General features: G+C 47.3%; 3 protein-coding genes across 16 annotated transcripts in view; all 3 read right to left on the reverse strand.

Moving 5' to 3' along the window:
• ssbp4 (single stranded DNA binding protein 4) overlaps positions 1-1,911 on the reverse strand; it is a 191,114-nt gene extending 189,203 nt beyond the window's left edge. For 8 of the 10 annotated variants that reach the window (XM_087975886.1, XM_087975885.1, XM_087975882.1 and 5 more), the window contains exons 1-3: positions 1,684-1,911; positions 1,067-1,139; positions 887-948 (exon numbers count right to left, since the gene is read on the reverse strand). In XM_087975886.1, the coding sequence (XP_087832012.1) occupies positions 887-948; positions 1,067-1,139; positions 1,684-1,739 (191 nt within the window). In that variant the 5' untranslated portion in view covers positions 1,740-1,911. The remainder of the gene's footprint in view (positions 1-886; positions 949-1,066; positions 1,140-1,683) is intronic. The other 2 variants (XM_087975887.1, XM_087975884.1) reach the window with 1 other exon arrangement.
• A 16,294-nt stretch (positions 1,912-18,205) lies between these two features.
• Positions 18,206-33,736, reverse strand: LOC122565496 (kelch-like ECH-associated protein 1A). 2 transcript variants are annotated; one of them, XM_087975894.1, is made up of 5 exons: positions 33,185-33,736; positions 30,808-31,490; positions 27,188-27,393; positions 25,498-25,674; positions 18,206-19,702 (listed from the first exon to the last, which is right to left on the reverse strand). In XM_087975894.1, the coding sequence occupies exons 1-5, from the start codon at positions 33,734-33,736 to the stop codon at positions 19,590-19,592; spliced, it is 1,731 nt and encodes a 576-aa protein (XP_087832020.1). In that variant the 3' UTR covers positions 18,206-19,589. The 2 variants fall into 2 exon arrangements, with proteins under 2 accessions (XP_087832020.1, XP_087832019.1); XM_087975893.1 differs by having other exon boundaries at positions 18,206-19,733.
• Positions 33,737-34,082: 346 nt separating this feature from the next.
• On the reverse strand, positions 34,083-96,462 carry tmem59l (transmembrane protein 59-like). 4 transcript variants are annotated; one of them, XM_087975899.1, is made up of 8 exons: positions 96,201-96,462; positions 90,336-90,441; positions 86,814-86,908; positions 84,324-84,470; positions 83,789-83,903; positions 80,852-80,969; positions 77,501-77,618; positions 34,083-34,328 (listed from the first exon to the last, which is right to left on the reverse strand). In XM_087975899.1, exons 1-8 carry the CDS (start codon positions 96,378-96,380, stop codon positions 34,092-34,094), a joined length of 1,116 nt encoding a protein of 371 aa, XP_087832025.1. In that variant the 5' UTR covers positions 96,381-96,462; the 3' UTR covers positions 34,083-34,091. The 4 variants fall into 4 exon arrangements, with proteins under 4 accessions (XP_087832025.1, XP_087832028.1, XP_087832027.1 ...); XM_087975902.1 differs by lacking the exon at positions 34,083-34,328 and adding an exon at positions 60,744-63,143; XM_087975901.1 differs by lacking the exon at positions 34,083-34,328 and adding an exon at positions 60,744-63,524.
• Between the last annotated feature and the right edge of the window lie 24,693 nt (positions 96,463-121,155).

A 121,155-nucleotide genomic window follows, 5' to 3' on the forward strand; every position in this document is an offset into this window, starting at 1 on the left:
TTCCATTTCAAAGGTGCAACAGAAGTAGATTTCAGAGTAGCATTTGAAACCCTGAGTACTGAAATGAGGCAGTGTTGAAGGCTATTCCAATTCTTCCCGCTCCACCTGCTCTCTCCCCACAGCTCTGCAAACCTCCTCTCCTTCAGATACTTTCCAACTTATCAACTCGAAATGAAAAATGCAGAAAATGGTGTAAGAGCTGGGACTGACCAGATAAATCTTACCTGCTTTGTCCCAAAGCTTCTCCACGTCTCTCCTGAAATCAATACCTCATACAGGGGGCAGTGACAGAGAACAGTCCCACCTCCCCCCGGTTAGTGAACACAAAACATGTTGCAAATCACAGCGGGTCAGGCAGCATCCATGGAGGGAGGGGAAGCTAACAGCTCTTAACACCATCAGGGCTGGTGATGGCTTGTGCCTTGGCAGGATGGTCAAGGGCTGAGAACAGCCTCATGACTAACGTTATTATCCACCTGACGGACAGCAGCTCATCCAGGGAATGGGGACAGGAACTCTGCTTCCATCCCAGTGCTGCCCAATCCTGGGGGTGGAGGCCCAGGAAGTCACTTACGTGCGTGTGTGGGTGAGGGGAGAATGGAAAAGCAAAACAGCTGAGGATGGAACCTGGAGACATTCTTGGGGAATCCTTAAAGCTGCAGACCACCCCCACTCCACATGGAAACCCTGCAGATCCCAGATGTAAAGAGGGCTCCATTAAAAAGGCCCAAGTAGCCCAGAGAGAGGGAGGGAGAGGGATTAAGAGGGGAACAGTCCCCTTTACCATCTGGAATGGCATTTCCTTTGTTCGAGGAGCTAGTCTCCTGGAAAACATCAAACACTTCAGACCGAAACTATGCAGACAATACAAAGAGACAGCCCCTACCACCACCAAGAGTGCAGGAAGCCGGGGGGTTCGCCCAGACTGATGTTTTTTTCCCAACGAATCTGAAAATCAGGAGAGGGAGAGGGATCAGGTTGGCGGAGGGAAAGGAGGTACAGACAAGCCAAACAAATGTCAACGTTTGGGAACTTCAAAAGCAAGAGAGAGAGGAGAAATTCTTACCTCAGACAAAAATGTCTGCGCGGATTTCTGAGCCCCCACATGCAGCAGGTATTCGTAAACATAGAGCGCTAGCCTGCAGAGATCACAGACAGAGACTGACTCAACACGGCCCAACACGCTCAAAGTTTCCCTCCTGCACAATTACACTTTTATTAATCTGACAATGATTGGTCCAGCTGTTGCAGCGAGGCCACAACACACACATGAAATATCTTGTACAGGAACAAAACATTGTCCGGAGCTCCTCTCCCCCTTTCCCAGGGACAGAAAACCGGGGACATTCTCACTAAATTCAATCGAAGGATTTTACTTATTCGTTGTTAAAATTTAAACTTGTAAAACTACAGGAAGGAAATCACTTTTTGAAAACACACCCTTTTGTCACTAAGTATTTTAATGTTATTTTGTTTTAAAAAAAAGAAAAAAATTAAGAAAACTTTACAGGAAAATCTCTCTGTCCGTTCCGTTAAAGCCTCTCACTGTCCCCAGCCCCGGGAGCAAATCCAGCGCCCGTTCCCGCACACTGGGGGCTTGGTCTGAATTCTTGCAAAAGCCAGAAATGTTCCTTATCCTTTCTCAGCGCCACCCCGTTGTCCTTCTGTCTCGCTGCCACTTACTTTTCCCTTGCCTGAGCGTCCGAGGGGATGGTACATCCTTTGCCCTTGTTGTACATAGCCGCTGTGTGCCTCCTCCAGCTGAAACACACACCTGTCAAAGGCAACAACCACTCGCCATCTCCATAGCTACATCTGAGCAAAGCTCCCAGACCATTGGGCACCAAGCAGCTACATTTACCGAGGGGGAACTTGAAACCGAACGAGCTCCACTGCCAGTATACCCCCAACCCCAGGCGTGTGTATATGGTGTTATTGTAGCTTTAATGGATTACAGGCTCCCTCTACCGGGAGAAACACACAGTGCTTTTGTTTTGAAAGCGAGCCCTGCATTTCGATAGCGCCTCAGTACGTCCCGTTCTTTCCACACTGGAACCAGGGACTGTCCTTCCAGAATAAAGGGGACCCACGTTGAAATCGGAGCTGGGAAAGAGTGTGCGTTGACATGGAATCAACACAAAAACGCATGAAGTTCTGAAGCCACCCAGCCCTCAGTATTCCGGCGTGGTTTCTTCACAAAGTGTCACACTGCCCTCGAAACGTTAGCTCTCTCTCTCTCTCCCTCTCGGCAGATGTTGTTAGACCTACTGAATTCCTCCAGCACGTTCTGTTTTTAATTCAGATTCCCAGCCTCCCCCGGATTTTGTTTTCATCTGAATGTCTGGGAGTCTCTCCCCGGGGAGGTTAGGTCACTGGGACTGTGTAAAACCGGAGTTTGAAATATCACCGATTGGGGGCGAGGGGGGTGGGGGGGGGGCAAAAAATAAGTTGAAGCCTGGAACAGGTCAGACGCGAACGTACCGAATGGCGGTGAAAGTGAGGACTGCAGATGCTGGAGATTAGAGTCGAACAGGAGAATTGATTCGGGACTCCTGTCTGAATCCTCGCTTTGTCCTGCTCCTCGGATGCTGCCTGACCGGCTGTGCTTTTCCAGCACCACACTCTCTACAGAATGGCGGGTCAGGCTCGATAGACCGAATGGCCTCCTCCAGTTCTTATTCCTGACTGTCACGTGTCCCATGATGTGGGGGAGCCGGTGTTGGACTGGGGTGGTCAAAGTCAGAGGTCACACAACACCAGGTTACAGACGAACAGGTTTAATTGAAATCCCAAGCTTTGGGGGCGCTGCTCCTTCATCAGGTGCAGTGAGAGGGAAGGGCACACAGACAGGAACCCACTCAAGCCGCCATCTAAATTCTGTGTCTGTGTGACCTTCCCTCTCACTGCACCTGACGAAGGGGTAGCGCCCCGAAAGCTTGGGATTTCAATTAAACCTGTTGGACTGTAACCAGGTGTCCAGTGACTTCTGACACATGTCCCACTGGGGTGTTGTTTGAAATGTAGCCATTCCTGTAGGAAACACAGCAGCGAGACTTTAGCATGGCGGCCCCACACGGCCAATACAATCAGTAATGTTCATCTGTTAGCTGCATAATGTCGATTCCAGAATAAGGGATGATCTCGGTATTAGGCAGAACTGTGAGACTTTTACATTAAAAAGTGGCAGTGGGACTATTCGTACCTGCCGGAGAGGGGTAACTATTCCCACATCCCGTGGTAAAGGCAACACTTTCTGACAGAGCAGAACATTTTCTGCACTCACATCTCTGCACTGGGAGGGTCAGCCTGGGTAATGCATCCGGAGTCCTGGTGTAAGATTTAAACACACAGTCTCCCAAAATGTCCCCCACTCACCCACAGCCCTCAGGTGGAGATACCCCCCATCCCCACCCATCGGAAAAGGATCATCTACCCGCGCGGCCCAGTTACAGGAAAGTGAGGGGGCTCTGAAATCTCAAACACCACATCCCCTTCCACCCCCACCCCCACCCCCAAACCCGTTGCCAGATCAGGAGACAGTTTAGACAAATGCGAGGTGCTGCATCTTGGAAAGGCAAAGCAGGGCAGGACTTAATGGTAAGGCCCTGGAAGTGTTGCTGAACAAAGAGACCTTGGACTGCAGGTTCATAGGATAGGATAGTGAGGAAGATGTTTCAGAGTATTGGTCAGAGTATTGGGTACGTGGTCGTATGGACTGTACAGGACATTGGTTAAGCCACTTTCAGAACTGACTCGGTCTTGGTCTCCCTGTTTTTGGAGAGATGCAGTGAGACTTACAGAGTCATAGAGTCATACAGCACGGAAACAGACCCCTCTCAGTCCAACCAAGAGTCCAGACCCTTAGACTCCAATCTTGACACTGATCTCCAGCATCTGCACTACCCACTCTGCCTTCAGTCCAACCAGTCAAAGTGAACATAATCCCAAAGTGAAGGAGCCACACCTGCCTGCTCCTGGGCCATGTCCTTCCAAAGATTCCCTATTCATGTACTTACTTGAATATCCGTAAATGTTGGAACTCGGCCCATATCCACCACTTCCTCCGGAAGTCCATTCCACTTTCAAACCACCCGTTGGAGGGTGTGAGCTATACGGAGAGGCTGAACAGGCCGGGGCTGTTTTCCTGGAGCATCGAAGGCTGAGGGATGACCTTATTAAGGTTTATAAATTCACGAGGGGCATGGATAGGATAAATAGACAAGGTCTTTTCTCAGGGGTGGGGGAATCCAGAACTAGACGACATAGGTTTGGGGTGAGAGGGACCCAAGGGGCAGCTTTTTCACACCGAGGATGGTGCTTGTATGGAATGAGCTGCCAGAGGAAGTAGTTGACAGGCAGGAGGCTGGAAGAACACAGCAAGCCAGGCAGCATCAGGAGGTGGAGAAGTCGACATTTCGGGTGTAACCCTTCCTCAGGACTGTCAACATCTCCACCTCCTGATGCTGCCTGCCTTGCTGTGTTCCTCCAGCCTCCTGCCTGTCCCCCCTGATGCTGCCCGGCTTGCTGTGTTCTCCCAGCCTTCTGCCTGTCCCCTCTGATGCTGCCTGGCTTGCTGTGTTCCTCCAGCCTCCTGCCTGTCCCTCCTGATGCTGCCTGGCTTGCTGTGTTCCTCCAGCCTCCTGCCTGTCCCTCCTGATGCTGCCTGCCTTGCTGTGTTCCTCCAGCCTCCTGCCTGTCCCCCCTGATGCTGCCTGGCTTGCTGTGTTCCATAGCCTCCTGCCTGTCCCCCCTGATGCTGCCTGGCTTGCTGTGTTCCCCCAGCCTCCTGCCTGTCCCTCCTGATGCTGCCTGCCTTGCTGTGTTCCCCCAGCCTCCTGCCTGTCCCTCCTGATGCTGCCTGCCTTGCTGTGTTCCCCCAGCCTCCTGCCTGTCCCTCCTGATGCTGCCTGCCTTGCTGTGTTCCTCCAGCCTCCTGCCTGTCCCTCCTGATGCTGCCTGCCTTGCTGTGTTCCTCCAGCCTCCTGCCTGTCCCCCCTGATGCTGCCTGGCTTGCTGTGTTCTCCCAGCCTCCTGCCTGTCCCTCCTGATGCTGCCTGCCTTGCTGTGTTCTTCCAGTCCCCTGCCTGTCCCCCCTGATGCTGCCTGGCTTGCTGTGTTCTCCCAGCCTCCTGCCTGTCCCCCCTGATGCTGCCTGGCTTGCTGTGTTCCTCCAGCCTCCTGCCTGTCCCTCCTGATGCTGCCTGGCTTGCTGTGTTCCTCAAGCCTCCTGCCTGTCCCCCCTGATGCTTCCTGGCTAGCTGTGTTCTCCCAGCCTTCTGCCTGTCCCTCCAGATGCTGCCTGGCTTGCTGTGTTCCTCCAGCCTCCTGCCTGTCCCTCCTGATGCTGCCTGGCTTGCTGTGTTCCTCCAGCCTCTTGCCTGTCCCCCCTGATGCTGCCCGGCTTGCTGTGTTCCCCCAGCCTCCTGCCTGTCCCTCCTGATGCTGCCTGCCTTGTTGTGTTCCCCCAGCCTCCTGCCTGTCCCTCCTGATGCTGCCTGCCTTGCTGTGTTCCCCCAGCCTCCTGCCTGTCCCTCCTGATGCTGCCTGCCTTGCTGTGTTCCTCCAGCCTCCTGCCTGTCCCCCCTAATGCTGCCTGGCTAGCTGTGTTCTCCCAGCCTCCTGCCTGTCCCTCCTGATGCTGCCTGGCTTGCTGTGTTCTCCCAGCCTTCTGCCTGTCCCTCCTGATGCTGCCTGGCTAGCTGTGTTCTCCCAGCTACTGCCTGTCCCACCTGATGCTGCCTGGCTAGCTGTGTTCTCCCAGCCTCCTGCCTGTCCCTCCTGATGCTGCCTGGCTTGCTGTGTTCTCCCAGACTCCTGCCTGTCCCTCCTGATGCTGCCTGGCTTGCTGTGTTACTCCAGCCTCCTGCCTGTCCCCCCTGATGCTGCCTGGCTTGCTGTGTTCCCCCAGCCCCCTGCCTGTCCTTCCTGATGCTGCCAGGCTTGCTGTGTTCTCCCAGCCCCCTGCCTGTCCCTCCTGATGCTGCCTGGCTTGCTGTGTTCTCCCAGCCCCCTGCCTGTCTCCCCTGATGCTGCCTGGCTTGCTGTGTTCCTCCAGCCTCCTGCCTGTCCCCCCCTGATGCTGCCTGGCTTGCTGTGTTCCCCCAGCCCCCTGCCTGTCCTTCCTGATGCTGCCAGGCTTGCTGTGTTCTCCCAGCCCCCTGCCTGTCCCTCCTGATGCTGCCTGGCTTGCTGTGTTCCCCCAGCCACCTGCCTGTCCCCCCTGATGCTGCCTGCCTTGCTGTGTTCCTCCAGCCTCCTGCCTGTCCCTCCTGATGCTGCCTGCCTTGCTGTGTTCCCCCAGCCCCCTGCCTGTCCCCCCTGATGCTGCCTGGCTTGCTGTGTTCCTCCAGCCTCCTGCCTGTCCCTCCTGATGCTGCCTGGCTTGCTGTGTTCTCCCAGCCCCCTGCCTGTCCCTCCTGATGCTGCCTGCCTTGCTGTGTTCTCCCAGCCTCCTGCCTGTCCCCCCTGATGCTGCCTGCCTTGCTGTGTTCCCCCAGCCTCCTGCCTGTCCCTCCTGATGCTGCCTGGCTTGCTGTGTTCTCCCAGCCCCCTGCCTGTCCCTCCTGATGCTGCCTGCCTTGCTGTGTTCCCCCAGCCTCCTGCCTGTCCCCCCTGATGCTGCCTGCCTTGCTGTGTTCCCCCAGCCTCCTGCCTGTCCCTCCTGATGCTGCCTGGCTTGCTGTGTTCTCCCAGCCCCCTGCCTGTCCCTCCTGATGCTGCCTGGCTTGCTGTGTTCTCCCAGCCCCCTGCCTGTCCCTCCTGATGCTGCCTGCCTTGCTGTGTTCTCCCAGCCCCCTGCCTGTCCCCCCTGATGCTGCCTGGCTTGCTGTGTTCTCCCAGCCTCCTGCCTGTCCCTCCTGATGCTGCCTGCCTTGCTGTGTTCCTCCAGCCTCCTGCCTGTCCCTCCTGATGCTGCCTGCCTTGCTGTGTTCCCCCAGCCTCCTGCCTGTTCCTCCTGATGCTGCCTGGCTTGCTGTGTTCCCCCAGCCTCCTGCCTGTCCCTCCTGATGCTGCCTGCCTTGCTGTGTTCCCCCAGCCTCCTGCCTGTCCCTCCTGATGCTGCCTGGCTTGCTGTGTTCTCCCAGCCCCCTGCCTGTCCCCCCTGATGCTGCCTGGCTTGCTGTGTTCTCCCAGCCTCCTGCCTGTCCCTCCTGATGCTGCCTGGCTTGCTGTGTTCTCCCAGCCTCCTGCCTGTCCCTCCTGATGCTGCCTGCCTTGCTGTGTTCCCCCAGCCTCCTGCCTGTCCCCCCTGATGCTGCCTGCCTTGCTGTGTTCTCCCAGCCTCCTGCCTGTCCCTCCTGATGCTGCCTGGCTTGCTGTGTTCTCCCAGCCTCCTGCCTGTCCCTCCTGATGCTGCCTGCCTTGCTGTGTTCCCCCAGCCTCCTGCCTGTCCCCCCAGATGCTGCCTGCCTTGCTGTGTTCTCCCAGCCTCCTGCCTGTCCCTCCTGATGCTGCCTGCCTTGCTGTGTTCCCCCAGCCTCCTGCCTGTCCCCCCTGATGCTGCCTGCCTTGCTGTGTTCTCCCAGCCTCCTGCCTGTCCCTCCTGATGCTGCCTGCCTTGCTGTGTTCCCCCAGCCTCCTGCCTGTCCCCCCTGATGCTGCCTGCCTTGCTGTGTTCTCCCAGCCTCCTGCCTGTCCCCCCTAATGCTGCCTGGCTAGCTGTGTTCTCCCAGCCTCCTGCCTGTCCCCCCCCCCACCCCCACCCCCCCCCACCCCCGATGCTGCCTGGCTTGCTGTGTTCCTCAAGCCTCCTGCCTGTCCCCCCTGATGCTTCCTGGCTAGCTGTGTTCTCCCAGCCTTCTGCCTGTCCCTCCTGATGCTGCCTGGCTTGCTGTGTTCCTCCAGCCTCCTGCCTGTTCCCCCTGATGCTGCCCGGCTTGCTGTGTTCCCCCAGCCTCCTGCCTGTCCCTCCTGATGCTGCCTGCCTTGTTGTGTTCCCCCAGCCTCCTGCCTGTCCATCCTGATGCTGCCTGCCTTGCTGTGTTCCCCCAGCCTCCTGCCTGTCCCTCCTGATGCTGCCTGCCTTGCTGTGTTCCTCCAGCCTCCTGCCTGTCCCCCCTAATGCTGCCTGGCTAGCTGTGTTCTCCCAGCCTCCTGCCTGTCCCTCCTGATGCTGCCTGGCTTGCTGTGTTCTCCCAGCCTTCTGCCTGTCCCTCCTGATGCTGCCTGGCTAGCTGTGTTCCTCCAGCCTACTGCCTGTCCCTCCTGATGCTGCCTGGCTAGCTGTGTTCTCCCAGCCTCCTGCCTGTCCCTCCTGATTCTGCCTGGCTTGCTGTGTTCTCCCAGCCTCCTGCCTGTCCCTCCTGATGCTGCCTGTCTTGCTGTGTTCCTCCAGCCTCCTGCCTGTCCCCCCTGATGCTGCCTGGCTTGCTGTGTTCCCCCAGCCCCCTGCCTGGCCTTCCTGATGCTGCCAGGCTTGCTGTGTTCTCCCAGCCCCCTGCCTGTCCCTTCTGATGCTGCCTGGCTTGCTGTGTTCTCCCTGCCCCCTGCCTGTCCCCCCTGATGCTGCCTGGCTTGCTGTGTTCCTCCAGCCTCCTGCCTGTCCCCCCTGATGCTGCCTGGCTTGCTGTGTTCCCCCAGCCCCCTGCCTGTCCTTCCTGATGCTGCCAGGCTTGCTGTGTTCTCCCAGCCCCCTGCCTGTCCCTCCTGATGCTGCCTGGCTTGCTGTGTTCCCCCAGCCACCTGCCTGTCCCCCCTGATGCTGCCTGCCTTGCTGTGTTCCTCCAGCCTCCTGCCTGTCCCTCCTGATGCTGCCTGCCTTGCTGTGTTCCCCCAGCCCCCTGCCTGTCCCCCCTGATGCTGCCTGGCTTGCTGTGTTCCTCCAGCCTCCTGCCTGTCCCTCCTGATGCTGCCTGGCTTGCTGTGTTCTCCCAGCACCCTGCCTGTCCCTCCTGATGCTGCCTGCCTTGCTGTGTTCCCCCAGCCTCCTGCCTGTCCCCCCTGATGCTGCCTGCCTTGCTGTGTTCCCCCAGCCTCCTGCCTGTCCCTCCTGATGCTGCCTGGCTTGCTGTGTTCTCCCAGCCCCCTGCCTGTCCCTCCTGATGCTGCCTGCCTTGCTGTGTTCCCCCAGCCTCCTGCCTGTCCCCCCTGATGCTGCCTGCCTTGCTGTGTTCCCCCAGCCTCCTGCCTGTCCCCCCTGATGCTGCCTGGCTTGCTGTGTTCTCCCAGCCCTCTGCCTGTCCCTCCTGATGCTGCCTGGCTTGCTGTGTTCTCCCAGCCCCCTGCCTGTCCCTCCTGATGCTGCCTGCCTTGCTGTGTTCCTCCAGCCTCCTGCCTGTCCCTCCTGATGCTGCCTGCCTTGCTGTGTTCCCCCAGCCTCCTGCCTGTCCCTCCTGATGCTGCCTGGCTTGCTGTGTTCCCCCAGCCTCCTGCCTGTCCCTCCTGATGCTGCCTGCCTTGCTGTGTTCCCCCAGCCTCCTGCCTGTCCCTCCTGATGCTGCCTGCCTTGCTGTGTTCCTCCAGCCTCCTGCCTGTCCCCCCTGATGCTGCCTGCCTTGCTGTGTTCCCCCAGCCTCCTGCCTGTCCCCCCTGATGCTGCCTGGCTTGCTGTGTTCTCCCAGCCCCCTGCCTGTCCCCCCTGATGCTGCCTGGCTTGCTGTGTTCTCCCAGCCTCCTGCCTGTCCCTCCTGATGCTGCCTGCCTTGCTGTGTTCTCCCAGCCCCCTGCCTGTCCCCCCTGATGCTGCCTGCCTTGCTGTGTTCTCCCAGCCCCCTGCCTGTCCCTCCTGATGCTGCCTGCCTTGCTGTGTTCTTCCAGTCCACTGCCTGTCCCTCCTGATGCTGCCTGCCTTGCTGTGTTCCTCCAGCCTCCTGCCTGTCCCTCCTGATGCTGCCTGGATAGCTGTGTTCTCCCAGCCTCCTGCCTGTCCCTCCTGATGCTGCCTCGCTTGCTGTGTTCTCCCAGCCTCCTGCCTGTCCCTCCTGATGCTGCCTGCCTTGCTGTGTTCCCCCAGCCTCCTGCCTGTCCCCCCTGATGCTGCCTGCCTTGCTGTGTTCTCCCAGCCCCCTGCCTGTCCCTCCTGATGCTGCCTGGCTTGCTGTGTTCTCCCAGCCCCCTGCCTGTCCCTCCTGATGCTGCCTGCCTTGCTGTGTTCTCCCAGCCTTCTGCCTGTCCCTCCTGATGCTGCCTGCCTTGCTGTGATCCCCCAGCCTCCTGCCTGTCCCCCCTGATGCTGCCTGCCTTGCTGTGTTCTCCCAGCCCCCTGCCTGTCCCCCCTGATGCTGCCTGCCTTGCTGTGTTCTCCCAGCCCCCTGCCTGTCCCTCCTGATGCTGCCTGCCTTGCTGTGTTCTCCCAGCCCCCTGCCTGTCCCTCCTGATGCTGCCTGGCTTGCTGTGTTCTCCCAGCCCCCTGCCTGTCCCTCCTGATGCTGCCTGCCTTGCTGTGTTCTCCCAGCCTCCTGCCTGTCCCTCCTGATGCTGCCTGCCTTGCTGTGTTCCCCCAGCCTCCTGCCTGTCCCCCCTGATGCTGCCTGCCTTGCTGTGTTCTCCCAGCCCCCTGCCTGTCCCTCCTGATGCTGCCTGCCTTGCTGTGTTCTCCCAGCCCCCTGCCTGTCCCCCCTGATGCTGCCTGCCTTGCTGTGTTCCCCCAGCCCCCTGCCTGTCCCTCCTGATGCTGCCTGCCTTGCTGTGTTCTCCCAGCCCCCTGCCTGTCCCTCCTGATGCTGCCTGCCTTGCTGTGTTCCCCCAGCCTCCTGCCTGTCCCCCCTGATGCTGCCTGCCTTGCTGTGTTCTCCCAGCCCCCTGCCTGTCCCTCCTGATGCTGCCTGCCTTGCTGTGTTCTCCCAGCCCCCTGCCTGTCCCTCCTGATGCTGCCTGCCTTGCTGTGTTCTCCCAGCCCCCTGCCTGTCCCTCCTGATGCTGCCTGCCTTGCTGTGTTCCCCCAGCCTCCTGCCTGTCCCCCCTGATGCTGCCTGCCTTGCTGTGTTCTCCCAGCCCCCTGCCTGTCCCTCCTGATGCTGCCTGCCTTGCTGTGTTCCCCCAGCCTCCTGCCTGTCCCCCCTGATGCTGCCTGCCTTGCTGTGTTCTCCCAGCCCCCTGCCTGTCCCTCCTGATGCTGCCTGGCTTGCTGTGTTCCTCCAGCTTCCTGCCTGTCCCTCCTGATGCTGCCTGGCTTGCTGTGTTCCTCCAGCCTCCTGCCTGTCCCCCCTGATGCTGCCTGCCTTGCTGTGTTCCTCCAGCTTCCTGCCTGTCTACTTTGAATTCCAGCATCTGCAGTTTTTTTCTCTCCAGAGGAAGTGGTGGAGGCTGGTACAATTACAACATTTCAAAGGTTTCTAGATGGGTATATGAATGGGAAGGGATGTGGGCCAAGTGCTGACAAATGAGACTAGATTAATTTAGGACATTTGGTCAGCATGGATGAGTTGGACCAAATGTTTCCGTGCTGTTCGGCTCTGTGCCTCGGACAATGGTTAGCAAACACAGGGGCTGGCGGCTGTGAGTAACTGCGGTTTGATTAGCACACAATTTCACATTTATTTAAAGTGAGAGAATATTAGTGTGGATTATTAAAGGATAAATATCGCCCAGCTTCTGCGTAGAGCCGCCTTCCTCCTTTGGAAAGTGACGGTAGGATTTGTCACATCTTTTTCAGAGGCAGATGAGCCTCGCCTCATTGTCGTCTGCTACAATAGCGTTTCCTTACAGCTGATACTTTGAGTCAGAAACTTAGACTGTGTTCTGACGAATGAGAGTGCGCACCACAGATAGAGAGAGATTTACTGCAAAGGTCAGAACTGATCAGAGGGCTTTCTTCACACTGTGATTAATGTGAGAGTCAGAGAGATCTGATGGTCCACCTCCACTGTTACCGCTCGGGGTCTGGGGGTGGGGGGAGGTGGTGTGGGGGTGCAAAACACTGAATCAAATGGGAATTGTTTGCAGAGGAAGACTCTGAAATAAGTAGAACAATGTACCCCAGGCCCACTCAGGTTAAATACACTACAGTATAGTGAGGCGAAAGCCAGGATCTGCAGTAATTCATCAGTGAGCCCCTGTAACATGATTGGCCAGGCTGCAGGGTGTGAGGGTGAGAGGGCAAACTCCGCACGAAGCCTTCCTGAGAAACCACCTGATGAAGGAGCGTCGCTCCGAAAGCTAGTGCTTCCAAATAAACCTGCTGGACTATAACCTGGTGTTGTGAGATACGGCCAGGTTAATGTCAGCGGAAATGACACGGCAATGGGAATAGAACATAGAACATAGAACATAGAAGAATACAGCGCAGTACAGGCCCTTGGGCCCTCGATGTTGCGCCGATCCAAGCCCACCTAAACTACACTAATCCACTATCCTCCATATACCTATCCAATGCCCTCTTAAATGCCCATAAAGAGGGAGAGTCCACCACTGTTACTGGCAGGGCATTCCATGAACTAACGACTCGCTGAGTGAAGAACCTACCCCTAACATCAGTCCTATATCTACCCCCCCTTAATTTAAAGCTATGCCCCCTTGTAATACCCGACTCAATACGCGGGAAAAGGTTCATACTGTCGACCCTATCTAACCCCCTAATCATCTTGTACACCTCAATCAAGTCACCCCTAAACCTTCTTTTCTCTAGTGAAAACAGCCCCAAGTGCCTCAGTCTTTCCTCATACGATTTTCCTTCCATACCAGGCAACATCCTGGTAAACCTCCTCTGCACCCGTTCCAATGCCTCCACATCCTTCCTATAGTATGGCGACCAAAACTGCACACAATATTCCAGATGCGGCCGTACCAGAGTCTTATACAACTGCATCATGACCTCAGGACTCCGGAACTCAATTCCTCTACCAATAAAAGCCAGTACGCCATATGCCTTCCTCACCGCACTATTTACCTGGGTGGCAACTTTCAGAGATCTGTGTACATGGACACCAAGATCCCTCTGCTCATCCACACTACCAAGTATCCGACCATTAGCCCAGTACCCCATCTTTTTGTTATTCTGGGAATGATGCCTCCCAGTGCCAAATAACCCAAAGGCACTATTAGAGGTGATGGTGGGACAGAGAGAGGAGCGATGGTGATGGGAGTGATGGTGAGAGAGGGGGGTAATGGTGATGGTGTGATAGTGAGAGGGGGTAATGGTGATGGTGTGATAGTGAGAGGGGGGTAATGGTAATGGGGTGATAGTGAGAGAGGGGGTAATGGTGATTGGAGTGATGGTGAGAGAGGGGGTAATGGTGATGGGGTGATAGTGAGAGGGGGTAATGGTAATGGGGTGATAGTGCGAGAGGGGGTAATGGTGATAGTGTGATAGTGAGAGAGGGGGTAATGGTGATGGGGTGATAGTGAGAGGGGGGTAATGGTAATGGGGTGATAGTGAGGGGGGGTAATGGTGATGGTGTGATAGTGAGAGAGGGCAGTAATGGTGATGGGGTGATAGTGAGAGGGGGGTAATGGTGATAGTGTGATAGTGAGAGGGGGGTAATGGTAATGGGGTGATAGTGAGAGAGGGGGGTAATGGTGATGGTGTGATAGTGAGAGAGAGAGGGTAATGGTGATGGGGTGATAGTGAGAGAGAGGGTAATGGTGATGGTGTGATAGTGAGAGGGGGGTAATAGTGATGGTGTGATAATGAGAGAGGGGGGTAAAGGTGATGGGGTGATAGTTAGAGAGGGTGTAATGGTGATGGTGTGATAGTGAGAGAGGGGGGTAATGGTGATGGGGTGATAGTGAGAGAGGGGGTAATGGTGATGGGGTAATGGTGATGGGAGTGATGGTGAGAGAGGGGGTAATGGTGATGGGGTGATAGTGAGAGAGGCAGTAATGGTGATAGTGTGATAATGAGAGAGGGGGTAATGGTGATGGGGTGATAGTGAGAGGGGGGTAATGGTAATGGGGTGATAGTGAGGGGGGGCTAATGGCGATGGTGTGATAGTGAGAGAGGGGAGTAATGGTGATGGGGTGATAGTGAGAGGGGGTAATGGTGATAGTGTGATAGTGAGAGGGGGGTAATGGTAATGGGGTGTGTGGTGTAAAATTCCAAGCAGTGGAATGTGGTGAAACGGTTAAAAATTATGTCCCAATACATGTGTGAATCTAACCGGAATGGAGGTGTTGCTTAGTCCCGTGTGAATCTTATTACACACCTCCCCGTGTGAATCTTCTTATCTGTATGTAACCAGAATGGAATGTGTTTTTTAGCCTTGCTCTGCTGTTCACATGAATGTTTATATCTGGAAAAGAGTATATCAGCTGGAAAAGTCTCCAGTTCGGTGAGTCTGCTCCGGGGTTACGTTTAACCGCCGAGCGTGGGTTGTTGGCAACCGCTCTACGAGAACTGACGGCTCCCAGTTCCGGTAACATGTAGAGTGAGTATAAGCCAGACCCGTTGGTTGTGGCGACGCTGCGGGGAATAAAATGCCCATATTCTAGCAGACTCGCCTCTTGGTCGTTTGTTCTGTGTCAGACTACTCTCCTACGAACCTGACCTTGAGAATTTTTTAAAACATTTGGCGTAGTCGGCAGGATCAATCGCAATTGAGGAGAGATTTTGATACAGAACAATGTTTTGGAAAAAGACTAAGAAACCAGAAGAATAAACTGTGGAGGTCCCGACCGTCCCGGGATGGCATGGATGTGGGCATGTACGTGGCAGTTTGTTTGAGAGAGGATCCCAGTCCTGCCGAAGAACCCCTTGCCTGGGGTACAGCGGAGGATGTGGGCATGTCCAAAAAGCTGAAGAATTGAATGGGATTGAACTGAACTGAACTGAGTGGAACTGAAGTGAATCAAATTGAACGGAACAAAATGGAACTGAGCTAAATTGAATTGAAATGGACGGAACTGAATTGAACACAATTGAATTGAACTGAACAGACCTGAACTGAGCTGAATTGAACTACACTGAATTGACTGAACTGAAATTAACTGAAACGAATTGAACTGAATTAAGCATAATGTAACACATGTATTGGGCCAAGCAGTGGAATGTGGTGTAAAATTCCAAGCAGTGGAATGTGGTGAAACGGTTAAAAATTATGTCCCAATACATGTGTGAATCTAACCGGAATGGAGGTGTTGCTTAGTCCCGTGTGAATCTTATTACACACCTCCCCGTGTGAATCTTCTTATCTGTATGTAACCAGAATGGAATGTGTTTTTTAGCCTTGCTCTGCTGTTCACATGAATGTTTATATCTGGAAAAGAGTATATCAGCTGGAAAAGTCTCCAGTTCGGTGAGTCTGCTCCGGGGTTACGTTTAACCGCCGAGCGTGGGTTGTTGGCAACCGCTCTACGAGAACTGACGGCTCCCAGTTCCGGTAACATGTAGAGTGAGTATAAGCCAGACCCGTTGGTTGTGGCGACGCTGCGGGGAATAAAATGCCCATATTCTAGCAGACTCGCCTCTTGGTCGTTTGTTCTGTGTCAGACTACTCTCCTACGAACCTGACCTTGAGAATTTTTTAAAACAGGTGATAGTGAGAGAGGGGGTAATGGTGATGGTGTGATAGTGAGAGAGAGGGTAATGGTGATGGGGTGATAGTGAGAGGGGGGTAATAGTGATGGTGTGATAATGAGAGAGGGGGGTAATGGTGATGGGGTGATAGTGAGAGAGGGAGTAATAGTGATGGGGTGATAGTGAGAGAGGGGGTAATGGTGATGGTGTGATAGTGAGAGAGGGAGTATTGGTGATGGGGTGATAGTGAGAGAGTGGAGTAATGGTAATGTGGTGATAGTGAGAGAGGGAGTAATAGTGATGGGGTGATAGTGAAAGAGGGAGTAATGGTGATGGGGTGATGGTGATGGGGTGATAGCGAGAGAGGGAGTAATGGTGATGGGGTGATGGTGAGAGAGGGAGTAATGGTGGTGGGGTGATAGTGAGAGTGGGGGCTAATGGTGATGGGGTGATAGTGAGAGTGGAGTTAATGGTGATGGGTGTGATAGTGGGAGAGGGGGGTAATGGTGATGAGGTGATAGTGAGAGAGGGAGTAATGGTGATGGGGTGATAGTGAGGGAGGTAATGGTGATGGGGTGATAGTGAGAGTGAAGGTAATGGTGATGGGGTGTTAGTGAGAGGGGGGTTATGGTGATGGGGTGATAGTGAGAGAGGGAGTAGTGGTGATGGGGTGATAGTGGGAGAGGGGGTAATGGTGATGGGGTGTTAGTGAGAGGGGGGTTATGGTGATGGGGTGATAGTGAGAGAGGGAGTAGTGGTGATGGGGTGATAGTGGGAGAGGGGGTAATGGTGATGGGGTGATAGTGAGGAAGGTAATGGTGATGGGGTGATAGTGGGAGAGGGGGTAAAGGTGATGGGGCAATGGTGATGGGGTGGGGTGAGGTTGGGCACCAGGTGACAGGATGAGTGTGAGACTGGGGGAGGTTGATGGGGCTGTTGTAGAGGGGATGGGTATGGGCTAACGGTGGTAGAAGTGAGGGTGATGGATGGATGATGGTGAGATAGGAAAGGCTAATTGGCTGGGTGTGAGTGTGAGGTTAGGGGTCAGGTGATGGGGTGAGGGTGAGAATGTTAGTTGGGGATTGGGGGTTACGGGGGTATTAGGGTTGAGGATGAGATGGCAGTGGGATGTGAGGGTGGTAGTGTCAGGGCTGATGGAGATGATCGCTGTGAGGACTGGGTTTAGTTTACAGGCAGGAATTGTGGATGACAGCACGTCCTGCCCTAATGAAATATTGTAAAGTCTAGGAGAAAACTCGGCGGCCTATTCCCACACAGCAAGATCCCACAAACAGAAATGTGATAAGTATCTGTTTGTAAACATGCAGGGTATTGACCCAAGATATTGCAGAGAATCCGCTCTGACCTCTTCAAAGTAGCGAAGCTGTAGTTTAATATTTCAGCCAAAAGCTCCCCTCAATCCCCGCTCCCAATCCGCACAAACTCTGCCCCCTCTCCCCTGCCCTCCTGATCTGGAAGCCTCACTGTCTGCATTCAGAGCTGACCACTGAGCCAGGCAGGTACTCACACTGAGAGCTTACTCTCTGCGGCTCTGGGTGGGAAATGCTCCGGGCTGAGGTGTATGTGAGCCGGACACAGGCTCCTCACACACTCCCCTCTCACTGCCCAACACCTCCCCTCACCTTTCACAGGGACGATTTTGGTGCATCCACATTAACTGTGAGCATCGCCCGTTAATGTTAGCGGGTGCACTCTGAGTGCCGCCTCCCCTCCCCTGCCCCTCCTCGGGGTCTGGCAGTGTCACCCCCCCCCCCCCCCCAAACCTCCTTCCCCCCCACCCCATGCTACCGTCCCACACCGGGGCAGAGTGAGAGAGGCCGGGACAGGTTACACCGCAGCCTTGTTGTTTTCTAATTTAAGGTGGTGATGGAAACCTCCCGGAATACTCCCCAGGAACATTTTCTGACATGGGTTTCCAGGGCGGGATGCTGCCGGAGCTTTTCCAGCAACTTCTATTTGTTTTTTTTAATTTCCAACATCCGCAAATCTTCGGTTTTCACTGAACAGGTGGGGAACCTGAAAGGGCCCCAGAACAGTGGGGAGGGGGGAATGCTGAAGTGGGGGTGGGGGAAGGTTAATGGAGAATAAAATAGCCGCAGTGTTTATGGGACAGTTAATCCAGAACTTTCAGGGACTGTGTGTTGCAGAACTTCAGTAATAACCCCTCCCCTGCCCCCCCCCCCCCCCCCCTTGTATCGAAGCTTCTCATTTTCAGGAAAGGATTTGAAAAGGTGAAGCATCACAGCAGTGTTTGGATCTGGCAGTGAGCAGGGGGGTCACTTTACAGAAGGTACGTGCAGCGAGGGAGCCGTGTCCTCACCCGGGCCTGGGGCTACTTTAACTGACCCTCACCTCAGGCAGCCAGAGCATGAACACTGTGTGGGGAGCCTTGAAACTGACCACCCTCACATTGCTCTTGCCAGGATCAGTCTCTTGGCAGTCTCCAGGCTCTCATTGTTAAAGTGGCAACGGGACCCAGTCACACTCGTTATCACACTGCTCTCAAACAGCTAACACATGCTACAGGGCATTGCTGTTTCCATACCCAGCCAGAAAACCCGTCTGCGTATGGCCCCAGATTTCTTTCTGTTTATTATCCACGAATTGATGTTCCTGCTTTTCAAGCGGTGTGCTTTCACTGGGATACGGCTCCCCTCTACCCCACTGGGGTACACACACTGACTCTCACTGAGGTACAAGGTCCCACACACACTCAGCTGGTCAGAGTTGGTGTGTGGAGCCTAAACTCTAGTCAGTGTCGGTGCCACAATAATCTTTTATAACTGCAAAATATCATGCTTATTTTTAAAATTTGGTTTATTTTCATATGTAAGAACTTTGAAAAATGATCATAATTTATATCTGTAACTATATACAATATCCACAGTAATTACACTCCCAGATTGTGAGTTACTCACACTCTGGTCAGGGGATGTTTGCTGACTCCCACCCTCACTGCATGCTCTGTCACCCCCCTCAAGACTCTTCATTGTATCTGCTTTCAGAAAACATAGACTATCTCATATTGTATAAATGCGAATATCAGGTAATGATCGGACTGAGTTCACCACACCGCCACCCACAGCTGAACAGCATTTCTTCTGAAGATCATATCTGAATAATTGCTGGGGCGTGGTTCCAGCATTCAGTCAGTGCCCGTGTGACGGTGAGGAACGAAAAGGCAAACACCCTGTTTAGTTATTTCTGCTTTTGGACTGACTGCATTTTTTAAGAGTCAAGATTAGAGTGGTGCTGGAAAAGCACAGCAGGTAGGCAGCATCCGAGGAGCAGGAAAATTGACTGAAGGGCTTTTGCCCGAAACGTCGATTTTCCTGCTCCTCGGATGCTGCCTGACCTGCTGTGCTTTTCCAGCACCACTCTAATCTTAACTCTGATCTCCAGCATCTGCAGTCCTCACTTTCGCCCAGTGCATTTTTTAAGAGCCATTTTTGTTGGCGTGGTTTGGAGAATGGCGCATGTCTGAGAGTGGGAGAGTGTGTGAGTGAGTGTAGGTGAGTGAGTGAGTGTAGGTGTGAGAGTTTGGGTGTATGTAGGTGTGTATATGTGAGTGCCCAAGAAAGAAAGTGTACATGTGTGTATGTACATGTGTGTAGTGAGAGTGCCTCTGAGAGTGTATGTACATGTGTCTGTGCATGAGTGTGTATGTGCAGTGGTGAGAGTTCCATGTGCTTTTGTTCCTCTTGTCCCACTCCTGACCCAGTCTATTAAGCCCCTGCCCCAACAGGAACAAGAATGTGAGATTCCAAAATGGCACATTTTTCAACAACCCCATTTTCCAATCCTGGACAGGAATCTGTTCAGTTCCTTTCTGAGAGTAAAGATGAATAAATCTACTGTTTCACACAGTGTCAATTGCAGCATTAAACTGGGAGTGTATCATTCAAAAGTGAGCCTTGGGTGAGGGACACATGCAATATTCCTGGCCCTCTGCATTGTAAATATCCCCATTGATCTTCACTTCATTATCTGTTCTCTACAGAAATTTCCAGTGCATTCTGTGCTGCAGCAACCAGCAAATGTAGTGTGTGGTGGTGAGTCTGAATTTGCCAATTCATTTTCCACGGGTGGAAGCAGTGGGGAGAGTGACAGTCTCCACCAATTCCTGCACCATCAGCTGTTTGGGAGTGCAATGGTCAGCTGTCTCCATCAACAGGGGTCAGGTTCCTTGGACATGGCTCCATATTAACTGCAACTCCCATACCACTGCGTTGAGTGAGCATGACAGTGACCTCTGTCCATTCATCTTTCTCCGGGTCATAGCACTCCACACTGTCGAGAAAACCGTTCTGATTAAAGCCTCCTACACAATTGAGGGAAGAAGAAATTATTTCAACTGGTAATGGTTAGAAGTTGACGCAAACCAAATGGCTTGTGAGGCAAGAAAACTAACTAACCTGGACCTGAGACATCTTACCACAGGAAAGAGAGCTCTTTGACTCATTGTGATTTTGCTTAAATAGTCCCAAACTAAATTTATTGCCACATAACCCTGTATTGATCCCATATAAATCTCACTGCTGTACTGTCTGCCCCAGCCCTGCATCAATTCCAAACTAATCCCACTGCTCCAATCCCTCCCTATATTCTTCTGCATCTTATTCTATCATGGTATCTACTTTAACCTCCCTGATGTATTCAATGCTTCAACATCTATCTAAACATACCTACTCTTTTTGTTTCAATTTTTAATGGTTAACCCCTCATTATCAAGAAAAGGCTTTAAAACAGGATGGTTTTTAAAATTCTCCAGTAATTTCCCTCAACTTTCTCTATACAAGCGTGATCATTTTCAGTATCTCAAGTCTCTTCTCATATCTATATTAACAATAAGTGCACTTAATCCTCCAGCTGTGGTTAATGTTTTGCAAATTGATCAGTCATTCCTAAGGCTTGCACTTGATGCTCCAATTTCTCAAGTTGCTGTGGTCTTACTTCTGACCTTATCTTCCTGTGATCTCGGTCATGAGGGATTTAAACACTGCTATAAAGGAGAGAAGAAGTCAAAACTATTCACCTTGCTCCCATCAGGATGAAGATGCAAGAAACAGACGTGTAAGAAGGAACACCAATTAATATAGTATGAGGAGATGGTGCTGATCAGTTGGACCATTGCTGGCATGGAGACACATTTGGAACAGTTAGCTGTCAATGTACTTTTCAGACTAGGCAGATAGAGTCTGATTTACCAGATTGTTGCCAGTGACTGCTGTGTCCCCAGAGCAGTCTCCATGAACCCCTTTTCCAAGAAAAATGGTGCAAAATAGATACAAATTCCTTGAACCCACATAACAGAGGGTTCTGTATTTTAATATAGCAGCTTCTAATACATGCAAATGGGAGCCTGAATAGTGATCTTTGATTGGTTTCTGGTGTAACTCAGTCTGAATTTAATAAGTAAGTTCCATAGCTGAATTACATCTAATGGTGAATATTATGGTATGTTGCTTGTCCTTCTAGATGGAAGTGGTCATGGGTTTGGAAGGTGCTGTCTCATCAAAGATCCTTAGGGCAGCAGATACATGGGAACGCCACCACCTGCAGGTTCCCCTCCGAACCCACCCACCACCCTGACCTGGAAATATACCGCTGGTCCTTCACAGTCACTGCGTCAAAGTCCTGGAATTCCCTCCCTCAGGGTATTGTGGGTAAACCCATAACAAGTGGACTGCAGCGGTTCAAGAAGGCAGCTCACCACCACCTTCTCAAGGGCAAATAGGGATGGGATATCAATGCTGGCCCAGCCAGCGATGCCCATGTCCCACAAAAGAAAAAATAAATGGGCTGGTTAAGCACAGTAGGTACGTTGTCCATTACAAATGGTTAATAGGGCACATTGTTCAATTTGGTTCACCAACTATTAGGACAGACACTCTACATCCCTGGCACCATAAGGGCACTGAAACTCAGATCACATTATTTAAAGACAAAATGTCGTTTTGGCTTGATGGCAGCATCCTGTTTGTGGAGAAAACCAAGCATGGTTTTACTGTAGCACTGTGAGAGTTTACCAGTTGTTCAAATTTATTTGGGACACCTTCCCTTCCAGGGTAATCTGAGGTGGACTGTTCACCGCTCAGGGTCACAAGTGGTGAACATAGACATTTTCATATGTTCTTGCACTACACAGTGAATGATAATTTGATCAAGGTATCTGTTATCACACAAGATGGTATTGGTATGCCCTATTTCAGTGCTGAGCTTACATCCGATTGGCAGATTGCTAGAGCTGTATTCATCGGGTTGCCAATAAGATTAATCATGTAGTGTGTAGAGCTGTAGAATCCTGAAGTTTATATTGACCAGTGAGCATAGACTTGTGGTAGACTGTAATAGACAACATCACTGGCAGACTTCTCAAGTAATTCATTAAGGAAAAGGGACTGCTTTGATTGCTCCATTTCAATGGAAATATTGAACTTAACTCTTTTTCTGCCTGCTTATACCCTATACACATTCTCAGAGTGCAGGTTGGAACATAGGAACAGGAATAGGCCATTCAGTCCCTCAAGTCTGTTCTACTATTCAATGAGATCAGGGCTGATCTGCTGCCTAACTCCACTCACCTATCTTTCGCCCATATCCCTCAATATCTTTGCTTAACAAAAATAACAATTTTAATTCTGAAATAGTTTTTAAGTTTATTAATCTGTGTAAAGAATTTCTCTCATGCAGGTGCAGGTTCAAACATCATAAATGTGTCACCAACATAGCAGAAATAGGAGATTCCTTTCTCACAGTAAACAAAGACATGTTAACGAAACCTGTTGGAGGCCTACACAGGATCTCAAGGCAACTCTGTCTATTTGAAACTGAACTAAACTGCACAAGTTGCTAAGTTTGATACACACAGACATTGGTGTCATAAAGAATTGTCAAAATACAGGAACATAGTGCAAATGTGAATGGCCCTGATATTCGTCAATGCAAGGTTGGAGCTGGAGTAATCATACACAAATGTGATTACTCCAATAAAATGCACACTTTGCTCAGTGATGGCTCCAAATTTATACATCCAGGATCTGCCATGTCACATGACTGAGCAAATACTCAAAGGGAAGCTGCAGAGGCACCCATTGGCCTCGGATAAAGGTGGTATCATAGAGTTCTTCCTCACAGCCACTGAGACCCAAACCCATAAAAGTGATGTCCCTTTTTACCCGATTCTATCTATCACTGACCCTGCACAATGCAAATTGGCCAAATGGTTTTAAATGAGCTTTGTTCATACATTGTGAAGGATTCCTTTGCTTTTGTGAAGACAGTACAAGGCCTAGATGATAAGAGCAATACCACATCCGTGTGAACTATGAAATTGCTAGCTTATTTACCAATGTACCACTGGAAGACGCCATTGCCATTTGTGCTGTTGGTTTCTCCTCTAACAGGTTGCAGCCATTGAGCTCATAAAAATAGGGAATGGCTTTCAGCGGCAGTGAGACACCAGGAATGCAGGCCATAATTTTGTTTTTTTATTCACTCATGGTACGTGGGTATCACTGGCTAGGCCAGCATTTACTGTCCATTCCTAGGTACCTATAAGAAGGTTGTAGTGAGCTACCTTCTAAGAACAGCTTCAGTCTGTGTGCTGCATAAACTGGTGTTCCTTTTTTCAAATCTGTTTCTTGCATCCTAGTCCTGTTAAGATAGTAAGCTTTGATATCGTTTCCCCTCTCTGATTAGTAGTGCTTCACCCCCTCCTCTTTTCCCCCCCCCCTCCCTATTCTTTTTAAATGCTCTAAACCCTGGAACATCCAGCAACCATTCCTGTCCCTGAGAAACCCATGTCTCTGTTATGGCCACAACACCATAGCACCAGGTACTGATCCATACTCTAAGTTCATCACTTTTATTCCTGATACTCCTTGCGTTAAAGCAAACATACTTTAACTGATCCCTTGGATCCTTCCCAGGAAAATCCTTCCCACTAGCTGGTCTCCCTCTTGCTATGCCTCATCTGAATCAACTCTTAGAAAGGATTCTGAGGGATAGGATTTATGACAATCTGGAAGAGCATGGCTTGATTAAATGCAGTCAACACAGCTTTGTGACAGGCAGGTCAAGCCTCACAAACCTTAGCGAGTTCTTTGAGGATGTGACTAGAAAAGTTGATGAGGGTCGTGCTGTGGATGTGGTGTATATGGACTTCAGCAAGGCATTTGATTAGGTTCCCCATGGTAGGCTCATTCAGAAGGTCAGGAGGGATGGGATACAGGGGAACTTAGCTGTCTGGATACAGAATTGGCTGGCCAACAGAAGATAGCGAGTGGTAGTAGAAGGAAAATATTCTGCCTGGAAGTCTGTGGTGATTGGTGTTCCACAGGGCTCTGTCCTTGGGCCTCTGCTGTTTGTAATTTTTATTAATGACTTGGATGAGGGGATTGAAGGATGGGTCAGCAAGATTGCAGACGACACAAAGGTTGGAGGTGTCATTGACAGTATAGAGGGCTGTTGCAGGCTGCAGCAGGACATTGACAGGATGCAGAGATGGGCTGAGAGGTGGCAGATGGAGTTCAACCTGGATAAATGCGAGGTGATGCATTTTGGAAGGTCGAATTTGAAAGCTGAGTACAGGATTAAGGATAGGATTCTTGGCAGTGTGGAGGAACAAAGGGATCTTGGTGTGCAGGTACATAGATCCCTTAAAATGGCAACCCAAGTGGACAGGGTTGTTAAGAAAGCATATGGTGTTTGGCTTTCATTAACAGGGGCATTGAGTTTAAGAGTCGTGAGATCTTGTTGCAGCTCTATAAAACTTTGGTTACACCGCACTTGGAATACTGCGTCCAGTTCTGGTCGCCCTATTATAGGAAAGATGTGGATACATTGGAGAGGGTTCAGAGGAGGTTTACCAGGATGCTGTCTGGACTGGAGGGCTTATCTTATGAAGAGAGATTGACTGAGCTTGGACTTTTTTCATTGGAGAAAAGGAGGAGAAGAGGGGACCTAATTGAGGTATACAAGATAATGAGAGGCATAGATAGAGTCGATAGCCAGAGACTATTTCCCAAGGCAGAAATGACTAACGCGAGGGGTCATAGTTTTAAGCTGGTTGGAGGAAAGCATAGAGGGGATGTCAGAGGCGGGTTCTTTACACAGAGAGTTGAGAGAGCATGGATTGCGTTGCCAGCAGCAGTTGTGGAAGCAAGGTCATTGGGGACATTTAAGAGACTGCTGGACACCCACATGGTCACAGAAATTTGTGGGTGCATACATGAGGATCAATGGTCGGCACAACATCGTGGGCTGAAGGGCCTGTTCTGTACTGTACTGTTCTATGTTCTAAGTAAAGTTTAATTTCTGTACCACTGAAAGAATTATTGAGGGAAATGGTAATATTGCTCCCTTCGTGCACCCCCATGTCTCTTGTTGTCTCACACTTATTCCCATTCAACCACACTGCTGATTCCAGGCCCCAGATTATGCTAATCTCACTCTCTCAACAAATAATATATTCCCTAAACCTCACCGTTACAAACTTCTAAGGCCTTTGTTCTCCTCCAGTTCTGGTATCTTGCACATTCTTGACTTCCTCCTCCCCATCGTTGATGGTCATGCTTCAATAGTCTGAGCCCGAAGCTCTGGAATTCTCTTCCTAAACCTCCCTTTCTTTTTCACTCATCCTTTGACATGCTCCTTAGAACCAAATTATTGGTCACCTGTCCCAGTTCGTCCTCAGTTTTGGTGAATTGTTATCAGTCTGAAGCTCATGGTAACAGGATCACTGGCGATATCAGGGGTAGGAATGCAGATGAACTAAGGGTATGTGTGGGAGGTTTTGATTTATTATTGTCACACGCATATAAGTAGAGTGAAAGATTTTGTTTTGCACGCAGTCCAGGGCGATCATACCATATAAAGTGCAATAGCGTAATAGAATAGAGCGAGGAATACAATGTTACAGCTTCAGAGAAGGTGCACAAAGCGGGAGATCAACATTAAATTTAAAATTGGAGCAGAGTTTAATGCAGCACAGATAGAGGATCGCGGAAGCAATCGCCTTGGGTTATTCTTAGCAGTTGCTTTTCTAATAGTCGGAGAAGCCGGTTTGTCAATGTGACTCTTACCTAGTACATAGATCTTGCCTCGATATGCAGTTGCTCCCATGGCGCTCCGATTATGCTTCATGCTGGCAACATTTTCCCATTTATCGGTCTCTATGCTGTACCTCTCAACTGATGAAAATTGTTCCCTTCCATTGTAACCACCGGCAACGTAGATATAATTGTTCAATGCAACAACACCTGGGGAGACACCAATACAGACTATGCAATGAGAAAGAGAAAGGTGCGGACTTACAAAGAGATAGTACATTATAGAATCCATACAGCATGGAAGTAAGCCATTGAGTCCAACCTGATCTTCCAAAGGGGCTTAGATCCACCCCACTACCTTACCCCTATAACTCTGCATTTCCCATGGCTATCCCACCTGGCCTGCACATCCCTGGACACTATGGGACAATTTAGCATGGCCAAACCACGTAACCTGCACATCTTTGGACTGTGGGAGGAAACCCGTGCAGACACAGGGAGAATGTACAAACTCCACAAAGACACTCACCCAAGGGTGGAATCAAACGCGGGTCCCTGGCACTGTGAGGCTGCAGTGCTAACCACCGAATTACTGTACTGCCCTAGCAAAACACCTACAGTGAAAAACTACCTTAGAACATAGAACAATACAGCATAGAACAGGCTTTTCGGCCCTCGATGTTGCACCGACCTGTGAACAAATCAAAGCTCATCCTCCTACACTATCTCATCATCATTATCCAAAGACTGTTTAAATGCCCTGTCTCCCAAAATCTTTTCCCAATGTAACCCACATCCAAATTTTACTTTACAACATGCCTGTGAAGCACCTTGGGAGATTATTTTACATTAGCAAATCTTAAGTGCAAGCTGTTGTTGATTTAACAGAGTTTTGAAATTATGAATTTACGGAAAAAAGATTGGTTCTAGTGATTATGGGGATCTAAAATAAAAGGAATGCCAACATAATATGAAAAGTATCTATGATCATAGGGACAGGAAGAAGCCACTCAGCCCCTTGAGCCTGTTCCTCAATGCAAAAAGACCATGGCTGATCTCTTATAGTAAACTATCTTTGCTTTCATGTCCATTATTCTTTTAACCAATACAAATTTACCAATCTCACCAGGAAATTCCCAATTGACCCCAGATCCAGAGCTTGTTGGAAGAAAGCATTCCAGCTTTCTACTACCCTCTGAGTGGGAAACTGCTTCCTGATATCATCCCAAAAGGCTGGACTCAGGTGTTAAGATGCTGCCCCTTTATCGATCCAATCACAAGATTAATACCATGCAGAATGTGGCCATTCGGCCCAGCAGGCCTGCAACCCACTCTATTAGATCCTCCCTCTCATCATCTCCACCCAAGGGAATACAAGGTCAGTCTGCACAAACTGTTCTCATAATTTAACTTTTCCAATTTACTTTTCCAATTGACTTTTGTACCTCTCTGAAGAGTCAGCCTCTTTGTGAAAGGTAAGTGTGGATGGGAAAATTCCATTATGGTAAAAACAAAAATTGTGTCAGGAAAATTCAGCAGGTCGGGCAGCATCCATAGAGGAAACAATTATTATGAATAAAGGTAATTGACTCAAAACATGAAATCTGTTTCTCCCCCCTCAGATGTGGCTGAATTTTTCCAGTATCTTTTTCTTTCTATTACAGATCTCTGGCATCTGCAGTTTTTCTTTGTTTTTGAGTTGGTATAGTGTCAGAGACCTCACCTGCTCCACTGCGAGGGGATCCCATTGGAGAGATCAAACTCCATTCATCCTTCTCAGGCCGATAACACTCTACACTGTTCAAGCGGTTCTTTCCATCAAATCCACCAATCACATACAAGAGTCCATTCCACACTGCCACCCCAGCACCAATACGACACATCTTCATCGGAGCAATGAATGTCCACTTGTTTGTTTCCGGATCATATCTACAAACAAGATAGTGACAGAATATAAACTCAGAAAGGCTATTCTCACCTGCAACATTTCCCAGTGACTCCCACAGCCTCAATTCCTCATTCCCCAATCTTCCATCTCTGGAAAGTTCTGTTTATCAATGGAGTTTGGGATCTGGAAGGGGGATAGTGACTGGAGCCACACTCACCCGTGCCTCATTCCCTAGGTGTTAGGTCTGGGCAGCAACTGCTTTCAGGCTAGTCAACTGCAGAGTCATCACAGATATGTCTTCATATCTGTGGTCGAAATGCATGTAGCTTCCAGACATTGGGATGGAGATGAACTCCCTTCTCCACTGTTTCTCAATTCCAGCTTCCTCAGATAAGGCCTGCTTCCTCAGATACTGGATGGAACCAGGAACTATCTGGTCAAGAAACATTGAAACAGGAGGAGTTTATTCAACCCCTTGAGTCTGTTCCACCTTCTAATTAGACACCAGTTGATCTTCTCATAATGCACTTACCTAACAGAACTTATTAACTTTAGTCTTGCAATTTCCAATTGTATCTCCAGTCCCAACAGCGGGAGAGTTCCAGATTTTCACCGCCTCACTTGGGCGAGGAGGCATCATCCTGAACAGCCTGTTTAAAATTGTAGGGTTCTGCCCTCTCTCCCCTCCCAACAGAGGGGGATTATTTATCCCTACCAGCCCTATTAAATCTCTTTAAACACTGCAGGTATATCACCATTTAAACTTCTAAACTCAAGGGAATGTTACCTACTCTGTGTAATCTGGACTCACAATCTATCCTTTTTCTTGATATCATTCTGGTGAGTCTGTTGCCCCTTTGGCCCAACATTTCCCTCCTGAGATATTGGGTCCAGACTGAACCTGATTACTCCAGGAGGGGATCTGACCCCACCTCTATACACCTACTGAAAAACATTCCTGATGAAGGGCTTTCGCCTGAAATGTCAATTCTCCTGCTCTTCGGATACTGCCTGACCTGCTGTGCTTTTCCAGCACCCCACTCTCGACCTATGAAAAACATCCAACCCTTGATATTGCAATTAGTTTCACATAAAACCCAGCATTTCTTTAAAATTTTTAATCGTTCAGAAAAACCATTAGCTTCTTGTGATTGCTGTACTTTGAAACCCACACCTCCTGTTCTTCCACAGTTCCTCACTCTCACTGCTTAGAAAAGACTTTGATCTATTTCTTGTCAGAAAACCATGCTTAATAGCAAATAACTATTTTAATTCATGGACAGGAAGTTACTTTATTAAACAGCAGTTTTTTGAAACTCAGCCTGAAGGTGACACAAAAAAAATGGATATCTCAATTTGCATCGCTGTACATGACACATTCCAGTCTTTGGAATCGAGACAGGAAGTCTGCAAGAAAGCTGCATTGTCCCTAAAAGCAATGATTTCCTGAGCAATGCGATGAATCCACATCTCCTGTCCCATTATCATGGGACTGAGACAGATATTGACAACCCTTTAAACCCACGTAGAGTGACAATAGGAGCTGAGCTAAGAGCTATCCAGATGTGATCTAATCATGTTTCCCTAAGAATACGCGAACAATAACCTTATTTGCAACCCTGGGTAGCTGGAGAGAGGAGGGTACATTATAAACTAATCCTTTGCAGATTAATGCAGGTGCTTCTCTGCTGAATGGAGGACAAGGAGCTGCTGGGGAGATGGTGATATAATGCTGAAAATGTGTTGCTGGAAAAACGCAGCAGGTCAGGCAGCATTCAAGGAACAGGAGAATCGACGTTTCGGCATAAGCCCTTCATCAGGAATGAGGAAAGTGTGTCCAGCAGACTAAGATAAAAGGTAGGGAGGAGGGACTTGGGGGAGGGGCGTCGGAAATGTGATAGGTGGAAAAAGGTCAAGGTGAGTGTGATAGATCAGACTGGGGTGGGGATGAACTCGGATTTCACCAGTTTCCTCATTTCCCCTCCCCCCACCTTATCTCAGTCAAATCCATCGAACTCAGCACCGCCTTCCTAACCTGCAATCTTCTTCCTGACCTCTCCGCCCCCACCCCAGTCTGACCTATCACCCTCACCTTGACCTCTTTCCACCTATCGCATTTCCGACGCCCCTCCCCCAAGTCCCTCCTCCCTACCTTTTATCTTAGCCTGCTGGACACACTTTCCTCATTCCTGAAGGGCTTATGCCCGAAACGTCGATTCTCCTGTTCCCTGGATGCTGCCTGACCTGCTGCGCTTTTCCAGCAACACATTTTCAGCTCTGATCTCCAGCATCTGCAGACCTCACTTTCTCCTCAAAGATGGTGATATAATGGTAATGTCCCAGCATTAGTAATATGAAACCCCAGGCTAATGCTCCAGAGCATGGCGTCAAATCCTAGTGCAGCAAATTGAAAAATTTGGGTAGGATGTGTGTAGAAAAGCTGTGAATATTTTACTAAAACCAGTTTAACTATAATGCACCTAACTTTAACCTGGTGTGTAATTTTTAACTTTGTCCGCCCCAGTCCAACACCAGCTTGTCCAAATCGCATCTAACTTTGTTAGACTGAAGAAAATCCTTTTCCAATCACTGTGAACAGTTCAGGGTTCATAACATTCAATGCTATGGGTCTGCTGCAGACAGTGGGACTTTTGTAGGGGCTAGTATATTTTTGCAGTACAGACATGATGGGCCGAATGTGCTTTTCCGAACTGTATGATTCTACAAACTGAGGTGTGTCTCATTTTCTGCTGCTATCCAGATTGTGAACGATGTTGCCCTGTGTCACTTGTTCCATTCACACTGCCATCAGATCTTCATCAGTGTGTCCTGAGAGAAACCCTCACTATCACCACTACTCCCCCCCATGCCTCCCGAATCCCCCAATCCCTGGACCCTCCAACCCCTGACCCTCAACATCACCATAGCCCCCGGCCCCCAACCTGCTGGACCCTCACCATCCCCTCCTAGAGCACCACCATAGACCCTCACCACACCTCCAGAAGTACCACCTGGACCCTGGACCCCCACCATCACACCCCCCCCCCAGACCCCCATTACCCACCCTCCACCCCTCAGGACCCCTACCATTATCCCCCGGACCCCCACAACCCCCCCATCACACTCATGCCATCACACCCCACCCCAGACCCCCATTACCCACCCTCCCCCCTCCAGACACCTACTATTCCCCCCCCCCCGGACCCCCAATCCCCAAACACCCCCCCCCGCCGGACCTCCACCATCACACCTCCCCATCACCCTGCCCCACCATCACCCCTCGCCCTCCCCAGCCCCCGCACCCCCTCCCCAGCACCCCCACACCCCTCCCCCCCACCCCATCACCCCTCCCCCCCACCCCCATCACCCCTCCCCCTCCCCCCTCCCCATCACCCCTCCCCCTTCCCAGCACCCCCACCCCCCTCCCCCTCCCCATCACTCCCCCCCCCCCCCACCTCTCGGCGCTGCGGTGATGTGATGACCCCCAGGAGCCGCCCACGGCGTAAATGGCTCCGTCGATGGCGCCGGCGCCCAGCCGGTTGCGGGGCACGTTGAGCGGTGCCCGCTGGCTCCACTGGTTGGTCATTGGGTTGTAACAGTCCAGCGCCGCCGAGTCCACGTTCTCGCCCGCGCCCTGAGAGTTATTCCTGCCGCCGATGGTGTAGAACAGCCCGAGCACCACACAGCAGGCAGCCCCACTGCGGGGTCCCGGCATATCCGCTAACCTCAGCCAGCGGCCGCTCCGGGGGCTGAACGCTTCCATGTTGGGGAGCGAGCGCTGCAGGTAACCCCCGGCCACATACACCAGCTGGTTCCCCCTCTGCCTGACCGGGGGCAGCGGCTTCCGCAGGTACATCTCCTGGAAGATCTTGGAGAGGATATCCCGGCACGGATTGACCTTGTCCAGGATTGGGCATTCCTGCAGCTGGTGCTTGAGGAAGCGGAGGGGCAGCGCGTAGATCTGCAGGGCGTTCAGGAGGGCGTGGAAGTACTGGGTGCGACCCTCCAGGTCCCACCGCACCCACTCTCTGCACGCCTTATACACATCAGACTCGCACAGCACGTTCAGACCATCCTGACTGATGAGGTCCAGGAGTTGACAGTGAGTCAGGTTGAAGAACTCCTCTTCCTTGATCACCTGGTGGGAAACATGCCAAAGTCAGGGACAGCAGCTCAGGAGAGGGAGGCCGGCAGCGGGGAAACAGCAAAGGCTAGGGTCACAGTGAAAATGGGGCAGTGACTAAAATAACCCAAACAGAAAAGATAGAGTGAGTGAAAAACAGAGAGAGAGTTTGAGTGAGAGCTGGAGAGTGTGTGTGAAAGAGAGAGACAGGCAGACAGATGGGAAGAGAGTGAAAGCAGGGGGGCAGAGAGAGAGAGAACATTTTACTGTATATTGTGCACTGTGTATGGACTTTCAAAAGACATCATAGACTTGTTAGAAACATTGAAGGCCATAGGGTCATTGGTTGCATGAACACAATCTGATACAGGACAGAAAGCAGAGTGGCTGTTTTTCAGATGAGAGGGAGCTAGCTGATGGTGTGCGGGGAGGGAGGGAGGGGTCAGATTTTGATGATGTTTATTATTGATCTGCCCTTTGTATACAAGGCATTGAGAATGACATTGAAACTGGATTTACTGAGGAAATAAACTGGTGAAATGGACAGTTATGTGGCTGATGCAGTTTAACACATCAAAGTGTCTGGACTGAAATTCAATCTCACACCATCAGACAGCATGACTCCCAGTTAGCTGTGGAAAGTATGTATAAGGTGGATTCCCCTGCGGTTAGAGTAATTGAGTCATAGAGATAGACAACACAGAAACAGACCATTCAGTCCAACTTGTCCATGCTGACCAGATTTCCTAAATTAGAGTCAAAATGTGTGGCACTGGAAAAGCACAGCATTTCAGGCAACATCTGAGAAGCAAGAGAGTTGACAGTTTGGACAAAAGCCCTTCATCAGCAATGTCCTGATATCCTAAACTAACATAGTCCCATTTGCCAGCACTTGGCCCATATTCCTCTGAACCCTTATAAAAAGGTTAGATTCCTTACAGTATGGACACAGACCCTTTGGCCCTACAAGTCCACACTGAGTCTCCTGAAGAGTAGCCAACCCAGACCCATTCCCCATCACCTTATATTTACCCCTGACTAATGCACCTAACATTATGGGCAATTTAGCATGGCCAATTCACCTGAACTGCACATCTTTGGACTGTGGGAAGAAACCCATGCATACAGGGAGGAGTGGGGGGAGTGTGCTAAATCCACACCCAAGGTAGGAATTGAACCCGAGTCCCTAGCACTGTGAGGCAGCAATGCTAACCACTGAGCCACCGTGCCATTCCTATTTACATACTCAGCCAGGTGCCTTTTAAATGCTGTAATTGTACCAGCCTCCACCACTTCCTCTGGCAGCTCATTCCATACCCGTACCACCCTCTAAGTGAACACATTACCCCTTAGTTCCCTTTTAAATCTATCCCCTCTCACCTTAAACCCATGCCCTCTAGTTCTGGACTCCCCCACCCCAGGCAAATGACCTTGTCCATTTATCCTATCCATGTCCCTCATGATTTTATAAACCTCTATAAGATTACCCCTCAGCCTCCGATGCTCCGGGAAAACAGCCTCAACTTATTCAGCCTCTCCCTATAGCTCAAACCGTCCAACCCTGGCAACATCTTATAAATCTTTTCTGAACCCTTTCAAGTTTCACAACATCCTTCCTATAGGTGGGAGACCAGAATTGCATACAGTATTCCAAAAGTGGGCTAACCAATGTCCTGTACAGCGGCAACATGACCTCCCAATTGGTTTACCTCAGTGAAATGAATATTGATGTATTCCTTCCCTCTCTGGCGAAGCTCAGTGCAGCCAATCTGTTCAGCAAAATGGCAGATACCAATGGCATTGGCAGAGTCCAGGTTCTTGATGAGGAAATCACAGCAAGCGTTGATCACCCCCTCCACCTGGTACATGGTGCTGGCCAGCAGCAGCTGAACCACACACTGTTCACCCACTGACACCCGTGAGGTGTAGGCAAAGTCAATCAGCCTCTCCATCACCATGGGGTGGATGCCCTGGATCTTTATCTCAGAGGCCTGGCGCTCTCGCAGGTTGGTGGTGAACATGGCCTTGAAGACAGGGCTGGAGGCAGCAAGGACAATCCGATGTGCAACAAATGTCTGCTCCTTCCCACCGTGGGTCACTCGCACTGTCACATCACACAGCTGTCTGTCTTGCCTCAACTCCTGCATGATGCTTAAAGCCCGGGACGGGTGGCTTTCGACGGTATAATCCAGATATCCATGACCTTTCAGTGATGGGACAATGACTGGGGAATGGTTAACCCTCTTCTTCGAGCACAGCATTATTTTATTAGAGGGGTTCCTGCTCTCCCTGTCCTGAGGTTGGTTTTCAAGTGGCTGATGGGTTCCACTGCCAGGTGACTGGCTCAACTCACCATCCTGTTAGTGAACCACTCCGTCTCCTGTATCCTCATCCCCCTCTCAGCCTCAACTTCTGAAACTCATTGGTTTTCAGACATCCTTCTCTCAGTTTCCTGCAGTGAGTGAGTATCTCCCTGAGACTGAGCAGGAGGGTGAAAAATAGACAGTGCCTTCAGGATGATGAGACCAGTCCCTCAAGACTCAGTAGCTGCACCCTGACTAATAATTTAAGGCACAAAAACTCAGTTACAGTCTTTCACGCCAATCAATGCCAAAGCTACATAATAGTCTTATATTCTTTTGTTCCCTCTCCCAAAATTGGATAGTGGGTGGAACTGTCTAGCTGTTTAAAATGATGCCAGTGTTTAATGAGGATTGACAGTGAACTGTCCTGTTCCTGTTCGATCTTGGCTGAAAATTGGATGCTGACAGTCTCCAGGCAGGGGAAGGTCTCACCAACCGAGGTGTGTTCCCGCCAGAAGCTAATGACCAGCAAACTCTGCCACATGTGACACTGCAGATAGAGACAAGGACAACAGTATTAATGGCATCATAACATCTCACACACTAACACACGCATACAGGGACACTCTTGATACACACACAAATGTAGCATCACACTGCACTGAAATTCATACATGATTGTCAGTTAAGATCTTAAGCTGGGCTTTACAGTGTGGTGCTCTAGTATTTACCGGAAGCTACCTACAGTGAGACACTTTTCTTTTTATACAAATAATAACATACTGAGCCTATTTCAACTCAAAATAAACAGTTCACTTCATTCTCTACTTAACTTATGAGTCAATGCCTTGACCAGAGTCCCAAAGCCTGGTTTAAATTTAAGCAAAACCTGATGATTAATTGTCAGTCATCATCTAACAGGTGCATTCTCCATGGCAATGTCTTTACCAATCAGAGTTCACTTGCCAACCAATCAGTATTCCCTTTTACAATGATATTCTTGTGAATTGGCCTGAGTACAAGATGAAGAGATTCGACAAGATGTGTACTTTTTGAGCAAACCTCCAGTTCTGTATTTCCAAGAAACTTTAATGTCTGCTAGCGAGAACAGACAGGGACTCTATTTAAGGTCCCATCAGAAAGTTGGCACCTCCAGTACAACAACACCTTGCATCGACTTGGCATTCACTGAACCAAACTGATACCATGGCCATCAATATGGAGCAGCCTGTGATAGAGTCAGGGTTAGTGCAGCCTTTAGTTGGAGGCACAAACTGCTCTGAAACATAAAATGATGTTCCTAATCTTCAGTCATCCTGATTAAAAAAAGTCTGCAAACCTGCTGTCAACATCAAAGAGCAATAAAGCAACAACACTTACAAACACACCTACACACATACATCATGGGTGCTGGGGAGGTAGTGTGGTGAAAAAAAGGAAGTTAAAAAAAAGAGAAAAAAAAAGCAACAACATTTGAATGGACACGTGCACATCTCACCCTGGAGATACCACAGTAAATATTTTCAACAGGAAGCCACAAGCCTCTCCCTCCCTATTCATCCTTTCGCATTGCTAAGGTCACATGTCCTTACAATAAAATGAAATAACTGCATTTTTGATTAGTCATTGCCTGTCAGCGACAATTGTTTGCACACGAGTTAACTCTTTCAACTCCACATTGGAGTGTGAGCAAACCTTGACATAAAAAATTGAGGCTATTCAAGGCAGGGCCATCCTCGCCAGATCAGTTCAGGCCAGTAGCAAAAGAAACAATAAGTTTGCAGCTGTCACTGGGAACAGCTCCCACACACACACTGACTCTCACTGGGGTCTGGGGTCTCTCTCTCTCTCTCTCACACACACACACTGACTCTCACTGGGGTCTGGGGTCTCTCTCACACACACACACTGACTCTCACTGGGGTCTGGGGTCTCTCTCACACACACAGAGTCTCACTGGGGTCTCTTTCTCTCTCTCTCACACACACACTGACTCTCACTGGGGTCTGGGGTCTCTCTCTCACACACACACATACCCACAGACTCTCACTGGGGTCTCTTTCGCTCTCTCTCTCACACACACACACACACTGACTCTCACTGGGGGCTGGGGTCTCTCAGACACACACATACACACACACTGAATCTTACTGGGGTCTCTCTCTCTCTCACACACACACTCTCACTGGGGTCTGGGGTCACACACACACAGACTATCACTGGGGGACAGGTCTCTCATTCCAGATATTTGTGCATATAGAACAAAGAACAAAGAAAGTTTACAATTCAGGAACAGGCCATCCAAGCCTAAGCTGATCCAAATCCATTGTCTAAACCTATCGCCCAACTCCTAAGCATCTGTACCCCTCTGCTCCCCACCTCTACATGCATCTGTCCAGACGCACCTTAAATGAATCTACCGTGCCTGCCTCTACCACCTCTGCTGGCAACGTGTTCCAGAGACCCACCATCCTCTGTGTGAAGTACTTGCCGTGTGTATCCCCCTTAAATTTTTCACCTCTCACCTTGAACGCGTGACCTCTCGTTATTTAATCCCTCACCCTGGGAAATAGCTTATCTCTATCGACCCTGTTTATACCCTTCATGATTTTGTAGATCTCAATCAGGTTTCCCCCTCAATCTACTTTTTTCAAATGAAAACAATCCTAACCTACTCAACATCTCTTCATAGCTAGCACCCTCCATACCAGGCAACATCCTCGTAAACCTTCTCTGCACCCTCTCCAAAGCGTCCACATCCTTTTGGTAATGTGGTGACCAGAACAGTACACAGTATTCTAAATGCGGCCAAACCAATGTCTTGTACAATTTTAACATGACCTGCCAACTCTTATACTCAATACCACGTCCGATGAAGGCAAGCATACCATATGCCGTCTTGACCACTCTATCCACCTGTGCAGCAACCTTCAGGGTACGATAGACCTGAACTCTCAGATTTCTCTGCTCCTTAACTTTTTCCAAGGCTCTTCCGCTTACAGTACAGTTTGCTCGAGAATTAGACTTCCCAAAATGCATCACCTCACATTTACCTGGATTGAACTCCATCTGACACCTCTCCACCCAAATCTCCATAGAGTCATAGAGATGTCCAGCACAGAAACAGACCCATCAGTCCAACTCGTCCATGACGACCAGATATCCCAACCCAATCTAGTCCCACCTGCTAGAACCTGGCCCATATCCCTCCAAACCCTTCCTATTCATATACCCATCCAAATGCCTCTTAAATGTTGCAATTGTACCAGCCTCCACCACTTCCTCTGGCAGCTCATTCCATACACGTACCATCTTCTGTGTGAAAAGGCTGCCCCTTAGGTCCCTTTTATATCTTTCCCCTCTCACCCTAAACCTATGCCCTCTAGTTCCCCACCCCAGGGAAAAGACTTTGTCTATTTATCCTATCCATGTCCCTCATGATTTTATAAACCTCTATAAGGTCACCCCTCAGCCTCTGAAGCTCCGGGGAAAACAAACCCAGACTATTCAACCTCTCCCTATAGCTCAAATCCTCCAACCCTGGCAACATTCTTATAGATCTTTTCTGAACTCTTTCAAGTTTCACAACATCTTTCCGATAGGAAAGAGACCAAAATTGCAAGCAATATTCCAACAGTGGCCTAACCAAGGCCCTGTACAGCCGCAACATGACCTCCCAACTCCTGTACTCAATACTCTGACCAATAAAGGAAAGCATACCAAATGCCTTCTTCACTATCCTATCTACTTGTGACTCCACTTTCAAGGAGCTATGAACCTGCACTCCAAGATGTCTTTGTTCAGCAACACTCCCTAGAACTTTACCATTAAGTGTATATAAGTCCTGCTAAAATTTGCTTTCCTAAAATGCAGCACCTCGCATTTATGTAAATTAAACTCCAGCTGCCACTTCACAACCCATTAGCCCATCTCATCAAGATCCCATTGTAATCTGAGGTAACCCTCTTCGCTGTCCACATCACCTCCAGTTTTGGTGTCATCAGCAAACTTACTAACTGTACCTCTTATGCTCGCATCTAAATCATTTATATAGTGATGAAAAGTAGTGGACCCAGCACCGATCCTTGTGGCACTCCACTGGTCATAGGCCTTCAGTCTGAAAAACAACCCTCCACCATCACCCTCTGTCTTTTACTTTTCAGCTAGTTCTGTATCCAAATGGTGAGTTCTCCATGTATTCTATGAGATCTAACCTTGCTCACCAGTGTCCCATGGGGAACATTGTGGAACACTTTACTGAAGTCCATATAGATCACATTTACCACTCTGCCCTCATCAATCCTCCTTGTTACTTCTTCAAAAAATTCAATCAAGTTTCTGAGAAACGATTTCATATGCATAAAGCCATGCTGACTATCCCTAATCAGGCCTTGCCTTTCCAAATACATGTACATCTTGTCCCTCAGGATTCCCTCCAACAACTTGCCCATCACCAACGTCAGGCTCACTGGTCTAAAGTTCCCTGGCTTGTCCTTACTGCCCTTCTTAAACAGTGGCACCACGTTAGCCAACCTCCAGTCTTCCGGCACCTCACCTGTGACTATCAATGATACAAATATCTCAGCAAGAGGCCCAGCAATCACTTCCTTAGCTTCCCAGAGTTCTGGGTACACCTGATCAGGTCCTGAGAATTTATCCACTTTTATGCATTTCAAGACATACAGCACTTCCTCCTCTGTAATATGGACATTTTTCAAGATGTCACCATCCATTTCCCTACAGTCTATATCTTCCATGTCCTTTTCCACACTAAATATTGATACAAAATACTCGTTTAGTATCTGCCCCATTTCCTGCAGTTCCACAAAAAGGCCACCTTGCTGATCTTTGAGGGGGCGTATCCTCTCCCTAGTTACCCTTTTGTCCTTAATGTATTTGTAAAAAGCCTTTGGATTCTCCTTAACTCTATTTGCCAAAACTATCTCATGTTCCCTTTTTGCCCTCCTGAATTCTCTCTTAAGTATAGTCATACTGCCTTTATACTGTAAGGATTCACTTGATCTATCCTGCCTATACCTGACATATGTTTCCTTCTTTTTCTTAACTGAACCCTCAATTTCTTTAGTCATCCAGCATTCCCTATACCTACCAACCTTTCCTTTCATCGTAACAGAAATATACTTTCTTTGGACTCTCGTTATCAATCTATCTATATTCTCCTGTATTCTCTGACAGTCCCTTATGCTTTCTACTACTCCACCAATCTTCGTGTCATCTGCAAACTTGCTGATCATACCAACAGTGTCCTCTTCCAGATCATTTATGTATATTACAAATAACAGCAGCCCCAGAACTGATCCCTGTGGATCATCACTGGTCACCTTTCTCCATTTCGAGAACTCCCTTCAACTACTACTCTCTGTCTCCTGTTACTCAACCAGCTCTTTATCCATCGAGCTAGAACACCCTGCACACCATGTGACTTCACTTTCTCTATTAGTTTACCATGGGAAACCTTATCAAATGCCTTATTAATGTCCATGTATATGACATCTACAGCCCTTCCTTCATCTATCAACTTGGACACTTCCTCAAAAAACTCTATTAAGTTGGTAAGGCACAATCTACCCTAAAGGAGAAAGTGAGGTCTGCAGACGCTGGAGATCAAAGCTGAAACTTTATTGCTGGAACAGCACAGCAGGTCAGGCAGCATCTAGGGAACAGAAGAATCGACGTTTCGGGCACATGCCCTTCTTCAGGAATGAGCAGAGAGTGTTCAGCAGGAGAAGATAAAAGGTAGGGAGGAGGGACTTGGAGGAGGGGCGTTGGAAATGTGATAGGTGGAAAGAGGTCAAGGTGAGGGTGATAGGTCGGAGTAGGGTGGAGGTGGAGAGGTCAAGAAGAAGACTGCAGGTCAGGAAGGCGGTGCCGGGCTGGAGGGATTCGGCTGAGACAAGGTGGGGGGAGGGGGGATGAAGAAACTGGTGAAGTCCAAGTTCATCCCCTGTGGTTGGAGGGTTCCCAGTCGGAAGATAAGACGCTCCTCCTCCGACCGTCGCATTGTTGTGGTTTGGCGGTGGATGAGTCCAATGACCTGCATATCCTCGGTGGAGTGGGAGGGGGAGTTGAAATGCTGTGCTACAGGGTGATTGGGTTGGTTCGTCCGGGTGGCCCAGAGGTGCTCTCTGAATCGCTCCGCAAGTAGGCGGCCTGTCTACCCTAAACAAAACCATGTTGCCTATCACTGATAAGCCCATTCTTTTCAAAATATAAATAGATTTTATCCCTCAGTACCTTCTTCAGCAATGTTTGCACCACTGACATCAGGCACACTGGTCTGGAATATCCCTACTACCCATCTTATACAGTGGGACAACTTGAGCAACCCTCCAGTCATCTGGCACCTGACCTGTGTTTAAGGATGATACATAGGTATCTGTCAGAGCCCCAGCTATTTCCTTTCTCGCCTCTCTCAGCAACCTGGGATAGATCCCATCCGGTCCTGGGAATTTGTCCACCTTAATATCCTTTAGCCTACCCAACACATCTTCCCTCCTTATGTCAATGTGACCCAGAGTAAACAAACTTCTATCTCTAATCTCAGCATTCATCACCTCCTGTTCATTAGTGAACACTGATGCAAAGTAATCAATGAGAATCTCACCGATTTTCTCAGGTTCGACAAACAACCTTCCTTCCTTATCCTTTAGTGGACCAACCCTTTCTCTCGTTACTCTCTTGCTTCTTATATAAGAATAAAAAGCCTTGGGATTCTCCCTAATTCTGCTCACTAATGCTACTTCATGACCCCTTTTAGCCGCTTGATTCCTCGTTTAAGACTTGTCCTACTCTTCCGATATTCCTCCAGGGCCCATCCTGTTCTTAGCTGCCTGGACCTTATGTACACTCACTTTTCTTCTTGGCCAGTCGCATGATTTCTCCTGCCATCCACAGTTCATGAATCTTGCCCTTCCTTTCCTTTGTTTTCAAAGGGACATGCCTATCCTGCACAATCTTTAATCTATCTTTGAAAGCCTCCCACATCTCAAATGTGGACTTTCCTTCAAATAGCTGTGTCCAATCCACAATTCCCAGCTCCTGCCTAATTTTGATATAATTGGCCTTGGCCCAGTTTAGTACTTGTCCCTTAGGACCACTCTCATCTTTATCTACGGGTATTCTAAACTTAAGAACTGTGGTCACTATTCTCAAAGAAATCCCCCACTGCAACTTTTATCGCCTGGCCTGGCTCATTCCCCAACACCAGGTCCAATATGGTCCCTTCCCTCATTGGACTATTGACATACAGCTCTAGAAAACTTTCCTGGATGCTCCTTACAAATCCTGCCCCATCCAGACCTCTGACACTAAGTGTGTCCCAGTCAATGTTGGGAAAATTAAAATCTCCCATCACCACTACCCTATTGCCTCAAGTTATTTCCATAATCTGTTTACCTATTTGTTCTTCTACCTCACGCTCACTGTTGGGAGGCCTGTAATACAGCCCCAACAATGTAACTGCACCCTTCTTATTTCTAAGCTCCACCCATAATGCCTCACTACCCAAGCCCTCCATAGTGTCCTCCTTTAGCACAGCCGTGGTGTCGTCCCTGACCAGCAATGCAACTCCACCCCCCCGCCCTCCCCACCTTTACTTCCCTCCCTGTCCTGTCTGAAGCGTCTATATCCAGGAACATTTAGTTGCCAATCATGCTGTTCCTTCAACCAAGTCTCTGTGATCGCAATAACGTCATACTCCCAGGCACCAATCCAAGCCCTAAGTTCATCTGCCTTACCCACTATACTCCTTGCTTTACAGTAGATGCACTTCAGGCCACCAGTTCTTTTGCACTCACCTGCTCCCTGCCTACTCTCCCCTTTATTAATGCTATCTTCATAATTCTTACAGTCTCCAGTCTCCAACTTACTGCCTACTTGTCTTCCCTTCTGGTTCCCAGGGCCCTGCCACATTCGTTTAAAACCTCCCCAACAGCAGTAGCATAATCTAGACTGAATCTTCAATGCACTGGGGAGCATGGGCAGAACTGAAAAGTTTCATCTTTCAGGGAAACAAGATCCCATCTGCTTTCTCAGGTAACTAAAGATATATTGGAAGAGCAGGGAAAGTTCACATCAGTCTCCTGGGGCCATGTGTCCCACAAACAGCAGCATTTAAGCTAATGATGTAGACATTATCACTTTGGGATTTTGTGTGCAAACTGACTTGCATTTTCTGCAGTATAACAGTGTTTGCACTTCAATAAATACCGCACTGGCTGTGAAGCATTTTGGTACACTATATAAATGTAAGCTTTTTATTTGGTACAGCAGAATAATGGCCAGCTAATAAATATTTGGAACCAGTTACTGAAAGAGTTTATTAAAGAAATGCACCTTTTAACTTCAACAGAAATAGCTGGAGAAATTCATTAAGTCTGACAGCCCCTGTGGAGACAGAAAACAGAGTTAACGTTTCGAGTCTAGTATCTCTGATGAAGGGTCAAACCGGGCCTGGAACGTTAACTCTGCTTCTCTCTCCATAGAAGCTGCCAGACCTGCCGAGTTTCTCCAGCTATTTTTTGTTTCAGATTTCCGGAATCCGCAGTTCTTTGCTTTAACTCTCTCTGGTTTTCATTTCAGATCTACCAATAAGATTTCTGCCCAGTGTTTTAAGGTCAACGTCATATTCCTGTCCCTTTTCTCATCAGATCTGCTGCAACTCGTCCACAACCGGACTCACCAAACCTTGTCGAGTTTTATGCTCCCTCCCCGCTGCAAATTAGTGAAATAATTGGAGAATATTGAGCCAATTGGAGAAGTCATTGTGGAGTCTGCTTTAACATTATGAAACTTCATTGAATAGAATTCCTACAATACAGCCCAACAAGTCCACATCAACCCTCCGAGCAGCATCCCACCCAGACTCCCACTTTATCGCTGTAACTCCGTATATCCCATGACTAATCCACCTAACCTATACATATTTTTGGACTTCCTGAATTTCCACGCAGACACAGGGAGAATATGCAAACTCTGCACAGAGAATCGCCCCGAGGCTGGAATCGGATGTGGATCCCGAGAGCTGTGAGGTAGCTGTGCTAACCACTGAGCCACCAGGCACAATCTATACCGACACCACAGAACCCAAACTCCGAATATCCCAAATCATTTCACACTTCAAAAATGATTTCATTGGCTGTAGTCCCTGTTATAATTATGGGAATGCGGTGGCCTATGTGTGCACAACATGCTCCTACAGCAGCAAAGTGATATTGATCACAGAATTGATTTTAGTAACATCGGTTGAGAATCAGTCCTTTTTTTGGCCATTTTGCACTGGATAGCTCCGCTACGTGACATCTCCTTTGACCATGGCTTCAGTTTGACATCGTAATCAAAACCTGCAACTGCACTCTCTCCTTGCAACTGACAAAAAAAACCAGAATGTTGGGAGTTTGACCAAAGTTCAACGACTTGAAACATCATTGCCTTTCTTCTTTGAACAAACACTGTCTGAGATGAGTTTTCCAGCTTTGCTGTTTTGAATTACACATAGTTTTCACTCCTGTGTCTTTCCTCTGTATCATACCAACATCTCTTTCCCAACCCATTACAGTGATTAATTCTCTCACTCTCTCCCAAGTATTTATCAAGCGAAACCAGTGACGAGGACAGAGTTCCTTTAGCGTAATTTTAGCGTCAGTTCCTGGGACACAATGCTACATTAAGAGAGAGTGAGTAGAGAGGTGAGGGAGCAGTTAATGAGTCCAGGTGGTCAGGCAGTGGGATAAGACACTGGAACCAAGTCTTTATAACAAGCTTTAGTTTTCAGGAATGCTCGTTTCAAATCGTGTATCCCAAGACCTCAACAACCAGTTTCAGTCTCCTATTGAAACTGATTTTAATATTAACGTGTTCATCCACCTCTGTGATCGGACTTTAACTCAGACCTTCAGGCCCAAGATTACCACTGTACACTACCACCGTACCCCAAGGCTCTACGTCTCCTCAATTCTATGACTGAGGTGAAGCTCCAGTTACTGTCCAGCACTTGAATGCAGTTACAGAGTGGGGGTGGGGATGGGGATGCGGAGTTGGGGGTAATTTTAGATCATGAGTGCAGGTGGTGGGGCATGTTTTAGGAACAGTTCATCCAACACCAGTTTCTGATCATCAGCGGCGAACTGACAGGGTCTGGCTCTAACCACAGTGGAGTGCGATGGTCCAGACTGTTCCCCAGCTTTTAAAATGTTTTAAAATTTCATTTTTCCCTCCAGTAACAACGTACATGGAGAAAAAGGAAAGAATTACAGAGCGAACTGACAATGTCGACACCGCTGTCGGCCAGTGAATTACTCTTTGAAACGTAATTCCTGCAGGAAATGTGGCAGCTAATTTGCGCGCAGCCCTGTGACAATGTCTGGCGCCACGAATTGTCAGCAATGTTAGCTGAAGGATGAACTCCAGTCCAGGACACTGTGGAGAACTCCTGGTTCTGAGATACTGCAATAGGACCTTTTCAATCCATAGGGCCCGAGTTTAACGAGCGGAGACTGGAGAGGTGCCGCTGGGTCGATACACAGTCCTGTGAGGAAACCTGTGCCACACTGTCTCTGGAGCCCAGGCTCAACTCAGGACTCACCGGGAATCTCCGGTCCTGCCCTGGTGTCATCGTGAACACAGCTTTAACCCCCGGCCCCGGAGTTTAGGAGGCGGTTGGTAAAGTGCAACTGTCTCTGGGCTGCAGGGATGGGGAGGAAGGGGGAGAAATTATTGATTCCCCCCCCCCCCCTTATTGCCCTACTCAAGGCAATTCATAATAAGATGGTAACCTTTCTCCCTCCCACCCATACCCCCCACCCCGCAGGATTCAACAAGGGGAGTGATTGCACTTCATTTCGGAGCTTCCAGCCCTTGTTCCCCAGGGAAACCCCGTGTCTCGATACCGGGGGGGGGGGGGGGGTGCTGCAGTTTCTGAGGCACGGCCTTTCAGGTGAATCCGTAAATCGGTGGCTGCCTTTTGAGGAGGGGTTGGGGGGGTGGGGGGGGGGGGGTTCGGTGGTTATTCCCCAGGCCAGTCGATCAGAAGCCACCGAGTTTATCTTCCATGCAATGGGGGAATGGTTGTCACCGGTTCCCCATCCGGAACTGCCCTTGAACACACTGGTTGGCTCAGCCATCACCCACTGCAACGCAGCTGGTGGGATCTTGCCGTGCCCGTTGGATTTCCTGCCCTATATTGCCTTTCCTGGCGATGTGACAGGCGCCACAGAAATGAACAATCTCTACTTTTCCTAGAGAGTACAGGTACCTACTCTCTCTCTCTCCGGATCTAGCCCCAGGGCCGACCTCCTGTTTCACTCCTTAACTGAGTCTGAAGTTTATTCGACTGCAGTGGCCTCACAGCCGAGCCAGTAATGTGGTGCTTTCTCCGGACGGGGCGATCCCACAGGTCACACTCAGGAATAGGAGATCTGCATTAAATTATCAGGCAAAGTAACCCCGAACCTCGGGAGGGGGGGTGGGGGGGTCCTCAGGTGGCGACAGAAAGCCTCCTTTAAGCCGAGCTCCAGCTCAATAATCCAGGTGTAGCCTCAGTACAAAAAGAAACCAAATAACTTACCAGGTGCTGAGAAACTTGGCCTGTCTTTAAGCCCTTTGAAAAACAATCAGATTAGGAGAGAAGGCAGTTGTAAGAACTGCTTCATGAGATTTCCTCCCTTTTCCAGCTCCCTCACCAAGTGGCCCGAGTACCAGCAGCTGCTGCTCCTTTAAGACGCGCTCAGCGTGCAGCCTCACACAGTCGATCTGCCGGCGCAGGGCAGGTAGAGGGGCGTGACTTGCTTTTTTTTCAGTTCAAAAGGGAGTGTCTGGGAGCCGCGGGCCGGTTCCGGGAAGGTAACTGAACGTTCCGGCCCTTTCCCAGACATCAGCATGACTTTGCAGTTTGTTAGTGATTGACATTGCGAGGGTATGAGAGACAGGGAACTGGTGAGACTGGCGGAACCAGAATATGTCCTCGGTCTCAGTGTACACAGCACTGCCCCCTTCCCCATGCTGGGGGCCAACATTCTCCGAACTTACCACCAGCTCAGCATACTCAGCACATGGTCTCATAGATCTGCGGTTTTAAAACATAAAACACAATCTTTTCAAAACAGTTTTGTGGCTGACCAGGGCGCTGTTAGAGATCAGTTTCTCCAGGGTTTTTCCAATTCAGCTGTTCCTGCTTGAAACTTTCAGGAAAGGTCACGATTTGGAGATGCCGGTGTTGGCCTGGGATATACAAAGTTAAAAATCACACACCAGGCCCACAACCACCTGGTGAAGGAGCGGTGCTCAGAAAGCTAGTGCTTCCAATTAAACCTGTTGGGACTATAACCTGGTGTTGTGGGACTTTTAACTTCAGGAAAAATTGTGTCAATCTGCTTCTGACAGGTTGACCCATGTGTTACAATAAAATGTCTCAATTTGTCCGAATTAATTGACATGGGAGGGAGGGGAAATGGGGGTAAAGAATTGAAATGTCTCCTCCATACATTGACTTCAGCATAGAATTAGGGTGGCATGGTGGCTCAGTGGTTAGCACTGCTGCCTCCCAGTGCCAAGGACCCGGGTTTGATCCCAGCCTCGGATGACTATCTGTGTGGAGTTTGCACATTTTCCCCGTGTCTGTGTGGAGTTTGCGCCGGTTTCCTCCCACAGTCCAAACGGCTGCAGGTTAGGTGGGATGGCCATGCTAAACTGCCCTGTGGTTAGGTGGGATGGCCACGGTAAAAATATGGGATGCTCACGGGACAGTTGGTGCAGATCCGATGGATCAAGCTGTCTCTTCCTGCACTGTGTAAGAATTCAATGACTTCTCAACACTAGCTCACTGCTATTTTTGAACAGTTAAAAGACCCCGTGGCTAATTGTCCGTCAGTCACTCATTTTGAATCTTATTCCTTTCAGTTGCTCGTTTAATCTTGATGTGAGGGTGCCGGTGTTGGACTGGGGTGAACAAGGTCCGAAGTGATCTGACAAAGGGGCAGCGCTCCGAAAGCTTATGATTTCAAACAAACCTGTTGGACTGTAACCTGGTGCCACATGACTCCGGACTTCATTTAACCGTAACCCCCAGATCTATTAAGATGAAGAGTGAATACATCCGCATGTTTCTACACTGTCCATAGTTTGGAAAACTTCCCTTTCAAGCCTCATACAGCATCTCTCATCACTCATGAATGTCAAATATTTAAACTGCCAGCTGTCAACCAAACCGAACCGAGCGCTTCTTGTCTCCACCCTCCCTGGGAGACTACACTCCCCAAGAGAATTTTTTTGATAATCGACCACTGCCTTTCAAAATTCCAGTCTTATTCACAGTGTTTCATGGAGTAGACCTTCCGATCAAAATATACCATCATTCAGAATGACCTCTCAGCTTCCAGCTCACGAGAACCTGATGACGGAATGACGGTCTGATAAACATTGTCACAATCTGTGGAACAGGAACATGGTTGGTTGCTCTTTGCTCAAATGAAGAGGATGGCAAACAATAATCTAAAGAGTGCCACCCACATTCATACTCACTGCTACATATTCAATACCATTCTGTAATGCATAACTCTCAATGAAAAGTGTCAATTCAGTACATGCCTGTGGGGAATTTGTCACATGTTTTACATGGTGAATGTATTGGGCTAAATTGCTCTCAAGCCATAGCGTCATTGGGAAGACTTGGGCCCCTGGAGTGACTAAAGTGTCTCATGCAGCACCAAAGGAGTGCTGTACTGTCAGAGGTCTTTTTTAGATTAGATTACATTACAGTGTGGAAATAGGCCCTTCGGCCCAACAAGTCCACACCGACCCGCCGAAGCGCAACCCACCCATTCCCCTACATTTACTCCTTACCTAACACTACGGGCAATTTAGAATGGCCAATTCGCCTGACCTGCACATCTTTGGACTGTGGGAGGAAACCGGAGCACCCGGAGGAAACCCACGCAGACACGGGGAGAACGTGCAAACTCCACACAGTCAGTCGCCTGAGGCGGGAATTGAACCCGGGTCTCAGGCGCTGTGAGGCACTGTGCCACCGTGCCACCCACAAATGCTGCAGCTGAGATAATAGACTGAGACTGCCCCCTCCCAGATACAAAAAGCCCCATGAAAATTATTTTGAAGAACAGCGGAGAAATTCTCCTTAGTAATCTGGCCAATATTTATTCCTCAATTAGCCACCCACTCACAGAAGATCTTGTGGTTAATTCTCTGTTGCTTGTGGGAATTAGCTTACATATGGCAGTGACTACACTTCAAAGGTAGCTCACTGCCTGTCAGCACTTCAGGAGGTAGTCTATATAAATGTAATCTTAAGAACAGAATTGCTCCAACTCTACATTGGTCCACACTCTATTCCAATTCATTGATACAAAATACAAGACGTGGAGAGTGGCCTGATTATCTTATTAAATAATTGAGGTTTTCACATTCTACACAAGCATACACAGAGTGGTGTGGCTTTCTGTTATTCTGCATATTAAATGCAGTTGATCAGTAATACCAACTGGCTCAACATCCCCAGTAATTGAATGTTGGTAAGTAGGTAGTGTGATTTATATATATCTCTAGAGGGTAACCCTTCCAACTGGGAACAAAGACTCAGGATGCAAGCAGGACACAGCCAAGTGGCAGACTTTTATTCGAGCTAAAACCAGTTAGTGCAGGGAGAGGGCCAAAGGATCTTCACTGAATCTGGCCTCAACGTGAGAACACAATTATTCTCTTAATCTTTGGCTCAGATTGGAAGAGAGATCAATGACACATTCTGATTTTTGTAGTGAAATACAGCAGGTGTATACATTTTATGTTACAATAATCACATACAGCAATGTCACCATATCCTTCCCCTTATTCCATACACGCAATCTTGTGAAACACCTAATCAATGATGGACATTTCTATGGACAGCTCCAGGCCCCCACTATTTCATGGTGTTTAACAGACATTGCAATCTCCTGACCAAGCAAACAGACTTTGAATCTTTCTGTGCATCCCATTAATTTGCATTCCAAAGTTACTGGTTATATCTATTTGGGTCTGTCCCAGAGTTGCTTATCTCTAAGGACTGCTTGAATTCTTTTAATCATTGTATTCCTTGTGCCATCTCTATCAAAATCTGTAATTCCTTTCATATTTTCCATTGTCCCAACTATTTATATAAAAAAATACAAAAGATAGTTGGTTTTAACTAACTGCTGTTAATTAAATTCATAACACTAATTTCTGTTATAAAGTTAGTTATAAAGTGTAAAGTTATACAGCTACTTCTACTGTTAACATGTCGTGATTAATAAGCTGCAACCAGGAATCAGTTTAGCTCAGTTGGCTGGATCATTCGTTTACAAAACAGTATACTGCCAACAGCATGGGTTCAATTCCTATCACTGGTTTGAGGTCACCATGAAGGATTCTTGTTGTCAACCTCTCTTCCTTTACCTGAGGTCTAGGGACTTGAGTCAGAAGAAAATGTAGAAAGGGATATCAATGTAAGAAAGCTTTAAATGGAATTGAGGGGGAGAAAAAGAGGATGATAGAAAATAAGGAAAAGAAAAAAACAAGATGAGATGGAATTTAAAAAGAGATAGGGAAATTGGAAAACATGAGATAGTTAAACAAAAAGCTTAGAATGAAGAAGACAATAAGACTTTAGAGGATGATTCTGATTCCAGTGAGGGTTTTGACTGAACTAATTAACTTTGTGTAAAGCCTATACTTGCAGACCATAGAGTTGAAAGATATTTTTCCTCTTCTGGGAAAGTAATTGGTCTTATGAAGTGGCCAAAAGATGCTTGGACTTTAATATGACAGAGTGTTCTAACAGGTATAGTTATGACAGTGCATGCTTTTTGTCAGAAGAACAGTCTACAGAACTGCTGAAGGTATAATTCTCCTAACTTGATCCTAAACATTACCAATTAAATTTAATGAGTATAAGAAAGAAACCGAAATAAAGATTTGTAGAATTTCAAGAGAGAGAAAAATGCTGCAGATTGAGTGGTTTAGATACTAAAGCTGGACAAAAATGCTGTGAATGTGAGGGAAATTATGATCATGGAAGAATTCAATGTATGTTTCCTGCAAATGTAAAAAACATACTTATATGAACATGAAATATTAAAGATCAGAGAAGTAGCAGTTCTGGCAAATCCCTATAATATCTCGCACAGTTACTGCGGGGAAATAGTCAGATGGAAATCCACAAGGGTAAGGATAGACCAGATCTAAAAGTTGAAGTTCTAAATTGGAGAAAGGTCAATTTTGACGGTATTAGGCAAGAACTTTCGAAAGCTGATTGGAGGCAGATGTTCGCAGGTAAAGGGACGGCTGGAAAATGGGAAGCCTTCAGAAATGAGATAATGAGAATCCAGAGAAAGTATATTCCTGTTAGGGTGAAAGGAAAGGCTGGTAGGTATAGGAAATGTTGGATGACAAAAGAAATGACAAAAATGAAGGAAGCATATGTCAGGTATAGACAGGATAGATCGAGTGAATCCTTAGAAGAGTATAAAGGAAGTAGGAGTATACTTAAGAGGGAAATCAGGTGGGCAAAAAAGGGACATGAGATTACATTGGCAAATAGAATTAAGGAGAATCCAAAGGGTTTTTATAAATATATTAAGGACAAAAGGGTAACTAGGGAGAGAATAGGGCCCCTCAAAGATCAGCAAGGCGGTCTCTGTGTGGAGCCACAGAAATGGGGGAGATACTAAATGAATATTTTGCATCAGCATTTACTGTGGAAAAGGATATGGAAGATATAGACTGTAGGGAAATAGATGGTGACTTCTTGCAAAATGTTCAGATTACAGAGGAGGAAGTGCTGGATGTCTTGAAATGGTTAAAGGTGGATAAATCCCCAGGACCTGATCAGGTGTACCCCAGAACTCTGTGGGAAGCTAGAGAAGTGTTTGCTGGTCCTCTTGCTGAGATATTTGTATCATCGATAGTCACAGGTGAGGTGACGGAAGACTGGAGGTTGGCAAACGTGGTGCCACTGTTTAAGAAGGGCAGTAAAGACAAGCCAGGGAACTATAGACTGGTGAGCCTGACCTCAGTGGTGGGCAAGTTGTTGGAAGGAATCCTGAGGGACAGGATGTACATGTATTTGGAAAGGCAAGGACTGATTAGGGATAGTCAACATGGCTTTGTGCATGGGAAACCATGTCTCACAAACTTGATTGAGTTTTTTGAAGAAGTAACAAAGAAAATTGATGAGGGCAGAGCAGTAGATGTGATCTATATGGACTTCAGGAAGGCGTTCGACAAGGTTCCCCATGGGAGACTGATTAGCAAGGTTAGATCTCATGGAATAAAGGGAGAACTAGCCATTTGGATACAGAACTGGCTCAAAGGTAGAAGACAGTGGATGGTGATGGAGGGTTGTTTTTCAGACTGGAGGCCTGTGACCAGTGGAGTGCCACAAGATTGGTGCTGGGTCCTCTACTTTTTGTCATTTACATAAATGATTTGGATGCGAGCATAAGAGATACAGTTAGTAAGTTTGCAGATGACACCAAAATTGGAGGTGTAGTGGACAGCGAAGAGGGTTACCTCAGATTACAACAGAATCTGAACCAGATGGGCCAATGGGCTGAGAAGTTTAATTCAGATAAATGCGAGGTGCTTCATTTTGGGAAAGCAAATCTTAGCAGGACTTATACACTTAATGGTAAGGTCCTGGGGAGTGTTGCTGAACAAAGAGACCTTGGAGTGCAGGTTCATGACTCCTTGAAAGTGGAGTCGCAGGTAGATAGGATAGCGAAGAAGGCATTTGGTATGCTTTCATTTATTGGTCAGAGTATTGAGTACAGGAGTTGGGAGGTCATGTTGCGGCTGAACAGGACATTGGTTAGGCCACTGTTGGAATATTGCATGCAATTCTGGTCTCCTTCCTATCGGAAAGATGTTGTGAAACTTGAAAGGGTTCGGAAAAGATTTACAAGAATGTTGCCAGGGTTGGAGGATTTGAGCTATAGGGAGAGGCTAAACAGGCTGGGGCTGTTTTCCCTGGAACGTCAGAGGCTGAGGGGTGACCTTATAGAGGTTTATGAGGAGCATGGATAGGATAAATAGACAAAGTATTTTCCCTTGGATTGTGGAGTCCAGAACTAGAGGGCATAGGTTTAGGGTGAGAGGGGAAAGATATAAAAGAGACCTAAGGGGTAACATCTTCACGCAGAGGGTGGTACGTGTGTGGAATGAGCTGCAAGAAGATGTGGTGGAGGCTGGTACAATTGCAACATTTAAGAGGCATTTGGATGGGTATATGAATGGGAAGGATTTGGAGGGATATGGGCCGGGTGCTGGCAGGTGGGACTAGATTGGGTTGGGATATCTCGTCAACGTGGATAGATTGGACCGAAGGGTCTGTTTCCATGCTGTACATCTCTATGACTCTAAGGATATTGGAGGAATAGGAAGTCTGCAGATAGAAGAAACACTAGTGTTAGAAAGCAGACAGACACCAAAGTAATAAAGAAGAAGGGTTAGAAAATGATGTAAAAAATTAATATGCTTCCATTGTAATAAAACTGGACATACCAAAGCCAATTGCTGGAATTTAAATTGGAGACTGGTTGTAGTAATATGAATGTCTAAAAAAACTTCAGAAAGTCTGTGTCAGGAAAGGAACTGGGCAGTAAAGTTATAGTGCTGATACAAACAGAACTTTTTCACCAGCATGTAATTAGAAGAGAGAGATGGCTTGGGATAATAATGAAAATACTTCATTGAATATTGACAAGAAGAATAAAATTGCTGGAGGTTCTGAGTAATTTATCTCAAAAGGAAATAATGCTTCAAATCAACAAGGTTAAATGGTAAGATATTGAGAGACATTGGTGTATGCTGAAAATGTGTTGCTGGAAAAGCGCAGCAGGTCAGGCAGCATCCAAGGAGCAGGAGAATCGACATTTCGGGCATGAGCCCTTCTTCAAGAAACTGAAGAAGGGCTCATGCCCGAAAAGTCGATTCTCCTGCTCCTTGGATGCTGCCTGACCTGCTGCGCTTTTCCAGCAACACATTTTCAGCTCTGATCTCCAGCATCTGCAGACCTCACTTTCTCCTCAAAGACATTGGTGTATGTCAGCCACTGATGATATTATTTGTCTTCCAGAGGAAGTAATGAAGTAAAAAGTGTTCATTTGAAGTATACATGGAGGTTGCAAACCAATTACATTAAGCAGAGTATAAAGAGTAACTTGGTAAATGAAGAAATTGTAGAGCAAGTAGTGAACAAATTCCGATAGAAGGAGTTGACTTTATTTTGGGAAATGACCTAATAGACTCAAGAATATTGACCTCAGTGAATGTGACAAAATAAATTACTAGAGGTCATAGAAACTGAAATCTTATAAGAAGAACATCTTGAATTGTTTCCTGACTGTGCGACCAGAGGTCAGGCCCATAGAATTAGTCAGGAAGAAAAGGAGTCTGAGATGATTAGGAAATTCAGTTATTTGATGCAATTTTCAAAACGTAACTTAAAATGATTAATATTTTTAAAAATGAAGTTGATATGTTTAGCCCATCTTCTTTAATAGTGGTGTAACAAACAGATTTGGAATTTAAAGAGGTAAAGTGCTATTATTTGGAAGACAAAATACTAATGAAGAACTGAAGACTACTTCAAATACCAACCACCAGGAAATGGGCTGTGGTCCAGCAGGTTACAATCCCATCTGAAATATAATGAGTGACTCACAAAATTCCACTAACAGATCAATTAGGTACTAGGGAAATCCAGACTAAAATACATAGCATTTTAATTGGCTAGGATTACATAAGGATGTAGTTGAATTTTGCCAGTCATGCTTCACATGTAAGTTAGTGGGGAAACCACAACCCTCTTTTAAACCGAGATCTTTAATTCCAATATTCGCTTTTGAAGAACTTTTTAGCAGGGCTTAAATAGATTGCATAAAGTCCCTAAGTAAAACCAAGAATGGGAATCAGTATCTTTAAAAGATTATGGACACTGCCACAAGATTTCCTGAAGCAGTGTTAGAAAAATGGTGGTGGAAAAGTTAATTCAATATTTTAAAGGATCTGTGTTCTCAAAGAAATACACCCAGATGACAGGTCAAATTTTATGATGCAAATATTCAAAGAAGTTATGACTAGTTTGCAAATAAAACAATTTAGATCGCCTCAATCTCAAGGTGCATTAGAAGGATGGCATCAAACTTTGATGACTATTATTACAGCTTATCACCAAGACTAGGTAACATCATCAGTGAGGTAAAAAGGTAAAAACGAGGTAAAAACGAGGTAAACAGACCCCACCACCAGGGATATATTTCCCTCCCCACCCCTCTCCGCCTTCCGCAAAGACCGTTCCCTCCGTGACTACCTGGTCAGGTCCACGCCCCCCTACGACCCACCCTCCCATCCTGGCACCTTCCACTGCCACCGCAGGAACTGTAAAACCTGCGCCCACACCTCCTCCCTCACCTCTATCCAAGGCCCGAAAGGAGCTTTCCACATCCATCAAGGTTTTACCTGCACATCCACTAATATCATTTATTGTATCCGTTGCTCCCGATGCGGTCTCCCCACACATTGGGGAGACTGGGCGCCTCCTAGCAGAGCGCTTTAGGGAACATCTCCGAGACACCCGCACCAATCAACCAAATCGCCCAGTGGCTCAACATTTCAACTCCCCCTCCCACTCTGCCGAGGATATGGAGGTGCTGGGCCTCCTCCACCGCCGCTCCCTCACCACCAGACGCCTGGAGGAAGAACGCCTCATCTTCCGCCTCGGAACACTTCAACCCCAGGGCATCAATGTGGATTTCAACAGTTTCCTCATTTCCCCTTCCCCCACCTCATCCTAGCTTCTAACCTCCAGCAACTCGATCCCCTGACCTGTCCGGACTTGTCCGACCTGCCCAGCTCCTTTTCCACCTATCCACTCCACCCTCTCCTCCCTGACCTATCACCTTCATCTCCTTCCCCACTGACCTATTGTACTCTATGCCACTCTCTCCCCACCCCCACCCTCCTCTAGCTTATCTCTCCACGCTTCAGGCTCTCTGCCTTTATTCCTGATGAAGGGCTTTTGCCCGAAACGTCGATTTTGCCTGTCCTCGGATGCTGCCTGAATTGCTGTGCTCTTCCAGCACCTCTGATCCAGAACATAATCAGTGAGCCTCCGGATGAAACACTGGTGGTATGGCCCACTTTCTATTTACAGAGGAACCTCAATTATCCAAATATCAATTATCCGAATTTTGGATTATCGAAAGGAGACCTCAAGTCCTGATAGAAATATTACAGCAAAGAGGTGTTTCCAACACTGATTGCGTCTTTTGTTTACAATGATTGAAAACAAACTCGACTTACTAAAATGCTGCCAAAAGCAGTCCTGGACATCAATGAGAGCCCAGGCATCATCTCCAAACCTCACGCCCTCTCTCTCTCTCTGTCCCCACACTTTCCCTGGAGTTCTACACAGGGGTGTACCCTAAACCCCCAATCCCCAGGTAATCTCGCCAGTAAAACATTGTGTGTGTGCGGCTGTGTGTGTGTGTGTGCGCTATTTGGAGACTCATCCCCCAAAGGCAGAAGCAGTCTTATTGTTGGTGTCCAGTTTGGCTGCCCTGGAGGTGGGGGAGGATGTGCGGTGGGACGGACAGAGGGCAAAGGGTGGAATGTGGGTGAGGGCGGATGGATGGGCAGGGCTGGATATAGACTGACGGTGGGGGTGGGGATGGCAATGGACTTGGGGGCGAGGGCAGGGTGGGTGGATGGGGTGGGTGGGGTCTCGCCCGCTGTGTTCTGCTGCCTAGTCTCCTGAACGGGGAATGGACTTAGCAAGTGCTCACTATGTCAATCCCATTCAACTGATGGGGTTGGGGGGGGGGGGGGGGCGGGGTGAAACTTCAGCAATGCTGCAGGTCCCTTACACACAAGTGTGTGTCTGCTCAGAAACAAATCCTGAGACAGAGAGAGGGAGCAAGGCAGGCAGAACTAGGAAAAAGGAAACTTCAGGAAACTCCAAGCCCCAGAGGAGAGGCATTGAATCAATTAATCGAATAATCAATTATCCAAATGAAATAGTGCCCACCCATCCCGTTTGGATAATTGAGGTTCCTCTGTATGTATTCAGGTTTCCTTGGGTTGGTGATGTAATTTCCTGTGGTGACATGGTTTCCTGTGGTGATGTCATTTCCTGTTCTTTTTCTCAGGGGGTGGTAAATAGGGTCCAAGTCAATGTGTTTGTTGATAGAGATCCAGTTGGAATGTCATGCTTCGAGGAAATTTCATGCGTGTCTCTGTTTGGCTTGTCCTAGGATGGATGTGTTCAGACGCAGTTGAACTGGTGTCTTTCCTTGTCTGTATGTAAGGATACTAGTGAGAGAGGGTCATATCGTTTTGCAGCTAGTTGATGTTCATGTATCCTGGTGGCTAGTTTTTTGCCTGTTTGTCCAATGTAGTGTTTGTTACAGTTCTTGCAAGGTATTTTGTAAATGACATTAGTTTTGTTTGTTGTCTGTATAGGGTCTTTCAAGTTCATTAGCTGCTGTTTTAGTGTGTGGGCTACCATGATGCCAAGGGGTCTGAGTAGTCTGGCAGTCATTTTCGAGATGTCTTTGATGCAGGGGAGAGTAGCTAGGGTTTCTGGACGTGTATTGTCTGCTTATTTGGGTTTGTTGCTCAGAAATCGGCAGACTGCATTCACTGGGTAACCATACTTTTTGAATACACTATATTGGTGATTTTCCTCTGCTCCGCGTAGTTCCTCTGTGCTGCAATGTGTAATGGTTTGTTGAAATAATGTTCTAACGCAGCTTTGTTTGTGGGTGTTGGGATGATTGCCTAGTATGGTGATGAAACATCAAAAAATGAACCTTCCAGCTCAGCGAGCAAACCTACATCCAGAACCTCAACCTAAGCTAAAAATCTCAAAACTCGCTATCACCAAGAATATCCTAATGGCTGAGATAAAGGAACTCCTTTTTTACTATTTGCCATTAGGGACATTCTGAATAAGTCCACTGGATTTTGTGCTTTAGAACTAATATACGGACATGAGGTGAGAGAACCACCTAAATTAATTAAAGAGAAAATGATAAACCAATGCTCAAAGACTATGCTTTCAGAAGATGTTCCATGTTCCAGAGAGAAACTGACCAAAGCATATGTGTTGACCAAAATGCAATTAAAGAGCGCTCATTGAAAATAAAGCAGATAAAAAGGGTAGTGTTTGAAATGTTGCGGACAAGGTGTTTTATGTTGTTATCTGTCTCTGGGAAATCACTATTCTTGGACCTTATCAAATCAAAAAGAAACTCAATGAAGTGAATTATGGAGTAGAATCAGTGAGTGTGTCATGTTAATATATTAAATGAATAATATGCCAAGGACAATAGTCAGGAAGGAAGTGTACACATAGCAGTGAAAGAAGAAGAAAAGTGAAATTAAAATGTCAGACTAATTGGAGAATGAAACAGATATTGGAAATTCAAAAGTTGACACTTGAGCAATCAGTTTGGGTAAGTTGCAGGTGTTTAAGCACAGAGGGAGTTAGCATCATGTTTTATTTATCTCTCTCATGCTCTGTTTGCATTATGAGAAATGTTAGGATCAGACGGTAGAAATTGGAAAAAAAATTATTTTGCTTATTGTTAAGTGGTGGGGGTTAATTTTGTTTGGTTAAGTGAAGAATCCACAAATTGGAAAGCTCTTGGTTTTGCAGGCATTCTGCAGTTTGTCCAGAACAGTTCAGAAATGGTTTACCCCTTTCTGAGGAGCTTAATTTGAAAGTTCCAAACCAGAGGCATTTGATTCGAATTCTGAGGAGGTTATTTGAAGCTGAAAATGTTTAAGTTCAGTTGCAATTGCTCATGAATTGAAAGAAGCAGTTAAGGGAACCTTATAGATGTGACACAGATTGTAATTCTCTCTGGTATTTGAGTACTGAAAAGTGATAGTGTTGGGATCGATGAGATTTTACATTGTTGTGTGCTTTTGAAATCATTTTAACAGTTTTATGTAAATAGTTTGGTTTATTTTATTTTATCTTCATTTTTTTTGCATAATAAACCTCTATTTTATTGTTAAATTTCAATCTGCAGTGTTGCACGCTTATGTTTCAGTGAAACATCATCTCATCTGGGGAATGATTTGTCCAGTAATAGCATCAGCTGAGATCCTAACAGTAGGTTAATGAGAACTGTTTACTCAGGGCAAGATTCTGTAACTGTACAGTGTTTTTCAGAGTAAGGGTCACCAACTGTGTAACTGTACAGAGACAGTATTTACTCAGTTAGGTAAGGATCACTGTGTAACTGTACAGTGTCAGTGTTTATACAGCAGGGTAAGGGTCACTCCTGTATAATTTTGGAGTCAGTGTTTATTCAGGATAACAGTTGTTCACACAGAAATATCACGTTTATTTTATTTTTGATACTGGATGGTTTAATTGATCTGAGGACAGTTTGCTTTTGAATGGGTTGGTTCCCTTACATATTGCATTTGATAACAGCGTCCTGGGGTAAGACAAAGGGGGCAGGGGCTTGCTTTTTAATCAACAACTTGTGGTGCACGGACATTGCAACCCTGGGCAGCCATTGCTCCCCACACCTTGAATTCCTCACCATCAGATGCTGCCCCTTCTACCTACCACGGGAATTTCCCGCTGCTATACTAACTGCTGTGTATACCCTGCCACAAGCAAAGGTTGCGGAAGCTCTGGATGTGCTGTACTCCACCACGAACACCCTGGAGACGGAACACCCCGAGGCCCTGTTTATTGTAACTGGTGACTTCAATCAAACCAAACTAAGGAAGGTGTTGCCCAAGTATCACCAGAACATTACCTGCCCCATCAGGGGCCCAAATGTTATAGACCACTGCTACACCACTGTGAAAGACGCCTACCACTCCACCCCCCCCCACCCTCATTTCGGGAACTCCGACCACAATGCCGTGTTTCCTCTCCCAGCTTACAGGCAAAAGCTCAAGAAGGAGGCCACCCCCCCACCCCCCCTCGCGGATACAGGTCCAGTGCTGGTCGGAGGAGGCAGGGGATCAACTCCAATGCTGTCTGGAATCAGCTGATTAGGCCGCGTTCAAACAGGCCGCAGGTACCTTGGACGGGTACGTTACCACCGTCCCAGACTTTATCAGCAAGTGTGTGGAGGACTCCATACCGAGGAAATCAAACCGGGCGTTTGAAATAAGTGCAGAGGTTGGTATCCTGTTACCAAGTTACCCTTTATATACATGTGCATAGTACTTGACACTATTCTGGCTCTGAGTGAACAGAACCTCTGACCCTCCTGTTTTTGTTTCTTTTTTTCAACCACCAGGAAAAAAGGAAACACCCGAGTGGCCAGTGAGAAGCAGTGCCCTTCACAACAAAGGGCAGTGCTGTGTGATCAAACAGTGAAGGGGACGGCAGGGATTAAATCAAAATAGATTTGGAGAAGGAAATAATACACTCCACTCCCTGTGGTGCTCACCTATCCCTGAAAATCTCGAGGGTGTTGGTAGAGACCTTGAGCTCCTTCTCCAGAGACACCCGGGCTCTAACATAACCGCGGAAGATGGGCAGGCAGTCGGCCCTAAGGGCCCCCTCCATGGCCCGCTGCCTGGACCTGTTTATTGCCAGTTTGGCCAGGCCCAGGAGCAGACCCACAAGGACCCTCTGACCTACCCTCCCCCCTCCACACCGGGTGCCCAAAGATTAGGAGCGTGGGTCTGAAGTGCAACCAAAAACAGAGAAGGTCTTTAAGGAAATCAAAAAGGGAGTGCAAGCACTCATACCCCATATATACATGGTGCATGGACTCCACAGCACCACAGAACAAGCTGTTGGGCTGGGAGTCCGTGAACCAATGCAATCTGTGCTTGCAGGGGACCACTGTGTGTAGCACCCTCCACCCCAAATCTCTGAAAGGGGGAGGACCCCTACATATAGAGCCCTCCACTGGGGATCCCCACTGCCCGGTGGTAAATGGGCACGCCAAGGTGTGTCCGGACGGTGGATGAGGGAGAAGAGGTGGACGGTGTGCAGCAGCAGTCGATACAGGGTCCGCCTATTTGTGTCCCTAAAGGGAGCAAAACTAAAACTCTGGAGGCGACTCAGGTTGCGGGGCACAGGTTCCGACACTCCTGTTTATGTCTGTCCGCCAGGGCTCCCTGATTGGGCCAGGTTAACAGCAGAAATCAGGGATCTCACATTCTGAGGTCCACTAAGTAACCTCATTACAACCACTACAGTTTCGAAATATATTCTTGGAAATCCAGGACATTCATCTTCACTGCACGAATACATATCTCTGTGACAGCAGGTTTCTGAGGCACTTTGCTTGGGGCTGGAATGTTAAGCTCAGGAGGAGGAAGTATTGATTAAGATAAATACGATTAAGGTAAAAGATAAAGTTAAATGCCCATAAATATGTTGATGAGAATGCTGACTAGAACATCCAGGCAGGCTGTGTAAGAAGGTTAATCCCACTCTCAAGGGGTACAGCCTCACATGATGTGACATTGTTTAATCTGTAAAGTTTGTTACATTCAGATTGTTTGATTTGTCATATTTCAGCCTATTATGTTCTGCCAGACATGCTGTGTATTTCTGGTATGTTCAGGTTTGGCCTCCAAATTCCAAAAAAAATGGTAGAGAAGATGAAAAAAAAATATAATGGTCAGCCAAGAGATCATGCTTATCAGGAAAGACTGATTAAACAGAGACTATTTTTGCTCCAAAACTGAGATTGGGGAGAATTTTAGTAGAGGACTTTAAAGTTATGGAAGCGAGATGTTTGTACGTTTGGGTGAGACCAGGAAGGGTGGCCATGAATAAGATAGCCACTGATTTAATCAATTAATTTGATTTATTGTCAGGTGTACCTAAGTACAGCGAAAAGTTTTGTTTACATGCAGCACAGGCAGATCACAGTAAACAAGGGCGTACAGATCATAGGGTGACAAAAAACTTAGACAGAGGCATATAAGTTATTTCGCAACAGGGCGTGCACTAGGCAAGATCAACTTTATTTGAAGTTAGAGAGTCCATTCAGCAGTCTAGTAACAGCAGAGAAGAAGCTGTTCCTGAACCTGTTGGTGCATGTTCAAGCTTCTGTAACTTCTGCCCGATGGAAGAGGTGGTAGGAGCTCATTACCGGGGTGGGAGGGATCTTTGATGTTGGCATCCTCCCTGCAGCAGTGAGCTGCGTAAATGGAGTCCATGGATGGAAGGGTGGCTCCTGAAATGCCCTGGGCTGTGCATATGACCTTTTGTAGTTTCTTATGGTCCTGGGCAGAGCAGTTGCCATACCAGGCCGGTATGCACCTGGATAGTATGCTCTCAATGGTGTGTCTGCAGAAGTTGGTGAGAGTCCTTATGGACATGCCAAATTTCCTGAGCTGCCTGAGGAAGAAGAGGTGTTGTTGTGCCTTCTTGACCATTGCATCTAGGTGGGAAGTCCAGGACAGGTTGTTGGTTATCGTCACTCTGAGGAACCTGACGCTGTCCACCTCTCTACTTCCACTCTGTTGATATAGATGGGGCCGTGTTATCCTCCTTTCTTTCTGAAGTCAATGATCAGTTCTTTAGCCCCGTTAAGAGAGAGATTATTCTCATTGCATTACGTCACCAAGCCCTCTATCTTTTTTCTGTACTCTGACTCATTGTTGTTAGATATCTGTCCTACCATGGTGTTGTAGATGGTGTTCATTTGGAATTTGGCAACACAGTCATGAGGGTACAGGACATAAGTAAAAGGGCTGAGGACGCACCCTTGGGGGGGCTCCAGTGTTGAGGATTATTGTGGAGGAGGTGCAGTTGTCCATCTTCACTGATTTGTGGTCTATGGGTCAGGAAGCTGAGGCCCAAGGTCACTGAGATTTGAGATCAGTCTGGAGAGGATAATGACTTCAGCTCCACCTTCAACACCAGTGAGCTGAAGTCTGATGTTGATGTCCTTGGTATCCAGATGTTCCAGGGATGAGTGCAGGGCGTGGGATATGGCATCCACTGTGGTCCTGTTATGTTGGTAGGTAAAGTGTAGGAGATTGGGGCAGGCTGGGAGACTGGTGTTGATGTGGGCCATGACCAGCCTCTTGGAGCACTTCATGATGATTGAAGTCAGAGCGACTGGGCGGTAGTCATTAAGGCACGTTGCATGTGCTTTCTCAGGTACAGGTCATTCTGTTATAATACAATAGTTGTGTTCCTCTGCAACCTTACGCTATAGATCGCTAATAGAAAATCACTATACCCGTTCAGTCGCAAGTTTGTGGTATCCAAAGAACGTCCACAATTCATCACTCCTGTTCTAGCCAATTCATGCTGATGGAATGCACATTACAGCAGATGTACTGGGATGATTGTGGTCTTCTTGAAGCAGGTGGGGACCCTGGCTTGTAGGAGGGACAGGTTGAAGATGTTGGTGAATAGCTCCACCAGCTGGACTGCACAGGATCTGAGTGCTTGGCCGGGGACACTGTTCAGGTCCATCTCTTTCCTTGGGTTTGCTCTCAGGAAGACTGAGCTGATGTCTGCAGCAGTCACTAAGGGAACACGTTGTCTGGGGCTGTTGGGGCAGGTGACATCACGCCACTTTGCATTCTGCTCAATCCAAGTGTAGAAAACATTGAGCACATCAGGGAGGGATGTGTCTGTGTCCACTGTCTTGCTCTGTTTCATTTTGTATCCCATAATGTTGTTTAGGCCATGCCACAGGCAGTGGGAGTCTGTCTGGTAGGTTTGGGCCTCCAACTTGGTCCAATACTGCCTCTTGGCATCCCTGATGGCTTTGTGGAGCTGATATCTGGAGTTCCTGTATTTGTCTGGCTCATCTGACATGAGTATTGCCTGCCTGGTCTTCAGTAGGGAGTGGATTTCCTGGTTCATCCAAGGTTTCCAGTCAGGGAACACTTGGATTGAGTTCTTTGGTTCACAGTACCCCACATATTTGCAAATTAAGTCCATGATGTTGGTGGTGTACTCGTCTAGGTTTTCCACCTGAGTACTTGAACACGGTCCAGTCCATCAATTCCAAGCAGTCCCAGAGATGCTCTTCCACAGACTCGGACCAGCATTGTACTTCCTCCCATTCCAGCTTCTGCTTGTAAGCTGGGAGGAGGAACACCGCGCTGTGATTGGATTTTCTGAGTGCGGTTGGAGGGGGTAGAATGGTAGGTGTCTATGATGGTTGTGTAGCAGTGGTCTGGAACGATCGGTCCTCTGGTGGGGCAGGAGATGTGTTGGTGGTACTTTGGCAGCACCCTCTTGAGGTTGGCGTGGTTGAAGTCACCGGCTGTGATGAATAGGGCCTTGGGGATGTATGGTCTCCAGAGTGTTTATGGAGGTGTAGATCACATTTACTGCAATCTTCGCATTGACCTGGGGTGGAATGTAAACTGCTGTCAGGATAGCAGTGGTGAACTCTTGTGGTCGGTTGCAGAGATGGCATTTTACTGTCAGGTATTCTAGGTTCGGGGAGCAATGGCTTGTCAGGGTCGCTACATCCAAGCACCAGGTGGTGTTAATCAGGAAGCATCCCCCACCTCAGTTCGCCTTGCCCAAGGACGCTGTGCGTTCCATGCAGTGTATGGAGAAATGGTCAGTCGGGAATGGCAGGGATGAGCCAAGTGTCCATGAAGCTGAGCACACAACAGCCTTTCAGTTCCCTCTGGAAGGTAAGTCTAGGTCTGAGTTCACCCATTTTGTTTTCGATAGCCTGAATATTTGCCAGGAATATGCTGGGGAATTCAGGAGAAGCTTCTTTATCCAGAGAGAAGTGGGAAAGCAGGATTTGATCCAATAGGCAGTGGACAGGGGGAAAAGCAGAGAGATATTGAATGGGAAGCTGAGTGAACACAGGAAGTAGAAAGGAATAGAAGGATGCAAATAATAACAGAAAACTTTATGAACATAGGAACAGAAGCAAGCCATTCAGGCCCTTGCCTCTATTCTGTTATTCAATGAGATGATGAGTGACCTGTGGCCTGACCTCATCTTATGCTTTTCCAACTTTCACTTCTGGAAGGGCTGGTTTTTGTTTTTCAGGGAGACCATGGGATATCAGTAAAATCCCAAGAATAGTAATCCAAAGCCACAGGTTATTATTCTACCCTTGGTCACAATGGAAATGGTGAAACGAGAATTGAATAAAACTATTAAAATAAAATCAGAGTTAACCTTTCCAGCCCAGTGACCTTTCCTCAGAACAGTTTGATTTCTCCCCACACATTCTGCTAGACCTGTTGAGCTTTTCCAGCAATTTGTTTTCGTTTCTGATTTACAACATCTGCAGTTCTTCCAGTTTTTAACTGTGACCCTGTAACCACTGCTGATTGTTGTGGAAAAAAAACCCATCTGGGTCACTAATATCCTTTAGGGAAGGAAATCTGCCATCCTCACCATTCTCAAATATATGTGTGATTTGAGAACAATGTGGTTGCCTCTTAACTAGCCCCTGTGCAGTTAGAGATAGGTAGTAAATGCTGATCTAGCCAGCAAAACCTACATCCCACAAATTTAAAAAAACCTTTTTCTCCATGATCCTTAATCACAGATTCCCCGATAAACAGACATAGCCTTGCTCAATTTATCCTCACTGTTCCCTTTAATAATTTGAAAATCTGTCACTTTCTAAATTCCATAGAATACACCCCTAGCTGAAGTACTCTTTTGTTGTAATTTAACCTTTATAGCCCAGCTAGATTTCTGGTAATCCTACACTACATTCCCTCCAAGGTGAATAAATCTCTTCTAAGGCGTGGCAGTCAGAGTTGTTCAGATTCTGCAGGTGTGAACTAGCTAGGTCTTTGTATAGCTAAAACATAACTTCAATCCTCTTCTATTCGAGTCCTGTGGATCAGGCCTGCTACCTAGTAGCCATTCAATATTTCTGGACCCATTCACAATATTTTAATGATCTAAATACTTGTCACTGTTTGCAGTTTTCCATTGAGAAGCTTTTCCTATTTAGAAAGTGCCTTATTCATTCTTTTCTGATCCAAAGTGGATGATCTCACACTTCACTACAATAAAGTCTATTTGCTACAATTTGCCCATTCATTTAATCAATTAATATCACTTTGTGTTTTCACATTTCCATTTACACTTCTAATGTCACTTCTGTGTCATCAGCAAAGTTGGACATGTGGCTTCCTATCCTATGAGCAAGTCTTTGACTAAATAAAAAGACCCAATTCAGCTTCTTGTGGGAGCCATTAGTCACTTTTGGCTGATCCATTAGTCACTTTTGGCCAATTCAAGTCCGAGCACATTGTCCCTCCTCTCTGTCTGCTGCTGCTCAGTCCATTTCCCAACCAGATCAATCACTGGTCTTCGGTTCCCCTGGTTCTGACTTTAACTAAGTTAGGGATATTGTCAAAACCTTTTTGAACCTAATAACAACATGCACAGACACTCTTCAGGAAAGCCACCTCTTTAAAGAGGTTTGTCAGTCCTGACTACCCCTTTACAAATCCATACTTACAAACTTGCAGAGAGGGCAATTATAAAACAGACTGGTGATGGGTTGTGCCTTTTGAAGGCAAGAAATACTTTCATTTATGTGCACCTTTGACCAGCACCTTGATGTTAATGGAACATTATTGACCCGGCAGTTATTGCAGGAAAAATAAGCTGGCAACATTGTTTGGATTTGTTAACCAAAGACTAAGTAAAGGAGCAGAGTGATCTGGGGATACAGACACAAACTATTTAATGTAGCAAGGCAGGTTAGCAAAATCTGAACAATATAAATCAAATATTGGCATTCATTTCTAGAGAAGTTTATTTGAAAAAAAAGATAACTTACATTGAACTTTGATTAGACCACACTTGGAGAACTGTGAACAGTTTTCCCCTCAATATTCTAAACATATTGACATTGGCTAATACCAGACTGAAGGGTTATAACTATTGAGGGCCTAAAATGGATGGGGCAACTCTCCTGCAAAATAAGAGGATGAGGGGTGACCTGATGGAGGTTTTTAAAAGGCCTTTTGAGAAGGCAGCCATAGAGAAGATGAGAGAGACCAGAACTGGGAAATAAACATGAGACAGTCACTAATTAATCCAATGAGGAATTGAGGAATAAGCTCTTAATGCAGACGAGGGTGAGAATTTGGGACTCGCTTCCACACAAAATATTTGATGGGAATAGCAGAGATACATTTCAGGCAAGTCCAATAAGTACATGACAAGGAAGGTGAAAAGAGATGCTGATGGGTTGGAACTAAAACAATTTGTTTCATTCTCAGTGAGAAAGCAAGCCTGCTGTAGATCATGGTACAGATTAGGGCCACCCCATTGCCCGACTGTGAGGCAGTTACAGATTGAGTTAAAAAAATCACATAGCACCAGGTTATAGTTCAACAGGTTTATTTGGAAGCACTAGCGTTTAGAGCACTATTCCTTTATCAGGTGGTTGTGGATGAAGGAGCGGCGCTCCAAAAGCTAGTGCTTCCAAATAAACCTGTTGGACTATAACCTGGTGTTGTGTGATTTTTAAACTTTGTTCACCCCAGTCCAACACCGGCACCTCCGAATCATTACAGATTGAAGGAGTAAACTGTGCAGGTCTGGGACATCAGGGGACTGTGGACATTAGCTGCTAAAATCGAACAGTTTCTCAAGGATCGGAGGGATAAGTAACAGCAGGAGGCAGGAGCTGGGGGTGGGGGTGGGTTGTGAATATTCCAGAGGGAGCCAACCCTGCAAAAGTGAAAAGCAAGGCTGCCTAAACCATCAGCAACTGGCCACTCTCTATCCACCTTTTCTCATCTATTCCCCCCCCCCCCGCGAGAGTCTCAGCTGGAGCTGGTTTTGAGGAAAGGTTACTCTAGGAAACTGGTCAGGTCGATGAGGAACAATTGGGGAATGATAAAGTTCAATGATGTTTTATTTAACATCCTCACCCACAATATAAAAAAAAAGTATATTTAACTGGAAATTCCACTGAAAGGCAGGGCTGAGCTCAGGAGGGGTCAGTTACATCCTGGACAATGGGCCTAACTCCTGGATCAACGTTAGGGTCTTGGTCATAGCCAGAGAGTTAGAGCTGTACAGCATGGAAACAGATCCTTTGGTCCAACTCGTCCGTGCCAACCAGATATCCTAAATTAATCTAGTTCCATTTGCCAGCATTTGGTCCATATCCCTCTAAACCCTTCTTATTCATGTATCCAAATAGATGCCTTTTAAATGTTGCAATTGTACCAGCCTCCACCACTTCCGTTGGCAGCTCATTCCATACACGCACCACCCTCTGCATGAAAAAGCTACCCCTTTAAATGCCTTTTATATCATTCCCCTCTCACCTGAAACCTATGCCCTCTAGTTCTGGACTCCCCTACCCTGGGGAAAAGACCCCTGAGGATTATTTAAACCCAGGGGTTCAACTTTAATCTGAGTCCGTCCCTTGACACTGGAGTAAAGCAGAGGGCTTTGCAATTGGCCCCTGACCTTCACAGTTCAGAAAGTGAACAACAGCACCCAGCCACTCTGCAAACTATCTGCATTTCATAAAAGGCATGGATTGATCTCAATTGTGATGCTGCCCACAGTTAAATAGCTGTCCACATAGTTGTATGACACATGGGCACCGAGGCTGGCAGGGCACACAGTGGGTAGCAGGCATGTCCTCATGAGCAGCAGCACAGGTGAAATCTGCCTTAGGGGACAGTGTCTGAGACTTGGTCATTGCCTCAGTTTGTGACAGAGTCCATATGAGGATCTTCTTCACTCAACGGATAGAACTGGGTCAAAATCCAGGAGACCGGGCCCATCTTAGACTCACCCCACAGACACAGAGACACGCGCACACACAGTCAGACAGACAGACACACACACACAAGGAGGGGTAACCCTTTAAAAGGGATGTGAAGCTGTGGATTTCCTCCCATAGCTCCATCATGAGAATGCAATGGGAAAATTGTGAAAGGATCAAAGGAGGCCATTCCTCAGCAAACAGAGACTGACCCCACATCTCAGGTCTGTGTGGCTCCCTGTGCATAGCCACCCCTCACTACAGGACTCATTAATTACACTGAATTCAACATAGACCCAGCTTTGGTCAGATGAAAATTCCCCCAATTAAACACCTCCTCCCACAGACAAAGAAAAGGGAAAGTATAAAATTTAATGATATCCACAGCAGGCTCCACTATCTTCCTGCACTCTAATATTTTCCAACATCATGTTTAAGTAGAGAGCATTTCAGTTCTGAGAAAGAGCACATTGGTTAGAATGTGTCAGTTTTAAAGAACTGTTACATTGGATTCAGCCAATGAGTGTGCCATTGAAATGCAGAAGCTCAAATGTCACGGCCCAGGTTAGTGTCAGAGTTCAGCTTCACATCTTTGGCTCCAACATGTGACCAGTCTGGGGAAGGAGCTCCCAACAGGTTTAGAACTCAGGATCCAAATCCAAAAGTCTCATCCTCGTACTGTACACCCTTCCCCACAGAAAGCATTCTCCTTGACTAACAAAGCAAGTAATTAACTTTACTGCAGCAGGAGTTAAAACTTCCAGAAACTGGACTTTGAAAAGGATTTCTCCCTAATGTATTAAAAATCTCGGATTGGGCTATGCTCCCGGATCTAAAAGGAAGGGCTTATGTTCGAAACGTCGACTCTCCTGTTCCTCAGTTGCTGCCTGACCAGCTGTGCTTGTCCAGCACCACACTTTTCCACTGTGCCTAAAGTCTTCAAAACACCTCTGAAAGCATTTTCCCAAATCTGCCACCTTCACCATCCAGAAGGACGAGGGTATAGAAACACCCCCCCCCCCTGCAAGTTCCCCTCCAAGCCACTCCCCATCCTGACTTGGAAACATATCACTGTTCCTTCCCTGTTGCCTGGTCAAAATCCTGGCATTTCCTCCCTCAAGGCATTGTAGGTCATCAGACAGCACATGGACTGCAGTGGTTCAAGAAGGCAGCTCACCCCCACCTTCTCAAGGGGCAACTAAAGACAGGCAATAAATGCTGGCCTAGCCAGTGACCCCCAAAACTCCATTCCCTCCAGACACTCAGGTCCACTCCTCCTCCGCACCCCCCAACACCCCTCCGCACCCCCCAAGGCACCTTCCTATGCAAATGCAAAAAGGTGTAACACTTCTAACTCCTCCCTCATCTTCACCCAAGGTCCCAGACACACCTTCCAGGTGAAACAGTGATTTACCTGCACTTCACTCAATCTAGTCTACTGTATTCCCTGCTCACAATGTTGAGTCCTCTACACTGGGGAGACAAACGCAGACTGGGTGACCACTTTACCGAACACCAACATTCTGTCTGCAAAAATGACTAAGCTTCTAATTGCCAGAACATCTCTATCTTGGGCCTGCTGCAGTGCTCCAGCGAGCCTCACCACAAGCTGGAAGAACAGCATCACATTTTCCGCTTGGAAACCCTACAGACTTCTGGACCCAATATCAAGGTGAATAACTTTACAGCCTCATTCCAAGCTTCGTTGATTTTTATCCATCCCACACCCTTGTCCTGCCATGAGACAGGCTGCTATCAGCACAGCCAACCCATTCTCTCCTCACTCAGCTTCCATGGTCACTGATACAGCATCTCTTCTGTCCTGGTCTACTATCAATAAACCCCTTGTTTACCGAGCCCTGAAATGGAGCCACAGGCATTGGAGTGACTGGGAGTGTTTATGGGATGTGGGTGTCACTGGTTGGGCCAGTATTTAATACCCATCCATAATTAATTCTATCACAAAGCATCTCTCAAACCCAATGGAGTATCCTGCTGAGTCATTTCAGAATCAGTCAGTTTTTCATCCCTTGAGAACATTAATGAACCTGATGATTTTTACAACAATATTTTGGTGGTTGCCATTACTAATGGCAACATTTTAATTCCAGATTTATTTAATTAACCAAATAATTATTCAATACATTGCTTGTTGGGGTTTGAACTCTTGTATTTTGTCATCAGACAAGGCCTCTGAATTACTAGTCCAGTAACATAGCCATTACATTACCCTATCCCTTAGGCACAAACATATCAAGACCACAGTGGGAAACAGTTATTGGTATGTAACTGAGACCAATATATCTTTGGTGTCGCCCAGAGTGTGACAGGGTCCTTCTGGCTTGTGGTCAGTGCCCAACATAATGGTCAGAGCACTCTTAGAACATAGAAAAGTACAGCACAGAACAGGCCCTTTGGCCCACGATGTTGTGCCAATGTTTAATCCTAATGTAAAATATAGTAACTTAACCTACCACCCCTCAACTCACTGCTGTCCATGTGCATGTCCAGCAGATACTTAAATGTCCCCAATGACTCTACTTCCACCACCAGCGCTGGCAACGCATTCCATGCATTCACAACTCTCTGCGCAAAGAACCTACCTCTGATGTCTCCTTTATACCTTCCTCCTAATATCTTCAAACTATGACTTCTCTTCCCAGTCAATCCTGCCCTGGGAAAAAGTCTCTGGCTATTGATTCTATCTATTCTTCTCATTATCTTTATACCTTGATCAGGTCTCCTCTCTTCCTCCTTCTCTCCAGAGAGAAAAGTCCGAGCTTATTCAACCTCTCTTCATAAGGCAAGCCCTCCAGTCCAGGCAGCATCCTGGTAAACCTTCTTTGCACCCTCTCCAAAGCCTCTGTATCTTTCCTATAGTAGGGTGACCAGAACTGGACATAATATTCCAAGTGTGGTCCCACCAAGGACTTGTAGAGCTGTAGCAAAACTTCGCGGCTCTTAAACTCGATCCCCCTGTTAATGAAAGCCAAAACACCAAATACTTTCTTAACAACCCTGTCCACTTGGGTGGCAACTTTGAGGGATCTATGTACTTGCACACCCAGATCCCTCTGTTCCTCCACACTGCCAAGAATCCTGTCTTTAATCCCATATTCAGCATTCGAGTTCGACCTTCCAACTTCCATCACTTCGCATTTATCCAGGTTGAACTCCATCTGCCATTTCTTGGCTTTCTCAAGTGAAAATGTGTCATCTGAGTATTGTGACCAGGATCTAACCGAATATTTTCATAAATTAGAGACTATAATCCATCTAATTAACTTCTATTATCCAATCACATGCTACAATGATAACGGGGTTTTGACAAATCACTCTGTCAATCAGCAGAGTCAGGCCTGACAGGTGGAAATCACCCCAATGCTGGTCACCTACTCCTCTGGAGCATTTCAATTTCCTCAGCATTCTCCTTCTATCTATTTTACTCCACTCCTGTGAAGGCAGCAAGATAAATCTACATCGTAAATTCAACCATTAAGCACTGTTCAAGCACTTCAATCCAGTAAACCGAAAGAGAGGCAGACAGTGATAGAGGAAAAGTGAGAGAGAGAGTGTGTGAGAACAAACTAGATTATAAAAATGGATAAGAGAAAGGGATAGCGTGTAAGAGTGAGAGGAGACAGAAAATGGGATGAATGAGTGAGATGGAGAAACAGGCACATAGACAGCAAGAGAAATTAAAAAGAAACAAAGAGAAGGAAACAAAGCAACTGGTGAGAAAGCGTGAATATAGCTTCCTAATCCAAGCCTGCAACAGGTCACTTTAAAATTCTCAGCCTTGACTTTCAACAGGTCCCCTCTGGAGGACCAGGCCTTGAGCTCCCTGGAAGATCAGCTCCGATATTCCCTCATTAAACCTCTCCAGTTCTCTCCAGTATGTTTCCTTCCATCTTTAAGACACTCTTTAATTTTTTTTTTGGCTAAGTTTTTGTCATCTGATTCAACATTGACTTATTTCACTTGCTATTAAACATTATTTGACAATGTTCCTGTGACAGAGTGTGACAGAGACTAAGGTTGTGACAGAGACTAAGGTAGTGGCAGAGAGAGAGAGAGATCACAAGAAAGACAGAGTTAAAGACAGAGTGAGTGACCAAGTAAACTCCAGGGGGCTCAGAAACTTCACAATAAATGTAAATATATGTTGAATGAAACCCAAGTCACTTGGAGGACAATGGGATTATTAGCCAATAGTTTGTAAATATTATATTGTACATCAAGGAGTGCACCAGGCCTTGTGAGATGCTGCGTTTCACAGATGGAATGTTCTCTGGTTCTGTTCTGGCCTTTGCTGGTTTGTTGGTGTGTTCGATCAATGCAGATGGGAATCTGTATTCTTAGCCTAATCACAGTGGGATGTGTACACATGGACACAGGAGGTTGAGGATGTGGGAACGTTAGGAGACCTTGCTACTTTTATTTGGCCATTCCATGAGATTACAGCAAATCAACCACTTAACTCCATCTATCACAGACATGGGATCAAAAGCAATGCCTGCCATAGTCAAACAGCTTGCTTACGCTCGCACAGTGGTCACATTTTGTGATTTTCCCTCCTTTGGAAATTCCAAGACAACATCAGCCCCTGCCTTCCAAACATATCAAGAAATGAGTACTGCATGCTCAGTAATTATAAATAAATGCTCTTGGAAAATGGGATTAAACAGAGGCAGGACACAATTCACAGGAGGGAAGGAAAGACTCACAGAGATGTACAGCACGGAAACAGACCCTTCGGTCCAACTCGTCCATGCTGACCAGATATCCTAACCCAATCTAGTCCCACCTGCCAGCACCCTGCCCATATCCCTCCAAACCCTTCCTATTCATATACCCATTCAGATGCCTTTTAAATGTTACAATCGTACTAGCCTCTACCACTTCCTCTGGCAGCTTTTCCATACATGTACCACCCTCTGCGTGAAAAAGTTGCCCCTCATATCTTTCCCCTCTCACACTAAACCTATGCCCTCTAGTTCTGGACTCCCCCATCCCAGGGAAGAGACTTTGTCTATTTATCCTATCCATGCCCCTCATGATTGTATAAACCACTATCAGGTCACCCCTCAACCTCCAATGCTCCAGGGAAAACAGCTCTAGCTTATTCAACCTGTCCCTATAGTTCAAAACCTCCAACCCTGGCAACATCCTTGTAAATCTTTTCTGAACCCTTTCAAGTTTCACAACATCCTTCTGATAGGAAGAATATTACAAAAGTGGCCTAACCAATGTCCTGTACAGCCGCAACTCCTGTACTCAATACTCTGACCAAAAAGGAAAGCATACCAAACGCCTTCTTCATTATCCTACCTACCTGCAACTCCACTTTCAAGGAGCTATGAACCTGCACTCCAAGGTCTCTTTGTTCAGAAACACTCCCTAGGACCTTACCATTAAGTGTATAAGTCTTGCTAAGATTTGCTTTCCCAAAGTGCAGCACCTCGCATTTATCTAAATTAAACTCCATCTGCCACTTCTCAACCCATTGGCCCATCTGATCAAGATCCCGTTGTGATCTGAGGTAACCCTCTTCGCTGTCCACTACACCTCCAATTTTGGTGTCATCTGTAAATTACTAACAATACCTCTTATGCTCGCATCAAAATCATTTATGCAGATGATGAAAAGTATTGGACCCAGCACCGATCCTTGTGGCACTCCACTGGTCACAGGCCTCCAGACTGAAAAACATCCCTCCACCATCTCCCTGTCTTTTACCTTTGAGCCAGTTCTGTATCTAAATGGCTAGTTCTCTCTGTATTCCATGAGATCTAACCTTGCTCACCAGTCTCCCATGGGGAACCTTTTTGAATGCCTTACTGAAGTCCACATAGATCACATCTACCACTCTGCCCTCATCAATCCTCTTTGTTATTTTTTCAAAAAACTCAATCAAGTTAGTGAGACATAATTTCCCATTGACAAGGCCATGTTGACTATCCCTAATCAGTCCTTGCCTTTCCAAATACATGTCCATCCTGTCCCTCAGGATTCCCTCCAACAACTTGCCCACCAACGTCTGGTGAGTCTTTGATGACACTCAGGACATGTCTATCACTCACAGGAACTGTCAATCAGAAGGTTCCATTTCATTCCAGCTTCTCCCTTGATCGTCCAGCAATCCTGTCATTTTTGGATAAAATACAAAAGGAATCGCTAGCAAAGTCAGGACAGAACACAATGAAATACTTCCTGGTTAGCAGGAAGGCCAATTGATTTGACCTTCACATGTTCGAGCTGAAATGGAAGAGAATTCCCCATTGTCAAGTGCCAGAAGGAACTAAGGCCGGTTCCTCTCCCAACCTCCCCTTCCACCCAACTCCCCCACCAGCCCCCCCACCCCCACCCCGTTCACAGTCCATCCTAAAAGACAATTTATTCCCCAGTCCTAACACAATTTAAAACCCATGCACGTAACTCATGACATCTCTATTCAAGAGTCAAACCCCCTCAGGCCCTTTCCATTATTCAGCTGCTAGTGGAGCTATACTGTCTGAGCGTTATTAAGGATATAGACATTACAGCTTCCTGAGGACAACAGTGTGAATTGACTCAGGATAACTACTCAAATCTCTCTCTCTCTCTCCATAAGACCCCTTCCCACCACCTTCCAAACTGTATCACAAAGGACACCTGAATCAAATTTAAAAATCTTCTATTAAAAAACCCAAAACAACCACAAATGCTGGAAATCCGAATCAAAAACAAAAATTGCTGGAAAATCTCAACTGATCTGGAAGCATCAGCGGAGAGAAATCAGAGTTAACCTTTTGGCTCCAGTTCTGAAGAAGGGTCACTGGACCCAAAACATTAACTCTGATTTCTCTCCACCGATGCTGCCAGACCTGCTGAGATTTTCCAGCAATTTTTGCTGTTGTTAAAAATCTTCTTTTTCTTCTGGATAGGAGTTGGAGAGAGGCATCACAACTTGGTATGGCAACTGCTCTGCCCAAGGCCACAAGAAAATGCAGAGAGTTGTGAACACAGGCCAGTCTATCACACAAACCAGCCTCCCATCCACTGAATCTGTCTACCCTTCCCACTGCCTCAGGAGAACAGCCATCATCACAGACCCATCCCACCCCAGTTATACTCTCCTACAGCCTCTGCCATTGGGCAGAAGATATAAAAGTTTGAAAACACATACCAACAGATTTAAGAATAGTTTCTTCCTTGGTCTTACTAGACTTTTGAACAGATCTCATATATTAGAGTTATCTTTCTCTGTACTTCCTCTGTAGCTGTAATACTATATTCTGCATTCTGTTCTATTACCATGAAGTAATTATGTAAAGTATGATTTGCCTGGATAGCATGCAGAACTCTACCTTTCACTATATTATGCGACAATATTAAAATCAAATCAAATTTCTGTCAATTTACCCACTGATGGAGCAAGACTCTAACTCTGTCAATTGATGTTGGTCACTCAATGGCCCAAAGCATCTCCCTCCCACTTTCAGGCCCAGCCAATCCCAAACTCAACCCCGGCTTGTCCTAGAAGAGTTGAGTGATGGATGGATAAACGGTAGCATTTCCATGCGAAACTCATGCCTGTGGTGGAATTGGTGCACCCAAGGTCAGCACTGCACAAAACGTTTCATTTCAGCACACGGTATATGCTCCGAACTGTTACTTATTTGATCAGGATTATTTGTTCCATCAGAAACCAATTGCCTCTAGCCCATGAATCCCTCACTCTCTAACAGAAAGAAACTGTACTCAGATCATCCTTCTCTAAAACTCACTATCACAGTCGCAAGGACTAAAGATCAAGTAAGGGGTTCTGTAACAGGGTCCCGAAGAATGAGAACAAGGAGTCAAGTCACAGTATGATCCAGGGAATCTGAATGTCCCAGAAACTTGCACACTTTTCCTTTAGACCTCAATTTAACAAAGAAGGAATTTGAGATCCTGGGCCAGCACATTTTAATGTAGCGTCCAGAGATTCTCTAGGTCTTGATTCTAGAAGGTGTAATCCAGGGCTTTCTTTCACTGGCCACCAGTCCCGAATGAGTTTATAATAAAAAGGGAAGTGGAGAGCAGGGTTCAATGAGTCAATTTTGTTTGGAAATATAAGCAAGCAAGATGGAACTGTCTCTTTAAACTGGGAGACGGAATATTCTAGATGAGGGTGTTACTCAGATCCACTTTCACAGGCAGAGGTCCCACATTCTCCTCCTCCTGCTCCCTGAGAGACATGGTGATGAGGGGAGTCAATCCATATGAAGGAGTCTTCTCCATCCCATCTTGATCACCGTTAATGCTCAGAGGCTACAAATCAGGGTGAGAGAGAGAGAGAGAGACAGACAGACAGAGAGAGAAAGAGACAGAGAGAGAAAAAAAAAGACAAATCACTCACAGTGAGAAATGACAGTATCCCATCAAACACCCCCAGGACAGGGACAGCACGGGGTTAGATACAGAGTAAAGCTCCCTCTACACTTTTCCCCCATCAAACACTCCCAGGATAGAGACAACATGGGGTTACATAGAGAGTAAAGCTCCCTCTACACTTTCCCCTATCAAACACTCCCAGGACAGGGACTGCATGGGGTTAGATACAAAGTAAAGCTCTCTCTACACTGTTCCCCATCAAACACTTCCAGGGATAGGGACAGCACCGGGTTAGTTGGTTAGCTCTCTCTAAACTTTTCAATTGAAAATAAAGCTTTCTCTACCCTGTCTTCAACAAACACTCCAGGAGATGAATAGCACAGGGTTAGACGCAGAGTAAAACATCCTCTACTCTTTCAACTGAAATTAAAGCTCCCTTTCCTCTTTTAAACTGAAAGTAAAGATTCCTTGTCACTTTTCCCAGGAAACACTCCTAGAACACAGAAAGCACAGGGTTAGATATAGAGTAAAGCTTACTCTACTCTTTATCCAATGTAAAGCTTCCTTAATGCAGTACCCACCAAACAATCCCAAGATTGATACAGTATGAGATTAGTTACAGAAAAATGCTCTCTTTACTGTTTAAACTGAAAGCAAAGTTTCCTCAACACATTTGGTACCAAACATTGCCAGAGCAGGGACAGCACTGGTTAGACACAGAGTAAAACATCCCTACGCTTTTAAACAAAGCAGAACTCACCCTTGTCTTTGAACAACGTAAATCTTTCTCTACACTTTTAAACTCAAAATAAAGCTTTCCTTCACACTGTCTACATTAAACACTGCCGGGATAAGTTTGGAGTTAACTTTTTTGAACATTATTTTAACTGAATTGATGTTTTAGAACTGCAACATTCTGGGATTTGTCTTTCAATCAATACTCATATCAGTCCGTAAACTATTAAAAAAAAAGTTGAGTAAATTGTAAAATATACCCAGTGTCTCCCAGAACAGAATGATTGAGGTGAATGAGTGATCAGCTCGAATTCCCAATAAACAATCCAAGTACAGAGATGTAATTCCTTTCTTTCTGTGAACAGTTTGAGTCCCCAGGTGATAAAAGTGATATCATGATGACTGATACAGCCAATAGCAGACCTGACAAAACATATCAACCAAGAAAGAGATGACTGAAGGGTGATGTGACAGAAGTATTTTGGGTATGAATTAACTCCACACAATAATATTCACAAAGACGTTTCCATCAGTGAGGATACTAAAATTAGGCACCATAAATGTAAAGGATGTCCTGGAGAAAACTGATTGAGAATTCATAAGAAACATTCTTACCCAGAGAAGGGTGTGAATGTGGAACTCCCAAAGGGAGTGGTGAAGGTAACAGAGGAGATTTTATTTGTAAGGAATCTGGATAAACTAATGTGTGGAAATAGGACAGGGTTATAACAGGAGTTAAGGAAGGTTGGAGGAGAAGTGAATGAAGCACAAACACCAACATGACATTGGCGAGCCACGGGGCTGGTTTTTGCACTGGGTCTCAGAATCATTCAGCATAGAATAGAACCTTTGGCCCATCGATTGTGAATGCCATGGAACTCACCTGGGATTTCACATGTTGCTCAGGAGCAGTTACTAAACTGGCACAGCTCAGCCACAGCATCACCAGGATAGACAGCACGAGGCAGGCAGCTAGGATCCAGCGGGGTAGGCCCGAACGCCTGGGGGAGCAACACACAGAGCAGGTCAGGAAGGCTGAGCCAACAGCCACCTACCTTCCAGCCCATTAGCAGCTGAAAGTTGAACAATCCACCGTCACAAAGACATGACACATTTCAGAGAGGCCTGAGTGTCCAAAGCTTCACTTCAGAGACCGGAGTGTGTATTCCAAGCTGACAGTGCCAGTAAGGCCTGAGGGAGTGCCGCACTGTCAGAGGGTCAGTGCTGAGAGAGTGCCACACTCACAGAGGGTCAGTACTGAGGGAGTGCCGCACCGTCAGAGGGTCAGTGCTGAAGGAGTGCCACACTGACAGAGGGTCAGTGCTGAAGGAGTGCCGCACTGACAGAGGCTCAGTACTGAGGGAGTGCCGCACTGTCAGAGGGTCAGCGCTGAAGGAGTGCCACACTGTCAGAGGGTCAGTGCTGAAGGAGTGCCGCGCTGACAGAGGGTCAGTGCTGAGGGAGTGCCACACTGACAGAGGGTCAGTGCTGAGGGAGTGCCGCACTGACAGAGGGTCATTGCTGAGTAAGCGCCTCACTGTCCAAGGACCTGATTTTCGGATTAAACATTTAACCCAGGGTAATGTCTGTCTTCTAAATATAAAAAAGTAAAATAAATTCCAAGGCCACAATTTGAAAGAAGACCAGGAAGCTCTCCATGTGACTTAATGAATATCTTTCACCTCATGGCTTTTAAGAGTCATAGAGATGTACAGCATGAAAACAGATCCTTCGGTCCAACTCGTCCATGCCACCCAGATATCCTAACCTAATCTAGCTCCATTTGCTAGCATTTGGCCCATATTCCTCTAAACCATTCCTATTCATATATCCATCCAGATGCCTTTTAAATGTTGTAATTGTACCAGCCTCCACCACTTCCTCTGGCAGCTCATTCCATACCCGTACCACCCTCTGCATGAAAAAGTTGTCCTTAGGTACCTTTTAAACATTTCCCCTCTCACCCTAAACCTATGCCCCCTAGCTCTGGACTCCCCCACCCCAGGAAAAAGACTTTGTCTATTTATCCTATCCATGACCTTCATGATCTTATAAACATCTATAAGGTCGCCCCTCACCCTCCGATACTCCAGGGAAAACAGCCCCAGCCTATTCAGCCTCTCCCTGTAGCTCAAACTGTCCAACCCTGGCAACATCCTTGTAAATCTTTTCTGAACTCTTACAACTTTCACAACAGTCTTCCTAAAACAGGAAGACCAGAAGTGCACACATTATTCCAAAACTGATGAAGGACTTTTGCCTGAAACGTCGATTTCGCTGCTCCTTGGATGCTGCCTGAACTGCTGTGCTCTTCCAGCACCACTAATCCACAATCTGGTTTCCAGCATCTGCAGTCATTGTTTTTACCTTATTCCAAAAGTGGCCTACCCAATGTCCTGTACAGCTGCAACATGACCTCTCAACTTCTATATTCAATGCTCTGACCAATAAAGGCATACATACTAAACGCCTTCTTCACTATCCTATTTACCTGCAACTCTGCTTTGAAAGAACTATGAATCTGCACTCCAAAGTCTCTTTGTTCAGCAACACTCCCCAGGACCTTCCCATTAAATGTATAAGTTCTGCCCTGATTTGCCTTTGCAAAATGTGGCACCTCACAGTTATTGAAATTAAACTCCATCTGCCAGTCCTTGGCCCACTGGCCCACCTGATCAAGATCCTGTTGTACTCTGAGGTAATCTTCTTCACTGTCCACAACACCTCCAATTTTGGTGTCATCTGCAAACTTACTAACTATCCCTCCTATGTTCACATCCAAATCATTTATATAAATGACGAAAAGTAGTTGACTCAGCATCAATCCTTGCAGTACACCGCTGGTCAGAGGCCTCCAGTCTGAAAAGCAATCCTCCACTATCACCCTCTAAGCCACTACCTTTAAGCCAGTTTTGTATCCAAATGGCTAGTTCTCCTGTATTCCATGTTTATTTTTCCCAGCATGTTTCTGAATGGGAACAACTTACAAAAACCTCTCCCAGTAAGCAGGTACAGCGTCAGGAATTCCCAAAAGGATTGAGGTGGGCATCAGTTGGCGCTCTTAGTGCATCTATCAGCAGATCCTCGGGGTGTGCTCCAACCTCATGACACTCCATATGGAGACATCCAGGCTTTAAGCTGTTAGTGTCTCTCTCATACACTCCTTTGGCATTTGGACACTGCATGTGCCCAGGATCAGGAGCTGATGGTACAGTCTGGGGGAGGTATTTAGAGACTCTGTTGTCAGCTCTCACCCTCCCCATGGGCTGTGATTTGGAAGTGATATCCCTCCAAATTTTCCCGAACAAATCCCTGCTGTACTCCATAAACTGGGACTAATGCTCATCCCTTGTTTGCCACTCCATTGCCAAAGAGAGTATCCAATTGCCCCAGTTCACCCGAAATTTTTTTAGATTAGATTCCCTACAGTGTGGAAACAGATCCTTTAGCCCAACCAATCCACACCAACCTTCCGAAGAGCAACCCACCCAGACCCACCCACCTCTGACTAAATGACCTAACTCTATGGGGCAATTTAGCATGGCCAATTCACCTGACGTGCACGTCTTTGGACTGTGGGAGGAAACCCACACAGACACGGGGGGAATGTGCAAACTCCACACAGACAGTCACCCGAGGCTGGAATTGAACCTGGGACCCTGGTACTGTGAGGCAGCAGTGCTAACCACTGAGCCACTGTGCCGCAATTTGAGCTCAAGTCTTTTCCCAGAGGTGGGGGAGTTCAGAACTTGAAGGCATAGGCTTAAGGGGAGGGGAGAAAATTTAAAAGGGACCCAAGGGGCAACGTTTTCACACAGAGGGTGGTGCGTGTATGGAATGAGCTGCCAGAGGAAGTGGTGGAGGCTGGTACAATTACAACATTTAAAAGGCATCTGGATGGGTATATGAATAGGAAGGGTTTAGAGGGATATTGGCCAAGTGCTGGCAAATGGGACTAGGTTAATTTAGGATACCTGGTCGGTATGGACAAGTTGGACTGAAGGGTCTGCTTCCGTGCTGTACATCTCCTGACTCTATGCTCTAGTAATGGCCTTGAGCCTGGAGACAGATAGACAAAGGAATTCTGTTATGGTGCCTGGACCAGACCAGGTGGAGATGGGAGGTGAGGGGGTGCATGTTCTCCATATTTAATACATGTTACTGTCTGGGTTTGTCAGGAATGTAGTTAAAGCAGTTGCCTGGCAACATTGCATCTTGCAGTGATCTCTCATACCGTGACATGCAGCCCAGGAAATCGTGTTGAGATGGTGATCCCTCTTGACGTACAGGTGCCTGTTTAAACTCGGGGTCTGGTCTCGCACTGACTCTCTTCTCCGCACCATGACGTACAGCTGTAAGGAATGAGGAACATTCCGAGTGTGGGTTAACATTCCTGGTTGGCAGAATATCTGTAGCTAGTATCTGGAGTGTGCAAGTAGGGGTCAGTGATGTCAGTTACACACACAATGAAAATATTGAGAGGGATTCCAAGCCCAGGTCAGGGTCAGAGTACCACATAGCAAGGGAACCAGAGTTCTCAACTCTGTTTAACTCTGTCTGCTCGCTATTTACTCCCTTCATTTCACACAGTGAACAGTTTCCCCGAATCTGAGAGAGTCTGCCTCATGCAAATTAATTCAGAATTTAAAACCCTTCTCTCTGTGACCACACCCCCAACCCAACCCCCTACTCCCAAGAGCCAGACACACACAGTCATTTCCGATATCTCACTCCCCTCTGTCACAAGGCTTGTAAATTCCAGGCTCAAACTGGGAATTGAGCTCACTGTCAAGACTGACACTCCCTGTGCCGCACTGTCCGAGGGTCAGTGCTGAGGGAGCGCCGCACTGTCCGAGGGTCAGTGCTGAGGGAGCGCCGCACTGTCCGAGGGTCAGTGCTGAGGGAGCGCCGCACTGTCCGAGGGTCAGTGCTGAGGGAGCGCCGCACTGTCCGAGGGTCAGTGCTGAGGGAGCGCCGCACTGTCCGAGGGTCAGTGCTGAGGGAGCGCCGCACTGTCCGAGGGTCAGTGCTGAGGGAGCGCCGCACTGTCCGAGGGTCAGTGCTGAGGGAGCGCCGCACTGTCCGAGGGTCAGTGCTGAGGGAGCGCCGCACTGTCCGAGGGTCAGTGCTGAGGGAGCGCCGCACTGTCCGAGGGTCAGTGCTGAGGGAGCGCCGCACTGTCCGAGGGTCAGTGCTGAGGGAGCGCAGCACTGTCCGAGGGTCAGTGCTGAGGGAGCGCCGCACGGTCCGAGGGTCAGTGCTGAGGGAGCGCCGCACTGTCCGAGGGTCAGTGCTGAGGGAGCGCCGCACTGTCCGAGGGTCAGTGCTGAGGGAGCGCCGCACTGTCCGAGGGTCAGTGCTGAGGAAGCGCCGCACTGTCCGAGGGTCAGTGCTGAGGGAGCGCCGCACTGTCCGAGGGTCAGTGCTGAGGGAGCACCACACTGTCCGAGGGTCAGCGCTGAGGGAGCGCCGCACTATCCGAGGGTCAGCGCTGAGGGAGCGCCGCACTGTCCGAGGGTCAGCGCTGAGGGAGCGCCGCACTGTCCGAGGGTCAGCGCTGAGGGAGCGCCGCACTATCCGAGGGTCAGCGCTGAGGGAGCGCCGCACTGTCCGAGGGTCAGCGCTGAGGGAGTGGGCACTGTCCGAGGGTCAGTGCTGAGGGAGCGCCGCACTGTCCGAGGGTCAGCGCTGAGGGAGCGCCGCACTGTCCGAGGGTCAGTGCTGAGGGAGCGCCGCACTGTCCGAGGGTCAGTGCTGAGGGAGTGGGCACTGTCGGAGGGTCAGTGCTGAGGGAGCGCCGCACTGTCCGAGGGTCAGCGCTGAGGGAGTGCCGCACTGTCCGAGGATCAGCGCTGAGGGAGTGCCGCACTGTCCGAGGATCAGCGCTGAGGGAGTGCCGCACTTTCCGAGGATCAGCGCTGAGGGAGTGCCGCACTGTCGGAGGGTCAGTGCTGAGGGAGTGCCGCACTGTCGGAGGGTCAGTGCTGAGGGAGTGCCGCACTGTCGGAGGGTCAGTGCTGAGGGAGTGCCGCACTGTCGGAGGGTCAGTGCTGAGGGAGTGCCGCACTGTCCGAGGGTCAGTGCTGAGGGAGTGCCGCACTGTCCGAGGGTCAGTGCTGAGGGAGCGCCGCACTGTCCGAGGGTCAGCGCTGAGGGAGCACCACACTGTCCAAGGGTCAGCGCTGAGGGAGCGCCGCACTGTCCGAGGGTCAGTGCTGAGGGAGTGCTGCACTGTCGGAGGGTCAGTGCTGAGGGAGCGCCGCACTGTCCGAGGGTCAGCGCTGAAGGATTGCCGCACTGTCCGAGGGTCAGCGCTGAGGGAGTGCCGCACTGTCCGAGGGTCAGTGCTGAGGGAGTGCTGCACTGTCGGAGGGTCAGTGCTGAGGGAGTGCCGCACTGTCGGAGGGTCAGTGCTGAGGGAGTGCCGCACTGTCAGAGGGTCAGTTCTGAGGGAGTGCCGCACTGTCGGAGGGTCAGTGCTGAGGGAGTGCCGCACTGTCGGAGGGTCAGTGCTGAGGGTGTGCCGCACTGTCGGAGGGTCAGTGCTGAGGGAGTGCCACACTGTCGGAGGTGCTGTCTTTTGGATGAGGTGTTAAACTGTGTCCCTGTCTACCCTCTCAGGTGGCTGTAAAGATCTCATGGACATTATTCTGTGGTGAACTGATGTCACAGATTGAGGAGAAAGTGAGGTCTGCAGATGCTGGAGATCAGAGCTGAAAATGGGTTGCTGGAAAAGCGCAGCAGGTCAGGCAGCATCCAGGGAACAGGAGAATCGACGATTCCTGAAGAAGGGCTTATGCCCGAAACGTCGATTCTCCTGTTCCCTGGATGCTGCCTGACCTGCTGCGCTTTTCCAGCAACACATTTTCAGCTCTGATGTCACAGATTGCCAATCTCCTCCCACAGCCACATACAATTCATGTTCCCTCCACTTTGTCTGAGCCATCCTGCTGTGTACCAACTGGCTGCAGCCTTTACTTTTACAAATTAACAGTGACTATAGTTCAAAAGCGTTTCATTGGTCACGTGGTGCTTGGGGCTGTCCTGTGATCAGATGCTGGTCAAACAGGAGCTCCTTCAATCTTTAACCCCACCTCAGCATTTCTGACCCTTCAACAAGACTGTGATTGGTTGTTGCTTCTCAGACAGAATCTTGTCTGCACAGCCTCACCTGTCTGTGGGATCAGCTTCTCGTGCTCGCTAGGATTCCACTCGTAAGGGACCTGTCCCATATCAAACTGCACGGCCTGTAAATCTGGAGCAGACAGTTCGAGCTCTGGGTGAGCCTGTTGGGAACGAAATCCGATATTACACCCAACCACAGTCGCAAGGGAAATGGGATGGGGCTGGAGGCTGAGGAAGGGAGGGAGGAGCGATGGGGCGGAGGGGGAAGGGGGTGCCAAGAGTGGTTTCTGGAAGTTGTGTGAGGAAGGACCTTGATGTTTTCGTGAAGCAGGAAGAGATGAAGAGACAGCACCTTGTGACAGAGAGAGGCATACAGTGACAAAGAAATATACAGTGACAGAGAAATATATAGTGACAGAGAAATATACAGTGACAGAGAAATATACAGTGACAGAGAAATATATAGTGACAGAGAAATATACAGTGACAGAGAAATATACAGTGACAGAGAGGCAGCACCTTATGACAGAGGCTGAGCAACATTGAGAGAGGGAGAGACACAGATCATGTGCCAGCGTTACCTGGAAGACAACAACTTTGCCATCATCAGCCTGGAGGTAGAAAGTCCAAGTGGAGGAGATGAAGCTCTGGGCTGAGCTGACAATGTCACTGCAGAGAGTCGACACATAGTCGAAGATGGAGGAAGGTTCAGGGGGTGGTGTCAGATGCTGCAAGGGACAGAGAGAGACAGAGAGAGAGAGACTTTCTTTGCAAAGGTTTATTCCCAACTTCATGTCATGACAATGTTACAGAAGCCCCATAACTGTGTAATACTGAGCCAGATCTACATATTTAAACTCTTTCCAGTCAGTGGCCTGGTCTCCTTGTTAGAAACTGTGTTTGTAGATGTTGGATTAAAACAGCATCGGTCTGAGCAGTGATGCTACCTGATGTTGAACATTAACTGTCCGACCTCAAACACAAAGAATGGGAGGTAACTGTGGAGGAAGATGCAGCTATTCTGCCCCTTGAGCCAATACTAGCACTTAATGCTTCATGGCTAATCCTCTCTCCAAATAGTCTGCCTGACATAGCTTCCTATTTTCAATCAACCTCCATCAGAGTCATTTGTTTTAATTGGTCTCCAGTACCAATGACTTTATTTTAACAGGGGAAAGGGTTTCAGATTTCCACTTGCTCTCTGCAGTGAGGGAATTAGAGAGTTTGAAACTGGGAAAACTGGAGACATGGCTATGAAGGATGCCACAATAAAACCCGGGGCTGATCACGAAATTTAGGGGTTGTGGGGCTGTAGGAGATTCACAGATAGAAAGGGGCAAAGTGACAGAGGGATTTGAAAACAAAAATCAGAACTGTGAAAGAAAGCAGGGAGTTGCTGAATGAGGGGTCAGGGCAGGTCACTAAGATCAGGAATTGTGGGTGAGTGTGGTATCATGAGGAGATCTCTAATTGAAAACTCGGTCAAAGGAGGATGTAAAAGGACAAAGGTCGAGAGGGAATTCTGGAGCATGGGCATTGCAGCTATAGAGCTGAAAATGTGTTGCTGGAAAAGCGCAGCAGGTCAGGCAGCATCCAAGGAGCAGGAGAATCGACGTTTCGGGCATGAGCCCTTCTTCAGGAACGGAGCTATAGGCTCAGTTCCCGCTATCTGAGTCATCCAAACTGGGATAGGGAGGAGACTGAAGTAGAGGAGAGCAGAGATCATAGAGGGTTAGAGGATATGGAAGGGACGAGCCAAAGGGGGTTTTTGTGTTCAAATCTCTACAGCGGGACTTGAGCTCAGGAAGTAGTCAGTGTGCTGCAGCTCTCACTGGAGATCAGAGCCTGGCATGGCCTTGCTGGTGGTGGGAAGGGGCTGAGACTGTTACATTCCTGTCTGAGCTCCTGAGTCACAGGAAGCAGGGAGCTGGCCAAGACCAGCAGGGGACAATGCCCTCATACAGGATGTGGCTTTGTACAAACATTTAATCCATTTTTTAGTTAAACAAACAGCTTCTGGAGCAAGACTTGGAGATCTCAACTTTCAGTCAAGACATTACTGATACAACAACTAACAGCTGACACAAGTGAGTGGATTGTGACAGCCTCAGATATCTGACAAGGTACTGGGCATCAGAAAGCTGCCAGAGTGACTCCTCGCACTGGACCCTGTGTGAACTGTGCTGTTAGAGATAACAAAGGCAATTGGAATGATGGGAAAGGAATAACCAGCCAGGAGGTTCTTTAACCAGAACAAAAATCAAAATCTGGAGCACTGCAGCAAGCATGAGACAGAGATGCTGACCAGGGAACAGGGGGCTATGTTAAAGTGGCAGGCAACAGGAAGTTCAGGGTCTTTTTTGTGGGCACAACATAGGTGTGCTGTGAAGTGGTCACCCAGTCCATGCTTTGTTTCCCCAATGTAGAGGAGACCACATTGTGAGTGGCTTGGAGACCCTACAGGCTTCTGGACTCAATATCAAGTTGAATAATTTTACAGCCTCCTACCTCACACACCAGGCTTTGTTATCACACAGTCTGCCATTACACACCACCTATTGTTAATCACTGCCAGTCTCCATTAACAGCTACTCAACCTCCCAGCCAGATCATTATCCACTCCTCCCTCTGACCAACTGTTCTTCTCTCTCTTTGGGCTCTACCCCACCTATCGTTTACTCCTTACACTCTTCCCCTAACACTATTTTCTGCACAATTTCCGAGCTACTGTCAATTCTGAGGAAGGGTCACTCAACCCGAAATGATTTCTCTGCATAGATACTGACAGCCATGCTGAGCTTTTCCAGAAACTTCTGCTTTTGTTTCTGATTTACAGCAGCCGCAGTTCTTTCAGTCGAAAGAAATGCTAGTTTTTCCTGAAGTCAGGTTGCTGGGGGAATGGGACTAACTGGATTGCTCGCGAAAGAGCTGGGGTAAACCTGATGGGCCAAGTGTCCTCCTTCAGTGTTGGACTGGGTTATGAAGCTGTGTTTTGCCCTGACATGTGCTTTGCTGCCTGGCCTTGCTATACCTCAGAGTGTATGTTAGGCACAGCGTGTGGGAGCTGTTACCTGTGTCCGTCTTCTTTCTGCCTGGAGGAACTGCTCCTTGCAGCCAGTGTTGCAGCCATTCTGCTCCTCCATCTGATAGTAAGCCTCAAAACATGCTGTGAACACAAGGAGACACATCACAATGCCATTCTCCAAAAGGTAAAGGTAGACTCCTTTTCCCACCCTGGTTTTTGGGGAGGGTCGCTGTGGAAGGACAATTCTGTAACTCGGAGGAAGGGTCCAGGGTGAACACATACAACAAGAGGTGGTGATGGACAAAGATTGCAGTGTGAGGTAAGGTTCAAAATTCATTGAGATGGGGAGCAAAAAGGGATAAAGCCAAGCCTTTGCTGAAAGCATTTTGTTCAGTACCAGAGATGGGGAGGTCAAGACTAGACAGAGCGAATGTAGTGAGAGAAAGTCTGGAAGAAAGGAAAAAGGGCAGAATGACCTGGAGCTGTGATGGGATCCATAAGCTGCTGAAATGGACAGTTTTTCACATGAAGCGGAGAAGTGTTTTCTTGTTAAAATGCTAACTGGGATGAAGGACATAATGAAAGAGCAGTAAAAGTGATACAGTGGGTTGGTGCCATTGAAAGAAGCAGCCAAGAGGGTGCACATGCCAATGTAGGCAATCCAAGTGTTTGAGATCAATAGCATTGGCAGATCTGGAACATAAAGAGTTGAATTTCAGTCAGAATCCACATGGAAGCAGCAGAAGTGGATTCAGAGGAATGAAATGATGCCATGGATAGTTTTTGTGGATAGCTGACCAAACCTGAGAAGAGAAACAGAAAGTAACAAAGGTGGAGAGGTAAAAACAGACACCTGGAGATAAGAGCAGAACTACTTCACGGTGATGGGTCATTGACCCAAAACATTAACTCGCATTTCTCTCCACAATGGCCACCAAACCTGATTAGTATCTTCAGCATCTCTCAGTCTTTTTTATATATAAAAAGTCATATTTTTAAAATACAAAACACTGAATTAAGCCTCAGTTTGACTAGTATGTGCAGATACAATGCCAAGGTGAGGGCACTGAGGACACTTGAGCTACATGAAGAAATTGGAGAAGATGGGACTGTTTCTCCTTTGAGCAGACAGAATGAAAAGAAATGAGGCACAGGATGTTGGAGCTAGGATGGGCTGGCTATAAGGCACTGCTCTCCCATCCAATACGATCATGCCTGATTTGGTGTTTGCACATTTCTGTCTGCCCCTCATAACCCATGAGTCTTTGTCGATGTTGAAAATCTATCAAACCCAGCCTTGAATAAACGTGAAGACTCAGCTCCCATTATCTTCTGGGCACGAGAATTTCACACTGTAACAACCCTCAGAGAAGAATTCTTAAGGGGCTTGACAGAGTAAACGCTGAGAGGGTGTTTTCCCTCATGGGAGAGTTTAGGACCAGACAGCGCAGTCTCAGAATAAAGGGGAACCAATTGAAGACTGAGATGAGGAGGAATTTCTTCTTTCAGAGCATTGAGGGTCTTTGGAGCTCCTTGCCCCAGAGAGCTGTGGGGACAGGGTCCTTGTGTATATTTAAGGCTGAGATCGATAGAATATTGATTAGTCAGGGAATTGAGGGTTATGAGGAAAGGGCAGGAAAGAGGAATGTTGGATCAGCCATGATCTTATTGAATGGTGGAACAGGCTCTAGGGGCCAAATGGCCTATTCCTGTTCCTATTTCTGATAGTCTTATGGTCCACATCTCTGTCTTAAAGGGAGACTGCTTATTCTGAAACTATGTTCCTAGTTTTAAACTTTTCACAAGAGGAAACATCCAGTTGGTGCTCTCCCTATCCAGTCCCTTCAACATTTCACATGCTTCTAAACTCCAATGGACACAGGTCCAACCTGTTCAACCTCTCTTCATAAACTACTTCAGCCGATTCATGTCCCAGGTCACCCAGACTCCTCTGCCTCACTATGTTCTTCAATCTCTCCCCAGTTAAATATTAAACTGCTTTACTATTCTTCATGCCAAAATGGCCAACATCACATTTATCATTTGCCAATTTTTTGCCCACTCAATCTATTTATAACCTCTTTCAGATTGTTACTTGGCAACTTTTTTTCCAGTGTTATTTTGCAAATTTAGCATCCATCCATTCAGTCTCAACATCCAGATCATTGATATGGATTGTATAAAGTAAAGGACCCAACAACGTTCCCTGTGGAACTCCATCAGTTGCAGCTTGCCAATCTGAAAAAGACCCATTTGTCTCTCGTCTCTGTCTGCCCCTCATAACCCGTGAGTTAATATGTTACCTGCTATACCATGTACAGTACTCTGATCTTGTGCAACAACCTTTCACGTGGCACCTTATCGAATGTTTTCTGAAAATCAAAGTACCCCTTATCTACTGGTTCCCCTCCATAAAATCTGAATATTACTTCATTGAAAAACTCTAATAGATTGGTCAAATGTCATTCCTTTTCACAAAGCCATGTTAGCTCCACCTGGTCAACTTGTGGATTTCTATGTATCCTCTTATGACCTCCTCAATAATTCTAGTACCTTCCATCAATTAGATGTTAGGTTATCTATAGTATCCTGCTTTTTGCCTCCCTTTCTTCAATAAAGGGATTAAATTATCCAATTGCTCAAGACACTAGGACCCTTCTAAAACTGAAGGAATTGTGAATGATGATACCCCTGCATCTGTTATCTGTATTGCTGCTTCTTCTAAGACCCTAGGATCCAGACTTTAGGAGGCAGCTGGAGCCCATGAACTGGAAATTCTGTAACCAACAAAAAGCATCAGAGAAATTGCAGATGTCAGTGGGAAGGCAGTGGACAAGAAGAGAGGAAACTGATTCAAGGGAGGAAGAAATAAGTTCTTTCTAAGAACCAGTTATGATGGACCAAATGGTCTCCTCCTGCGCTGGTGCATTCCCTGACTGGTCATATATGAGCCTCAGTAGCAGAGTGAACTGTGGCTGGTAACACTGTCCGCCCTGTTGTTCCCTTGCCAGATATGTTAAGAGAAGGAAGGATTGTTCAGCCATCGAGTGTGGAGATGCTTTAATGCACAAGATGCTCTTTTCCTGCAGGCTAATTCACACATAGCAGCAGTCAGTCAGTTCATGCTGAGCAGGAAGGAGTCATCAACGCTATCAGGATTCAAAGGATTAAATTATGAGGACAGATTTCAAAGGGTAGGCTTGGAGCGATGTCCTAATTGACTTGTTCCAAGATGTTATTGCACATCTCTAGGGAAGGAGGGCCTCCTGGTCCAGAGGAAGGGATACCATGACCTGAGCTAAAAAAAAACCCCAACTTGACAAAATTTGTATTCATTTTCATTTAGAAGATTATGGGGTAATTAATTAAGGTGCTTAAACTGGAGAGAAGTTTCAATAGGCGCAACAAAGAGGAAACACTTTCTCTGGTGCAGAGCATGCAGCACCTTAAATTCAGATAGTTCCCAGGAAGCATGTGCTCACACAGCGGGGAATGGAAATCTAGTTCTTTCTTCATTGGTTTGGTAGCCAGGGCTCTCAAGCACATGATATTGTCACCAGGTCCTTACCTGCCTCACACTCAGACCTGGTGCTGTTCAAATCACTGACACCATCCACAAACTGACAGATAGAGAACAGTCGACAGCCTCGCTGACAAGCACTCAGTGGCACCTCCTAGGGGAGAAATGAAAACAGACAGAAGGGAATGACATGGAAAGTGTGTCTCAGGGATTGTCTCACTACATCACCTCCCTACCTGGAGGTGGCTGTTTCACAATGTAAATCCACATAGGACCAACCTGTATTCTTAATTAAATAACTCGGCAGGGACTGTTGACCTGATACACATTATTTTGTTTCACAAACTACATCCAGCAAAAGGTTCCAGTTCTGAGGAAGTGTCACCTGATCCAAAATGTTAACTCTGATTTCTTTTCACAGATGCTGCCCGACCTGCTGAGCTTTTCCAGCAAATTCTGGTTATGAATCTATGGAATTACCTGTCCAGTGAAGTGGTTAAAGCTTCCTCACTAAATGTTTTTAAAGCTAACTTTTGAACAGCAAAGGTATGGAGCAAGGTTGAGGGAGCTGGGGCTTTTCTCAGTGCAGCGAAGAAGGATGACAGGTGTACAAGATGAGAGCCATAGATTGAGTGGATAACCAGAGACTTTTTCCCAGGGCGGAAATGGCTATCATGAGGGGGCATAATTTTAAGGTGACTGGATAAAGGTTTAGGGGAGATGTCAGAGGTAGGTTCTTTACACAGAGAGTGGTGGGTGTGTGGAATGCACTGCCAGCAGTGGTAATAGAGTCAGATACATTAGGGACATTTAAGCGACTTTTGGATAGGCATATGGGAGATACATACCCTTCATTGTCCTGATCTTAGAGTAGGATAAAAAGCCATCCTAAGGGCCTGTTCTGTGCTGTACAATTCTATGTTCTATGTTCTACGAGTTATTGCGAGAGGGTGGGTAGATGGAGCCGAGGCCACAAAAATTTCCACCATGATCTTATTGAATAGCAGGCTTGACCTGCCAGATGGAAAAGCACAGCAGGTAAGGCAGCATCTCAGGAGCAGGAGAGTCAATGTTTCAGGAATTCCTGATGAAGGGCTTATGCCCGAAACATCGATTTTCCTGTTCCTCGGATGCTGCCTGACCGGCTGTGCTTTTCCAGCACGACACTCTTGACTCTGATCTCCAGCATCTGCAGTCCTCACTTTCTCCTTACAGGGCCAGGTGGCTTACTCCTGCTCCTATCTCTCACACTCTGTTTGTGTACCTTTCTTTCAGGCATTTTGTTTGAATTCCTCAAAAGGTGCTGTGGACAGAAGGATCAATGTCCTCACTGGAATACAGTTCCACGCACACTGACTCTCACTGGGGTACAGGGTTCCATACACTGACTCTCACTGAGGTACAGGGTCCCCCCCCACACTCACGGACTCTCACTGGGGTACAGGGTCCCCCCCCACACTCACGGACTCTCACTGGGGTACAGGGTCCCCCCCCACACACGCTGACTCTCACTGGGGTACAGGGTCCCCCCCCACACACGCTGACTCTCACTGGGGTACAGGGTCCCCCCCCACACACACGGACTCTCACTGGGGTACAGGGTACTACACACACACATGGACTCTCACTGGGATACAGGATCCCCCACACTCACTGAATCTCACTAGGGTACAGGTTCCCCCCCACACACTGAATCTCACTGGGGTACAGGTTCCCCCCACACACTGAATCTCACTGGGGTACAGGTTCCCCCCCACACACTGAATCTCACTGGGGTACAGGGTCTTACACACACACACAATGGCTCTCACTGGGGTATAGGCACCATGGCATTCTCAAGTACTCACACAGGCAGCTGTCACTTGTGTCCATTCTGCAGTTTGCTTGATAACTGGATATTGAACTCTGAGAGAGACAGTCTAGCAAATTCTTTTGCTGCCTACATATTGGGGTGTTTTCAGAAACCAACCTCCACCCGAGACTAACACTGCTGCCTCTGCCTGACGCTACAACTGATGTTAGCTCTCTCCTTACAGCCTGGTACCATAGTTGTACCTCTCCAGTGTGTATAGCCCAGTGCCACACACTACTGCATTCACACTGTGGGAATGATGTTAACAAATTGTGCAGAACTGACAATTAACCAGACACATTGAAGATTTAAAAACATGGTTTCACTCAGATTTTTAGAAAACGCAAACCTCTAGTTGTGAAGTTGCACCATAGGTTGGATTGAAACTGTGTTAATTTTTGCCAGGAAGCACAGAGAGATTAAAGCTCCTTCCTCATCAGCTGGTAGGGACCAGATGGGAATCTGATACCATGACACACACCTCAATCTGTCATCCACACAAGATGATTGCCCTCAGCTTTTCAATCCCAATACTACTCAAAGCATTAGGCAGAATGTTAAATCACAAAACCTTCAAAGCTGCTTTCCCTTCAGCTTGGGGGTAATTTCAAATCATATTGAAGCACCCAGAATCAATTCTCAAGCTGATACCACAATCTAGTATTGACCCAGTCACAGACACCCCCCCTCCCCCAACCCAGGGTCGACATTTTCAGAGATCTGCGGGCTACAGACTGTGAGGGTTTACGCTGATATTTGCAGCTGGTCTTTGACAGCGATTGGATTGTCACAAGGCATGGCCCATTACCTAAAAAAAGCCCTCTCTCTCTCCACCCATCACTCACTCTGTCCCTTCCCCAAATCTCCATCCAATCCCTTCCCCACCCTCACTCTCTATCCATCCTTCAAAACCTCCTTCCAACCCTCACTCTCCCTTCATTCATTTGCTGTCCAATTTTCCTGTTTCATCGTCTCCTTGCAACCTTTCCTGTGTCTCTGTACCCTCTCCCAGTTTCCTCTCCCCAGTTACCTCCCTCTCTCCCCAGTTTCCCCGCTCTCTCCTGATTCCCCCTCTCCCCCCAGTTCCCCCCCTCCCCCCAGTTCCCCCCCTCTCCAGTTTCCCCCTCTCCCCCCAGTTCCCCCCCTCTCCAGTTTCCCCCTCTCCCCCCAGTTCCCCCCCTCTCCAGTTTCCCCCTCTCCCCCAAGTTTCCCCCCTCTCTCCCCAGTTTCCCCCCTCTCTCCCCCCAGTTACCCCCCTCTCTCCCCAGTTACCCCCCTCTCTCCCCAGTTACCCCCCTCTCCCGTTACCCCCACTCTCTCCCCAGTTTCCCCTCTCTCCCCCGTACCCCCCCTCTCCCCCCCGTTACCCCCCCTCTCCCCCCATTACCCCCCTCTCTCCCCCCGTTACCCCCCTCTCTGCCCCGTTACTCCCCTCTCCCCCCAGTTCCCCCTCTCTCCCCCCAGTTTCCCCCCTCTCTCCCCCCAGTTTCCCCCCTCTCTCCCCAGTTTCCCCCCCTCTCTCCCCAGTTTCCCCCCCCTCTCCCCAGTTTCCCCCCCCTCTCCCCAGTTTCCCCCCCCTCTCCCCAGTTTCCCCCCCCTCTCTCCCCAGTTTCCCCCCCCTCTCTCCCCAGTTTCCCCCCCCTCTCCCCAGTTTCCCCCCCTCTCCCAGTTCCCCCCCCTCTCCCAGTTCCCCCCCTCTCTCCCAGTTCCCCCCCCTCTCCCAGTTCCCCCCCTCTCTCCCAGTTCCCCCCCTCTCTCCCAGTTTCCCCCCCTCCCCCAGTCTCCCCCCCCTCCCCCAGTCTCCCCCCCTCCCCTCCCAGTTCCCCCCCCCAGTTTCCCCCCCTCCCAGTTTCCCCTCCCCTCCCAGTTTCCCCTCCCCTCCCAGTTTCCCCCCTCCCCGTTTCCCCCCTCCCCTCCCAGTTTCCCCCCTCTCCCAGTTTCCCCCCCCTCCCCCAGTCTCCCCCCCTCCCCTCCCAGTTTCCCCCCCTCCCCTCCCAGTTTCCCCCCCTCCCAGTTTCCCCCTCTCTCCCCAGTTTTCCCCTCTCTCCCCAGTTTCCCCCCCTCCCAGTTTCCCCCCCTCTCCCCAGTTTTCCCCCCTCTCTCTCCCCAGTTTCCCCCCCCTCTCTCCCCAGTTTCCCCCCCCTCTCCCAGTTTCCCCCCTCTCTCCCCAGTTTCCCCCCCCTCCCCCAGTTCCCCCCCCCAGTTTTCCCTCCCCCAGTTCCCCCCCCCCAGTTCCCCCCCCCCAAGTTCCCCCCCCCCAGTTTCCCCCCTCTCTCCCCAGTTTCCCCTCTCTCTCTCCCCAGTTTCCCCCCCCCCAGTTCCCCCCCCCCAGTTTTCCCTCCCCAAGTTCCCCCCCCCCCAGTTTCCCCCCTCTCTCCCCAGTTTCCCCTCTCTCTCTCCCCAGTTTCCCCCCCCCCCAGTTCCCCCCCCCAGTTCCCCCCCCCTCCCAGTTTCCCCCCCCTCTCTCCCCAGTTTCCCCCCCCTCTCCCAGTTTCCCCCCTCTCTCCCCAGTTTCCCCTCTCTCTCTCTCCCCAGTTTCCCCCCCCCTCCCCCCCAGTTTCCCCCCCCTCCCCCCCAGTTTCCCCCCTCTCTCCCCAGTTTCCCCTCTCTCTCTCCCCAGTTTCCCCCCCTCCCCCAGTTCCTCCCCCCCAGTTTCCCCCCCCTCCCCCCCAGTTCCCCCCCCCCAGTTTCTCCCCCTCCCCCCCAGTTTCCCCTCTCTCTCTCCCCAGTTTCCCCCCCCTCCCCCCCAGTTTCCCCCCCCCCCCAGTTTCCCCCCCCCAGTTTTCTCCCCCCCTCCCCCCCAGTTTCCCCCCCCCAGTTTTCTCCCCCCCCTCCCCCCCAGTTTTCTTTCCTCCCCCCTCTCTCCCCAGTTTCCCCCCCCTCTCTCCCCAGGTTTCCCCCCCCCCCAGTTTCCCCCCCCCCCTCTCCCCAGTTTCCCCCCCCCCCAGTTTCCCCCCCCCTCTCCCCAGTTTCCCCCCCCCAGTTTCCCCCCCCCCTCTCTCCCCAGTTTCCCCCCCCCAGTTTCCCCCCCCCTCTCTCCCCAGTTTCCCCCCCCCAGTTTCCCCCCCCCCTCTCTCCCCAGTTTCCCCCCCCCTCTCTCCCCAGTTTCCCCCCCCCTCTCTCCCCAGTTTCCCCCCCCCCCTCTCCCCAGTTTCCCCCCCCCCTCTCTCCCCAGTTTCCCCCCCCCCTCTCTCCCCAGTTCCCCCCCCTCTCTCCCCAGTTTCCTCCCCCCCTCTCCCCAGTTTCCTCCCCCCCTCTCCCCAGTTTCCTCCCCCCCCTCTCTCCCCAGTTTCCCCCCCCCCTCTCTCCCCAGTTTCCCCCCCCCCTCTCTCCCCAGTTTCCCCCCCCCTCTCTCCCCAGTTTCCCCCCCTCTCCCAGTTCCCCCCCCCTCTCTCCCCAGTTTCCCCCCCCCTCCCCAGTTTCCCCCCTCTCTCCCCAGTTCCCCCCCCCAGTTCCCCCCCCAGTTTCCCCCCCCCTCCAGTTTCCCCCCCCCTCTCTCCCCAGTTTCCCCCCCCCTCCCCAGTTTCCCCCCCCCTCTCTCCCCAGTTTCCCCCCCTCTCCCCAGTTTCCCCCCCCCTCCAGTTTCCCCCCCCCTCTCTCCCCAGTTTCCCCCCCCCCTCTCCCCAGTTCCCCCCCCCTCTCCCCAGTTTCCCCCCCCTCTCCCCAGTTTCCCCCCCCCCTCTCCCCAGTTTCCCCCCCTCTCCCCAGTTTCCCCCCCCTCTCCCCAGTTTCCCCCCCCCTCTCCCCAGTTCCCCCCCCCCTCTCCCCAGTTCCCCCCCCCCTCTCCCCAGTTTCCCCCCCCCTCTCCCCAGTTACCCCCCCCTCTCTCCCCAGTTACCCCCCCCTCTCTCCCCAGTTTCCCCCCCCCCCTCCCCAGTTTCCCCCCCCCCCCCTCTCCCCAGTTTCCCCCCCCCCCCCTCTCCCCAGTTTCCCCCCCCCCCTCTCCCCAGTTTCCCCCCCCCCCTCTCTCCCCAGTTACCCCCCGTTACCCCCCCCCCCTCTCTCCCCCCTTGCTGGAGCCGGGAGCCGGTTTGCTGGTGTCGGCCAGGCGGCTGCCTTACCGTGGGCTGCCGCTCCAGGAGGAAGATGTTGCGGCAGCGGCTCTGACACCGGGCCGTGTCTCCCAGGAGGGTGTCGAACGGTTGGACAGCGGCGGGGCTGCAGGTGGCGGCTGCGGCGGAGAGGAGCAGGAGGAGAGCGGCACCGGGACCGGGACCGGGACAGGTAGCGGCTGGCTCCATTGTTCAAGCCGCGGGACAGACACAGACACAGACACAGAGACAGAGACAGAGAGAGAGAGAGACAGAGAGACAGAGACAGAGACAGAGACAGAGACACAGAGACAGAGACAGAGAGAGAGCTGCGGCTGTAGGAGCCTGACGTCAGGGAGAGGCAGAGGGGAGGGACCGAGCGGGGCAAGAGATAACACAGGGGTAATAAACACGGGGAGGGGTAATAAACACGGGGAGGGGTAATAAACACGGGGGTAATAAACACGGGGAGGGGTAATAAACACGGGGGTAATAAACACGGGGAGGGGTAATAAACACGGGGAGGGGTAATAAACACGGGGGTAATAAACACAGGGAGGAGTAATAAACACGGGTTGTAATGAACACGGGGGGTAATAAACACGGGGTAATAAACACGGGGAGTAATAAACATGGGGGTAACAAACACGGGCGTAATAAACACAAGTAATAAACATGGGGGTAATAAACACAGGGTAATAAACGGGGTAATAAATGGGGTAATAAACGCATGGGGTAATAAACACAAGGGGTAATAAACACGGGGAGAATAAACACGGGGTAATAAACATCGGGTAATAAACATGGGGGTAATAAACACAGGGGTAATAAGCACGGGGTAATAAACACGGGAGTAATAAACACAGGGGTAATAAATAGTGTAATAAACACGGGGTAATAAACACAGGGGTAATAAACACAGGGTAATAAACACGGGGGTAACAAACACGGGGCTAACAAACACGGGGGTAATAAACAGTGTCATAAACACGAGGGTAATAAACACGGGGTAATAAACGCAGGGGTTATAAATATGTGGGGTTATAAACACGGGGTAATAAACACAGGTAATAAACACAGGGTAATAAATGCAGGGGTAATAAATACACAGGGTAATAAACACGGCGTAATAAACATGGGTAATAAACACGAGGGTAATAAACACGGGCATAATAATCACAGCGGTAATAAACATGGGTAAAAACACAGGGGGTAATAAACACAGGGTAATAAACACTGGGGGTAATAAACACGGTGTCATAAACACAGGGGTAATAAACACGGGCATAATAAACATGGGAAATAAACACACGGGGGTAAAAAACACGTTAATAAACACGGGGTTAATAAACACGGGGTAATAAACAGATGGTAATAAACACAGGGGTAATAAGCACCGGGGTAATAAACACATGGGGTAATAAACATGGGGGTAATAAACCCAGGGGTAATAAACACAGGGGGTAATAAACATGGGGATAATAAACACGGGGTAATAAATGCAGGGGTTATAAATACACGGGTTATAAACACGGGGGTAATAAACATGGGGTAATAAACACGGGCATAATAAACATGGGAAATAAACACATGGGGATGATAAACACGGGGGTAAAAAACACGTTAATAAACACAGGGTTAATAAACACGCTGTAATAAACACAGTAATAAACACGGGGGTAATAAACAGGCGGTAATAAACAGGGTAATAAGCACTGGGTAATAAACATGGGAGTAATAAACACAGGGGTAATAAACACGGTGTAATAAACACAAGGGGTAATAAACACAGGGGCAATAAACACAGGGTAATAAACATGGGGGTAACAAACATGGGGCTAATAAACAATGGGTAATAAACATGGGATAATAAACACGGGAGTAATAAACATGGGGGTAACAAACACTGGGGTAACAAACACGGGGTAATTATCACAGGCTTATAAAGACCGGGGTAATAAGCATGGTGGGGGGTGGTAATAAACACGGGGGAAATAAACACAGGGGTAATAAGCACGGGGGTAATATACACAGGGTAATAAACACAGGGTAATAAATATGGGGTAAAAACACTGTGGTAATAAATGGGGTAATAAACACGTGGGTAATAAACATGGTGGTAAAAACACAGGGTAATAAACACGGCGTAAAAACACAGGGTAATAAACACGGGTAATAAACACGGGGTGTAATAAACACGTAAAAAACATGGGGTAATAAACTCGGGGGTAAAAAACACGGTAATAAACATGGGGTAATAAACACGGGGGGGAATAAACACAGCGGTAATAAACACAAGGGGTAATAAACACGGGGGAAATAAACACAGTGTCATAAACACAGGGGATAATAAACACGGGAGTAATAAACACGGGCTAATAAATACATGGGGTAATAAACATGCGGTAATAAACACAGGGGTAATAAATGTACAGTAATAAACACAGGGTAATAAACACAGGAATTATAAACACAGGGATAATAAACACATTAATAGAGATGGGGGTAATAAACATGGGGTAATAAACACCGAGGGTAATAAACACAGGGGTAATAAACATGTTAATAAACATGGGTGGTAATGAACATGGGGATATTAAACACGGGGGTAATAAACACTTGGTAATAAACACTGGGTAATAAAAACGGGGGTAATAAACACAGGGGGTAATAAATACAGGGTATTAAACACAGGTAATAAACATGGGGGTAATAAATACTGTGGGTAATAAAAACAGGGTAATAAACACGGGGGTTATAAACACGGGGGTAATAAACACGGGCATAATAAACACGTTAATAAACATGGGGTAATAAACACGGGGGGAATAAACACAGCGGTAATAAACACAAGGGGTAATAAACACGGGAGAAATAAACAGAGTGTCATAAACACAGGGGATAATAAACACGGGAGTAATAAACACAGGAATTATAAACATGGATAATAAACACATTAATAGACATGGGGGTAATAAACATGGGGTAATAAACACCGAGCGTAATAAACACAGGGGTAATAAACATGTTAATAAACATGGGTGGTAATGAACATGGGGATATTAAACACGGGGGTAATAAACACTTGGTAATAAACACTGGGTAATAAAAACAGGGGGTAATAAACACAGGGGGTAATAAATACAGGGTATTAAACACAGGTAATAAACATGGGGGTAATAAATACTGTGGGTAATAAAAACAGGGTAATAAACACGGGGGTTATAAACACGGGGGTAATAAACACGGGCATAATAAACACGTTAATAAACATGGGGTAATAAACACGGGGGGAATAAACACGGCGGTAATAAACACAAGGGGTAATAAACACGGGAGAAATAAACAGAGTGTCATAAACACAGGGGATAATAAACACGGGAGTAATAAACACGCTGTTTATTACCCCTTGTGTTTATTACCGTGTTTTTTACCCTGGTGTTTATTACCCCATGTTTTTTACGTGTTTATTACACCCCGTGTTTATTACCCGCGTTTATTACCCTGTGTTTATTAATATGTTTATTATGCCCGTGTTTATTACCCCCGTGTTCCTGAAGAAGGGCCTATGCCCGAAACGTCGATTCTCCTGTTCCCTGGATGCTGCCTGACCTGCTGCGCTTTTCCAGCAACACATTTTCAGCTCTGATCTCCAGCATCTGCAGTCCTCACTTTCTCCACTGGGGGAATAAACACAGGGTAATAAACACGGGGGTAATAAACAAGGGGAAATAAACACAGGGTAATACACATGGGGTAACAAAAACGGTGGTTAATAAACAAAAGGTAATAAACACGGGGGTAATAAACACGGGGGTAATAAACACGGAGGGTAATAAACACGGGAGTAATAAACACGGTGTTAATAAACACAGGTAATAAACACGGGGGTAATAAACACAGGTGGTAATAAACACGGGGGTAATAAACACGGGTAATATACACGGGGGTAATAGACTACGGGGGTAGTAATCATGGGGGTAATAAACACAGGGGTAATAACCACAGGAGTAATAAACACGCGGGGTAATAAACACGGGGTAATAAACACAGGTAAAAAACATGGAGGGTAATAAACATAGGGATAATAAACACGGGGAATAACAAACATGGGGGTAATAAACACAGGGGTAATAAACACAGGTGTAATAAACACAGGGGTAATAAACATAGTGGGTAATAAACACGGGGGTAGTAAACTCGGGTAATAAAACGGGGCAATAAACATGGGTAATAAACACGGGGGTAATAAACACGGGGTAATAAACACAGGGTAATAAATGCAGGGGTAATATATACACGGCGTAATAAACACGGGGTAATAAACACAGGGGTAATAAACACGGTGTAATAAACACAGGGGGTAATAAACACGGGCATAATAAACATGGGAAATAAACACACGGGGATAATAAACACGGGGGTAAAAAACACGTTAATAAACACGGGGTTAATAAACACGCTGTAATAAACACAGAGTAATAAACAGGCGGTAATAAACACAGGGGTAATAAGCACCAGGTAATAAATACGGGAGTAATAAACACAGGGGTAATAAACACGGTGTAATAAACACAGGGGGTAATAAACACAGGAGCAATAAACACAGGGTAATAAACACGGTGGTAACAAACACGGGGCTAATAAACAAAGGATAATAAACACAGGGTAATAAACACGGGGGTAATAAACACGGGGGTAATAAACAGTGTCATAAACACGGGGGTAATAAACACGGGGGTAACAAACACGGGAGTAACAAACACGGGGGTAACAAATACAGGGGTAACAAACACAGGCTTATAAAGACCGGGGTAATAAGCATGGGGTGGGGGTGGGGGGTAATAAACACGGGGGAAATAAACACGGGGGTAATAAACATGGGTAAGAAATACAGGGGTAATAAGCACAGGGGGTAATAAACACATGGGGTAATAAACACAGGGGGTAATAAACACGGGGTAATAAACACAGGTGTAATATACAAGGGGTAAAAACACAGGGTAATAAACATGGGGTAAAACACGGTGGTAATAAATGGGGTAATAAACGCGTGGGTAATAAACACGGGATAATAAACATGGGTAATAAACATGGTGTGTAATAAACACGGGTAATAAACACGCAAAATTCACGGGGTAATAAACACGGGGTAAAAAACACTGTAATAAACATGAGGGTAATAAACACGGGGGGGGATAAACACCGGTAATAAACACAAGGGGAAATAAACACGGGGTAATAAACACGGGAGAAATAAACACAGTGTCATAAACACAGGGGATAATAAACACGGGGGTAATAAACACGGGCTAATAAATACATGGGGTAATAAACACGAGGTAATAAACACAGGGGTAATAAACGCACGGTAATAAACATGGGGGTAATAAACACAAGGGGTAATAAACACAGAGTAATAAACACAGGGGTAATAAACACGTTAATAAACATGGAGGGTAATCAACAAGGGGATAATCCACACGAGGGTAATAAACACAGGGTAATAAACATGTGGGGTAATAAACATGGGGGTAACAAATACGGCGGTAATAAACATGGGGGTAATAAACACAGGGTTATAAACATTGGGTTAATAAACACAGGGTAATAAACACACGGGGTAATAATCACGGGGGTAATAAACACGAGGGTAATAAATGCAGGGGTAATAAGCATGGGGTTAATAAACGTAGGGGTAATAAACACTGGGGTTATAAACACGGGGGTAATAAACACAGTGTCATAAACACGGGGGTAATTAACATGCAGTAATAAACACGGGTAATAAACACAGGAGTAATAAGCACGGGGTTAATAAACGCGGGGGTAATAAACACAGGAATAATAAACAGTGTCATAAACTCGGGGGGTAATAAACACGGGGTAATAAACACAGGAGTAATCAACACATTGTCATAAACAGGTGGGTAATAAACACAGGGGTAATAAACACAGGGGTAATAAGCATGGGGTTAATAAACACAGGGGTAATAAACACAGGAATAATAAACAGTGTCATAAACTCGGGGGTAATAAACACGGGGTAATAAACACGGGTAATAAACACAGTGTCATAAACACGGGGGTAATAAACAAACTGTCATAAACACGGGTGTAATAAACAGAGTGTCATAAATACAGGGGTAATAAACATGGGTAATAAATACAGGGGTAACAAACATGGGTAATAAACAGGGCAATAAATGCAGGGGTAATCGACACAGCAGCAATAAATATAGGGTAATAAATAGGGGCAATAAAACAGGAGCATTAATGCTGGAGCCATAAATACAGGGTCATTAAATATAAGGGCAATATGTAGAGGCATTCTCTGGGGTGAGAAATACAGAGACATTAAGACTGGGTGATAAATAATTATAGGTGTAATACCACTGGATAATCCATGCAGGGCAATAATAATTGTGCAATAAATTTGGGGAAATAACAATGAGTGATAAATGCAGGATCAACAATATTGGGGCAGTAGCTACTGAGCAATAAATACAGGGGTAATAGTATTGGACAATCAATACAGGGCAATATTAACATGGCAATAAATACTGGGGAAACAACACATGGGGTAATAAATACAGAGACAATATTGGAACAATAAATATGTGGAATAATATTGGGGCAATAAATACAAGGGTTGTAATGAGAAAATATCTTGTAAAATGTGAGTACATGTAAGTACATAGTGTGCTGACATGGATAGAGAACTGATTGGCCAACAGGAAACAAAGAGTAGAAATAAACTGGCCATTTTCCAAGTGGTTGTCAATGACTAGTGAGGTACTGTAGAGATTAGTACTCAATCCCCAGCTATTCTCAATGTAAATTAATGATTTAGATGAGGGAATTTAATAGAATATCACCAAGTTTGCAGGTGACACTAAGCTGGAGGGATGGGGAAGTGTGAGGAGAATGCAAAGATGATGCAGTGTGATTTGGGCAGGCTGAGTGAGTGGCAAGTACATGGCAGATGCAGTATCATGTGGATAAATGTGAGGTTATCCAAGGTAGCAAAAAACAGGAAAGCAGAATATCATCTGAACAGCAATAGATTGGGGAATGGTACAATGAGGCCTGGGTGTCCTTGTACACCAGCCACTGAAAGTAAGCATGCAAATGGGGAAGAAGGTAAATGGATGTTGGTCTTCATTGGAAGATGATTCAAGGTACAGTAACAGAGATGACTTGCTACAATTATACAGGGTGATGAGACCACACTCTGGAGTGTTTGTTGTGTGCAGTTTTGGTCTCCTTATCTGAGGAAGGATGTTCTGGTGATGGAGGAAGTGCAGCAAAGGGTTACCAGACTGATTCCTGAAATGGCAGAATTGACGTATGAAGAGAAACTAGATTGATTAGGACTATATTCATTGGAGTTTAGAAGAATGAGGGGAATCTCATAGGAATGTATAAAAATTCCTATAAAGCAGGACTAGATAGGGTAAATGGAGGAATGAAGGATGTTCCTTATGACTTGGGTATCCAGAACCAGGGGCGACAGTCCAAGGATACGGAGTAGACCATTTCAGACGGAGATGAAGAGAAGTGTCTTCACCCAGGGAATGGAGAACCTGTGGAATTGTCTGTCACAGAAAATGGTTGAGACCAAAGCATTGAATGTCTTCAAGAAGGAGTTAGATATTTATCTGAGGGTTAAAGGGAATCAAAGGTTATGGGGAGCAAATGAGAACAGAAAAATAAAATGAATGTGGCCCTTATACTCAGGGCCATTTCCTCACCTTCTTCTCTAGACGATGATGAATTTTTCTCCCTAAAATATACTTTATTCACAAAATTTATTCAAAAATACAATAAACATTTCAAGTTAAACTTACAGAATTTGCAATAATATTCAATTGTCCTCATTCAGCAAGTTCTATCCAATATTTAATAGGATTCTCGATAGGAATCTTGCAGGACTGGTGTTTCCCTGTATCTGTTATCCTTGTTCTTCTAGATGGAAGTGGTCATGGATTTGGAAGATGCCGTCTAAGGATCTTTGATGATTTTTTGCAGTGCATCATGTAGATAGTACACACTGCTGCTTCTGACATTGGTGGAGAAGGGAGTGGATGTTTGTGAATGTAGTGTCAATACAGTGGGCTGCTTTACCTGGATAGCATCAAGCTTCTTGAATTTTTTTGGAGCTGCACTCATCACGCGCCTGACTTGTGCCTTGTAGGTGGTGAACAGACTTTGGGAAGTCAAGAGGTGAGTTACATGCTGCAGCATTCCTAGCCTCTGACTTGCTTTTGTAGCCACTGAATTTATGTGGTGAGTCCAGTTTAACTTATGATCATTCGTAACCCTTAGGATATTGATAGTAGGGAATTCAGTTATGGTAACACCTTTGAATGTAATGGGGCAGTGGTTAAATTGTCTCTTGTTGGAACTGGTTAGGCGAGGTGATGGCCTCATGGTATTAGTACTGGACTGTCAGCCCAGAGACCCAGAAAATGTTTCAAGCTGATGATGGAATTTGAATTCAATAAAATATCTCAAAATAAGAGTCCAATGATGACCACGAATCCATTGTCGATTGTTGGAAAACCCCATCTGTTTCACTAATATCCTTTGCCGAAGGAAGTCTGCCATCCTTACCTGGTCGAGCCTATATGTGACTCCAGACCCACAGCAATGTGGTTAACTCTTAACTGCCCTCTGGGCAATTAGGGATGAGCAATAAATGCTGGCCTAGACAGTGAGACCCACATCCTATGAATTAATTTAAACATTTGTGTGACGTGAATGTTACTTGTCAGCCATTGTCCAGATCTTGTTGCATTTGTACACGGACTGCTTCAGTATCTGAGGAGTTACGAATGGTGCTGAACACTGTGCAATCACCGGCAACATCCCCACTTCTGACCTTATGATGGAGGGAAGGTCATTGATAAAGCAGCTGAAGGTGGTTGGGTCCGGGACACTATCCTGACGAACTCCCATAGAAAAGTCCTGGAGCTGAGATGTTTGACCTCCAACAACCACAAACATTTTCCTATACGTCAGGTACGTCAGGTACAACACTAATTAGTGGATAGTTTGCCCCTGATACCCATTGATTCCAGTTTTGCTAGGGCTCCTTGATGCCTCTCTCCATCAAATGCAGCCGTGAAGTTGAGGGCTGTCACTCTCCCCTCCCCACTGGAATTCAGCTCTTTTGTCCATATTTGAACCAAGGCTGTAATGAGGTCAGGAACTGAGTGGCCCTGGTGGAACCCAAACTCAGCAGGTTATTGCTGAGCAGGTGCTGCTTGATAGCACTGTTGGTAACCCCTTCCATCACTTTACTGAGGATAAAGAGTAGACTGATGGGGTGGCAATTGGCAATTGGCAATTTATTCTGCTTTTTGTTGACAGGGGCATACCTTTTATTTTCTGATAAAGCTAAAAAGGTAGGAATAATCCAAAGATTAGCCCAGCAAAAAATAGGCAGTGAAACAACAGAATGAAATAATATTGACTTACCAGTGAAGCAGCTTGAGCCTGAGGAAAAATTAAAGCAACTCACTCTAACACATGCTTGTTGTGGAATTTGAAAAGGCAGAAAAAGGCAAAGAAAGAACCAAGAAAGATAAGGAAAGGTAGATGGAATTTAAAAGAGCAGCAATGGAAATGAGAAAATGAGAATTAGAATGGCAAAAGGAAAGGGAAGGAGGAAGGGAGAGACCACAAAAATAAACTTAAAATGTCCAGAATTAAAAAGATCCTCAAATGCTGATTTAGGGTATAGTGGGGAAAAGCCTAGTCTGAATCTAAAGTAAGGGAATATTTATATTTGTACAAGCCACTAAAATTTGAGGAAAAATTGTGGAGGAATTCTTCACGTCTTTGAAGAAAATGATGGGCTGACTGAATTGGCCAGAAAAAGAGTGAACATTGTCCATGCAGAATATGTTGGCAGGTGAAGCCCAGGAAATATAAGGTCCATTGTTAGAGGTGGAATTTAGGGATCATGGTGCTGGATATGTATGAATTTGTGCCAAAGGAATATAGGCAGAGGTCTAGGAATTTAATGGAACAGCCTGTACAAACCTACAATGAATTTGAAAGGGTCAAGAGAAGTAATTTTAACAAGTAGATACAAGCGTTAGAAGTTGCAACCACAATATGAAGTCTTGGAGAGATCATTAAAAGAATTTTAAAACTCCCTATTCTTCTGTAATTAAACCTCATGTTGAAGACCAAAGGGTTGCAACTGCTAGACAGGTAACAGTGATGGCTGATCATGAGCTGATCCATTAAAATAAAGCTTTATTCTGTTAATCCTAGAATGTGAAAGGAAGATAAACTGGGAGAGTGAAAGGAAGGCAAGTAGCCAAGGTAAGGGATGATACCTGGGAATACTCCAAGGTCTCTTCCTCAGGTCAGAAAAGAGTGAAGGTAGAGATGAAAATCAAACACTGAACTGTTTTCATTGTATTGAGGTGGAATATAGCTACTTAGAATGCTGGAAGAAGTTAGGGGTTTCCAAGACAGAGTCCAAAAGAGAACTCAAAAGAAACCTCCCATGGATTTAATTGTAGCTTTATGTGCCACCAAGAGACTGGAAGTAAACACTGTTGAGTACAGCAGAAGTACATCAGATAAACTAAAAATATAGAGGAACTTTATCTAAGGGAAGACAATCCTTTTAGAACGAAGAACATAGCACATTACAGCACAGTACAAGGCCTTCGGCCCTCGATGTTGTGCCAACCTGTGAAAATAGCCTGATGCCCACCTAACCCAAACCATTCCAGGTTGAGCTGGTTGAGCAACAGGAGACAAAGGGTAGTAGTTGAAGGGAGTTTCTCGAAATGGAGAAGGATGACCCGTGGTGCTCTACAGGGGTCAGTATTGGGGTCACTGTTGTTTGTGATATACATAAATGATCTGGAAGAGGGCATTGTTGGTATGATCAGCAAGTTTGCAGATGACACAAAGATTGGTGGAGTAGCAGAAAGCATAAGGGACTGTCAAAGAATACAGGAGGATATAGATAGACTGGAGAGTTAGGCAGAGAAGTGGAAGATTGAGTTCAATCCAGACATATGTGAGATGATGCATTTTGGGAAATCTAATTCTAGAGCGAATTATACAGTAAACGGAAGAGCTTGGGAAAAGTTGATGAGCAGAGAGATTTGGGAGCGCAGGTCCATTGTACCCTGAAGGTGGCTGCACAGGTGGATAGAGTGGTCAAGAAGGCATATGGTATGCTTGACTTCATCGGACAGGGTATTGAGCATAAGAGCTGGCAAGTCATGTTAAAATTGTACACGACATTGGTTCGACCGCATTTAGAATACTGTGTACAGTTCTGTTCACCACATTACCAAAAGGATGTGGACGCTTTGGAGAGGGTGCAGAGAAGGTTTACGAGGATGTTGCCTGGTATGGAAGGTGCTAGCTATGAAGAGAGATTGAGTAGGTTTGGCTTGTTTTCATTAGAAAAAAAGGAGATTGAGGGGGGACCTGATTGAGGTTTACAAAATCATGAAGGGTATAGACAGGGTGGATAGAGATAAGCTTTTTCCCAGGGTGAGGGATTAAATAACAAGAGGTCACGCTTTCAAGATGAGAGGTGAAAAGTTTAAGGGGGATACACACGGCAAGTACTTCACACAGAGGGTGGTAGGTGCCTGGAACGCGTTGCCAGCAGAGGTGGTAGAGGCAGGCACGGTAGATTCATTTAAGATGCGTCCGGACAGATGCATGAGTAGGTGGGGAGCAGAGGGATACAGATGCTTAGGAATTGGGCGACAGGTTTAGACAATGGATTTGGATCGGCTCAGGCTTGGAGGGCTGAATAGCCTGTTCTTGGGCTGTAAATTTTCTCTGTTCTTTATTCTTCCATTATTATCCATATGTATGTCCAATGCCCATTTAAATACACTTAACATCAGCAAATCTACTACTGTTGCAGGCAGGCTGTTCCACACTCCCACTACTCTGAGTAAAGGAACTACCTCTAATATCTGTCCAAAATCTATCAACCCCCAATTTAAAGCTATGTCCCCTCGTGTTGGCCTACACCATCTGAAGAAAAAAGCTCTCACTGTCCACCCTATCTAACCCTCTGATTATCTTGTATGTCTCGATTAAATCACCTCTCAACCTTCTTCTCTCTAATGAAAACAGCCTCAAGTCCCTCAGCCTTTCTTCAGAAGACCTTCCTTCCATACCAGACAACATCCTAACAAATCTCCTCTGAACCGTTTCAAAAGCTTCCACATCCTCCCTATAATGCGGTGACCAGAACTGCATGCAATACTCCGCGTGCAGCCTTACCAGTGTCTTGTACAGCTGAAGCATGACCTCATGGCTCCGAAACTCAATCCCCTTACCAATAAACGGCAAAACACCATATGCCTTCTTAACAAAACCTATCAACCTGGGCGGCAACTTTCAGGGATTCATGCGCCAGGACACCGAGTTCTCTCTGTTCATCTACACGGCCAGAAATTTTCCCATTAGCCCAGTACTCAGCATTCCTGTCACTTCTTCCGAAGTGAACTACCTCACACTTTTCCGCATTAAACTCCATTTGCCACTTCTCAACCAAGCTCTGCAGCTTATCTATGTCCCTCTGTAACCCACAACATCCTTCGGTACTATTCACAACTCTGCCTACCTTAGTGTCATCCACAAATTGACTAGTCCATCCAGATCATTTATAAAAATGACAAACGGCAGTGGCCCCAAAACAGATCCTTGCGGCACATCACTGGTAACTGAGCTCCAGGATGAACATTTCCCAACAACCACCACCCTGTCTTCTTTCAGCTTGCCAATTTCTGATCCAAACAGCTAAATCACCTCCAATCCCAAAACTCCGTATTTTGTGCAATAGCCTACCGTGTGGAACCTTATCAAACACCTTACTGAAGCCCATATACACCACGTCAACTGCTTTACCTTCATACACCTGTTTTGTCACCTTCTCGAAGAACTGAATAAGGTTAGTGAGGCACGACCTACCCTTCACAAAACCGTGTTGACTATCCCTGATCAAATTATTCCTTTCCAGATGATTATAAATCCTATCTCTTAGAACCTTTTCCAACACCTTACCCACAACAGAAGTAAGGCTCACTGTCCTATAATTACCAGGATTGTCCCGACTCCCCTTCTTCAACAAGGGAACAACATTTGCTATCCTGCAGTGTTCTGGCACTACTCCTGTCAACAACAATGACATAAAGATCAAAGCCAAAGGCTCTACAATCTCCTCCCGGCTTCCCAGAGAATCCGAGGATAAATCCCATCCGGCCTGGGGTCTTATCTATTTTCCGATCTTCCAAAATTGCTATAACCTCGTCTTTGTCAACCTCAATCCCATCTAATCTTGTAGCCTGTCTCTCTGTATTCTCACTAACATTGCCCTTTTCCATTGTGAATACTGATGAAAAGTATTCATTAAGCACTTCCCCTATGTCCTCAGATTCCACACACAACTTTCCACTGCTATCTTTGATTGGCCCTAATCTTACCCTAGTCGTTCTTTTATTCCTGATATACCTATAGAAGGCCTTAGGGTTTTCCTTGACCTATCTGCCAACAACTTCTCATGTCCCCTCCTAGCTCTTAGCACTCTCTTTAGATCTTTCTGGCTAACTTATAACTCTCAAGCCCCCTAACTGAGCCTTCACGCCTCATCCTCACATAAGCCGCCTTCTTCCTCTTGACAAGAGCTTCAACTTCTTTAGTAAATCATGGCTCCCTCTCTCAACAAGTACCTCCCTGTCTGATAGGTACATACTTACCAAGGACCTGCATTAGCTGTTCCTTGAATAAGCTCCACATTTCAAGTGTGTCCATCCCCTGCGGTTTCCTTCCCCATTCTATTTATTCTAAATCTTGTCTAATTGCATCATAATTGCCTTTCCCCCAGTTATACCTCTTCCCCTGTGGTATATACCTATCCCTGCCCATTGCTATTGTAAACGTAACCGAATTGCGGTCTCTATTGCCAAAGTATTCACCTACCTCCAAATCTAACACCTGGCCGGGTTCATTTCTCAGTACCAAATCCAATATGGCATCGCCCCTTGTTGGCCTGTCTACATACTGTGTCAGAAAACCCTCCTGCACACATTGAGCAAAAACTGACCCTTCTAAACTACTTGCACTATAGTATTCCCAGTCAATATTGGGGAAGTTAAAGCCCCCATAACAACTACCCTGTTACTCTCACTCCTAATGAGAATCATCTTTACTATCCTTTCCTCTACATCCCTGGAACAATTCAGAGGCCGATAGAAAACTCCCAACAGGGTGACCTCTCCTTTTCTGTTTCTAACCTCAGCCCAAACTCCCTCAGTGGATGGGTCCTCAAACGTTCTCTCAGCTGTAATACTACCCTTGATTAACAATGCCACACTCCCACCTCTTTTCACCATCTTCTCTGTTCTTACTGAAACATCTAAATCCCGGAATCTACAACAACCATTCCTGTCCCTCTAGCCATGTCTCTGAAATGGTCACAACATCGAAATCCCAGGTACCAACTCATGCTGCAGGTTCACCCACCTTATTCCGGATGCTCCTGGCATTGACACACACACATTTCAAACCAACATCCTAATTGCTGGTGCCCTCTCGTGACCTTGTAAACCTATCCCTGACCTCACTATCCTCAACCTCCTGTACACTAGAACTGCAATTCAGGTTCCCATCCCCCTGCTGCATTAGTTTAAATACCCCCCCACCCGAAGAGCATTAGCAGACCCCCCCCCCAGGATATTGGTACCCCTCTGGTTCAGGTGGAGACCATCCTGTTTTTAGAGGTCCCACCTTCCCCAGAAAGAGTTCCAATTATCCAACAATCCAAAACCCACCCTCCTGCACCATCCCTGCAGCCATGTATTCAGCTCCACTCTCTTCCTGTTCCTCCCTTCACTGGCACGTGGCACAGGTAACAAACCAGAGATAACAACTCTGTTTGTTCTAGCTCTAAGCTTTCACCCTTGCTCCCTGAATTTCTGCCTTAGATCCCCACCTTTCTTCCTACCTATGTCATTGGTGCCAATGTGGATCATGACTTGGGATGCTTTCCCTCCCCCTCAAGGATCCCAAAAACACAATAACAGACACCACGACCCTGACACCTGGGAGGCAATACACCAATCGTGAGTCTCTCTCATTCCCACAAAACCTCCTGTCTGTCCCCCTAACTATGGAGTCCCCAGTGACTAAAGCTCTGCTCCTCTTCCCCTTCCCTTCTGAGCAACAGGGACAGACTCTGCACCAGAAACCTGTGGCCCATTCCTTACCCCTATTAAGTCATCCTCCCCCAACAGTATCCAAAATGGTATACTTGTAGTTGAGAGGAACCACCACAGGAGATCCCTGCACTGCCTATCGCTTCCCTTTCCTATCCCACCTCCATGTGGCTGTGGAGTAACTACCTCCCTCAATAGCCCCCTCCACCTCATGAATGATCCGAAGTTCATCCAGCTCCAGCTCCAGTTCCCTAACACTGTTCTCGAGGAGCTGGAGTTGGGTGCACTTCCCACAAATGAAGTCAGCAGGGACACTAGAGGTGACCCTCACCTCCCACATACTGCAGGAGGAACTTTCAACTGCCCTAACCTCCATTCCTGCTATTCTAAATTTCCAAATAGACTGCCGGATGAAAAAAAACAAATGAAACATGAAAGAAAACACTTGTCACCTTACCAACCAACACACAGAACTATTCTTTTGTTTGGAGGAGGAAGATGGGTGGGAGACACTACCCGAGTAGTGTTTCGGGTAAAGCAATTACCCAAATATGTGACCTCGTGACCTCTCCGACAACCTCCTGCTCAACGCTCCCGCACTTCCTGCTGCTGGAACAACAATGCTGCAGCCAAGCCCCTAACTATACCTAGGCATATGGGAGCTACTCAAACCCTTAGCTGGAGAAGGATTTAGTTTTCCGACCAATCAAAGCAAAATAATTGCACAGAGGTCGGTATCCTGTTACCAAGTCACCCTTTATCTACTTTATTTGGAGATACCGGTGTTGGACTGGGCTGTACAAAGTTAAAAATCACACAACACCAGGTTATAGTCCAACAGGTTTAATTGGAGGCACTAGCTTTCAGAGCACTGCTCCTTCATCAGGTGGTTAAGCAGCACTTCGAAAGCTAGTGCTTTCAAAAAAACCTGTTGGACTATAACCTGGTGTTGTGGGATTTTTAACTTTGATTACTTGTGCATAGTACCTGGCTGTGGCCAGCCAGCTCAGAGTCAGTCCCCTGAACTGAGGAGATTCTGAATCCCCTGTTTATATCAGCCAGGGCTCCCTGGTTGACCCAGGTTAACAACCTCAATCAAAGATCTCATAGTCAATAAGATCCACCTGGTTCCAATTGCTAGAGAAAGCGAAGTGTTAATAAATGGGATAAGTGGAGAGTATACACTCGTTCCTTTGTACAATGACCAGTTGGAGTGTTGCTTGCTGTCTGAGCTAGAGGTAGTTAGTGTTGTTAAGAAATTACCTGGGGATGGAGTTAATTTACTGGGAGTAATTTGGCAGGAATGAAAAATCATAGCTTCACATATAATCACGGAAAGTCTGAGTGAGGCAAAAAGACAGAACCCATTCCAGGTATTTTTCCATTATGTGTAGTGACCAGAGCAATGCTTAAATAAAGTACATCACCAGAAGTCACAGTAATGCTACAAGCAACTGTTAGAATAGCTGAAACTCTATTTAAGAATGAGAATGTTTTAGTATGTCCACATCAATAGAGATTCAGAAAGCAGATCCGGGGTTCAGTAAGTTTGCACAGAGAGCTTACACTGTGGCAGGAGCTGATGGACTACCAGAGTGTTATTACTTGAAAATCAAAGTTCTGATGAGAAAGTGGAGACTCCCTTATACACCTGTGGATGAAGAATGTACAGTTTTTCATCTAGTAGTGGTCCTGCCCAGATACCATTAGGAGATATTGCAAGTAGAGCCTGCAATTCCAATGGCAGGACATACAGGAATACAGAAACCGCAGGCATCGAAAAACAGCCATTTTACATGGGCCAGGGCCTCATAAAGTCACTGTGCACTTTTGTGGAATGTGCCATTCATGTCTGGGTGTAGGGAATGTCAGTATATAATCAAACCAGTTCCATGTGAAGTAACACAAGAGGAATTAAGAGTTTCACAGATGAAAGTGGGAGAATGGGTAGATAAATATTGAGCAACTGGAGGGTTTCAGGTGAAAGATAAATGATTGGTATTGTTTTTGCAAGGTGAGTCTCTACTATTCAGTGGTCCATACAAAGTATTTGGGAGGGTGTTTAAAGTGACCTATCTGATAAATGCTCCTGATTGTAGGAATGAAACCTTGGTTATGAAATATAGTGATTTATATAGATGGCTGCATGCTTTGAAAGCAATGAATTTGACATCAATTGTGAGCCTGGTTTGTGCAAATGTGGTTTCCAGCAATGTGCAGACAAATTAGAATGAGGAGGTTGTTACACATTAAGCTGACTGGTGTTTTAGGCTCAGTGACAAAGATCCTCTGCCTGTCAATAACCATGAGATCGATTGCCAAGTGGCTGAACAACTTGGGCTGTGGATAAGACAGAGAGTGAGAAGCCTTCAGGGCCTAAAGAGAAACTAGAAGGTCCCCAGCAGCCGGAAACTCTCTCGTTCTCAGTTCTCTGCAATAAGCCATTGTAAACCTGAGGAAACCAGCTTACTGTTCTGTCCACAGATGCTGCAAGTTGTGCCTTTGAATTGGATAAATTAGAGCCGTTCATAAGTAAACCAGCCACCCTGTGCCTGTTGTAAACCAATAGAAGTATTAAAAAAACGTCAAGCAGAAATCTTCAGATTAACAAAAGCCAACACAACACAATAAGGGATGTTGGAACTGTTTCCAGTTTCCCCTTTGCCCATGGGTTTTCCCCCTGTTTGTTTGTGTGTGTGTGTGTGTGTATGCAAAGAAGAGTTTATAAAGGATTTAGAGTTTAAGTTTGTAGAATTTACTTAATTTATTTATTTTCCTGTAGCTAGAATCTAATTAGGACTGGTGTTAATACAGACACTGGACCATGCTTTCTAACAGCCTGGGTCTAAAAATCAAGTAATTTGGAGATTTTGCATAATTCTTTTAAAAGCATTTAGCTTTTGTGATGTGGAGTTTGATTTCCAGCTCATTACCCCAATATGCTGAAATGGCATCATCCTGTGCTGCTTTCATTCATAATTCCACAAAGTTCCCAGAGCGCTTGCTGAAGTTGAATTGTTTCCTGCTCACACTCCCAGGGACTAAGGAAACCCATTTTAATAAAGAATTCTGGTTAAACAATTTATACGTCTTTAGTGCCCAGCTTCTCGCTGGGTTTGGGTCATCCCTGTCTTGGTGGTATAAATTATAATCCTCACATTGCTCCTCAGAACTTGATTTGCTCTCTACTGTTTCCTTATAAAGTCTTCATCAAATCAGTTGTTAACCATCCAAATATTTAAATGTCTCAGCACCAAGTGGAGGATCACAGGTAACAGCTTTTAATCACTTACTTCCAGCATGACACAGCAATTTATAAAAGATGTCACAATATCTTCAAAAGTATTTTAACAAAATAGGATACTTTTGTAATTTCTGTCTCACGGTGCAGGTGATATGACTCAAACCAGACTCAACCAGACTAATTTTAGAGATATTTGTGTGTGAGTCACACAGGTGACAGTGATTATCTCAGGAGAGGTGAAGAATTTAAGTAGTGGAATGTGTGGTGATTATCAGTTAAACCACTTTGACCATCACTGATTATTGAATATAAATCAATGCAAATCAAAAACTCGAAAGACTTCAACCTACGATCACACTGTCCCTCCCAGTGGAGGACAGAGGGAGTGTCGCAATGTTGGAGGGTCAGTGCTGAGGGAGTGTCACACTGTCGGAGGGTCAATGCTGAGGGAGTGCTGCACTGTCGGAGGGTCAGTGCTGAGGGAGTGCCGCACTGTCGGAGGGTCAGTGCTGAGGGAGTGCCGAACTGTCAGAGGGTCAATGCTGAGGGAGTGCCGCACTGTCGGAGGGTCAGTGCTGAGGGAGTGCCGAACTGTCAGAGGGTCAATGCTGAGGGAGTGCCGCACTATTGGAGAGTCAGTGCTGAGGGATCACTGCACTGTTTGGAGGGTCAGTGCTGAGGGAGCACTGCACAATCACAGAGTCTTTACGAAAGGAAAGCTGCACACTGCCAGGTCCATACTGAGGGAGCACCACTGTTGGAACGTCCTCATTGTGAATGTGCTGCATGGCCTGAGGATCAGTACTTATAGCACTGTCTAAGGGCATGTACTGAGCAAGAGCCGCACCATGGGAGGGGAAGTACTGAAGGGGCACTGAACTGTTGAAGAATCAATGCATTGTCTTGGGCGCATTATCATTGTCAAGGGTTATAGGGGTCAATGAAGAAGGTAGAGTTGAAATTCAGTCAGATTTGCCAAGATCTTATTGAAGAGTGGAGCAGGTTCAAAGGACCAAATGACTTGCTCCTGTTCCTAATTTGTTCCAGTGAGTTAGTATTGTGGTACAGCTGCACTATCAGAGGTGTCACCTTCTTGATGAAACATTACATTAACGCCCTGTTTATCCATTCAGGTAGATGGAAAAGGTTCCACAGCTAATTTTGAAGATCAGCTGATAAGGTTTGGTATCCTGGGACCAAACCGTAATCCTCAAACAGCAACTGACCTGATTGTCAGATTGTTATCAGGTTGCTGCTTGTCAGAGTTTGCCATGCTGATTGGCTGCCATTGCCTCCCATCTTGCCGCAAAGGCTGAACATTGAAACATGTCAATTTGTTGTAAAGCATTTCAGGACACACTGATGTTGTGAAAGTTCTTTATATGGGCACGGTCATTTTTTTCTCAGTGCAGAATGCCGAGAATCAGGTAACCTTATCAGACCAAGTGGTTGAAGCTCTGAAACAATCTGGGAGGAGAGGTCTGAGGAGAAGTGAGTGCAGTCTTACTCATAAAACAGAGAGAGGGGGAAGCTGCTGAAAGGCGATATGAAGCTAGAGTCTGGTTAATTGTTCAGCAAAATTCCCTACAATGACACTGCTTGAACCCACAGCAATCCTTCTGCATTTGAATAATGATAATTAAACTTCTGGAACTTTCTTCAGCACTGCTTTGAAAGAAGTGCTGTATATTGTAAGTGTGCATCTTTCCAAAACTGATCCACCTGCGCAGTTTGGGCCAGTCCTGAATGTGAGTGAGTAGCATGCAATAACGTCCAGCCTGACCTCACTGAGTGTGTGTTTACAGATGGGAACAATTGCATCCTCTGGCCTGGTTGATGGGTCAGCTTGCTGTCAGCTGTAGGTCTCTGATCTTTCCCACACACTCTGACTGATTGTATAGAGAACAGTTGAATGATGTTTAACCCAGCCAGAGAGTTTGCAAAGTCACAGGGCACCCTGAACAATTCCAGGCAGAAAATAGCAACTGCTTGGATTTTCTGGTATGGGGTGGGAAGGCAAAGGCCTGATTTGTTAACCCTGGCAAGGCGGGAATTCCTCTGATGGCATTGGGATTAGGCGGTCAGCAGCCTAAATGAAGTTACTACGGAGTTAGTTGTTCTCAACGTGGACAGTATTAGGGCAGTAGCATTGGCCTCAGCGTCCCAGCCATTGGACAAGCAACAGGATCAGCTAGGGATTGGAGTTTCACGGGACAATGGAATAGTTTGACACGAAAGAAGGCCATTCAGTCCCATCACATTGTGCTGGGTCTTTTCAAGAGTAATCCAGTAAATCCTGCTTGTCCACGCTGACCCCAAGCTCCCACAATTATCCTTGCTCAAGGATTTATCCATTACTGTTTTGACAGCCACTTGTGAAGCTGTAGCACTGTCATTAGGCAGAGCATTCCACATCCACAACACAGTACCAGAATAAACACAGAGAAACAGAGGATCAACACCCAGTAGATCCAGAATTAAGACAATTGGATAATAAAAAACAAGGGAATAAAGAAAAGAGCATTGAGTATTTGGTGTGAGGTACTGATTTAATGCAGTGCCTGAAATGTCACTGGAAGCAGAGTTAACAAAAACTAATCACTAGGGTAGGGCACCAGGTATCAGAGGGCTGGAGTAAACGTGTAGAATCTATGCCCCAGTCAGAGTCAGTGTACGTGTGTGGGAGCCATTCCCAAGGTAGATGTTGGAGAAGGTGGAGTTTAGACTGATGTTCTGAAATAATGTTAAGAACACTGTATCATGCATTCTTGCAATGATCTGTCTTTGCAGTGCAATAAGTGATCAGGTTATGAGGCACTGCTGTTACGGTTAAGGACAAGAACAATTCACGCATAAGGAACAATTCACACAAGTGTGTTGCCATGGAGTAACCGATGTATGTAGTCATGGCAACAGATTTTGAGCAGTTAGAAATACAGGACAATTATGAACTTCATGATGAAAGTGCACAAGAAAATCGGCTTGGGTACAGAGTAGAGCTCTCTCCACAGTATCCCCACAGAAACCTCTCAGGACAGTATGGGGTTTATCAAAGTGTTACAGTGAGGGGTGTGCAGTATATCAGAGTGCTACAGTGAGGGATATGGGGGATATCAGAGCGTTATAGTGAGGGGTGTGGGGTCCATCAGTGTGTTACAGTGAGGGGTATGGGGTCTGTCAAAGTGTTACGGTGAGGGGTGTGCAGTATATCAGAGTGTTACAGTGAGGGATATGGGGGATATCAGAGCGTTACAGTGAGGGGTGAGGGGTCTATCAGTGTGTTACAGTGAGGGGTGTGGGGTTTATCAGAGTGTTACAGTGAGGGGTGTGCAGTATATCAGAGTGCTACAGTGAGGGATATGGGGGATATCAGAGCGTTATAGTGAGGGGTGTGGGGTCTATCAGTGTGTTACAGTGAGGGGTATGGGGTCTGTCAAAGTGTTACAGTGAGGGGTGTGCAGTATATCAGAGTGTTACAGTGAGGGATATGGGGGATATCAGAGCGTTACAGTGAGGGGTGAGGGGTCTATCAGTGTGTTACAGTGAGGGGTGTGGGGTTTATCAGAGTGTTACAGTGAGGGGTGTGCAGTATATCAGAGTGTTACAGTGAGGGATATGGGGAATATCAGAGCGTTATAGTGAGGGGTGTGGGGTCTATCAGTGTGTTACAGTGAGGGGTGTGGGGTCTATCAAAGTGTTACAGTGAGGGGTGTGCAGTATATCAGAGTGTTACAGTGAGGGGTGTGGGTCTATCAGTGTGTTACAGTGAGGGGTGTGGGAACTATCAAGGGTGTTACAGTGAGGGGTGTGGGGTCTATCAGAGTGTTACAGTGAGGGGTGTGGGGTCTATCAGTGTGTTACAGTGACGGGTGAGTTATATCAAGGTGTTATAGTGAGGGGTGTGGAGTATATCAGAGTGTTACAGTGAGGGGTGTGCAGTATATCAGAGTGTTACAGTGAGGGGTGTGGGTCTATCAGTGTGTTACAGTGAGGGGTGTGAGTTATATCAAGGTGTTACAGTGAGGGATGTGGAATATATCAGAGCGTTAGAGTGAGGGGTGTAGGATCTATCAAGGGTGTTACAGTGAGGGGTGTGGGGTCTATCAGAGTGTTACAGTGAGGGGTGTGGGTCTATTAGTGTGTTACAGTGAGGGGTGTGAGTTATATCAAGGTGTTATAGTGAGGGGTGTGGAGTATATCAGAGTGTTACAGTGAAGGGTGTGGGGTCTATCAGTGTGTTACAGTGAGGGGTGTGAGTTATATCAAGGTGTTACAGTGAGGGGTGTGGAGTATATCAGAGCGTTAGAGTGTGGGGTGTAGGATCTATCAAGGGTGTTACAGTGAGGGGTGTGGGGTCTATCAGAATGTTACAGTGAGTGGTGTGGGGTCTATCAGTGTGTTACAGTGAGGGGTGAGTTATATCAAGGTGTTATAGTGAGGGGTGTGGAGTATATCAGAGTGTTACAGTGAGGGGTGTGGGGTCTATCAGTGTGTTACAGTGAGGGGTGTGAGTTATATCAAGGTGTTACAGTGAGGGGTTTGAGTTATATCAGAGTGTTATAGTGAGGAGTGTGGGGTCTATCAAAGTGTTACCGTGAGGGGTGTGCAGTATATCAGTGTGTTACAGTGAGGGGTGTGGTTCTATCAGAGTGTTACAGTGAGGGGTGTGAGTTATATCAAGGTGTTACAGTGAGGGGTGTGGAGTATATCAGAGCGTTAGAGTGAGAGGTGTAGGATCTATCAAGGGTGATACAGTGAGGGGTGTGGGGTCTATCAGAGTGTTACAGTGAGGGGTGTGGGTCTATTAGTGTGTTACAGTGAGGGGTGTGAGTTATATCAAGATGTTACAGTGAGGGGTGTGGAGTATATCGGAGTGTTACAGTGAGGGATGTGGGTCTATCAGAGTGTTACAGTGAGGGGTGTGGGTCTATCAGTGTGTTACAGTGAGGGGTGTGAGTTATATCAAGGTGTTACAGTGAGGGGTTTGAGTTATATCAGAGTGTTATAGTGAGGGGTGTGGGATCTATCAAGGGTGTTACAGTGAAGGGTGTGGGTCTATCAGTGTGTTACAGTGAGGTGTGTGAGTTATATCAAGGTGTTACAGTGAGGGGTGTGGAGTATATCGGAGTGTTACAGTGAGGGATGTGGGGTCTATCAGAGTGTTACAGTGAGGGGTTTGAGTTATATCAGAGTGTTATAGTGAGGGGTGTGGGATCTATCAATGGTGTTACAGTGAGGGGTGTGGGGTCTATCAGTGTGTTACAGTGAGGAGTGTGGGGTCTATCAGTATGTTACAGTGAGGGGTGTGGCGTCTATCAGAGTGTTGCAGTGAGGGGTGTGCAGTATATCAGAATGTTACAGTGAGGGGTGTGGGTCTATCAGTGTGTTACAGTGAGGGGTGTGGGGTATATCAGAATGTTACAGTGAGGGGTGTGAGTTAATATCAAGGTGCTACAGTGAGGGGTGTGGAGTATATCAGAGCATTAGAGTGAGGGGTGTGGGTCTATCAGTGTATTATAGTGAGGGGTGTGGGGTCTATCAGTATGTTATAGTGAGGGGTGTGGCGTCTATCAGAGTGTTGCAGTGAGGGGTGTGCAGTATATCAGAGTGTTACAGTGAGGGGTGTGGGTCTATCAGTGTGTTACAGTGAGGGGTGTGAGTTAATATCAAGGTGCTACAGTGAGGGGTGTGGAGTATATCAGAGCATTAGAGTGAGGGGTGTGGGTCTATCAGTGTATTATAGTGAGGGGTGTGGGGTCTATCAGAGTGTGTCAGTGAGGGGTATGGAGTATATCAGAGTGGTAGAGTGAGGGGTGTGGGATCTATCAAGGGTGTTACAGTGAGGGGTGTGTAGTATATCAGTGTTACAGTGAGGCGTGTGGAGCGTATCAGCGTGTTACAGTGAGGGTGTGTGTTATATCAGAGTCTTATAGTGAGGGGTGTGGGTTATATCAGAGTGTTACAGTGAAGGGTGAGGGGTATATCAAGGTGTTACAGTGAGGGGTGTGGGGTCTATCAGTGTGTTACAATGAGGTGTGTGAGTTATATCAAGGTGTTACAGTGAGGGGTGTGGGGTCTATCAGGGTGTTACAATGAGGGGTGTGGGGTATATCAGAGTATCACAGGGAGGGGTGTGGGGTATATCAGTGTGTTACAGTGAGGGGTGTGGGGTGTATCAGTGTGTTACAGTCAGGGGTGTGGGGTATATCAGTGTGTTACAGTGAGGGGTGTTGGGTATATCAGGGTGTTACAGTGAGGGGTGTGACATATATCAGAGTATCACAGGGAGGGAGTGAGGACTGCAGATGCTGGAGATCAGAGCTTAAAAATATGTTGCTGGAAAAGCGCAGCAGGTCAGGCAGCATCCAAGGAACTATCACAGGCAGTATCACAGGAAGGGTTGTGATATATATCAGTGTGTTACAGTCAGGGGTGTGGGGTATATCAGTGTGTTACAGTCAGGGGTGTGGGGTATATCAGTGTGTTACAGTGAGGGGTGTGGTATATATCAGTGTGTCACAGT

Source organism: Chiloscyllium plagiosum, unplaced genomic scaffold (assembly GCF_037043375.1).
Source record: "Chiloscyllium plagiosum isolate Xiang-an unplaced genomic scaffold, Cpla_swu_hap1 HiC_scaffold_28, whole genome shotgun sequence".
In the NCBI taxonomy this organism is placed as follows: domain Eukaryota; kingdom Metazoa; phylum Chordata; class Chondrichthyes; order Orectolobiformes; family Hemiscylliidae; genus Chiloscyllium; species Chiloscyllium plagiosum.

Coding starts and splice junctions, on each gene's coding strand:
- LOC122565496 (XM_087975893.1), bottom strand. CDS start 33,736: ATGCTGTGCTCGAAGAAGAGGGTTAACCATTCCCCAGTCATTGTCCCA. Junction 31,491..33,184: donor TCAATATTCATTTCACTGAG/GTAAACCAATTG, acceptor GTTTCCCACCAG/GTGATCAAGGAAGAGGAGTT. Junction 25,675..27,187: donor ATCCCCTCGCAGTGGAGCAG/GTGAGGTCTCTG, acceptor GTGTCTCCCCAG/GTGTTGTTGCATTGAACAAT.
- tmem59l (XM_087975899.1), bottom strand. CDS start 96,380: ATGGAGCCAGCCGCTACCTGTCCCGGTCCCGGTCCCGGTGCCGCTCTC. Junction 83,904..84,323: donor GCAAAGTTGTTGTCTTCCAG/GTAACGCTGGCA, acceptor CGTTCCCAACAG/GCTCACCCAGAGCTCGAACT. Junction 34,329..77,500: donor AGCAACATGTGAAATCCCAG/GTGAGTTCCATG, acceptor CTCTATCTGCAG/TGTCACATGTGGCAGAGTTT.